This window comes from Schistocerca nitens, chromosome 4 (assembly GCF_023898315.1).
Source record: "Schistocerca nitens isolate TAMUIC-IGC-003100 chromosome 4, iqSchNite1.1, whole genome shotgun sequence".
NCBI lineage: Eukaryota > Metazoa > Arthropoda > Insecta > Orthoptera > Acrididae > Schistocerca > Schistocerca nitens.
The window spans coordinates 598511703-598655881 of record NC_064617.1 but is presented as its reverse complement, the minus strand read 5'-3'; the positions used below and the strand labels follow the sequence as shown (position 1 = coordinate 598655881).

Here is a 144179-nt window from a genome sequence, read left to right as displayed (position 1 = left end):
TATAAGTCCGATTTTGCTTCCATTCAGGTACACGCGGTCATCTTATTTAATAAAATCCTTTCTTAGAAGGTGAAGCCCGTCAACTTATCATAGTACAGGCTTTAAAGAGTTAACGTACGCAAGAGCGGGGACGTTACAAGTAGCTTCCTGGTGACAGGACATCCAGTTGTTGTCGGTCACAAATTAAAGTGAATACCGAACAGTGGATGTTCAGTGGCTCGAATTGTAATAATATTCAGTAAAATAAATTGCAGTGAACGTCAAGTACAGTGGAGAGGTGTAATTGGCATTCAGTATGGACAAGAACGTAGAAACGGTAGATGTGCCGAGCGTAATGGAAAATGCGACTGGCAGTAGCAGGAGTTTACGCGGCCAGATAACAGATGGCATTAGCGGAAGACAATTGGCGTACATACGATATCACGAACACGTTAACGAACAGATTGAAATGTCGAGATCATCTCGAACACAGCAAGGGATAAAACAGGAAATAGAGGGTGATTTTGTAGATGATAGTGGGTATGTGAATGAATTCACTGACGTGTTTGATTCACCACAGATAAAGAAAGAACCGAAAGAAACTTCTAAAGTAGGATCGGAACACACAGATTCCGTAGAACAAAACAGTGTGAAAATTTTAAGCATGAACGATTTATTTGAACAATTAACTAAACAAATTTCAGGGCAGAATGCTCAGCTTAAAACACACGTTGCCGAGCAGCTCAAAACGCAGAATAGTCATCTTAAAACACACGTTGACGAGCAGCTTAAAACACTGAGTGATCAGCTTCAAAAACAAAAATGGCTCTGAGCACTATGGGACTCAACTGCTGTGGTCATCAGTCCCCTAGAACTTAGAACTACTTAAACCTAACTAACCTAAGGACATCACACACAGCCATGCCCGATGCAGGATTCGAACCTGCGACCGTAGCAGTCGCACGGTTCCGGACTGCGCGCCTAGAACCGCGAGACCACCGCGGCCGGCAGCTTCAAAAACAAGTCGGTAGTCAGGTTAATCAGCTCAAAACACAGAATGAGCAGATTAAAACACAAATTGGTCAAATTAAAGCACAGGTCGAAGATCAAGGAATTAAAATTAGTAAACAAATAGAACAGGTAGAACAAAAATTGGGTAATTTAAGCTCTGTGGTAAATACTATGAAATTTGAAATTTATACCATTAACAAAACTATGGATACTATGCAGGGAGAAATTGGTAACATTAACAGTAGGTTCGATGTTGAAATTCTCAACATCCAAGGAAAGTAGAACCTCTGGTTGATACAAAAGTAGACGAAAAAGTTTTCGGTCTTAAAACTGAAATCGTAAACGAATGTCAACATGGAATCTCACAGTTGAAAAAGGCAGTTTCAGACACTGAAAGAGATTTAGGTGAAAAAGTTGCCGGGTGTGTACAAAAATGTGAACAAAATTCTTCGAAAATTCAAGGCAAAATTTTCGATCTTGAGAGTAAAATTAAAGATAGGCCTGGTGTTGTCTATAATGGCACACCAATTACAAAGCTGTTAGGAGGTGAGGAACGCTTCGATCCCGCCAAGAAACATAACGGATGGCATCCGTTAGATTTCATCAAAAATTGCGAGAGGATATTTCCTGAACACTTGTCTGATCAGGAAAAGATAAACGTTGTAATTAGCGCCTTAGCAGGTGACGCTAAGCGCTGGGGAATTAATTTGAACACCGAACGAATGACGTTCGAAGAGTTTAAGCAAAGGTTTACGGAAGAATATTGGTCCGAACAAAAACAGGATCATTTATGGCGCGAGTTTATCATGGGCAAGCTTCATGATAACAGGGGCAGGAATTCTTTGAAAGATTTCTGCGAATATTGGTACCGAAAATTGACACATTTAAGAGGTCGAAGATCAGATTCAGAAATTATCTGGGAGCTATATAAAAAGATTCCAGAAGATTCAAAGAGGTACATGGGAAGCAATCATCGCAGCTTCCAAGCATTTCTCGAAAGGGTGGAAGACGAGGACCACTGGCGCGAAAGTCGTGCCAATTATCAAAATTTTGGTAATCGAAATAACCGAAATAATGACGAGAGAAATGACGGTGAAGGGTTTCGCGTCAATATGATACAGAGAGGTAGAGGTAGAGGCAGAGGCAGAGGAAGTTACCACGGTCGTGATAGAGGGTACACCACGCAAAATAATAACGACGCGGGAAACTAATTTCCGCGAACGTTGTGGGCCAAACGGAAGCGGACAGTACATACCGGCCCCGATTCAAGAAAAGTTACCGAACCAATAGTAATGTTATGAGACAGGTTAGAGACAGGCGTGGAACGACGCAACGTGTCGTTGCGAAGCAAGCGTCAGGTGCGAGCCAGAATGAGTCATCTCGGCCGCGCAGAGAGCTACTTGTTGACAGGCGAGTGGAGCATCAGAGGGCAACGGCCCGGCCTAGCAGAACAGCTGTTCAGAGAGAAGCCGCTAGCAATACGGCAGCATTAGGTATGAACATAGCCGTAAGAGCTGATGAAAATAATACGAGTGATAATTCCGTGGTGAAGGAAATAATAGATGAAACTGTGAATACACAGAGAGGTACGGATAGCAGTGTTTGCAATGAAGTAAAAGGCGAGAATGAATTAGCGGAAGTAACTAACTGGCATGTGCAGATCGACGATCTGTACAAGGGCCTAAAGCAATGTGAGTGGGAGGATTTTAAGAAGGAGTATGAGGCAAAGAAATTAGTTAGTGGAAAAGGAGATAGTAGGGACGTCGATAAGGCGACGTGGCCCGAGTTTAAAGAGGAGAGAGTAAATAGCGCCGCGCAAAGTACGCGTGCTGTCGATAGGACGAAGTTTAAAGATAGGAAGGAAGTGGAGGACGAAATCCTTAGCATTGACGAGGAAGTAACTTCTGTTAACAATCCGCCAATAGCACAAGCTGCTACCGAAAGGCACCATGAGGAAGGGGCAGATAATTACCTAAAAGTAATTGAAGTCCACGAGGATTACACTGAATATGAAGTAACAGTGGATGTGAGTAAAGCAGATGATGAGGCCGTTTTGCCAAAAGAGGAAATTGAATTAAAATCAAAACCTGACGAAAGTGCAGAGGGAGAACTTAGTGCCTGTCTCAGAAAAGCTTTTATGTTAGAACCTGAAAGCGATCCAGAATGGTCGGATTCTGACGATAGTTCAGACGACGAATATTTCGGTAATAGTGAAAATAATGGGGACATAGTTAACTGCGATATTGTACCTAATGATGACGAAGTTTCAAAACAAAATCCAGATGTTGAAACCGAACAAAGAAAGAAAGAGCCACCTGACGACTCAGGGTCTATTTTACAAAGAGTTCAAGTAATTAATGACTTTGAACTCCCTGAACCAAAGAAACCGCCAGATATAGGTGGGGTGAATGTTAACAACATATCTTGGGACGATGTTATCGTCGACCCGGATTTGCTTAGGGAAGACCACAACAATGAACAACATTGGACAGTTAAACAAACTATAATACCAGTTGAAATTTATGATGTGAAATTGCAAGTACTTCTTGATACTGGATCTCAGATAAGCGCAATCTCCCAGTCGTTTTTCGAACACATTTGTGATAAGCCTGGACTAGTAATTATGTCAGTAACGGGTGTAAAAATTGTTGGTGCTACTGGCAGAACTAGCAAGCTGGTAAAGAACCAGATTTTGGTTGAATTTAGTATAAAAGGACAAAACTTTGAACACGATTTTTTGGTTGTGCCAGACTTGAGTACTGAAATGATTCTGGGAATAGATTGGTTGGATAAAGAAAAGGTTATTATTGATTGTAGCCAGGAAGTGATCAAAATTAATAATGCATCTAGGAATTTGGAATTAAAATTTGAGGAAAGTGGGAAGGTGTTCGATTCAGAAATTGATTCTTTATTGTTGGAAATCGACCAAGGGAATGATGGTTTGACAAACAAGTATGAGGTGTACCATGTCCAGAGGTTAATAAATGAGAGTGACAAGCAGGGGCATGATTTTAAAGAAATGGTAGGAAATTTGAAAGGAATATCTCCCGAACAGAAAACAGAATTGCTTGATATTTTAGATAATAACAGCACCGTATTTTCGGACAAACCTGGCCTAGTTAAGAACTTTGAATACCATATTGAGACAATAGAGCATAAACCTTTCTTTGTAAAACCGTTTTCGATACCCATATCAAAGAAGCAGGCTGTTCAAATGGAAATAGATAAAATGATAGAATGGGGTGTTATCGAACGGAGTAGCAGCGAATATAATAGTCCGCTTATCATTGTGAACATAGGGGATGGGGGAGTGAGAGTAGTTATCGACGCCAGGACTTTAAACAAAATTGTAAAGAAGGAAATAGATAGACCTGAAAATCTAGACGAAATGCTCCAAAAATTTTATAACGTGAAGTATTTAACCAGTCTGGACATGACCGCCGGATACTGGCACATCCCATTGAGTAAAGAATCCCGTAAATATACCGCTTTCCTATTCGCCGGGAAATGCTATCAGTATAAAGTAGTGCCATTTGGGCTTAGCACTTCTGTGGCAGTATTTATTAGGGCACTGGACTTTGTGTTAGGGAGAGAATTGAGTTCCCGGCTAACCATTTATGTAGATGATTTACTGATTGCTACGGAAGAATGGCAAGAGCATTGTGAACTATTGCTGAAAGTTTTTGTTGCTCTACAAGCAGGGGGCATGACACTTAAGTGGAAGAAATGTGAATTTGTGAAGTCGGAAATAAAGTTTCTGGGGCACATTATTACTATGACCGGTATTGGCAAGGACCCGGAAAAGTTAAGTGCAATAGCAGAGTGTCCAGCTCCTAGAAATAGAAAACAGTTGAAAGCCTTTTTAGGTTTATGTGGATTCTATAGAAAATTCGTCAAGGGGCACGTTTTTAATAGTCCTCATTTGAATAATCTACTTAAGAAAAATAGTGCTTTTGTGTGGACTGAAGGGTGCACGAGAGATTTTGAAAATTTAAAAAGTGAACTTTTGAATGACAATATTTTGCATCACCCCATACTGTCAAAACCTTTCCATATGAGTACTGACAGCAGTGCTTATGGAATTGGTATAGAAGTTTTCCAAGAGATCTGTGAGGACAAAGAAATCGAACACAGGACTATCGCATTTGCAAGCAGGACTCTAACAAAATACGAGAGAAACTACACTATATCGGAAAATTATTTGTGGGGCCATAAACTCATCATACATACTGACCACAAAGCTTTAACTTTTCTTAAAGATTGTCGTTTACTTAATGGCAGGCTAACTAGTTGGGCTTTGTACCTGCAACAATTTGATTACGAGATTTGCTATGTTAAGGGTACTGAGAATTATGTGGCAGATGCTTTATCTCGATTGCCTAATGGTATGAGTGAAGTGCCCTATGAAAATGGTGAAGTAGGTACTTTTCAGATAAGGTATATGAAAGAGGTTTCAGGAAAAAGGAAAATTGAGCAAGTATGTAAAAATATGAGATACCATCAGAATGAGGATCCGACGTGGAAATCTGTGAAGGTAAATTTTGACAGTGTGCAGTATCCTCAAATTAAGAAATATTAGAAAATCTTTAAAGGCGTTTTATATAGGAGGAAGGATTTAGTCACTGAGGAATGGAGAGTATGTTGGCCACACCAGTTTGATACTGATGTCGTAGATTATTTTCATTTAGCATTGGGGCATAGTGGGCCAAAGAAATGTTTGGATAAATTGAATAATGTAGTAGTGATTGCTGGTAGTGTCAGTAAGAAGGTAAAGGAACGGATTAAGTCGTGTGATGTCTGTCAAAAGGCCAAAGTACCGAACAGAACTAGTAGAGGTCCAATGCAAAGTACATTACCTGAAGACACCCTAGACTTATTATCGGTAGATTTATATGGTCCCCTCCCAAAGACTTCGGGAAATTGTGCATATGTTTTAGTAATTTTGGAAGTATTCTCAAAGTTTGTGAAATTATACCCCTTGAAAAAGGCAACAGCAAAAGCTGTATTTAGTAGGATGGTTGAATACTTCAGAACCATCGGGAAACCCAAAGCAGTACTATCTGACAATGGACCCCAGTTCATATCCAAAATTTGGAAAGAAGGAATGGAGGAAAATAGTGTGGAGGTTAAATATATCGCAGCCTACCATCCTGCGAGCAACCCGGTTGAAAGGTACATGCGAGAAATCGGGAGGTTGTGTAAAACGTACTGCAGTCACAACCATAGAGCCTGGGGCAGGTTTATATCGGATTTTGAGAATGTCATGAACACATTACATCATGAAACTACTGGGTTCCCACCAGAAGAAATTTTGTTAGGCGGTAAGAGTAAAAGTTTAATTGAAGAAAAACTAGAGTTTCCACCTTGTACAAGTTTGGGGTTGAGTCAAAAGAAAGAATTAGTAAGAAAAAGTGCAAAGCAAAAAGCTGAATCTAGATCTAAAAGACACGATAAAAATCTGAAAGTTTCAAAATTTAAAATCGGGGATTATGTTCTTTTAAAAACCCACGAAAAATCTAGTGAACTGAACCATGAAATTTCCAAATTTAAATATATTTATAATGGACCGTATATAATACAGAACATTCCATACGATAATGCTTACTACCTGATCTACCCAAAATCGAAAAGACATTTAGGTGTAAGGAATGTTGATGACCTGAAACTGTATGTTCCTAGGAGTGAGTGACCTAAGTACCCTCAGAAAGCAATTTGCAGTAAATGTGCTGTATCTTATGCTGAAACTAATTTCGTCCAAATGTAACAAATCTTTGTAAATGTATGTATACCATTGACAGTGTGCTAATGTAGTTATGTGAGTTTCAGATTACCAAATGCACTATAAAAGTAAGAATGTATGGAGAAAAGGACTGAAAAGAAAAGGGTAAATGCCAAATACCAAAGTGGACGGTATATGAGTCATAATATAAAGGACTGCCATACACCAATGAGGGCAGGTAAATAGTCAATGGAGAATTATAAGTGGGATACAGGAGATGTGACAAAATGAGGTGAAAAGGACTGCCCAAATCTGAATAATACGCAGCAAATATGTGTAGTAAATTTTCTAAATATTATTGTGTGTGTTTTGTTTAGTAAGTAAGAAAATGGACTCCCATGCAATGCAAGCAGCAACAAATTGTCTTATTGTGTATATAGGTATTTGCATTCGTTTTTGTAGTTAAATGTTTGTATTTCAGATTTTGAAATTATTTCTTTGAGAAATTTAGTAAAAATGAGTAATTTGCTATTTTAATAATGTTGTGATGGGAGGGTGGAGTGTGCAACAGGCACTTAAGTAAATGACAAGTAAATGTTCTTGGTATGTTAAAAAGTATAGACCTATATAATGTGAATGAAAGGAAGTATGTGGTATCAAAATTTTTGGACATTCACGTAAAGAGTCAGAACCACTGTATAAATGTAAAATTTAGTGTTCCCATTAAATTCACACTTTGTGAAAATTTCTGGAAACAGGGGCATGTGTAACAACAACTGTACATATAAAAATTTTTCTTCTGATTTTCGATAAATTAAAATAAGCTATGTTTTGATGCCATTTCTTTTCTTGTCATGTCGTTATGTTAAAGACACTGTAAACACAATTCGATGTAAATTTTAATATTTATGTCAAATTTCAAGTAATATTATAATAGAAATGAAGTTTAAATAATGTTGGGAATATTGTAAGAGGTGAAAGTTGTAATTGTACGCCTGGTCCATACGTAGGCAATGTATTAGGATATGTGAAATGTAAAACCTGGGGTGAATACCCTATCTGTAGGGGAGCGGTAAAAGGTGGATGGCAGGCGAGCGCGGGAAAATGCACACGGGCGCGGTACGGCATAACGGGCTCAGCAAGTCAGTCGGAGTTGGGCACCGGTCTGAGGAACACGTTCCGGATCGAGGAGGCTATCCTGGAAAAAGTGGTTTCATTTGAGCCTCGGATGTGCCGTTTCCGACGACTATACAGCATGGCTATATCCAATAGGCACTGAATTGAAAAGGATTACAACGCCAAGAAGAAGCAAAGTGCCGATACAGCAAGAGCCATAGCTGTGATTGTATGTGTGCTGTGCGCCTCGCCATCTCGCTGCCCGCCAACCGCCGCATCGACTTGCACAGGTCAATTCTTTACAAGTGTATCCGTATGGAGCAGTGTTAAATTTGTTCCTAACTGTTCAATAATAACTTGACTTTTACCAGAATTGCCCTATTAATTAATTATCCTAATCACTAACCTGGACAGGGTCCTTTCCGCATGTTGTGCAATCCGAGTGTCCCGAAATGAAGATATAAAGTCCATGTTAATGAGAGTTACCTGCAGACCCATCTATATCAGAATGATGTTTAAAGAACTTTGTTGTTAATGAAAATTTTGGTAAATAATAGACCTGACAAAATTTGAAGATAATGTTGAAAGTGGTTTAGTAATGAAGCTTAAGTAAACAGAAACAAAAATAATGGTAGTTAAATGAGGAATTAATAAGACAAAAAGAATAGTAACCCATATTTTGTAAATCTTGAGTGCTTCATGTGTCCGATAATTAATAGTTTCAACACAGTGACCATAACAGTTTCAGCCCCCCCCCCCCTTTTTTTCATTCTTTTCATTTCTATTCATTTAAATGCTGAAGTGCACTGAACTGATTTGACCTGCAAAGTGAAAGCCAATATAAAACCTAAATTTATCAGTGTTTTTTCCTTATTAAGATTGACATTGTATGTGTGTTTCAAAAGTGCTATTTCTAGGGCAACCTATGCCCGATTTCAGTTGGATCAATAGACAAAATGCAGTGTGTAGTAATCATTGTAGTGTAATGTTGTGTATTTGTAGCTTGTCCAAATCAGTACAGAAAGGGAAAATACTAGTTTAGTAGATTTTTCTGGTTCTAAAATTTTCCATATAATACAGTATTATTACGTGTGGTTATGTTTGTACGTACATCCACTTGTACAAGGAAAAAACTCACGTAATGCCTAATTAGGCTGGTGACCGTATTATTAATAATTGGTAGCATCTGCTGCGTAGGTTTCTTGCCCGTATTAATGTGTAGTTGCACTTTATACTAGCTTGACGTATCATTGTTGTTACTGACTGGGTATAAGTCCGATTTTGCTTCCATTCAGGTACACGCGGTCATCTTATTTAATAAAATCCTTTCTTAGAAGGTGAAGCCCGTCAACTTATCATAGTACAGGCTTTAAAGAGTTAACGTACGCAAGAGCGGGGACGTTACAGGTTCTCTGTTTAATTGCTCGAGGTAATTTTCGGATAGTGCACTCAGTATAATGTCACTCGATGCTCTGTCCCTACCACCCGTCCTAAACATCTGAGTGTCCCAGTCTATATCTGGTAAATTGAAATCTCCACCTAAGACTATAACATGCTGAGAAAATTTATGTGAAATGTATTCCAAATTTTCTCTCAGTTGTTCTGCCACTAATGCTGCTGAGTCGGGAGGTCGGTAAAAGGAGCCAATTATTAACCTAGCTCGGTTGTTGAGTGTAACCTCCACCCATAATAATTCACAGGAACTATCCACTTCTACTTCACTACGGGGTAAACTACTACTAACAGCGACGAACACTCCACCACCGGTTGCATGCAATCTATCCTTTCTAAACACCGTCTGTACCTTTGTAAAAATTTCGGCACAATTTATCTCTGGCTTCAGCCAGCTTTCTGTACCTATAACGATTTCAGCTTCGGTGGTTTCTATCAGCGCTTGAAGTTCCGGTACTTTACCAACGCAGCTTCGACAGTTGACAATTAAAATACCGATTGCTGCTTGGTCCCCGCATGTCCTGACTTTGCCCCGCACCCGTTGAGGCTGTTGCCCTTTCTGCACTTGCCCAAGGCCATCTAACCTAAAAAAACCGCCCAGCCCACGCCACACAACCCCTGCTACCCGTGTAGCCGCTTGTTGCGTGTAGTGGACGCCTGACCTATCCAGCGGAACCCGAAACCCCACCACCCTATGGCGCAAGTCGAGGAATCTGCAGCCCACACGGTCGCAGAACCGTCTCAGCCTCTGATTCAGACCCTCCACTCGGCTCTTTACCAAAGGTCCGCAGTCAGTCCTGTCGACGATGCTGCAGATGGTGAGCTCTGCTTTCATCCCGCTAGCGAGACTGGCAGTCTTCACCAAATCAGATAGCCGCCGGAAGCCAGAAAGGATTTCCTCCGATCCATAGCGACACACATCATTGGTGCCGACATGAGCGACCACCTGCAGATGGGTGCACCCTGTACCCTTCATGGCATCCGGAAGGACCCTTTCCACATCTGGAATGACTCCCCCCGGTATGCACACTGAGTGCACATTGGTTTTCTTCCCCTCTCTTGCTGCCATTTCCCTAAGGGGCCCCATTACGCGCCTGACGTTGGAGCTCCCAACTACCAGTAAGCCCACCCTCTGCGACCGCCCGGATCTTGCAGACTGAGGGGCAACCTCTGGAACAGGACAAGCAGCCATGTCAGGCCGAAGGTCAGTATCAGCCTGAGACAGAGCCTGAAACCGGTTCGTCAGACAAACTGGAGAGGCCTTCCGTTCAGCCCTCCGGAATGTCTTTCGCCCCCTGCCACACCTTGAAACGACCGCCCACTCTACCACAGGTGAGGGATCAGCCTCAATGCGGGCAGTATCCCAGGCAACCACAGTCGTAGTCCGATCGGGGGATGCGTGAGACGAGCTGGCCGTCCCCGACAAACCCCCATCCGGACCCCCACAGTGATGCCCATTGGCAACAGCCTCAAGCTGTGTGACCGAAGCCAACACTGCCTGAAGCTGGGAGCGAAGGGATGCCAACTCAGCCTGCATCCGAACACAGCAGTTGCAGTCCCTATCCATGCTAAAAACTGTTGTGCAAAGAACGTCTGAACTAATCTACAGAGAGCGCAAACAAATCGACAAAATTTAAACGGTTATTAAAATACAAGATTGCCTAGTAAATGCAGTAATGCTGCTACTTGCGCACTGCTGACACACTGCTCGGCGGCGGAACGAGACTACGCGATTTTACACTATTCAGGTACTAAAACGCGATGCTACAACTCTCAAATACTATAATACGCCAGAAATTTATGAATTAAACAATGCAAGTACCAAAAACACGCAAAGAAATTAAGAATTAAACTATGTAACAAATGAGTGAGCTAGTAGTATACGACTTGCTGCTGCAGCTGCTTATCGAACGGCGGCAGGGAGCACACTTAGAAGATGCAATAGGTCTACTGAAGAGACTGCTTACATTACGCTTGTCCGCTCTCTTTTGGAGTATTGCTGTACGGTGTGGGCGTACATCAGATAGGATTCACGGAGGACGTCGAAAAAATCCCAGAAAGGGCAGCTCGTTTTGTCTCTTGGCGAAATCACTGGAGTGGCAATCATTAAGAGAAAGGCTTCTCCGTTGCGGCGGGGTCTTCTCATGCAATTTCATTCACATCAGAGTGTGAAAGTATTTTGTTTGCGCCCACCTACATAGCGAGAAACGATCATCGTAATAAAACGATAGATATCAGAGCTCGCGCGGAAAGACTTAAGTGTTCTTTTGTCGCATGCACTGTTCGAGAATGGAATCGTAGAGAAAAAGTTTGAAGGTGATTCGGTGAAACCTCTGCCAAGTGCTTAATTGGGATTGCAGAGCGATCCTGTAGATGTAAATGTAAATGTAGATGTAGACGTTGTCCTGGAGAACTGTAGAACCTCACCATATCCTCGAAAAATAATGGAAATCGATGGGGATGAATCATTTTTTCGGTTATTGTGAAAGAGGATGCATTTGGGAAATGCCCACAGAGTCCAACATAATTTGGTGTAAGGATAACAAAATTTTGCGAATATAAAATCACCATGTCAATTGAGCAATCGAACTACTTTTTTGGTTGACATGAGGATGTGGTCAATGGCTTCCAGGTTCGTTTTAATTTCTTATATAACTTTTCTTGGTATTTTTTTATTTTAATTGATTTTAATATTGTTGGTTAACATGTGCATCACTTTTTCCCATATCTTACACTGAAGTAAAAGTTTTGTGGTATCTGACTTACCCTTGTTTGTCAGATCCAGTTAACCAAGATTCTGTGACAACTTACCCCAAGTGGGAGGCGCTGGTCAAATAAACAGTAACAGAAAACAGAAAAATCAGAAACTAAAGAGTACTCGTATGCCATCTAGCCACTGTTTACGGAAAATTCGTGTGGCTATGGAAATACTGCGGGCCAAATGGAGCCCTCCATAATGCTATAGGATCCAGGGCACCATACCAGTAAGCTGCGTAAAATGCACCGGCGGATATTCCATCAAGGTGAGAAGACGAGGAAACCAGATTATGCTGTAAGCATTTTGCCACAAGCAGCACGTTGCTTGGCAAAGGAAGTGTGAAGCTTTGATCAACGTCATCCACTTGCGGAGCACTCAGGCACGATCTGCAGATTTTGGCGTCAGTCATGCAACCTCAGGCTCGCCAAAGACACGGGACCAACTCATACCCCTCTGAGCATCGGCTCAAACAAGCCGTGTTGACGGCTGCCTGTGCGAAATGAAGAGGAACACCAACAGCTTGCTGGTGTGCGAAAACGTGCTGAAGACGCAACGCCAGCACTAGCTAGTCAAAATGTGTCGCAAACATAGCCTCCGGAATCTCTAATACGCGATTCGAATACACTAATAACGTACACGAAATATATTCGCAAATGTGAATATGGCCAGCCATCAGCTGCATAATGGAACGACGAAAATGAAAATTCATTCCTGACCGGGGCTCGAACCCGAATATCCCGCTTATTGTTCGCTTTAGTTCTTTTAATCTGCTCGGGGCGGACGTCGTAAGACATCCATTTAAGTTCGTTGTTGATCTGTTAAGTCAGTTTTTTTTTATTACAGAGGGCGCATTACCCTCTGACCGAACACGCTGAGCTACCGTGTCGGCTTCATTTTGTTCGTTTTCGTTCGTTTCATCTGCTCGGGGCGGACGTCGCAGGACACCCGTTTCAGTTCGTCGTTGATCCAGGTTTTTCTTTTTTTCTTTTTTTTTTTTTTTACAGAGGGCAGCTAACTCTCTGACCGAACACGCTGAGTTACCGTGCCGGCACTATTAGGCTATCCTAACAAACCTCGCGGCCAGATCCAAACTTCCATAAGTCATCAACCGTCAACATCTGCTCTCTTACATTCATTAAGTATATTCCCGTACAAGAGAGACATTTTAGTTCAATGTGTTGGCGAGTAAATACGATATTGCAGTGCCTGTGATGTTCATAAATATGATGCAATATTTCTTCGGACATGCGTGCATGCCGTTATGAAACATATGAACTGTATTCGCAGTCCGGCACGAATTTTCATTGTCATCATTTTATTATACATCTGATTGTTGTCCATATTCGGAAATGCAGATGTGTTCAATGTATTTCATAACGTATTTGGTCTCTGCAGTACATGTTCCTTCGGACACACATGCATGCCAAGGGAACCTGCGTCGTACTTAATGAGCGACAAAAAAAAAAAAAAAAAAAAAAAAAAATGGTTCAAATAGCTCTGAGCACTATGGGACTCAACTGCTGTCGTTATCAGTCCCCTAGAACTTAGAACTACTTAAACCTAACTAACCTAAGGACATCACACACATCCATGCCCGAGGCAGGATTCGAACCTGCGACCGTAGCAGTCGCACGGTTCCGGACTGCGCGCCTAGAACCGCGAGACCACCGCGGCCGGTTAATGCGGCGACAAAGGCACTGCAGTATCGTACACTGATACCATGTGAAACATCGTTTCGACGCTCATGTCATTCGACCTTCATGTAAGCTAGGCGCCAAACAATACTCTCAGAAACACAAAACTCATTTGAAAGTGACGCAGTAAATTACGAGTGCAATACAGACAAGCGCTGGTGCCATCACTAGAACGCAACAAAGAGCTCAGCAAAGCAGCTAGAATTCACGGTCTGCTTATCTAAGCGTGGAATGCAGATGACATTCACCTACATTGTAGAAAGATTAGACAGGTTCTCCTTGACTGCGCTATCAACGTGTGCCACGTAAGTGAAGCACGGAAGCAGCAAAGTGAAGTCTTTTTTCTTTTCTGGTCATGACATCTAGGTCGCTTCATGTACTTCCATACATAGAACGTTTCGGCTATTGTCACGTGAGATCTAAACTTAGAAATGGTAAAACGAAATTCACAGTCAGTTGTAATAAAACCTTTGCTAGAAGGGGGGCGTGAAACTGGGCATACGGTTTATTACACTGACGCTGTGTTTTGCGAGTTGTAAGTTCCGATAATGCCAAAATATCATAAGAAATACTCCCTAAGACAAAAATAAATAAATAAAATAAGAAATATAAAAATAGAAAACGCGCCTTGAGGAATTATCCGAGTCTACAATTACATTTGCATCTAATCTATATTCTGCCTGGCAGAGGTTACGACCTATTGAACCAGTTATTAGGGTTTCTTGCCGTTTCATTCACATATGGAGCGCGGGGAAAGTGACTGAATGTCTTTGAGGGTGCTATAATTATTCTAATCTTATCCTCACGATACTCATGTGAGCGATACCTTGGGAATTGCAATATATTTCTAGAGGCATTATTTAAAGTAGGTTCTTGAGATTTCGTTAGTCAACTTTCTCTGGATAGTTTAGGTCTATGTTCAACAGTCTTCCAGCTCTGTTTCTACAGTATCTCTGTGACATTCTCCCGCGGATCAAACAAATCTGTAACCATTCGTGCTGCCATCCTCTCTATACGTTCAACATCCGCTGCTAGTCCTATTCGGAATTGGCCCCATACACTCGACTAATATTATAGAATGGATCGCACGTGGGATTTGTAAGCAATCTCCTTTGTAGAGTGATTGCACTTCCCCAGTATTCTACCAATAAACCAAAGTCTGCCACCTTCTTTACCCACTACTGAGCCTTTGTGGTCATTCCAATTAATATCCATATGAAATGTTACGCACAGGTATTTGAGTTGGCCGGTTCCAACAAGTGACTCATTAATATTATAGTCATGGGATATTACATTTTTTCGTTCTGTGAAGTGCACAGTTTTACATTTTTGAACATTTAAACCAAGTATCCAATCTTTGCACCATTTTGAAACCTCATCAAGATCTTATATTTATGCAGCTTCTTCCAGGCAATACATGATTATAGGCAACTGGGACGGAAATTGGTAGATTTGATTTACGCGTACAGAAAAACAAATGAGTCAGTTCCAGATGAAGTGGATGATTATCAAGAAAAGAGCTCCAGAAATTGAGCTTTGGTCCGCCTCTGGCCCTAATGCAGGCACTAGCTTGGAGTTCAAATGGTTCAAATGGCTCTGAGCACTATGGTACTTAACTTCTGAGGTCATCAGTCCCATAGAACTTAGAACTACTTAAACCTAACTAACCTAAGGACCTCACAAACATCCATGCCCGAGGCAGGATTCAAACCTGCGACCGTAGCGGTCACGCTGTTCCAGACTGTAGCGCTAACCGCTCGGCCACTTCGTCCGGCTTTCTTGGAGTCCTCATGAATGATATCGTTCAAAATTCTGTCCAACTGGCATGTTAGATCATCAAACCCCCGACCTTTTTGGAGAGACCTTCCCATAATGCTACAAACTTTCTCAATTGGGGCGGCATCCGGCAACAATGCTGGCCAAATTAGGGTTTTGCAAGTTCAAAGAGAAGCAGCAGAAACTCTCATCATGTGCTGCGGGGCATTATTTTGCTGAAATGTAAGTCCAAGATGGTTTGCAATGAAAGGCAACAAAAAGGGCTTGGAATATGGTCGATATACCGCTGTGCTGTAAGGGTACCGAGGATAACAACCAAAGACGTCCTGCTATGTTATCCCAGCGGTATTTGGGGAGTCTTGAGACAAGTCTTCACTTGTCATTGTGGCTTGGTTCGAAGTGGGACCCGTTAACGAAGACAGCTGTACTGCAGTCAGATTCCATGCCAAAGACGTTACGCATAGCAATGCGATACCAACCTGACTGTCGCCCACCATACAGTCCGACAACTAGAAGTGACAGCCTGAGGTGCCATTTCATTTCATAGCTGGACGCCATTGGTTGTCATCGGCGGTACCCTTACAGCACAGCGGTATATCGACGGCATTCTGCGTCCCGTTTTGTAATCCTCCATCTCAAAACGTTCTGGGCTTGCATTTCAGCAAGATAACGCCCGCCCGCACACATTGAGAGTTTCTACTGCTTATATAAGTGCTTGCCAAATCCTAATTTGGCCAGCAAGGTCGCCGGATCCCTCACCAAACGAGTACGTTTGCAGTATTATCGGTAGGGCGCCCACCAGCTCCGGATTTTGACGATCTAACGCACCACTTGGACACAATTTGGCAAAATATCCCTCAGGCGGACATCCAAATACTTTGTCCATCACTGCCAAGCCGATTAATGGCTTTCATAAGGGCTAGAGGTGGACCAACTCGTTATCAGTTGGTCAATTTGTGAAGCTCTTTCTCTTGAATAAATCATCCAATTTTTCTGAAATTATAACTGGTTAGTTGCCCTTACATGTACATCACATCTACCGGTTTCCGTTCCCTTCGTATAATTCCTTCATGGTGGGTCGTTTTATTTTGCTTTTTATTTTTCCTTAGAGCATATGTTAATCAATCTACATGGCTGTAATCACAAAAATCGGCAAGGATCGCGCACTCCCTTAGGGAACTTACTTCCCTCATTAGTAAATCAAAGTGAGTGTTGCCAGCTATGCTGTTATCGCAGCGTCCGGACGACTGCAGATGGTGGTACTGTAGCCTACGTTCGCTACGGCCTACACAGTGCATCGTTCTGCGCTTGAGAAGCTGGATGCCATAGGCCTCAATAAAGAGATATTAAACGGTTGAAATACTTTCCTTTCGTTCAACTCAAACTGGCTGACTGCATCAAATTAATACCCCTGCACTGGAAGGTCTTCGTAGGAGGATATTTTCATCGACAACACGATAACTGGTACTCTAGATCTAGAAACATCAAGATGATTAACATTGCTTAGCAGCAGGACGCAATAATAGTAGGACCATATGAATCAGATCCGGCCACACCACGTCTATAAGACAGTGCTGGACGCCTTCTCTCCTTACCAACTGCTGGTAATTCTCGATGGCGACTTTTGTAAGTAGGCTGTTTAGGTTTTTATATTGGTAACGCCATGTAGCGCTCTATATGAGAATCACTGGCTGTGCTGTGTGCAGTCTGTGGCTGGGTGGCATTGTTGTAATATTCGCCATTGTAGTGTTGGGCTGTTGGCTATTAACAGCGCATAGCGTTGCGCAGTTGGAGGTGAGCCGCAGTGGTGGATGTGGGGAGAGAAATGGCGGAGTTTTGAAATTTGTAAGACTGGATGTCATGAACTGCTATGTATATTATGATTTTTCAACACTATTAAGGTAAATACATTGTTTGTTCTCTTTGTTGTATTAATTGCAATAATAATGTATTACTTCAAATGGTTCAAATGGTTCAAATGGCTCTGAGCACTATGCGACTTAACTTCTGAGGTCATCAGTCGCCTAGAACTTTGAAATAATTAAACCTAACTAACCTAAGGACATCACACACACCCATTCCCGAGACAGGATTCGAACCTGCGACCGTAGCGGTCGGCCGGCCGCTTGTGGCCGAGCGGTTCTGGCGCTACAGTCTGGAACCGCGCGACCGCTACGGTCGCAGGTTCGAATCCTGCCTCGGGCATGGATGTGTGTGTTGTCCTTAGGTTAGTTAGGTTTAAGTAGTTCTAAGTTCTAGGGGACTTATGACCTCAGCAGTTGAGTCCCATAGTGCTCAGAGCCATTTGAACCATTTTTGAACCGTAGCGGTCGCTCGGCTCCCGACTGTAGCGCCCAGAACCGCACGGCCACTCCGGCCGGCCCAATGTATTAGTGTCTGGAATCTGTTCCTCTATGCTTTTCGGCAGTGCATTTGCACCGGCAACATTCACATTTTGACAAGCAGAAAATGTGTCTTGGCGTATTTGAGAAAACGGTGGGGACCCAAAACCTGAATCTACAGTATTTGCGAGATTGTGTCCTGTCATTTCAGATTTCTGAGGCGAGGTATTGCCGACCGATGGATCGATAATGCTTCCCTGTTCACTAATTGTTTCACTGTCTACGCCATTATTTGCCACCCGCTCCATTTACCTATGCACAATTACCAAATTACTACTTTGAACATTAGTTAATTCATTAGACGGTGGCGCTAACAGACTGATTTTGTCTTCACTGTCATTTCTCAGTTTACTCTGGAGCCTAGTATTACGTTTTTCACACGCCATTATTGTCACAATATTTCACACGACAACACAGAAAAGCACAATTTGAAGAGCAAAATAAGAAAACACATTAACATAGCACTGAAAATAATATCTAGTAATTGCAAGCGCAGCTGCGAAATACTTGGTGCAAATCTACATGCATGCCACAACAACAATGAAAGACTGCAACTACAAAGGAGATTCTCTCTACAATTACGCGCTAGCAATAAACAATAGCTACACTAATTACACAAACTACAAGAAAAAAATCAGAAGATTCCAGTGAGGTATCGTCGGCTAAGGGTCGACATATGAAACGTCCCCTTAGAACAATTCTACATGACTGTCCTTAAACTGACACACTATATTTTTAGCGCAACGCAGTCTGACTTTCAATAATGCCTACAAAAGAATGGCCCTGACTAACATTAACCTATACCTTTCACAAATCACTTACCTCACAAAAATCTTCGTTACTCGAACTACTGCAATACAGCGAGCGCCACTACTGCCAGCTAAATAAAAGATTCAAACTACGGAAGGCACTAACTACTGATAGGCATAGTTAGCAAATGAAAGATTTTAATAGAGAACAAACAATGTATTTACCTTGATAGTGTTGAAAAATCATAATATACATAGCAGTTCATGACATCCAGTCTTACAAATTTCTAAACTCCGCCATTTCTCTCCCCACATCCACCACTGCTGGCGGCTCACCTCCAACTGCGCAACGCTATGCGCTGTTAACAGCCAACAGCCCAACACTACAATGGCGAATATTACAAAAATGCCACCCAGCCACAGACTGCACACAGCACAGCCAGTGATTTTCATATAGAGCGCTACATGGCGTTACCAAAATAAAAACCTAAACAGCCTACTTACACTTTGACCGCATCCCATAAACACGACGTCACACTAACCTGAGTGGCTTCATTTGGGGGTATACAGAACAGCAGCTGAGCAAGAATTTTGGGATTCGCACCGCAGCGTCAAAATTCTGAGACCGATCAAGCATTCCGTCACCTTCGGAAAGGTAGACACAGCATCTGTGCCATCTTCACGAGTTCAGCGTAATCGGTCACGGTAACTAACATCACTTCTGCTCCAGGCTGTACACATAAAATATAGGTTTATCGAGAACAGTAACCAGAAATCTTGGGAAGAAACTGTTGCTGAGGCGTCCAGACGTGAAATTAATGTCGCTGATTATGAGCACAGGAAAGAAGAATTTGTTTCCTAAGTATCAATGCCCCGATTAGAATACTACAGAGCCTGACTGACAATGACTGCTTCAATATGGAACAGATTTTGCGAGCGATCCAGATACTAAGGTTAATGCCCGGGCAGACGCCTTCGGCAAGTATTTCATCTTCGACTAAAAAGGAGGGCCAGTCCACAACCAGATAGTTTAAGAGTGACAGCCACATTTGTAGACTGCGGGACTTTGATTACATGATCTATCCTATTGCTCCTCCCCATCACTTCACCACAAAGGCTTCAGACTTCACCGAGTGTCCAACCAACATAAAAGATCAGCGTATGTAAATGCGCTCCACTACGGGGCAGCTGTCTTCAGTGATATACTCCGTAATGCGCATTATCCGTAGGTATGGAAACATGCCTAAACGTTGGCCACACCAAAGGCAGCCAAGACTTACGTTTCCAAAAGAGTTGTCATCCATTAAACTAATTATCTGTCATTACGAAACTATATGAGAGGCTGTATTTGCCAGGACTGCTTACCACATGCTAGAGGCACAAATAGGACCCGTAAGGAGCACTTCAGGTTTTTGAGCGAGTTCTACACGAACCCACGAACTTCTGCGGCTGGCCGAGGAGACGTTGGACGTAACAGTGCTTCGTGAACTCTTCGGGAAAACGTTCTACGTCCGCCTCCAGTATCGGATCTCATCACATCACACTGCAGCATCAATGCTGGCGTGTCGCAAGAGTCGGTGCTGTGGCCAGTTCTAGGCACCCTTTCCACATCCGATGAGGCAATCGCAGTATGCAATCACCTCGTACCGTATGCAGACGAGAAGAACATCTTTAGAGGGAACATGAGTGCCTTTCACATTATCTCCAAGACAAAACTGATCGCATAACAACAGTGCAAGTTCACTGAAACCCAGTGCAACGGAGCAACTACGCATTACCTTGCTGTCACGTTAGAGGTTAGACCTCGGTGAACTTAGAGTCATCATGCAAAAGCGCTGCAGATGAAAGTATTGAGTCGTCTAAAACGTTTCTATACGCTGCTAAACCGTACATCAGTTTTTTGGGAAACATCGGCAAGTCACTGCTGCGAATGCTACTGGCCGAAATACGGAGAACTCACTCATCCAGCTAACACATCGCGTTCAAAATCGTGCAGCGTGGAGAGATCACTGTCTTCGAATGAACTGCAGTAAGTAATAGGCACCCCCACCCCCACCCTCACCATCACCACCACCACCACCATCACCACCATCTTCATTCCCAATTCCTCCTAAGAAAGTATTTACGGAAGACTAAATTATTCCCGTACGAAAAATCGTGGCTTGTCAAATAATCATCAAATATTAAGCACCTGAACACAAAATCCGCGTAGCGCCGATACAGAATGGAGTTATTAAAACGAGCATTGCAACAGAAAACAAAACATAGAAACAAATAACGATGTACGTTACATATAAGGAAAAAATTGGTAAGCTGTGGACCTCAGCATAATCTGGATTCTACTTCAGTTTGAGACGACTGTCAGTTATCACACGATAATGGCCGAAGAAAACTCGCCCGAACAGCCGTGGGATTCCACTTGATCCGGCTGAACGCCCTGTCCGTACAAATCATACCACACGATAAACAGCTGAACGACAGTTCACCACATAGTGCACTGCAGACGAATGAACCATAAAATATGAGAAGCGTAGGGGACAATGCGGGAAATCCGCACCGCCGCACTGTGCAAAGTCCCAGCGCAGGTGGTTTGCCATTGCCTTCCTCCAACCGTAATGGGAATGAATGATGGTGATGAAGACGACACACCAACACCCAGTCATCTCGAGACAGGGAAAAATCCCTGACCCCACCGGGAATCGAACTCAGGACCCCGTGCGCGAGAATCAAGAACGCTACCACGAGCTGCGGACAATACGAGGAAAGAATAAAATATTTATTACAATATTAGCTATCAAAAATGCTACAGACGCTATGTTACAGCTTCAGTGAGCAACTATTAACACTTTGCCGTTCGCACGGCTCGTACAAATTTATTCGCTTGGCGCCGGCAGCGCTAGTTCGGATTACTTGGTTTGTCGCCGGCCGCTTCTCACCTTCCCGTTGATGACAAGCTTCAAACACATTGACTTTTTGCGAGCTTTAATTTTCCTGAAATCCTCTATTTTGCCATATCGTTCCTCAAACTCGAATTCTCTTTTCAAGTAACTTCTCTGCAAGTACTAAACTATTATAATAATCATCCATGCAGAGGTGATGCCACTTTCCATCACAAGGTGTCAATAGTTCCCTCACTGTTTTTAATAAAGGCTGTCCAGCGCAGGAATACATCTTGAATGAGGAAACGCATCCCGTACTTGAATCACACGGCATCCGAATGAGTATGCCGTATTTCGTAATTTTCGACGGATTGTAAACTTTAAAATTTAACCGTCCACACCACGGTATCATTCCTTCATCAATTGAGATGTTTTGACTTAGATTAAATGTTTCTTTAAACTTTTTGGAAAAATAATCAATTACGAGTTGCACTTTGACAAGCCGGTCAGCATTATACGATTTATTGTTGCTGTCTAAAAATGATAGCCGGCCGCGGTGGTCTAGCGGTTCTGGCGCTGCAGTCCGGAACCGCCGGACTGCTACGGTCGCAGGTTCGAATCCTGCCTCGGGCATGGGTGTGTGTGATGTCCTTAGGTTAGTTAGGTATAAGTAGTTCTAAGTTCTAGGGGACTTATGACCTAAGATGTTGAGTCCCATAGTGCTCAGAGCCATTTGAACCATTTCTAAAAATGATAACATTTGTCGGAATCGGTTGCGGGACATAATTTTGCGAAATATCTGTGCCGGCCGAAGTGGCCATGCGGTTCTAGGCGCTGCAGTCTGGAGCCGCGAGACCGCTACGGTCGCAGGTTCGAATCCTGCCTCGGGCATGGATGTGCGTGATGTCCTTAGGTTAGTTAGGTTTAACTAGTTCTAAGTTCTAGGGGACTAATGACCTCAGAAGTTGAGTCCCATAGTGCTCAGAGCCATTTGAACCATTTTTGAGATATCTGTGTGTCTATCAACGGAAATATCGCTGTGTCTATCAACGGATTCGTCGGCCAAAATCATCGATTCATGCTTTTTTACAATTCCTATAAGGATAGCAAGCCCAGACCATTTTCTAGCTTCGGGTCCCGTAACGTCGACCAATTTGGCATTTTTTAATCCAGTTTCCTTCTATTGCGATTTTGACTGTAGTACTTGTTGGTTTCATTCCTAATATATTCAATTAGCTCGTTCCAAATATATAATTCTACGATATTCTTGACGCTCTGTGTATCTTTGGAAAATGTGTTTGGGCCCAGAGATCCTTCAAATTTATTATTGGTCCTCGGTAAATCAAAGTCTGACCACTGTGCACTGTCTTCTTCGTCTGTTTCAGACGAATCAGTTGGCAACCGTAGCGTTCGCCGAATTCTTCTTGGCCTTATTTCACTATCTTCCTACGATTCTGCTTCACTTATTTTTTGATATCCAATGTCTTATTCTCAGTCGGCCAAGTCGTCCGGAGCGTCAGACAAAACGTCCGCGCATTCATCGTAAATAATCCTATTGTCTCTTTCGTCCGCCATGATGAAAGGGCACAGGTACTTATAAAAACAAAAAGCTTGCTGTCGTGTGTAACTTATTGTTACCTAAACAAAACACCAACAGAATGCAAAAGATACTAAAGTGCTGTCGGTGGCCACTGCGCGATACTATGCGCTCGACACCACTGTGGTTTCTCAGAAGTCTCGTAAACAAACGACATTCAAAAGTTATTTCTGAATGAGGAACATGCTGCATAAACTTCGTTTATATACATGAAGAGGAAGGCGTCAATCTTCCTATGATGCGCTGAAATGCTGATTATTTGCATATCCTTGCACGGCAATTTGGCATTTTTGCATACCGTCTTCATGGCACTGCAATGTTATTGGAGAGCAGTGTGGCTTAACACAATGTTCACCATAAGCGGGTATGGCTGTCTTCGTTGTGTGTCACCTAAGATTAACGGAGCAGTCGCTACGATATTAGCTAATGTTGCAACGCACTACTTGACAAGTACGTACTTTGAATCTGTGCTGTCTTTTCGGTGGAGCCCTGGTGCATATGTCGGCCTAGGGCACGAGTAATTCCCTGCTGTTAGCATTATTAGCTAATGTTGCAACACGGAGTCTGAGAAGTAATGTACGTACTCTTTTCGGTGTAGCTCTCGTATTGGTGTCGACCTAGGTACTTCCCTGGCAAATAAATACTGGAAACAACAGTTGTAGATAAGAATAAAGAACGATTATCACTTGATATGACTTGCAGGGGACCTTGTTACCTTGTGATCAATACTGACTCGTTCGAGATTATAGCAATCAGAAAACAATCATTTCTTAGTTCAAATGGGGATTATCATTGTCTCAACATCTGTCACTCGAAAGATAAGATAGGCAGGCATGTTAAGTAGTCTCAAGTACGAGGCCAATGGAGAGGTACACATGAAGTCAGTCACCGTTTCTGGGTAATCGACCAATGCCTCCAGTCATGCTACAAACAGATCGGACCACTAAGGAAGCAGACACATGACTTTGCTGAAGAGTCATTTGTACTCTTCGACATCTGCTGTTATCTCTGGCAACTGCTAAATACTTTCTTCGGAATTCAAAATGCTTATGAAATACTGGAAGCTTCAACCAGCAACTAACAAAACTGGAAATGTGCAGTGTGAATAGTTACTCTGCCAGGAACAGACATCAATGAGATAGGTGACAGTAGGCACCGCGGTTTTGAAAACTTAGTGTTATTTCTCTCTTTAGTCTTGATCGGTTTCGAAGAAAAGATCTATCAGAACTGCGTTGTTTGTGCGATACGTTCTGGATGCTCAACAGTAACTATGTTATTCCAATAATTCATACATAGAAATTTTTGGTAGGTAGTATTGTTACTTTCCTCGAAACAACTAAACCAACAGAAATTAGAGTACAGTACCAGGAGAGGCTAATACACTGAAAACGTTGCAGTCAGCGAATGAAACGTTAGGAAGTGGAATAAGGTCCACGACATCTCCGTAGTTCGATGTCGAATGCGCGAATAATAACTAAACAAAAGAATAAGGCATATGAAATGACAGTACAATCGCAGTGTACAAGGCGCGTAGTGAAAGATTATAAATAAAAAGGGAAGTTTGGAAAGAAGACCTACCAAAAAAGAGAGTTGATGAAAGTAAACAGGTGGCCGTTATGGCAGAACAGTTCTAGGCGCTTCAGTCTAGAATCGCGCGACCGCTACGGTCGCAGGTTCGAATCCTGCCTCGTTCATGGATGTGTGTGATGTCGTTAGGTTAGTTAGGTTTAAGTAGTTCTAAGTTCTAGGCGACTGATGACCTCAGATGTTAAGTCCCATAGTGCTCAGAGCCATTTGAACCTGTTTTTTTCTTTTTTTTAATTCAAACATCGAGGTACAAGGAAGATAAGCAAATTTTTACAAAAAAGTGAACCTAGCACGGAAAACGCTCCGTAGTAAAACTAACCTGATAAAAGATGAAACAGGAAAAATTTTAAGTGAGGGGAAAGAGATATGTGAAAGATGTCGCCGACAGTTTCTCAAACTTCTCAACCCCAGAATAATAACATCAAGAAATCTATCAGAGGTACATCTATCGGAGGTACACGGAGAAAATGGCGCTGATAATATAGATCCCTCCAATCTAGGAAAAATAAGTTGTTACGGAGAAACTAAAAAGAAAAACAAGGAAGCAGGAACTGACTGCATCCTTACAGAGCTGTTTAAGCAAGGAGGTAGCGAATAGGAATGAAACTCCTTGAAGAGGGCTTTTTTTAGTATTGGAAGGAATACTATGAGTCGTATACAAAAAGAGAGATCGGTTATAACGTAATAAATATATGGGAATCACATTACTTAACTTGGGGTATAAAGTATTGGGGCATAAAGTATTATCCGTTTCCTCCCAATAATTCAAAGAGAGACAGGCATGTTAGTGTGGATTTTCCCAGGAAAGTCAAGTGTGACAAATCTGTACCCTAAGACAAATGAGAAGATGACCCAATTCTGAATTGGCTCGCATCACGTCTTTGTAGGTTTTAAAGAATGATATAATTGCTCTATGTCTCTATTATATGTTTCTTTATATGTTTTAAATAAGCGTATATTATTATAGACACGGAGCAGTTATATCATCGGATTCCATATAAAACTGGTATGACTAGTGACTATGACAATGAGCGAGACATGAAGTAGTACAAGAACGGAAATAGTGAGGTCTGATACGCTGGACACCGAAAACGGTCTACGGTAAGGAGACGCGCTGGCGTGCCGCATTTAAATGCTGCCCTGGAGAAGATGTTGAGAGATTCAAGCCTTTTGAGCAGCGACATTCCACAAATCAGATACTTGCTAATGCGAAAGACACACATAGTGTGGCAGAAACCGAAAGGCAATGGGAGAGACTTTTATCGCACTTCGACAGAGTAGCAGGAACAGGGGATCCGACATCAACCAGCAGAAAACAAAACACATAGATGCCGAAAAAGGACGGAAGGAGGTCACACCGGCCTCAACAACAGCTGAAGCGATACCCTCAAGAGAGCTGGTCAGTTCAAGTATCTGCGTTTGACAGTTGTCAACTCAAACAACATTTCCTGTGAAATTGAAGAGAGGCTAATACCAGCCAGCGAAGCTACTCATCTAAAAAACGCTTGTAAGATCAGTGCTCACATATACCTTCTAAATATGGCCCATAAGAGCAAAAGACGTCGAAATGACGGACGCAGTCGAAAGAAAGGTTCTTCGAAGAACCATCCGACCAGTTTTTGAAAGATGAATGTGGAGGAAAGGAACAGTCGTATACCATTTATAAAGATCCGCCTATCAGAAGAAATCATCCAGAAAGTGGTGGGCTGGGCTTATAGCACGGATGAGCGAAGCGAATGTACCCAAAAAGGTAGTAATGGAAATCTAGGAGGATCGCGATCGGCCGAGAATCAGTTGGGAGGATGGACTCATTGAGAATCTCTGTAAAATGAGTTACAGAAATTGGAGAGCTCTAACAACGGACCGAGACAAATGGTGAAAATCGTTGCAACGAGCGAAGTTCAGGATGAGCTGTAGACCCAGCAAAACAGAAGAAGAGGATCATTGTGCTATGCGACCACTTTCACGTTCGCGGGTCAGTGTGAATAAAGCTGAAAACAAGCTGACAGTAATCAGAAATCGCGGGTTGTGTCATCCCTCTGACCTGTATGTTCTTCGTTTACATGAAATCCTGTGTCCTCTTTCGGTGAAAGCTACGAATACAGCTGAGCATCTAAGCAAAAGAGGCCCATCGTTATGCGATTTGTAGTGTCTTCCACAAACATAGGGACTTATTATTTGTTTGATCAAAATATTGAGAAGTACCTTCCTGTAACCGAAAGAAGAAGGCGAATTACGCAGTTGCGAAGGAGAGAACGGATGTAAGAGGGTAATCCCAAAAGTAAGTCTCCTATTTTTTTATAAGTACAGAACTCTGTTTGTATGGCAGTTATTTACACTGTTATGAAGAGTGCTTCACGTGCTGTGTGTAAACATGCGCACGCCGCGCTGAGGCGCTCAGTTTGGCTTGGCAGCCGTTGAGAATGGAGCTCCCGTTGGAAGTTACCACCAAGTGCGAATTGCGCGCATTTATTCGGTTTTTGAACGCAAAGGGCACTGCGCCGACTGAAATCCATCGCCAATTGACGGAAGTGTATGGTGAGTCGTGCATGGATGTCAAAAATGGAAAGCGATTCAGCTCCGACAACGAGGTGAAAGAAGAGCATGGCGGCGAGCTGGTATGATATTGGCGTACAAAAACTGCCACAGCGTCTACAAAAATTCATCGACAGAAATGGTGATTATGTCGAAAAATAGCTAAATGTTCAAGCTGTAAACTGATGTAAACCATTGTAGAAATAAACAGGTCTATATAATTATAAAAAAATAGGAGATCTTACTTTTGCGATTACCCTCATCGTCCGACAGCGCAGAGAAAATGGATGCAGTAATGCACACATTTGAAGTGCCTGGCGAAATTTATGTTAGAAAAAATAAAAATAAAAATTTGGTAATTACTTGTCATTTGATTACTAGTTTTAATAAATATAATTATTGAGAAATCTTCTTGAGCAATTATTAACTATCCCCTACAGAGACTACTGGATGACAATAATGCCCCATCTGTAGGACAGATTCAACTACGAGTACTAGTGACCGCTTGGAGGTCACTACTTTGTCGTAAAAGCAGGTCCGACTAGTGCAGGTACAACCACTAAGTCTGCCCATATCCCCCATTAGGAACTTTTCTGTGCCTAGTCACATGACTCTGAGTGAATACATTATTAGCGTTTCAACAAGCAAACCGAACGTGTCACTTCATAACTCATGAGGACAGAATTCGCATAAAAGCAAAAAAACAAGTTGGCCTCTTATTACAAAACCGATATGTAATCAAGTATATTTGATAGCAAAATTTTTATCACAAAAATTAGGATTGGTGGCATGAAATGGTAGAGGTGTCGAGTCAGTTGATATAGCCGGCCGGGGTGGCCGAGTGGTTCTAGGTGCTACAGTATGGAACCGCACGACCGCTACAGTCGCAGGTTCCAATCCTGCCTCGGGAATGGTGTAACCTCCCCACAGAAAAATTCCGTCACCTCCCAACAGTAAAAACAATATATTTACTTCATTCACAGTCAGCGTAACCTTCCAACAGTTTATTATTCCGTAACCTAGGAATAATAAAAATGTGACTCACTTATAACCTTTCAATAATTGACTGTGAATTTCAACTGGTAAATTTTGGACGTCAGTAGCGCTGCGTCATGGCCCTGAAAGATCATTCTGAATAAAAAAGAGAAAATTCTTGCCTCAATGAAGTCGCCAGATAACGCAAATATATCTGCTCTTATAATAAATTTTTCTACCACAGCCCAATGCAATGCTGGCTGTATAAAAGGAAACAACTGATTTTTCTTTACAATAATCGGGATGACCATGGATTGGAGAAATTAGTAAATTCTTTAAATTGAGAGGAATGATTGCCAGAAGTAAAGTTTTATAAAAAAAGATTATTATTAAGAGATTTTTTTAAAAATTTACATGGGACTTGAGATAACAATACTACATATGCGCGAGGCTGCTTTTACCTTATATTATATCGCTCAGACTCCGCCATCGCTCCCCACGACCGGCCCAGCCAACTTCATAAACACGACTGCTAGCTACTACTACTAAACTGCTACACAGTTCCTATTGCATACAACACTGCTCTTTAGTCTGAGATTCTCTTATAGCTTACATATCGCAGGCAGCGCGGGCAATCCATCGAAGTTACATCTGCTCGAGTGCACTAGCAACAAATTCCTTAATCATGGACCTCTTATAATGGATGTGTGTGATATCCTTAGGTTAGTTAGGTTCTGAGTTATAGGGGACTCTTGACCGCAGAAGTTAAGTCCCATAGTGCTCAAAGCCAGCCAGTTGATATACACCCCAGGTGTTATCAAATCAAGATTGAACGAAAAGAAAGAAATTTACTCCGTTGAGATCTTCCTTCGACGATGCCATTCTAGATATCCTGTTTCTGAGCGCTGGTCGAGGATTCTGCTGAAACCAACCTGTTAAAACACTTACGACGTGAACACTCTGATGTACTCATCTGTAAGAGAGCTTTTATGTTAGAGGAAAGTTCTAGAACTGACACTATTTTAAAGCTGCTGATGCAGATCACAAAAATGAGACAAAACAGAGGGTCGTTCACTGTTACTGAAACTTTTGTGTCCAAAAATTTTACAAATAAGAGCATCAGTCAGTCACAGACAGATCTGCATTTTGGCGAAAATGTCATTCTTACTAAGTACGTACATTCAGAGGATATTCCTACCATCGTCATTCACGACCCGAAAATCGTTTCCATTACTGCACTCATCAGTTGCAGTAAGTTCAAAGGCTTTCAGCCAGTGTGTCTCACTCTTCGAACCTAAGGAATCAGCAAATTTCTTGATTTTTCTAAGTGAGGATTCGATTCCTGTCACGGCTGAATCAAGAGCAACATCCCCTCGGCACGCATAACGGACCAGAGCTTCTGCGACCTGTCTGCCGGACAGTTGTCTTCAGTAGTGAGTCAGCTTCGCACTGAGCCCTGAAGACCTGCGAAGCTGTATCTTGAGGCACCCCGACTGTCGCCCGCCATACAACCCGCCACATGGTCCAACGATCAGGATTCGTGATCTGGGCTGCCACTTCCTTTCACAGAAAGGCCCTTCGGTAGTCATCCGCGGCAGCACAGCAGTAAGTCGACGATATTCTACACTCCGTTTTGTTGCCTTCACGGCAAGCAGTTCTGGGCTTCCATTTCAGCCAGATAATACACTCCCGCACACGACGCGAGTTTCTACTGCTTGTATTCGTGTTTGCCAAACCGTACCTTGGCCAGCAAGGTCATAGGTTCTGTTCCCAGTTAAGAAAGTGAGGATTGCAGGCAGGTCTCTCGAACCACCGGGTTACTGACTTACTCAGTTTGTATAAATCATCCAATTCCATTGTAATTGTAATCATTTGTTTGCACACGTACATCACATCTACTGATTTCCTTCTCATCCCAGTAATTTCTTCGTGGTGAATCTTTGTTATTGTTTCTAAGTTCTTCCTCCATTTGTCCATTCCCCCTTTGTTTCTTAATCGAATACGCCTGCTTTTCGCTGCGGGGTTTCTCACTCATTCCGACCACAGGAAACCAATACAATGCACCTCAACAGTAGTACCACACTACTGCGCAGGTGTACAACACTCGACTATCAGAAAATCTTTGTGGTGTATTGTTAGTGAACCATTGTAGGTCCTGTACATCTAGGTATAAGTTAAGGTAAAGTTCAAATTATGTATTGACTTACGTGAATCGTCTGACGGTCGCTTAAATTCATAAAGTTTAATTCACTTCTCGTCTCAGTGACTAATTGATTAAAGTATTTCCCGAGAGCCGGTATTGGTGGAATGTTCGGTACAATCTCGTAAAAGTAAGCTTGTTAATATTTTGGGCTTCAAGCTAATCGTCATTGAATGCTGATACACAGTTACAAGTGTTAGAAACTCAGTACGAATGTTGCAGTCCAGCTACGGAGTTTAAATACAGGATGACACAAATAAAAGTGGCCTGGAGAACAGATTTCCAGGACACAAAAAAAGAGCAGAGGATGGGAAATACAGTAATAACTGACTGCAGCAGATCTTGAAAGTGACCACCACTCATCTCTTGGCATCATTGGGCCTTGGTCAGCAAGTTGCTGAAGGCGGAAGAAATCTGGACTGCTGGAATTGCTGCAATTTCATGAGAAATACTCTGCTGTGGTTCTTGAAGCCTATGAGCGTTGTTGCGATGCACGTTAGACTTGAGAGCTCACCAAGCAGAGTAATCGCACACTGGAAGGTGAGGTGACGTGGGGAGCCAGCTAGGGCTGCGACCAGACTGGCCTCTGCTAACATCTCTTTCAGGGCCGAAGATTGTGTGAATGTGTTCAAAGGGTCAGCCAGCCGTATGGGCAGTTGCTCCATTCTTTTGGAAGAAACTGTATGTCTTTTCTTCCTCCCTTACTGCTGCCAGACTTGTTTTATAAATGTTCGCAAAGTGCCGAAGTCAGCGTTCGATGAAGGAAGATGACACCAATAATGCGGCGTGCAGACACTGCACACCAAACCCCAACGTTCTGACCATGCAATGATGTTTCTAGGAAATTAAGGGTTTTCTCCGTTGCCCACAACATGTGATTCTGTAATCACTCAGGCGAAACAAGACTTCATCAGACGTAAAGAACAGATACATGTCCAAAACATTGATTGCTATTGTGCCGTGGCGGTTTCTGTGAAGAGGCGCGCGTGATCCAAATGGCGCCACCTGTTTGCGCGTTCCATCGATTCTGGCCCTCGTCGTATCACCTTTGAGGCAGTGTGATAGTGAGTGATGGCCGGGACACGGAGCTGGACAGGTGTCCCAGAGTACTCGGCGTCCTGGCGATAGCGGCGAGTTAAAAACATTGACCGTTGGGCTGTGCGCGCTCGCCTTTCCCTGCAGCGCTGACCTTTGCTGCCGGCGAGTTTGCCGGCAAGGAGCAGCGCTCATCGCGTACAACCTGGTTAAGAACTGCATCAGTTAATTGTGGTCTGCTAAATACGCCGAGATGTATTGAACAACTTGTTTTCGGTGCCTTGTTTCCAGAAGATACTGGTCTCCTTGGCATTTATTTGAAATTATGTATGAAGACTGTTCAGTAAGTACTGTACTTTTTTAATTTTGCCCCGGTGTCAGTTGGCCAGGAATCCGTTTCCCTTACACCTTTAAGTGACCCCTTTTGAGGCTGTGTATCTCAATCTTGAGGTTTCTGTAAGAGCCAAGCTAGTATTTTTCAATGTTAATCAGGAACTTGAAATCATTGTTTGTTATCATTGAGTATTTGATAGTACTGACTGAAATTTCTGTTTGTTGCAGACCTTACCGCCCTTCATTGGTTTTGGCCTGTAATTAGTTTACGCTCAGCCTAAACGTAAGCACGTGTGGGTCATGTATGTGTGCATGTTTGCACTTGCACGCACTCTTACTTCGTGCTGAGGAACCCTTCGGGTTGTAGGTATACATTTTAACCGGCCCTCTGACATCTGGTGCGTATCCAAATTACTGTGTCAGTTAATACCTAAGAAATCCCAGTAAAGGTACACCTTGACTTATTTAATCTTGTTTGAATTAGTATGTTGTCACTGTCATTTTAATAGTGTTTTAGGAGCCCGGTTGTTTATTTAAGTAATGAACTTGATGTAGTTGTAACAGCTTGTGGCCAATCAGTGAAGCACTACTGTTTGCTTCTGTTTTTACATGTGAGTAGCGTTTGGCCAACTTGGCCGTATCTTTTTCATGTGGGAGCAGAATAACATTGCTTCGCGGTTCCAAGTATTGTTAGTAAAAGGAGAATTTAATGTGATTGTGAGCCTTCTAGTGGTGAGGTGGCTAATGGAATTTGTATACCAACATTATAGGTACTTGAGTCTAATTTCTTCCCGAGGAGGCCCGGAGCTTATTGTTGCAATGGAGGTGTATGGATTTTAATTTTTTTTTAATTTGTTGGATTCATATTCAAGTCCTGTTGTGGGATTAGCCCACAGTTGTAGTGCTACTTCCGCAGACAGAGTGCCGCCGCAGGTTTATTTAATCAATTAACTGTTTGTAATCGGACCTCCACTATATTGCATAGTTAATGTATAAAGTACGTATCCTTATACATTGTGATATTGACTTAAAAACCTTAACTTCGTGTATGAATTTCGCAAGAATCTTGGTAACTATTAGTCGGCTTATGACAGAATTGTTAGTGCGGCACAATAAGTTGTGAACGTGGGTCTCACGGGAGGTGTGCAAGAGAGAAGTACCTGAAGTTGCACTATCCTCGGTGAACTCGCTGGCTCAAACGGACGCCGACACGGTAGCTCAGCGTGTCCATTCAGAGAGGCGATGGCCCTCTGTAATAAAAAAGAGTATAGGAATCAACGATCAACTTAAATGGATGTCATGTGACCTCCAACCAGACCAAACGCTACAAACAACACAAAAAAAAAGGAAAGGTTGGTTCAAATGGCTCTGTGCACTTAACTTCTGAGGTCATCAGTCCCCTAGAACTTAGTGCTAGTTAAACCTAACTAACCTAAGGACATCACATACATCCATGCCCGAGGCAGGATTCGAACCTGCGACCGTAGCGGTCGCGCGGTTCCATACTGCAGCGCTTAGAACCGCTTTTTCTTTCACTTTGTTCGTTATTGATCGTTGTGTTTGGTCGTTGCGGACGTCACAAGACATCCTGTTCCAGTTCGGTGGTTGATCCTTCCACTCAGTTTTTTATTACAGAGGCCAACCGGCTCCCTGACCGAACACGCTGAGCTACCGTGCCGGCCATAACCGCTCAGCCACTCCGGCCGGAAAAGGAAAGGTGGATAGTGCGCCTGCCATGTAAGCAATGTAAGTAGGCTGTTTATGTTTTCTTATTGGCAATGTTACGTAGCGCTCTGTATGAAAATCACTGGCTGTGCTGTGTGCAGTCTGTGGCTAGTTTGCATTGTTGTCTGCCATTGTAGTGTTGGGCAGCTGGATGTGAACAGCGCGTAGCGTTGCGCAGTTGGAGGTGAGCCGCCAGCAGTGGTGGATGTGGGGAGAGAGATGGCGGAGTTTTGAAATTTGTAAGACTGGATGTCATGAACTGCTATATATATTATGACTATTACGGTAAATACATTGTTTGTTCTCTATTAAAATCTTTCATTTGCTAACTATGCCTATCAGTAGTTAGTGCCTTCTGTAGTTTGAATCTTTTATTTAGCTGGCAGTAGTGGCGCTCGCTGTATTGCAGTAGTTCGAGTAACGAAGATTTTTGGTGAGGTAAGTGATTTGTGAAAGGTATAGGTTAATGTTAGTCAGGGCCATTCTTTTGTAGGGATTATTGAAAGTCAGATTGTGTTGCGCTAAAAAATATAGTGTGTCAGTTTAAACACAGTCATGTATAATTTTTCTAAGGGGACGTTTCATATGGCGACCCTGCCACGATACCTCACTGGAATCGTCTGATTTTTTTTTTGTAGTTTGTGTAATTAGTGTAGCTTTTGTTTATTGCTAGTGCGTAATTATAGAGAGAATTTCCTTTGTAGTTGTAGTTTTTCATTGTCGTACACAGTTGTGGCACGCATGTAGATTTGCACCAAGTATTTCGCAGCTGCGCTTGCAATTAACTAGATATTATTTTCAATGCTATGTTAATGTGTTTTCTTATTTTGCTCTTCAAATTGTGCTTTTCTGTGTTGTCGTGTGAAATATTGTGACGATAATGGCGTGTGAAAAACGTAATACTAGGCTTCAAAGTAAACTGAGAAATGACAGTGAAGACGCAACAGTGTGTTAGCGCCGCAGAGTAATGCATTAACTAATGTTCACAGTAGTAATTTGGTAATTGTGCATAGGGAAATGGAGCGGGCTGCAAATAATGGTGCGGCAGTGAAACAATTAGTGAACAGGGAAGCATTATCGATCGATCGGTCGGCAACAGCTCGCCTCAGGAATCCGAAATGAAGGACCACAATATTGCAACTACTGTAGACTCAGGTTTTGGGTCCTCACCGTTTTCTCAAATGAGTCAAGACACATTTTCTGCTTGCCAAAACGTGAATGTTTCCGGTGAAAATGCACTGCCAAAAAGCATAGAGAAACACATTCCAGACACTAATACATTATTATTGCAATTAATGCAACAAATGGAACAAAATCAGAGACAAACACAGCAAAAGCTTCAAAAGTTAGACACAATGGAACAAAATCAGAGACAAACACAGCAACAGTTAGACGCTATGGAACAAAATCTTCACACCACGCTAACTACTGAGTTACATAACATTGAATCGAAATATCAAAAAGCCTGTAATGACGTAAAAACACAAATTTGTGAGCATTTCCAACCTATTTTTTCGCGTCATGAAAATGCATTGCAGAATCACGAAGCAGCCATAAAAGAACTACAAACTATTGTTCATGAAAATCATGAGACCTTGCAAGCTAAAATAGTTGCATCTACCGATTCGGTTACGCAACTTACAAAAACTCAGGAAAACTTAAAGGACACAGTAGATATGATTTCAAGACAAATGGACACTCTGTAACTTGGTTCAGAAAAACACACAGAGGAAATAATTTCACTATCGGATAAAGTAGCCGAACTTTCAGATCAGTTCACTAACTTATCTACAAAGGTAGATGATGATCTGAATGACACAAGACCTGTAGGTTTCACTGACACTGAAGAGTATGAACAAATTAGAAAATTCAAACAAAATCAAAATCAAATCAATACACAGTACAAAAGAGAAATCCGTGAAGTACAAGATCAGTTGGCAGAAGTAATACAAGAATTACATATTTCAGAGGACACTCGCGCTCCAGTCGGGAAGAGGGACATAAAAATACGGAGCAGCCACAAAATAATAACACAGGACACTTCGGAAATTATGAAAGAAATTGGCAAGGCGCATTGAATTTTGAGATGGAACCGCCGAAACGAAGTAACAATGAGCGATGTGCGACTCGCTGACACGATGATTTTGACTATAAGCTGTTCATTACTACACGTAAATTCAAAACATTTAAGAATTCTGGCAACGACATTCATCCACGAGCATGGCTTCATCAATTCTCTCATTGTTTTCCTCCCAACTGGTCATTGCAGCACAGATTAGAATTTGTGTGTGGCTACTTAGAGAATGAACCAGCTGTAAGAATGCGATCGGTCATTCACGATTGTCACAGTGAAGGAGAATTTTATCATGCCTTCCTCTCAGCATATTGGTCTCAAGCTACACAAGACCTAGTAAAACATAGCATCATAATGATGAAACACTTTGAACAATCTGAATTTTCCAGTGTTGTCAAATATTTTGAAGACATGTTGCATAAGAATCAATATCTTTCAAACCCATACAGCCCTTCAGAACTCATCCGCATTTGCTTAATGAAATTGCCTGAACATTCAAGAAATATTATTTTGGCAGGACGTTGCAAAGACGACATTGAAGCTTTTCAGGGACTCTTATGAGAATCAGAAATTGACACAGGCAGTCGCGGGATGCGAAAACAGGAAAACAATCACTACAGGTCACATCCGTCTCAATTCCGTGACGACAGAAACAATAACTGGACACGACAAGTCTATTCTTACAACGCAAATCGTGACCAAAACAGACACCACCCATATGACAACCACTGGCAGAGTAATAATAGTTACAGAGAAAGATCGCATTTCCGTAGTAATGAATATGACAGAGATTACCATAGAAACAGACAATATGGGAACAAAAACAATGATTATCAAGGGAGACAGAATAACTTCAGACGCAACAGTTCAGCGAGCAGTTACGATTCCAGGGGAAATTCTCCACCACATGACCGACAAACAAGAAACTATGTAAACTACCAACAAAACGACAGACCTGAATTCCATCAGAACTGGCGAGATTCAAACAGAGCAGGGCACTCTCGACAAGGTGAATTTGTAGAAGTTAGGTCTCCTAATACCAATAACGACGCACGCCAACAAAGAGACAGACAATGACTCGCACCGCAGGCAGCCACGTGCGCCTGTTGGCTCAGGGAAAAATTACATAGACGCTAACCTTGAGAAAAATTTTAGCATTCTTTACCGATGTACCATATACCACATGATAATTCCACTGAAGCTGAAACTCTGCGTACTAGGAAGGGTAAAGGTTTACACCACATTTCACATGTAAAACCGTTTATTGAAAGATAATCTGCTTTTTAACTTAGTCTTTGCCATAAAATTTTTCACTTTACATTACTAGTATGCTTTGTCAGACTTAGAATCTGTTAATATGCAACAATGTTTGAAGTTTAATATCCAGTCAAGAACCAAGAGAACTTATTTAAACAGAAATTACAAATGCATTGTTATTGTGAACAGACGGCACAGTGTTATTGTGTGTGTACATTCTTGCTTGTTAGTTGCACGATTACTTAACGGCTATAAGGCTCACATACTTAGAACATTTACCGGTACTGCTAATGAGATTTTAATGCAACATTTTGGTTTACTTGAAAATACATTCTGGATTTAAAGTACTTTCTGTGAGGTACCAGATGACACAGTGGTTAGTTTATGTGACAGCTACACGATTTTATCACGACGCTACTAATGATTGACAATTTACAATGTAGCTTTTTCAGTGTTTCTGTTTTATATCTGCACAGTTTTTTTGTATTATTCTGGAAAGTAAAACATGTTTTAGTAGTAACTTTTGTGGTATAGCTACAATGAGACAGCCTTTTCCGTAGCACAACAATACGTTACATTATAGTACTTTCTTGATCACGGTAAGGTACGTAATAACTACGATATCTATATGCAAAGAGTTTCACTTTCGTTTATGATGAGGTAAGTACATTGACTTCTGCAGAACTTAGCTTTCGGAGGAAAATAACTACGACACTTCCACAGAGATTATCTTACAACAAGACGCACAGTTGAGCGCTACAGTACACGTATTTGAGTGATTAATTTTGTACTTAAAACATTTATTTTTAAAGATATTTGAAGTAGAATGATACAAAGTTTTTCCGTGATACATTTCTTTCCATTGCAATAATCTGTAACACCTGAGGGTATAATTACATTAATCCTCAGGGGGGTACAAGCTTACTTTGTGTACCATGTGTTTGGCAAGCACAAGGAGCCCTAGCTAATATGGTATTTGCATATACAACTTTACACTTCTGTACCATATTTCTCTAACACATAAATTACACAGCTATCTGATCATTTAACTGAGAGAGACAAACATTTATTTTACTATATCAGTGACAGATGTTTATGCCATTACACAGTTGGATAACTTCACACTTATGAAATTGTATTTCGTCTGTACTTTGTGAACTGTTCATATTTTTTCGGAACCATTGTGATACTATGAGAGCTCTGAATGATGTATTTGGTGTGGGATCATGATTTTTAAAGTACGTTTGAGGTAGATGACACTATTGAAATGAGCAGAGAATTCTTTTTAGGTTTTGAAATTATTGCAGAAAGCTACGACGATTTTGAGGTTTGACTGAGGTGTTATGATGTTATTATTACGATGACGATATGTATTATGCTGTTGCTGTATGTTTATGATCAATAAGCTGATTCTATATGAGTTATTTGATTATGCTATGTATCTGTTATGATGAAATATTGAATAAGTGTCGACAAATAAGGTAAGGAATAATGAGTAGTGGTTAGGGACTCTGGTTTGTGAGAAAGGTTGTTGGAAACCAAGAATCGTACTTTAAGAGTTATGAAATGTATGTAAATGCGTGAATGTATTACAATGCCGACGAAAATTTTTTGGACACTGTTATATCAATAGGATTTTGTTTCTACAGATTTGTAACGCAAATTCTTGACCTGTGAAATTTTTTATATGAGACTGCCACTGTAGCGGAAACTGCTGTCATAAATGTTTCGGTAAGAAAAGTAAGTGACCTTGACGTAATGCGTTTTGAGCGCCCAGCTGAGAGGTAGTCGTCTGACAAAAGAAAGCCATTAGGTGGAGAGGAAAAAAAGGCCATTATCCTCGCTATTGACATTCCTTTGTAGAAAGCATCGCAAATACGACATGCTCATTACTTGGAAAGATACTTACATCTGCACACCTGATCATGACAAGCGTCTTTCTACGAGAGTCACATGACTGTTGAATGATATTTTTATGCTTTGGTTTGCGTAATTGCTTATTTCATTTGATATCTGGTTTCCAGCTGTGTTGCAGCATTGGTTTTATAGAATAAAATTAAATGCATATGCTAATGTGAACACTTTCTGTCAACAGATCTATTAAATAATTATTTTATGATCCACATTCTTTGAAAAAGGAGCTCTTGGAATGGAAAGAACAATAAGAAGGGACTTAACTGCATATATAATTTTCTTTTCAAGTACTTGGTAATTTCTTTTGCAGAAATAGTTGTGGTGCGCCACTTTAATTACATAGCCATTAAGATGTGATTATATATTTCCCTTATCTGCATTGTTATCTTTAGTGTAATATTTTTTCTGCTTGAGCTATGCGATGTTTAGGTATAAGTTATTGCATTTGCTGCTGCTGTTTGCCAAGCATTGTCTTACTGAATTTTACATTGTATTAAGCTAGTTTTGCTACTGATTTATTTTTCTTGTTTGCTGCGCATTGCCTTATATTAGTTGTAATATTGCATTTGCTTTGCTAATTTATGCTGCTTGCTTTGCCAATTTGAATTTTTGTCATTACTGTTTGTGTTAATTTGTTATGTGCTGCTGCATTGCCTCATCCCTTGGTATATATATCTGAGCTCAGTAGATTTAAGTTAGCTTAAGAGGGGGTAGACTATATAAGAAACTAACTATGATGAATTGGAAGAAATGCATTGAGAAGCTATAAGAAAATGGTTTGGCCAAAAAAAAAAGTAGTGTACAGTGGAGAAAAACTATTTTTGAAAGAGGATGTTAACAGAATACAGAAAGCAGGCTTAGATAGGACTTTTGGGAATAATGATGAACGAAGGGAGATCTCCATGCAAAATACTACAGTAAAACAAACCCTGTCCTTTCCTTTTGTGTCATCCCTCTATGTGTTTGTGTACCCTTGTGTATTTGTGTTTTTCCTGTCTTTGTGTGTTTAGCTGATATATGTTGTGGAATTTTTTCTAATAATATGTTATTTTCTTCGTAAAGATGTTTAGACATTATTTATTCTGTTTTGTTTTAATGCTCATGTGTGAAGTTAATGTTTGAAAAGTTATTCTGATCTTTTATGTATGAATTTATGTCATAATTCCTGTAACACTGATGTATATGTTATTTCGATTTTTTGTAAAGCCTGTACTACAAATGTTATCTGTATTGTTATGTTCTTTAATGATGTATTTTGTACCTTTGTAATTGTATTCTTATGTTATAAAATTGTAATTGACACCTGTTCATCAAATTAAGTAACTTGTAAGTTCCATTTCACTGCACACATTTCTGTTGGTCATAGTATATGGACAATATGTGAGACGTAGGGACTGTTAGTGTTTGCACGTGTGTAAAAAATTCAGCAAGGGACTGGATAACAGCACTGCTGGTTCTAAGGACAATTCCAAAAACATTGTGAGTGCACAAGTGGTGGTTATGGACTTGCTATATTGTCTGCATGACTCTTCGATGGTGATTGTACACCTGCACAGTCGCAGCAGATGGTTGCTGGCCATCTCTACAAGGACTACAGTGGGTCTACACCTTTGATGACTCACCAACACCATTATTTCTAGAAGGACTGCAGTGGGTCTGCACCTCTGGTGGCCCACCAATACCGTAATCTCTACCAGGACTAAACTGGGTCTACTCTGTGATGACCTACCTACCAATATTCTTCAAAACTTCGACTGACTCTGCGGTGGGTTTGCTCTGTTGTGGCACATTACCTGTCTGCATGTCAAGAGTCAGCACTGTCTTTCCGTTGGAAGGACAAGACTACTTCTTCAAGACTGCTTGGAAATCCACTACTTCCGTGTGCATTTTCTTTTACTGTGCAGACATTGAGAAAAACACTACTATTTTACTGTGATGAACGATCAGGACTGTCTTTATGGACTGTGAGAAAATTTTAGCTTTTGACCAACATTGTATCAATAAGTGTGTGCCTTTGATATCTTCGTTATTGTAATTATGAAAAATACTATGGAATCATTATTGGCCACTGCCCAAAACAATTTGTAAAATTTTTTGTGGGGAGCATGGGGGCTATGTAAGTAAGCTGTTTATGTTTTCTTATTGGCAACGTTACGTAGCGCTCTGTATGAAAATCACTGGCTGTGCTGTGTGCAGTCTGCGGCTAGTTTGCATTGTTGTCTGCCATTGTAGTGTTGGGCACCTGGATATAAACAGCACGTAGCGTTGCACAGTTGGAGGTGAGCCGCCAGCAGTGGTGGATGTGGGGAGAGAGATGGCGGAGTTTTGAAATTTGTAAGACTGGATGTCATGAACTGCTATATATATTATGACTATTAAGGTAAATACATTGTTTGTTCTCTATTAAAATCTTTCATTTGCTAACTATGCCTATCAGTAGTTAGTGCCTTCCGTAGTTTGAATCTTTTATTTAGCTGGCAGTAGTGGCGCTCGCTGTATTGCAGTAGTTCGAGTAACGAAGATTTTTGGTGAGGTAAGTGATTTGTGAAAGGTATAGGTTAATGTTAGTCAGGGTCATTCTTTTGTAGGGATTATTGAAAGTCAGATTGCGTTGCGCTAAAAAATATAGTGTGTCAGTTTAAACACAGTCATGTATAATTTTTCTAAGGGGACGTTTCAGCAAGAGATTCCGGGTTCGAGTCGCAGTCGGGGTACACATTTTAAACTGTCGCCCTTGACGTATATCAACGCCTGTATGCAGCTAAGGGTATTCATTTCATTGTATTGATTTAGTTGTAATTTCATTCTAACGAGCTGCACGGTCACCGATGGTATCTGTCCTTAAGGACATGTCCGGAAGAACAGATATCATCTTCATATCATATATAATAGAGCTGCATCGAGTAATCATAGCCGATTTAGCAGAATATGTGCTATTTTTGAATGAGAGCTCGGAATATGGGATTCGATTGAGAGAAACTGTGTTTTTGGTAATAAATAAAGAGACGAAACTAGCGGCTACATTCTAAAGTTTAAAGAGGTAGGTGAGTAAGTAAGTATGTATTTTTATTTGTTTATTTATGTTCAGTGTCAGAAATCCGGGAAAAGCAAAATCACGCCACAAGAACATTATTAGAAAAAAACAGTGGCAGATACAAAAAAAAAAAAAATTGGACCCTACAATTTTATTGCCCGGAATAATTCAATATTTTTCAATGCATCATTTGTGTTCTTGTGTTATTCGTAATTTTTTTGTCAAACATTGTTTTGAGCTAGGCAGTCATTTCGAGGGTGTATAGGGCGGCCACCTTTGGGAGTCGAGTGGGGGCGACGCCCATCCGGCGGTAGCATTGGGTTGGTAGCCACGATCATAGGCAAGAATGTATGTAGCGACGTTCGAAAACGATCAGGCTGAGCGCAGTATAGTGGTTCAGGACAGCAGACAACAATGTATTTTGTGAATTGTGAACAGACTGCGAATGCCGTGATCGCGACATATGAATTTTATAGTGAGTAGCATCACTAATTAACGGCGGCGCTAACAGCCCCTCAGTCTGGATTTTATGTGTTTAGTCAATATATTGAGGACTATTCGTGGAAAACTAGAAATAAACTACTTGTTCAAATTATAAATCAACGTGATTCAATATTTAAAATTTCAGCGCAATACCTGCGTGCATTGTATTTTATTTTATTTCAGCTTGAAAATCGAGTTTACGACAGGTGTGAGCTGGCACCATATGACGAAAAACGTAGCCAAACATTGAGACTTGCCACATCTCTGGGGCTGCTCCAGTAAGCTGAATACTGAGTGTAACTAATATATATATTTTCGTGCCATAGCACGTGGGGGGGTCGAGCTAACTATTCAGCCTAAACTAACCTTTTTACCAAAAACCGGCGAACAATGCCAAAGGCAACTATATAAATATGAGTATTTTCATCATTATCAGTGAATTTTTACAGAGCGTAGTGCTCAGAACCGTCGTAACATGTTAAACAAGATATGACGGTATGTGACACGCTTTGTAATCGAATGAGTTGTCATTGGTCTGGCAGCTATAAATGTAGAGTTTGTAGAGATACTGTATATATCCATAGTGCGTTAAAAAGATAGTGGTCGGCATGAATATTACAGCAGGACTGAAGTAATGAATGAGTGATGCGTTTGAGGCACAGGTTTGCAAACTGCTTATCTTTCGTAAGAAACAAACACTTGACGCTGATAGTGTCACCTTGAATAATGTCTCACGCTCATGCGATATATCGATGGTGGGGCTTATCACACTGATTGCCGGAACTGGAGCAGGAGTTCACAGGTATATTTTTGACGTATGGTGTAACAGGATGTGTTTATTGAAAAATAGAAGGAACGTGCAGTGAACAGTTTATGCCACTGGACTCATCCTGATTTTCGCGACAAGAACTGGTGACCATTCGAGGTATGTATGTTTCAGAACAAGGGCCCACTGTTCTCTTACGCAAATAAACCACCAACATGCCCTAACGTCTTTACTTAAACAAGCCGCTCACTTGTGCCCATGTCTTGTTTATGTAGAACGTAATTAAAGGACTATAACTGTTACAATAATTACCATAATTTTTGGGCAAGATGGCGGCGGAGTAGGACACTTGCGCTAATGGTTACCCTGGTGTCAGTGACGGTCAAATGATTTTTGTTTAAAGTGATAACTCTCATGAGAAGAGTGGTAATCTATGACCAAAAAAATGGTGTTTTCCCTAGACCTTGTTAGTGTCGTTGCCCCCACTGTGCTCCTACTGGTCCTATTGGTCACACAGTGTAGTTTTTCTCAAGCGCACCGAAAGTGTTCTGCCTTGAGAACTTCTTGTAGCTTCTCCCGTTCAGCTGGCTGGTCCAACAACGCTCACGATTGTCCTACAGACTATTCGCTCAGAAGTATTCCGACACTTGCTAGGAAACATTAATTCGAATTCCATCTACTGGACAAATCGCTTGTCGTCATGATTAAAAATGAGTAACGACGATTCTACCACTTTCTTTCCAGTAAGTATTCGAGCAGACCGTATGCGCAAATTTGCATCCCTCCAGAAATCTTGTATACGCTTACAAACGTATGTGATACCATTTGTTTCATGACACTTCAGGTTCAGTTACAGTTTGCCAATACGTAAATAGTCACATTAACCACATTTAATTTTTTAGACGCCTGATCTATTATATTGAACAGGTTAGTCATCAAAAGCATTTCCAACAAAACACCCAGTTCCTTCCATGTACGAAATGTAATCTACAGTTTCACTTCCTAAAAGCACCCACAATTTGTGTTCCTAAATTAGAGATAGAAGCATAAAGAGGTTTTTCTGGGGCTACGTTACAGTGTAGATCTTTTGTACCGAAGACTCTTTTTCTCAATGGCACGCATGGAGGAATCTGAATAACTTTATTTAAGCATTCAGTGCTGAGGCATGACTTGATTCATATATTACACACTGAATGAAAATATGCACACTTGTGTGCCAGTGGATGAATAGTCATTACTGATAACAGTGTCCGTGGCCGTTCATTTACAACGGATATCTAACGTCAGTGAGGCATCTCCTGTCGTTATCTTAAGATCTAGAAAACTGAGACTTTTATTATTCTCTATTTTAGAAACATTTCTCTCCCAAGATGGAAGCGAATTATTGTTTAATAACATCTGGCGCGCGCACAAACACACACACACACACACACACACACACATATATATATATATATATATATATATATATATATATATATATATATATATATATATATATATATATATATATATCGCATACGTACACACACAAACTTACGCACACGTTTATACAGACTGAACACCAACATATGGGATTTTCGATTAGAGTCTTGCAGTTACACGAGAAATGATAAATATTTTTATCTACCGACATAATACGTTCCCAGCATGTTGTAGAGCTGTCCACCAGATAAGAGCCTTAGTTTTCTTTTAAATTTGTCCAATAGGGTTTCACAAGAAATACATCGCATTTTTTGTTCAGGTAGGGTGTGTCTACATAATACGATGCTGATTGTGTCACAGAGCTTCCGGCACCATACATCAGATCACATTTACATTGCTACAGATGCTTCGCAGATAAGCCACCGTCACGCACAATTCAGAGATACTCCATGGGTGGGGAAATAGTCTCTGTTTTAATCAAAGCATTGTTCACGGCACCTGCCCCCGCCCCCCCCCCCCCCCAACCCACACACACACACACACCACACCACCTGCCATTCGAGAGTGGGCTGACAATGATATCGTATTCCAGCTAGAGTGGTTTATAACTTCTCCCACATGGCCAGTATGCATATGTGTAGTGGCTACTATTTATTTAGAAACAAATCCAGTACTTACAAGCTGCACAATATTCGATCATGTGAACATCTGCAGCTGAGGAAAATATTTATAGGATAAAGATCAGCTTTATCTGCTCGTAATTTTCTAAATTTATTAAACGACGGGTTTCGAAGCTTAAAGCTTCTCCTTCATGCGCCGCCAACTGCGAACAAGACGAGGGGCTTCTAACGTTCAAATACTATGATGCTGGCCCGACCGGCTAGCCGTGCAGTCTAGCGCGCTGCTTCCTCAGCGGGAAGGCGTGCCGGTCCCCGGCACAAATCCGCCTGGCGGATTAGTGGTGGTGGTGGTGGTTAGTGTTTAACGTCCCGTCGACAACGAGGTCATTAGAGACGGAGCGCAAGCTCGGGTTAGGGAAGGATTGGGAAGGAAATCGGCCGTGCCCTTTCAAAGGAACCATCCCGGCATTTGCCTGGAAGGATTTAGGGAAATAACGGAAAACCTAAATCAGGATGGCTGGAGACGGGATTGAACCGTCGTCCTCCCGAATGGGCGGATTAGTGTCGAGGTCTGATGTGCCGGCAAGCCTGTGGATGGTTTATAAGGCAGTTTTCCATCTGCCTCGGCGAATGCGTGTTGGTTCCCCTTACTCCGCCTCAGTTACACTATACTGGCGATTGCTGCACATACACTGTCTCCATGTATGCTTACACCATAATTACTCTACCAGACAAACATTTGGGGTTACACTCGTCTGGTATGAGACGCTCCAGAGCAAGGGGAGGGGGGGGGGGCGCACTGGGGCCCACTGGGGGCCGAACCGCACAATAACCTTGGGTCCTTGGGTTCGGTGTGGGGCGGCGATAGGGTGGGTGGACCACTGTGGCCTGTCGTTGGGTTGTGAACCACTGAGGGCTACGGCTGGACGAAGCCTCTCCGTCGTTTCTAGGTCCCCGGTTAAATACACGCACAATACACACACACTATGATGCTGATACGCTAAAATTATTAACGAATAGATTGTTTTAGCATTGACACTCATGTATGTAAGATGAGCTTCGTTTACTTAAACTCATGAATTGACTATTTTTGGGTTCATAAACATTTCGTTTTTATCTGTTATTACTTTTATGTTGTAATTTCATATACTGGCACGTTCCATAACCTTGAATATTTGCTCCTCATCTTGGTCCTACGGAACTTGAAGTGTAAATAAATAAATAAATAAATGTTATTTTATTTTAATGACTCTGTCGCCTCATTGGTGCCATTTTACCTGAATTTCAATGTGCTTATCCACTATATGTAAACATAGTTTCTTTATTGGCATGCCTTGGTTCTAATTCAGAACTCTTTTGCCTCTACCTTTTTAAACAGTTGGTGCCATGTGATGCACTGTTCTGTTTAATAGGTCTACGTCGACATTCCTGTTGTTGTATAAATTTTATCTTGACTGAACTTTTTATATTAAGACTTTGTCTATGGGTTCTAAAGACGGGGGCATACATGATTATCGATCTCAGTGGTTGCAATCTTTTCTGTCCACCATTCAGCTATCGTCGTCTTATTGCTCCGTTTTTGGATATACGTTATGTATACCATCAGTACCCCCCGTTTTTGCTACAGATTTATATTTTGTCTTTTGATTGTCATGCATTCCGTCACGTTGACTTTCATGAATTGCCCCGTACACTTACGATTATGTATTATTACATTTTGTGTCTTACGGGTGACGTTCCATGTACTTTAGGTGGTTTACGTTATTTGATATCACCGACTCTGTCGTTGCTTTAATTCCATTACACACCAATCACAAGGATCCCATTTTCTATATGCAGGCTTAATTTCTTTATTCACTTTCCCCAGTTCTAGTGCGTATACCTTTTACCACTCGCTTATTTTTGTTACACTTGGTGCTGTGCATATACGAAGTGCTGTCTTATATGTGTACATTTTTATTCCTGTTGCGTTTATCGTTTTAAGCCTAAGTTTTTTTATGTAAGAACGAGCCAGTTACAGGGGTACTGGTCTTAACAGTTTGCCTCATCCTCCTACCACGACTCACCTCTTGTTGTCTTATTGCTCAGTTTTTAGATGTATTTTTATATATCACTTGTACCCATTGTTTTAACTGTGTTTTTATCTTATATCACTTAAATCTGACGTACTCTGCCACGATGGCTTTTAAGCGATTTTGCCTATTCCCTATGTTTGTGTGTTATTATTCTTATATTTGTAGTTCTAGTTTGTATCGACATTGTGAACTACACTTGAGTAAGCGGAAGGACCAGCCAACCCCCGTTTCCCGCTCTTTTGCGGTTATCTACTGCGATTCCTCACCTCGTTGGCTCCTGCGTCAGTCGCTTCCGCCGCCGCGGTCAGCAGGCTTCTGGGCCGTCTGAACCAGTCACTTCCGTGTCGCGCTGTCCAGTTGGGCCCTGTGGTTCCTGGTGCTACGCATGAGTTCAGTTACTTTTTTATTTACGCCGGCCGGTGTGTCCGTGCGGTTCTAGGCGCTTCAGTCTGGAACCGCGTGATCGCTACGGTCGCAGGTTCGAATCCTGCCTCGGGCATGGATGTGTGTGATGTCCTTAGTTTAGTTAGGTTTAAGTAGTTATAAGTTCTTGGGGACTGATGACCACAGACGTTAAGTCCCATAGTGCTAAGAGCCATATGAACCATTTGAACTTACTTATTTACAGTTTTATTGAATTTCATTTCTGGCCGGAACCCTCCCCAAATTTTGTGAGTGCACCATTTTCCACTACCGTAGGTTTCGTTTTAGTACGTCAACTCATTAGTACTTGTACATGAGAATCTCTTCCTCTTGCTTGCAGTTGGTGGCACCTGAAACTGTAGCTTTAACCTTCGAAACGACTCGTGGAATAAATCTAGAAAATTACTAGTAACAGAAGCGTATTTTTATTCTAAATACAAGTTGACCTCAATGAATGTGTTGAAGTCCGAAAGTGACATGCGGGTGGTATTTGCGCCGTTAGATTGCTACACATAAGTCGAACTGTTAGTTCTTACAATATCCACAGACGACGCTAGCGTGTGTATCGAGATGCATCACACTAACATACTACCCTAGTGCGGTTGCTGGGAGTACATTCGGCATTTAAACCACTTCCATATTCGATTCACATGGAAAGAATGTCGGTAAAACACTCGTTACTTCGTGAGATTTGTGCGCGAGTAAGTAATACATACACTCCTGGAAATTGAAATAAGAACACCGTGAATTCATTGTCCCAGGAAGGGGAAACTTTATTGACACATTCCTAGGGTCAGATACATCACATGATCACACTGACAGAACCACAGGCTCATAGACACAGGCAACAGAGCATGCACAATGTCGGCACTAATACAGTGTATATCCACCTTTCGCAGCAATGCAGGCTGCTATTCTCCCATGGAGACGATCGTAGAGATGCTGGATGTAGTCCTGTGGAACGGCTTGCCATGCCATTTCCACCTGGCGCCTCAGTTGGACCAGCGTTCGTGCTGGACGTGCAGACCGCGTGAGACGACGCTTCATCCAGTCCCAAACATGCTCAATGGGGGACAGATCCGGAGATCTTGCTGGCCAGGGTAGTTGACTTACACCTTCTAGAGCACGTTGGGTGGCACGGGATACATGCGGACGTGCATTGTCCTGTTGGAACAGCAAGTTCCCTTGCCGGTCTAGGAATGGTAGAACGATGGGTTCGATGACGGTTTGGATGTACCGTGCACTATTCAGTGTCCCCTCGACGATCACCAGTGGTGTACGGCCAGTGTAGGAGATCGCTCCCCACACCATGATGCCGGGTGTTGGCCCTGTGTGCCTCGGTCGTATGCAGTCCTCATTGTGGCGCTCACCTGCACGGCGCCAAACACGCATACGACCATCATTGGCACCAAGGCAGAAGCGACTCTCATCGCTGAAGACGACACGTCTCCATTCGTCCCTCCATTCACGCCTGTCGCGACACCACTGGAGGCGGGCTGCACGATGTTGGGGCGTGAGCGGAAGACGGCCTAACGGTGTGCGGGACCGTAGCCCAGCTTCATGGAGACGGTTGCGAATGGTCCTCGCCGATACCCCAGGAGCAACAGTGTCCCTAATTTGCTGGGAAGTGGCGGTGCGGTCCCCTACGGCACTGCGTAGGATCCTACGGTCTTGGCGTGCATCCGTGCGTCGCTGCGGTCCGGTCCCAGGTCGACGGGCACGTGCACCTTCCGCCGACCACTGGCGACAACATCGATGTACTGTGGAGACATCACGCCCCATGTGTTGAGCAATTCGGCGGTACGTCCACCCGGCCTCCCGCATGCCCACTATACGCCCTCGCTCAAAGTCCGTCAACTGCATATACGGTTCACGTCCACGCTGTCGCGGCATGCTACCAGTGTTAAAGACTGCGATGGAGCTCCGTATGGCACGGCAAACTGGCTGACACTGACGGCGGCGGTGCACAAATGCTGCGCAGCTAGCGCCATTCGACGGCCAACACCGCGGTTCCTGGTGTGTCTGCTGTGCCGTGCGTGTGATCATTGCTTGTACAGCCCTCTCGCAGTGTCCGGAGCAAGTATGGTGGGTCTGACACACCGGTGTCAATGTGTTCTTTTTTCCATTTCCTGGAGTGTATATCGTCCACGACACATTCCTCGGATTTCCAGCAGTAAAACACTTTTGCAGTAACCAAGACAGAGGCGTCAGTTTACCATCCTGCTACGACTATAGTACTGCATGAATGCCGCTCCTCTTTGGATTTCCTATTAATCCAAATTGATAAGGATCACAGTCTGACAACAAACACCTAAAAAGCCATTTAATCTTTTGTGGGTGAATTACGCTTCCACATATAGTCATTCTACATCAGATCGGTCTGAAAGACTACCCCGTAGATATTATATGGTGTTTACTGCTCCACCAAAAGCATAATCGAACTATAATGGACATTTTCAGCTGTTTATATGCAACAGCTACATTTACATGCACCTAGGTCCCTGCACCAAATGCTAGTTTCGTCAGACCCGTTAACGTACAGATATAGTACTCTGCTGCGGGATAATATGATGTTTTAATTCTGTCGAAGAATGTCTACGTTCAAAAACGGCGGCATGATACGTCACTTCAATAACTGACACTTAATTCATGGTTCTTTAATGCAGGCCAATGTTTTTTTCTTCATTTTTCTGTTTCGAATGAGCAAGTTGGAATATATGCCTAATTCCATCATGTATGTTATTATTATTAAGATCCTTTGGGAGTAGACGTGACTTAACAGAGCTTAATACGTACTCTTCAGTCAGGAAGATGTGTATCAGAGTATTTGAATATTTTCTTTTCCTTTGCGAGCTATTTTAAGTTCCTCCCCAGTGTCCGAAGTATCATGTAAACTACTGTATGTATTGTCATGTCACAGTACCACCAGAACACTTAGAACAAGATGTAGGAAACCTGCTAAAGAGAGCCCACAAGTACTGCTCTTGCCATTGCAAGCATGCCGTCTAACCATCAAGTTGAGTTGATGGTTAGAGAGCTGACACCAAAGTTTTCAGACAGTCTGCAAAACCAGTTACGCTGGCCACTGATGCCATATATATAGGGATCGTGTCAACCCCTTCCGCATCAACTACAGCCTGAAGAAAGCGCACTGAAGCACCGAAACTGGTTGCAACAAAATAATAATATCATAAGGATGGCTGTAGGCGTTTCATTTTCTTCCAAAAAAATATTTTCGCATGTGGAGGAGAAAGTAGGAGACTGAAATTTCATGATACGATCTTATGGCAACGAAAAAGCCTCTGTTCTCATGAGTGTCACCCCAATTCCTCTATCTCTCTCTCCCCTGTTACCCGATAATAGAAAACTAGCTGCCCTTCTTTGAACTTTTTCGATCTCTTCCGTGAATCCTACCTGATAGTGATTCCACACCACGCAGCAGTACTCCAGAAGAGGAGGGACAAGCGTAGTGTATGTTGTCTCCTTAGTTGACCTATCGCATTTTGTAAGTGTTCCGCCAATAAATCGCACTCTTTGGTTCGTTTTCCAAAAATATAATCCATGTGATCTTTCCAATTTAAGTTACTCGTAACTGTAATCACTAAGTGTTTAGTTGAATTCACAGCATTTAGATTTGTGTGATTAATCGTATGCCCGAAATTTAGCGGATTCTTTTCGGTACTCAGTTGATGACTTCACACTTTTCATTATTTACAGTCAATTGACACATTTTGCACCATACTGATATCATGTCTAAATAATTTTGCAGTTTTTTTTTATCATCTGATAGTGTTACAAGACGTTAAACGACAACAGCATCTGGAAACACTATAATAGGACTGCTCAGGTTATGTCTTAAATGATTTATATGTATCAGAAACAGCAGAGCTCCTATAACACGCCTTCAGGGGAATGCCAGATATTACTTCTGTTCTTACTCGATAAGTTTACAGTGACAGGAAATCACTAATCCAGTCACACAACTCAGAAGATAGTCCACATGAACGCTGTCCGATTAGAAGTCGCCTTTGAGTAAAGGTGTCACAAACATTCAAGAAATCTGAAAGTATGTAATCAATTTGGTATTTCCTGTCTGAAAGATTCATTACTTAATGAAAATAAAGAGCTAGTTGTGTTTCACAAAAATGATATTTTTTTAATCCGCTTTGGCTATCTCTCAATACATCGTTTTCTTCGAGGTTATTCGTCTTGTTCTAACACACTGTATCACCCCGAATCCTACTGCGAATCAGCGTTGGTGATATCGGTCTGTAATTCAGTGGATTGTTACTATTTCCTTTCTTAGGTATTGGTAGTGTGAGGGTACTGGTGTGTAGTATCTGTAAGTGGTTGTTCTTTGGATGGCGACAATGCCCAGTGGCACACAAGAGTCACAAGCAGAGGCAGTTGTTGAGAGGCTGTAGAAGGCGTAGACTGCGTAAGCCAAAGGCGGTTGCGTCGCGAAGGATTTATCTCTATGTTTAATAGTAGTGGCACACAGTATGAATAATGGTGTGTTTATGTTTGTGCAGTGTGATAAAGTCTCCATCAGTTAGTACCACACCATTGCATTTAACAATGAACGAAGTCTCGATATACAAGGTCAACTTCAACAAGAGGATTGTAACATAATAATCATTAATTAACCCATATAATCACCAAGGAGACGGGAGCTTATAGTAGTCCTGATCATTCGACGAGAGAGTGGTAGTATACAGGGTGATTCAAAAAGAATACCACAACTTTAAAAATGTGTATTTAATGAAAGAAACATAATATAACCTTCTGTTATACATCATTACAAAGAGTATTTAAAAAGGTTTTTTTTCACTCAAAAACAAGTTCAGAGATGTTCAATATGGCTCCCTCCAGACACACGAGCAATATCAACCCGATACTCCAACTCGTTCCACACTCTCTGTAGCATATCAGGCGTAACAGTTTGGATAGCTGCTGTTATTTCTCGTTTCAAATCAATGGTGGCTGGGAGAGGTGGCCGAAACACCATATCCTTAACATACCCCCATAAGAAAAAATCGCAGGGGGTAAGATCAGGGCTTCTTGGAGGCCAGTGATGAAGTGCTCTGTCACGGGCTGCCTGGCGGCCGATCCATCGCCTCGGGTAGTTGACGTTCAGGTAGTTACGGACAGATAAGTGCCAATGTGGTGGCGCTCCATCCTGCTGAAATATGAATTGTTGTGCTTCTTGTTCGAGCTGAGGGAACAGCCAATTCTCTAACATCTCCAGATACTGTAGTCCAGTTACAGTAGCACCTTCGAAGAAAAAGGGACCAAAAACTTTATTGGCTCTGTAAACTGTTTATACCAACGTTTAATACACCACCTATCAGGAGGTTTAACACCATACTTCGTTCGAAATGCACGCTGAACAACTGTCGTCGATTCACTTCTGCCGTACTCAATAACACAAAAAGCTTTCTGTTGAGCGGTCGCCATCTTAGCATCAACTGACGCTGACGCCTAGTCAACAGCGCCTCAAGCGAACAAATGTACAACTAAATGAAACTTTATAGCTCCCTTAATTCGCCGACACATAGTGCTTAGCTCTGCCTTTTGTCGTTGCAGAGTTTTAAATTCCTAAAGTTGTGGTATTCTTTTTGAATCACCCTGTATGATTGCTAAGTATGGAGCTATTTATCAGCAGATTTGCAAAGGAACCTAACTGGTATACCACCTGGACCGGTGGCCTTGCCTGTATAAGTAGTTTAAGCTGCTCCACTACACCTATGATACCTACTTCTAAGTTAGTAAATGAAATGATTGTATGGCACTGAAGGCCGGGAGGCCCCATTCGGGAAAGTTCGGCCGCCGAGTGCGAGTATTATTTCAGGTGATGCCACATGATGATGAGGACAACACAACATCCGGTCCACGAACGGAGACAATCTGCTGCCCGGCTGGGAATCGAACCCGGGCCCACTGCATGGTAGGCAAACACGTAACCAATCAGCTAACTAGGCGGACATTCTAAGTAAATGTGGAAATATAGGAACATGTTTTACATCACTGTGACCTGGGTGTAGATTGGCAACGGTTCGGAGACGATGTTCGTTTGCATCAGCTTGACAGTGCATCCTGTTATGAAACATAATCTGTGAAGCAACGATTCTTTTACAGTAACATCCTGAAATGAACTGGCCTGAACCCAATGGAAGAACTTTTAGGCTGAGTCAGAGCGTCGACTGCGCTCCTGATATCAGTATCAAACTTAAATACCTTCCCTCCTTTCGGTTTTTGAAGTAAGATGTCCTCCACACATTTAGACACATCATTGAATATGTTCTCAGGATAGTTCAAGCATTCATAAACGCTAAGTTTGGGCTCACTCCATATTACTGTCCACTGAGTTTTTGTCATCGGAAATGTGAGGCTCCTACCAGCAGAGAGGCCTATACCACTAGTAGTCTACGAGCGTCTCGTGTATCGTGGTGCTCGATTTATTAAGATGCACCATTAGGACAAAGTTCACTCTATGGGCTACTTAGGACTGTCAAATGGAAATCGTTAGACACAAAAAATGTCATAATCTAGTGTTTACTGTAGAAAACTACACTGATAAGAGTGCTCTGCAGTCCTTAGCGCTTACAATGATCATGGCTAGTAAGGCACTGTGGGTTTTCAAAGAAACCCGTTGCTCGTGTGAGAGTTAATGCTGCCGCAGTCACAACTTCACTGATAGAACGTTGTAAGCTCTTGAAATTCCCCTTTCTCCCAACTGATAAACATGCTCAGTGAAGCACATAAGTAACCAACTCGCTATTCGTGGTTTTCTTTTTTCGGCAGTGTGGGCGCTGTACTGACACTTACATCACTCTCTGCGTAAGACGCCGAGCGTTCCCCGCGTGGCTCGCGCTAAACATTGTGGCTGGGCGCCAGCCGGGTAGGAGGAAAGGAACTGACCGGTCGCCGGCGGAGCGGGTTGTCCGGCGCCGTGACTCAGCGGCCGCGTGGCACTGAGCCAAAGCGCCTCTTTACAAGGGCAGGCAGCACCAGGCCGCACGTGCGCGCCGGTGTGGGCGGCCCACGGCGGCTCACGTGATGTGGCGGAAGACCGCTTCCGAGGCAGACCGCAACTGTCAGCGCGCTCTCAAGGAAATTGTCTCCTCGTGTAATTAGCGAGTAGCGGGAGAGCAGGCTGCGCACACGCGTTGTGTGTCGTCTGGAACCGGACGTTTATTCTTAGAGCTCTGGCCCTAATTAGTGTTCAGCAGCCCTCATTTCGACCAGCTGCGTGACCGAGGCCGTCCGAAAGCGAAGTTGCTCGACTTGGCAGTAGCCGGCTCGATTCCTGCAATTTCAGGAACAGCTCCCCGCCAGCATTAGTCTGCAATGTCTGCTAATCACAGCATTTTGGTTCAACTTCCTGAGGTAACTCCGAATCCTTCTACGGTCGTCCATATGAACGGCAGTCAAATGAAAACCGAACATCCACCGTATCGGGACCGTGGAATGGTTCCACTCTAAAGTAATCACCCTACTGGGAGACGAGACCAGAAATTCCTGTTTGCAGAACGCTATCGACCTCTGACGGATCGACAACCGCACTCACTCTTGCACTTCCTTGCCCGATTGGAAGTGACGTTCACGCATGTCATTCTTTAGATCTCCAAAGACTTGGAAATCACATGAAGTATACGAGCTGTACGGAGTACGGAGGATGTTGCAATGTTTCCCATCCAAATCGCTGAAGCGTAGCCTTCGTCAGATTGGCAGGGTGGAAGCGGGCGTTATAGTGCAACAGGGCGATTCTGTCCGATAGCATTCAGGAAGCCCTGGGGCTAACGGCAGAGCCAGCAGGGTAAACATTCCACATCTCCCCGCCAAGGAAATCCAAAGCTGTTCACACGAGTCCCGGTAACGTCGTGATAACCTTCTTCTTTGACTGCAGAGGTGCTCTGCACATAGAGTTTCTCGAGCACGAAACCACAATCAATGCTCAGATCTATGAAGACTCTATGTACAAGTCACGACGCGCCATAAAATCAAAACGCCAGAGAATGCAGTCGGATGGAATCATCCTGTCGCACTTCAACGCCTGCCGCTACACTGCCAATCGGACGAAGGCTACGCTTCAGCGATTTGGTTGGATTATACTGCAACAGCATCCGTACAGCCGGGATCATTCAGCGTGTGATTTTCACCTGAAGAAATACATGCGTGGACGTCGGTTCCAGTCGCACGAGGAACTGCAAGAATGGGTGCAGTTGTGGATCCGTTAGCTGCCGACGGCATTCTACGAAACAGGAATTGATCACCTCGTCCCCCAGTCGGATAAATGTCTGAACAGATGTGATGATTACTTTTGAGTGCAGCCATTGCATGGGCCCACTGTGGCGGGTATTCGATTTTCATTTGACTGCCCCTGCGTGATGCAAATGCCCTATCGGATGGTGTGATATCGTCTGAAGGAAGCAAGTTAAGGCTTAAATATTTAACGGACTGAAACGTAAATACAAAAAGAAGACATCTATGTTGTTGATGATATCTCCCTACCTTCTAAATACTTATGTCTTTTGATTACTGTAAGACTGGGAAATGACAAACATCATCGAAACTAATGCCATACTGATTTTTCTGGAAAAGAAACCATAAAGAAAACAATGCATTAAAAAACAGGCTGGTATTTATGTTGCTCAGAGGATGGAAGGAGAGGTAAGACGAACGGAAAACGTAATGCTGTATTGAGGGGATTAATCCTCCATTTGATTCATGTGATGTCAGAAAAGCACGGAAAATAAAGACCTGGATGCGAATTTGAGCTCAGTTCCTACCTGATACGAGTCTAATGCCTCAGCCATTGCTTCAACGTGTTTGTTGGCAATATAACTTAACGTACCGTTGGTTATAACTGAGTTCAGAAGTCTGTAGCTCAACACATGACTTCCTCTCCTTTTTTGTTGTGGAATGCTTATCTAAGGGTGGGACACATTTCTCCCCTGTATTACCTTTGATTTAGGGCATTCAAACCTAGCTGACAGGAAACATAGTCCTCAAACCAGGCGCCTGTTGATGGTGGAAGCGTTGAAAACAGACTGTTGGTCGCAACACGCGAAGACTTCGTCTAAGCAATAATTGACCAGATATGTATTCGCCCTCACAGAGTGTATGCACTTGAAGTTGAACTACTGTCTGTTGATAACAGCTCCAGTCAGTTATCAGTCTTCCTTGGATACAAAGTCCGAAAGCAGACATTGATCGTAGATGATAACGGGTGACACGTCACATTAATAATTCAGCTGAGTTTACACACACACACAAAAGATGAGCACCAGATTATGTTCTTAATGATCAGATCGAAATGGCAAACAGCCTTTCCTGCTGAACTTCCGTGAATAAGCAATCAAACCACCTAATTATTTCTCCCGCTCTTTTTCTTAAATACACGAATAACATAATTAAAACTTGGAAGAATTTGTCCGGCGCTCTTAGCTAACAAGATTTGAAATAATGAAGCCTCTTGTTTACATAAGTGGTCTTAACATTCAATCGTAATACACACGTAGACATCACATATTCTGATCCTATCACGTATAAGGTACGTTCTTTCAACATTTTAACCCTCACAGCTATTACACGCTCTATATTCAGTCAAAACGTTGTATTTAAACGTAGTTCTTTTTAGTTCACGTAACTGTACAGGACATGTTCCATGCTTCCCCGGCGCGACAGTGTTTTATTTAACAGTAAATGTAATTATTCGACGAAATACATGATGCCTAGCTCTTTGACGAAGAGGCCATGCCAGTGAAAGCTGTTAGTCGGATATTAGCATAAATGTCTTTCTCAGTAAGTAATTAACTTAAATATGTGTCAAACTTTTCACAGTAACAACCACCCAGGGTGAAACATTTGCCACGGTAAAGCAACGGTCACTACACTTTGAGAAACTACACGTAAACCTTCTGTATGCATGATCTGAAGCTGACGATCCTAAGACGGTTCAAAACCAGTGATTAAAATCACGAAATATTCTAATAAAGTATTTTAATATTTGTAGTTATTATTCAGATTCAGACAATCATGAACAAAGGTATAGAGAAAAAAGGAAAAGTACTACAAATACAGTCAGGTAGCATAAAAAACAACTTGGAACAACGATAGTCATGGTAAGTAAAATTTCGCCTCTTGAATTCTGAAACTTACGAGAAATAGTGACAAGGCTATTTCATGGACAGATTTGATAATTAACATTTTACTGTGCTTGTCTCGTATACAGCTGTCATTAATTGTAGACTACCTAAAATATGTTTTTTTTTTCTTCTTTAAGCTATAATTCGTGTGCACAAAGAGGTGGTTGGCATTTGAAAACATTGTTGGGTTTATTAGACTTTCTACTTTAAAAGCAGATACTTTCGTATTGCTGATGTTACATCTTGAATATGCAGATGAAACTTCAATTTAACAGTAACTATCACAAAAAAAAATTGAGAAGCAGTTCTAGCAAAAACAAATTATCTTTCAGTTTATATTTCTTTTACAGGTAGTCTAAATCTAAAGAAACACACAAAACATAAGATCAAAACAAAATTTCGCATTCACAATGGAATACAATGTGATACAAACTGAAACTTGGAGTGGTACACAGTCCAACTTCACATTCACTGGACTGTTATGCTCTCTTTTATTTCCTGATATATCTGAAGAAGAATCCTCCATAACAACACAATCTGTGAAATTAATACGATAAATGTATGCTGAGACTCATCTTCAAAAGAGTCTACGACTACAATAACTTTAAGACGACGTGCAATCTTAAACTTCATCAAATACTTAGTTTTATTCTCTGTAGATTTGTCAAGGGCTTTGTAAATCATTTTCTCCAAACGTTTCCCCTCTTCGCTTCACATTTTGAACACCATATCAACACAAAAGCACACAAAACGCACGAAGCAGAGACCTAGAATGTCACCTAATAGCTGCGAAGGAAGAGACAATAACAAGGGTTTCAAAACCGATGAAACGTTCAGCTGATATCGCTACTTTAATCTATGAAGCCTGCAGACCTCATAGATGATCCCGGGAGCCGTAAAAATACTTGACACCTCGGAAAATCATTTTAACTCGCGTGGCGTACTAATATGAACATGTCTGCAGCAAATACCCATTTTACGTCAGCATCATTTTTTCTAACAAAATCCAACGGTGAAGCACTTCGAACACAGGCAATGCCTGCCGAGAGAAGACCTTTCAGAAGAGGGAAACAATGAACCGACAGCTTTAATAAAGAAAGTATGGTTCTACAATTCCTTCAGGGACACGCTTATCTTCCCGGGAGCATACCACGCGACTCGCCAGAGACTTGGTTTACTGAAACTCCTGTAACGCGGTGTGAATGGGAGCGCAGAGCGCCGAGCAGCTGCGGGGAATCACCGTGGCCCTGACACCATTGAACTGTCACCTGTCCCCGGCCAATGGCCTGCGAGCGTCGCCTGCTTTCGCTTGTAGCTGTGCGGCGTCACGGGCAGACGACGCGCCGTGCGTAGCCACTCTCCCCTCCACCCCGCCGCCCTGCCCCCTCTACAACTTACTATCCGAAGGCTCCCCACTCCTCCGTGACCTACGTCACAGTCTCGCCTGCAAACCTGCGTGCACGCCGGTGGTGGGAGGAAGTTTGCTATAAAGCGCGCGCTCTGTGAGGTTTTCGTTATTGTTACCACAGACTCAGCAGTGGGAAAGGCTGGCGTTCTGTGTTACTGGAATTGGTTGATGGGTGACTTGGGCCAACACAGCAGAGAAACCGTGCCAATTTCAGCACGCTAAAGTGACACACAGTAGCCGCCGTGCTTCAAGGAGCTTCATCTGTCCATCTGCTGCTTTAGTCTGTGGAAGACATCAGCGAAAGCAAAGGTAGGACCTGCCAGCAAATCTGCACGAATAAATTTCTTAGCGTTCGCATAACTTGTGCTTATGTGCTCCAAAATTATTTCTTTCACTGAACGTCCACACTGACTTCATTAACGAATCTTCTTGCCTTTTCCTTTGTAAAGACTTACCCGTAGCGTGAGGACAGATTTTGTCGAGGCGCACTGTATAATAATAATCATTGGCTCGATAACATGAAATGGCCGAATATGTTGAAATCCTTAGTCTTGGAAATTACAGTTGAAAGTAAAACGTAGTCCGCAGCTCGTGGTCGTGCGGTAGCGTTCTCGCTTCCCGCGCCCGGGTTCCCGGGTTCGATTCCCGGCGGGTCAGGGATTTTCTCTGCCTCGTGATGACTGGGTGTTGTGTGCTGTCCTTAGGTTAGTTAGGTTTAAGTAGTTCTAAGTTCTAGGGGACTGATGACCACAGCAGTTGAGTCCCATAGTGCTAAGAGCCAGCCAAAGTAAAACGTAATAAAACGTAATAAAATGTCAAAATTATTGGAATCGAAGAATTACGAAGAACGGATTGTTACCATTATGTACGCTGCTCTCTTGTAATGGACATGGTCTGCCATCTGTTTTCTTCATAGTTCTTCTCAGTCGCCTGCCTCAGAGTGATTTTGAGAAAATAGTCTGCAGTAAATAACCTCTAATTACGACTGCATAATTTTACATGTAAATTACGCATACATACTTCGGCTGATAGTGCATCATATCAGTAGCATAATTTACTTCGCTTGAGTCCAAAATAAATGCCCATTGATATGAACTATGTATCAGAATCTAATCTCTGTCAACTCACAGGCAACAGCTGTCGTGTTCACGCTGTAGATACCGATTATCAGTTCCCGTAGTGGAAGTATAAACGCAATGTTTTCCTCTGTAGATGCTTCTTTCCTGTCACTGTGCATATATATCTGACATCCAAAGGCAGCGTCCTCAAAGTGGGGCATATTATACGAAATTGAGAGCGGCACGTTGAATAACGACCGTACGAGACACAACTGTTGACAAGCCTGACAATCTACTCGGCTCTTGACACAGGTATGACCTTTCTGATGGATTTTCCAGCAAAGGAAACGAAATAGAAGTTCTACTCTGTCCAGTGATAGACAGTGCAAGAAACTGACGTAACTGAAGAAATCAATAGCTAGACGTACCACAATCCCAAAAGGGGTATGAATTACTAAGGTGTACCGTAAATAAAAATGATTTTATCCCTTAAGGTGAATACTAAAAATTAGGTGTCAATCATTATACGAAAGCTAGAAGAAAATATCCACCACGCTGTAATCCTGTGTTTCATTTACGGAACGTTCAAAATGGTTCAAATGGCTCTGAGCACTATGTGACTTAACATCTGAGGTCATCAGTCCCCTAGAACTTAGGAACTACTTAAACCTAACTAAGGACATCACACATAGTCATGCCCGAGGCAGGATTCCAACCCACGACCGTAGCAGTCACGCGGTTCCGGACCAAAGCGCCTAGAACCGCTCTGCCACCACGGCCGGCATTTACGGGACGTGAACGACTGTCGAAATATTAGAGTATTTATAGTCGTTTGTCTTGTTTAAAGTGAAAAGGGCATTGATTAATATTGTCATGTGCCTTTTACGTTGCGTTTGCACCTTACTTACCCGAATTCCTGTAGAAATACTTCCACGTAAAACACATTTGTTTGGTGATAAAGGTATCAATCTCAAGGTTGCTGCAAATGTTCAAACTTGATTTCAGGATCGAGAGATTGGCAGGGATATGCTGTCTTCCAAAAATTAAAATCTACCATGAGTAGTTAGTTAAGCTTGTAAACTGGTCAAACCATCGTTTGAAAAATGCAAAAACAAGCTACAAAAAATGCTGAAAATTTCCCTACTGACTGCATTAATACGATGTAAAAATCTGAGACGCTGTGCAGACAGGCAAATGCCTCACGTCTTCTTCTTGATGCAGACGTCAAAATTCTGGCATGAATTCTGAGCGGTAACGGCAATAGGGAAAATTCGCCATATTAGAATTACCTCATTTTAAAACAATGTGCATGTTTCTATCTCTTTCCAGTCCGGAGAAAAAAAATCGGAGGCCTTAGAACTTGAATGCACCTCGTAGGCACTAGAGATTTATTGTACGATAAACCACTAGGGCTGCCATACTGCGATTAGCTGAACAATATCCTGGTGTTAGCTCACTGTCGTATCGAAGATAAGCTGGCAAACATTCGCCGATATTAGTGCAGAATTCCAGCGATAACAAAGCTCGGCAGCCGCTGATAGCCTCGAGATTCCCATGTCGTGTCAGTTGGTGTAATTACACTAATAAATCCAATAAGACTGCGTTTATAAGCTGGCAAAATAAAATCCAACCTAGTGTTGCATTCATAATTTTGGCACACAGTACGTGGCTCTTGAACAACATACACTCCTGGAAATTGAAATAAGAACACCGTGAATTCATTGTCCCAGGAAGAGGAAACTTTATTGACACATTCCTGGGGTCAGATACATCACATGATCACACTGACAGAACCACAGGCACATAGACACAGGCAACAGAGCATGCACAATGTCGGCACTAGTACAGTGTATATCCACCTTTCGCAGCAATGCAGGCTGCTATTCTCCCATGGAGACCATCGTAGAGATGCTGGATGTAGTCCTGTGGAACGGCTTGCCATGCCATTTCCACCTGGCGCCTCAGTTGGACCAGCGTTCGTGCTGGACGTGCAGACCGCGTGAGACGACGCTTCATCCAGTCCCAAACATGCTCAATGGGGGACAGATCCGGAGATCTTGCTGGCCAGGGTAGTTGACTTAGACCTTCTAGAGCACGTTGGGTGGCACGGGATACATGCGGACGTGCATTGTCCTGTTGGAACAGCAAGTTCCCTTGCCGGTCTAGGAATGGTAGAACGATGGGTTCGATGACGGTTTGGATGTACCGTGCACTATTCAGTGTCCCCTCGACGATCACCAGTGGTGTACGGCCAGTGTAGGAGATCGCTCCCCACACCATGATGCCGGGTGTTGGCCCTGTGTGCCTCGGTCGTATGCAGTCCTGATTGTGGCGCTCACCTGCACGGCGCCAAACACGCATACGACCATCATTGGCACCGAGGCAGAAGCGACTCTCATCGCTGAAGACGACACGTCTCCATTCGTCCCTCCATTCACGCCTGTCGCGACACCACTGGAGGCGGTCTGCACGATGTTGGGGCGTGAGCGGAAGACGGCCTAACGGTGTGCGGGACCGTAGCCCAGCTTCATGGAGACGGTTGCGAATGGTCCTCGCCGATACCCCAGGAGCAACAGTGTCCCTAATTTGCTGGGAAGTGGTGGTGCGGTCCCCTACGGCACTGCGTAGGATCCTACGGTCTTGGCGTGCATCCGTGCGTCGCTGCGGTCCGTTCCCAGGTCGACGGGCACGTGCACCTTCCGCCGACCACTGGCGACAACATCGATGTACTGTGAAGACCTCACGCCCCACGTGTTGAGCAATTCGGCGGTACGTCCACCCGGCCTCCCGCATGCCCACTATACGCCTTCGCTCAAAGTCCGTCAACTGCACATACGGTTCACGTCAACGCTGTCGCGGCATGCTACCAGTGTTAAAGACTGCGATGGAGCTCCGTATGGCACGGCAAACTGGCTGACACTGACGGCGGCGGTGCACAAATGCTGCGCAGCTAGCGCCATTCGACGGCCAACACCGCGGTTCCTGGTGTGTCTGCTGTGCCGTGCGTGTGATCATTGCTTGTACAGCCCTCTCGCAGTGTCCGGAGCAAGTATGGTGGGTCTGACACACCGGTGTCAATGTGTTCTTTTTTCCATTTCCAGGAGTGTATATGACAGCAGGTGCCCTCCTAACGGACGAGAGGTAGCGCAGTGACGCCTGTTTACTCACTCGGTTATTTTGCTATGCGTTTCCTATACTTACATGGGCTGCTGTTGAGATATTGTTTTCACATTCAGGGGAAATCAATTTCAACCTAATTCGTCGTTTTATTTATGTCCATCGCAATTTCTTTCGCCAAATTTTGGCGAATGAGTACCTAAAGCCCACAACAGCCGTGTCCTTGCTTCGATCCACGCAAAAAATTAAAAATAAATACAAAATAACTAGGAAAATGTACCGAAACAATCTTGAAAGAGAGTGGAGCAGGTAAATTAACAGGAAACGAACAGTGGCTGACATAAACCAATCCACCGGCCGCGGTGGTTGGTGCACCGGCTGCACTGTTCCAAGGAAGTGGATTTTTAAATCCCTGTCTAGCTTCCAAACATTCTGCTTCCGTTTTATCCCCAATTCTCCAAAGATGGTTACTAGGTTGGCTCTCTCCATAAAACCACGAACTGCTTCAACTAAGCTGGTGTTCGTTTCTAAAGATCTCCTTGTCAACGATACATTAAATTCTAAATTTTCTTCATTCCAGTTACATACGCGTGTAACAGTGTTAACCAGTTTTCCTTTTCTGTTATCTGGAATAAGGACACTAATATTTCTCTGAACTTCGCAGTACTCAAACTCGTCGAAAACTGGGTATTCCGTGTACCTCGTTGCCAACGTAACTAAATGAAGGAGGTGAGTCACGAAGTGCATTAATCCGAATGTAAAATGTAGCAAGTGTATAAATGAAATTTGCATTCAGCTGTCGTGTAAATTCGAACCTTACTCAAACAGGACGTTACTCAATCTTTGTCTCTCAATGAATAAAGCATCGTATTTACGCTACTGAAAAATCAGCAAAATTCGAATATCTGAAAATAAATTTGGTTCTTCATACCCCATTGTTCGATGTTAGATTTCATTGCCCATTACTTCATTAAACGTTTCTATCGAGTTACCGCCAAGAATGATAGCTGCACTACAACCAGGTCGCGAGTGACTACAATGTCAACAAAATAATAATTCTTATTAACGAAAAAAATTCTCGCAGGTACATGGCTGAGGCCAGTGACATCATAATAATGATACAAAATACAAGAGGCCCATACTGATACAGCGCTTTGAGTTATTCCAGTACAGCCGTCAGATATCGTATGTTAGTCAGTAATTTGTGGTTACAAGAATCTTCGTGGACAGTTTAATTCTGAAACTGTATTATGCTACAAAAGAACTAACAAATGTGCAGGTTTCCTTTAGCTTAAATATCTGCGCTTGGTCAAGAAGAAGTGACAGTTTCATGAAAACACAGCTCAACTTATCAGTTGATGACTGAACGAAAGATTGAAATCGGTACTGGTCGCAAACATTCTACCTCGCGTACATTCTGGGGTTACTCAACAATTACAATTTATCAAAATGGTTCAAATGGCTCTGAGCACTATGGGACTCAACATCTTAGGTCATAAGTCCCCTTACAAATTATCAGCCAACTAATCTATACTAACGCGCTGAAAAAAAACAACATAAATTATAATTATTTAATGTTTTTACCTAGCTTACATGAAGACTTCCGCTTCCCTGTTCAACAATATTGACATACCTAAGTTCATATAATTACTGGTGGCTGCAACAGTACACCACAAATACTGCCTACTCCATCGTCTTTACCTCACAGGCAGGTACTTACGACTGTGAGCCCAATGCTCTCTTACTCCAACAAAGCAGTATCTTTGGCTCTGCGGTCGCACACAATCAGCGATTCGAGACATTCATCGTTTGTAGTAACCTAGTTTCATTTTAATTTATTCATATTCTTATCTTATTCTCGTGCCACATACAAGTGTGCCCCAGTAGACGCCTTTCAACCATACTCCAGAAAGTGTCCCGCAGACGGCTCTTTTAAGGATCCATGTTTTTGAAATACTTCTAATTCTAGTACAGGATGCTTTCACTGGAGTCAGACTTTGCTATTAATTGTGATACATCCTGTAAAAAGTGAAATGAAATGAGCGTGTGGCATTGATGGCCGGGAGGCACCAACCGGGGAAGTTCGAACGGCAGGTCTTATTGGAGGTGACGCCATATTGGCGACTTGCGCGTCGATGACGATGAAATGATAACGGGTACAACACAACACGCAGTCCACGAGCGGAGAAAATCTCCAACCCGACCGGGAATCGACACGGGCCCGCTTAATGGCAGGCAAATACGTTACCACTCTGATAAGCAGAGTGTGTACCTCACCAAATGATCGTGACAGCGTAATTAGATTCGAGCTGTCAGATACCGATGTACGTCCACAAATGCAACAGCAGGGAAAGAAAAAACCCTGGTTCACTGCAGAAACGCTGCCATTCATCGAAGTCTAGTTTGCGAAGTACGAGCGTAGGTGCAGTATGCCTGAAGCCTCAGAATAGATTTTCACTGTTTAAAATAAATCGGTAACAATTCTGGCCACGAGATGAAAGCTCGCCGCGCGTGGATGGACGCTTTCTTTCCACCGGTGCGGACGCTTTCTTTCCACCGGTGCGCCCCCAGTAATTGTCTATCGCAGAACGCCTCCACCTCCGCGCCGGTGTGCGCACGCCCGGCGTCGGGTTACCTCGGCGCGCCGCTCTTAAAGATCGACGCCGCGAATAGTTGGCAGCGGGCGGCGCGCCCAAGTGCCAGGGCCCTGTCCGGCCGGGCGCCGCCACAGGCTGCCTGCCACGGGCGGCTGTTACGACACGGCGCCGCCGGGCTCAGCGGCCGAGAGCCGGAGTTGCATCAGCCGCGGGGAGGCGGCGGCGCTCGCCGCTACGCCTTGCACCCGTCGCCGGAACTGCTGCCGCGGGAAGCCAGCTTCAGTCGAAGCTAACGGCGAAGTGACGTCAGAATAACGTGTGTGCTCGTCCAGCACGTATGTCCACTGCTATCAAGTTTCGTGATTGGAAGGTGTGTGAAGCCCGCCCGGTTGGGCGTGCTGTCTAACGCACGGCTTTCCGGACGGGAACGAGCGCCTGGTCCCGGGCACGAATCCGCCCGGCGTATTTGTGTCGAGGTCCGGTGAAACGGCAAGTCTGTGGATGGTTTTAGGCGGTTTTTCATCTGCCTTGGCGAATGCGGGCAGGTTCCCCTTATTTTCCCCTTATTCCGCCTCAGTTACACTATGCCGGCGATTACTGCGCAAACAAGTTCTCCACGTACGCGTACACTACCATTACTCTACCACTCAAACATAGGGGTTACACTCGTCTAGTGTGAGAGGACCAGGGACCGAACCGCACAATTACCCTGTGTTCGGTGTGGGGCGGCGGACGGGTGAAGTGGACTGCGGTAGTCGTCGTGGGGTTGTGGACCACTGCAGCTGCGGCGGGGATGGAGCCATACAATACAATACAAGGTGTATGAGGGGCGGAAGTAAAGTTGGTTGAGGTGTGGGGGCCTTCCTCGAAGTATACTCAGTAATGACGAGGTTGGAATTGTGATCGTGTCGATACAGCTCCAGCACGCAGCGAACTTCCTTCCAAAGTACGAAGGGCGCATCAATAACTAATGCAACATTTTTTCTCTGCCTATCTCGGTTTAAAAATTCGAAATTTGTTGTGGGGGATATCGTTGAATATGCCGGCTTTGGCCCCTATACTTTCATGAAGTAGCGGCGCTGTATGTTTCCTACAAAGTGGTGTCTGATTTGAGTTCCAAGCAGACAGTTGTCATTGAGTTTTTTCGGTAAACCAGCACATCACAGATATTCATAGGCACTTACAGAATACCTACGGAGACGTGGCAGTGAACAAAAAGCACGGTGAGTCGCAGGGCGAGGCGTTTGTCACTATCGCAACAAGCTCGCCCAAACTTGTCCGATCTCCCCTCTGCTGGCCTGCGGCACACAGCTGCGACTCCTACAATTCTGGAACGTACAGGCACTCTCTTCCGAGGTGATCGACGGATCACAAACACCTCGCTGCTCAACTGGACGTCTGTTGGCGGTGCTGACACACTCGTTCACCAGCTGTGGTACTCAAAGGTGCGTGCCTGCTGGACTCCTCGCCGCCTAAGAAAAGACTACAAACAGCAACGAAGGACCGTCTGCTGCTGGACTCCTCGCCGCCTAAGAAAAGACTACAAACAGCAACGAAGGACCGTCTGCGCGAAATCGCTTGCGCGTTACGAGAGTGATCCTGACAATTTTTTTGTCTTACATCGTCAAAGGCGTTAAAACGTGGGTTCATCACTTCGAACCGGAAACAAAACGGTAATCCATATAATGGCGCCACACGACCTTTCCTCGGAAGAAAAAGTTCAAAGCCGCACTCACAGCCGGTAAAGTTATGAGACGGTCTTTGGGACTCTGAAGGGGTTAATCTGTTTGATGTCCTCCCTCATGCTGCAGCGATCATCCCTGAAGTGCACAGTGTTTCTCTCAGGAAACTGAAGAAACGACTTCAGCATGTTCGTCATCACAGAATCGTAGACTTTTCATTCTCCTTGACAAAGCAAGGCCTCACACAAGTCCGCGACCGAGCGAGGTGGCACAGTGGTTAGCACACTGGACTCGCATTCGGGAGGACCACGGTTCAGTCCCGCGTCCGGCCATCTCGATTTAGGTTTTTCGTGATTTTCCTAAATCGCTCCAGGCGAATGCCAGGATTGTCCCTTTGAAAGGGAACGGCCGGCTTCCTTCCCCGTCCTTCCCTAATCCGTTGAGACCGATAATCTCGCAGTTTGATCTCTTCCACCAACATAACCCAACAAGTCTGCGCATCCGAGAGAAGCTCACAAGACGTCATTACACTTTTCTTCCTCATCCACCTTTCGATTTCTACCTGTTTAGACCAATGAAGGATGCACTCCATGGCAAGCAGTACGTGGGTGATGGGGAGGTTACTCATGCAACAAGACGCTGGCTCCAACGTAGACTTGTGGAATGGTGCAATATGGGCATACAGACCCAGTAAGTTGGTACAAGGCCGTCGCATAGAACGGAGACTGTGTTGAAAGACAGGGTTTTCTAGCCAGAAGAGTGGGGAATAATATGGTGTACTGGAATCCTGAATAAAACAAACCTTATTTCAGAAAAAAAGATGCGTTGCATTGTTTATGGAAATCTCCTCGTATCAGTTACTCCCACCTAAATCTTACAATTAATTGACAGTTCATGACAAATCGGCTGCAAAATCCGTGACGAGATCTTAAGACGAATGACAATGGTCATAAGTTGTATGAATCCACATGCTTCACTTTTAAGTCGAATCGGAAAGGAAAACGTCTAGTTTATACGTGGATGGAAAATTTACTCTTAACGTATCCGTATTAATTACACTTTTTCTGATTCATTCGTCGTACAAAATCAATTTTATGAATGTCTTCACAGAATATTACGCGCCCTCCATACCCGAGAACCCACCCTAGATGCAGTGCATACAGAATCCAGAAACGCATGTAATTGCTTTGGTAGAAAAAAGAAACACGGCAATTTGTTACAAAAAATACTCTTCAATCTGATTAAGAAACCTAAGCTATTAGACATTTCTACTAGGTAAACGGACCCTACCAACCACATATCTGTAGTGCTTTATATGCACTGTGAGAAAAACGACCCACCATGAAGGAACTACCCGAATGTAACGGAAATTGGGAGATGAGATGTTCATGTACAGGCAAAGGAATGATTACAGTTCCAGAAAAATTGGATGCTTCATTCAGGTGGAAGCGCTCCACGACTGAGGAAGTCAATAATGCGTTGGCCCTCCTCTGGTGGCTTGGGCTTGGCGTAAATTGATAGAGTTGTTGGGTGTCTTCCTTAGGGTTATTGTGTCAAATTCTATACAATCGCCGTGTTAAATCGTAAAAATCGCGAACTGGTGACAGGATCCTGCCCATAACATCACAAACTTTCTGAGTTGGGGAGAGATCTGGAGACCTTGCTGGCTGAGATAGGCTCTGGCAAGCACAAAATTAAGTAGTTAAAAGTCTGGCAGTGTGTGGGGGGACATTATCTTGTTGAAACGAAAGCCCGGGATGGCTCGCCACGAAGAGCAATAAAACTGGGCCAAGAACATAGTCGACGTACCACTGTACCGCAAAGGTGTAGCGGACGATAACTAAAAGGGCCCTGCTACGAGATGAAATGGCACCCCAGGCCATCACTCCTGGTCTTAGGGTTCTATGTTGGACAAGCGTCTCGTCCCACCGCTGCCGGGCCATCTCCAGACACGTCTTCGGCCTGGAGTCTCATTGACTGGTGTAGAATTGTCTTTAGTAACGAGATCCGCTTCGAACTAAGCCCCGATGACCAACAAAGACATGTCTGGAGGCGCCCGAACAGCTTAGGGATACCAACCTGACTGTAGCCCGTCATACGGGTCGACAACCAGCAGTGATGGTCGTCGGTGCCATTTGTTTTCATAGCAGCACCAGTTTAATAGTCATACTCGGCACCTTGCAGGACAGTGGCACGTCGACTATATTCTACGCATTCAACGCCCCGTTTTGTTCCCCTTCATGGCAAGGCACCCTGCGCTTACATTTCAACAAGATAATGCCCCACCCGCACACGGAGACGAGTTTTTACTGCTTATGTCCGTGCTTGTTAATGCCATCGCCAACAAGGTCACCGTATCTCCCGTCAATTAAGAACATAAGGAGCATTACAGACAAGGTCTCCCAGCCAGCTCGGGATTTTGACGCGCCAATTGGGCAGAATTTGGCATGATACCCGTCTGGAGGACACAAAACAACTGTTAGTCATCTACAAGCCGAATTACTGTTCGGGTAAGGACCAGAGGTGGACCAACGCATTATTGACTTGTTCAGTTTGTGAAAACCTTTCTCTTGAATGAATCATCCAGTTTTTCTGAAATCTACCGACTTCCGTCCCATTCGGATAATTCCTTTGTCGTAAGTCTTTTTTTTCGTAATGTGTAAATTGGCAAGTAAATATATGACATTACTTGTATCAGCACGTGAAACTCATTCCTGACATGGCTCTTTCACGTATGTAGTATAGGATATTACAGAACATAGTTCTATTAAAGAAATAAGAAAGTCGCAGCATCTTTAGCAAACGCGAAGAATTCTAAAGAATACAGTAGGACACGAACATTCTCCTTCATAACGGCACATTTCTACCCAGTTCATTACAGTATACTCGTGGAACTTTCGAATTTCTTCTTTGATCTTACACTTTAATCGTAGGATCTCCTAATAATTTTACCATCAATGTGTCATTAACTACCATTTAATTATAACAAATCGTGACAAGAGTGACGTTTTTGAGGCAGCATGTATTCATAGGACGTAAATGAAAACGATGAAATTGAATAAGACGTCTCGAAAGTTCTTCCTTTATGGACTGGTATAGAGTTTCGCGGTCACATCGACACGTCATTTTGACTGCGTCCTTTCGCGAAAATGGCACACACGATTTTCCTGCTATCTGTGTTTATGCTAGTAGCAGCGGAAACTGCAAACACCGTACTGGGATTCCCAGGGACAAGAAACCACTGCAGTCCCGAAATACTGGTTACTGACGTCATTACTGCGATTGACGGCACACATGCAGATGTCCAGGTAAAAGTAGCACATTCTATCGTCCTATGAAGTTGTGCACTAGTGTTGAGTTGTGAGAGAGTTGCTGAGCAGAAAACGCTAAATGAAAGTATGTCCTGTTCTTAACAATTTCCGATGAAACTAATGAAAACAATGGAGAACAGAACAAATGCACTTGATAGTAAATAAAACCTTGCGACCTTATTTTTTGTTTAATTGTGTACATTTCCTCAAAAAAGATTTTCGGAAAGACTACCATCAACTTCAGTACATTTTGCACAGTTTGTGTGCATCTGTTGCTGATCTGAGCTCATTCGTACGGTCTATTACCTGAGGACTCGCTTGTAAAATACGGGCGGGAAGTTGCTCCATTGTGTCCACTTTGCGCTTGTAGACTTCGCTCTTAACCCAAGTCCACGAACAGTAATCTAATGAAATAAGATCAGGTTACTTCGGTGGCGAAGAAATGACTCCACTGCGACTGATCCCACACCCAGGATACGTCTCAGTGAGTTAGTGTGTCATTGGCCATACGGAATGCGCTTTGACCTCAGTCGTGCTGAATGTACATAAGACATTTTGTTGCGAAAGGAATGTCCTCCAAGTATTCTATTAACACATTTTGAGGGAAATCGAGATAACGTACTCCATTAAGACGGTTATCTAAAACAACTGAACCTATGAGGTGGTCCGCACCACACGTTCGCTGAGAAACGTCGTTGAAAATTTGTGTCCAAGGTAGCGCATGGAGTTTCGTGTCCACACAGTTCAGAGTTTAGCGTGTTATTGATGCGGATGAAGGTAAATGTTGACTCATCAGTGAACAGAACACGTGGAATACAGCGTTCATTGGCAATGACTCATTGACAGAATTCCTTTCCTTTGGCATCATCTTCTATGAGCAGATGTTGCACACCCTGCCGACGATAGGGGTGCAGACCCTGCTCTGTACTGTGAGCATCACTCTTGTTTGTGGAATACCAAGCTGTGCAGCAGTTCTTCTGGAGATGTTTAATTGGGTTGCATTCTACCGTTTCAGGAATGTTCTCAACTTCTCTAAGGTCTTTACTGGACGGAACATTCAGATACAACATATGCACTGTGAAGCGTATCGCACCCAAGCATTTGTCAAACACTTTTTAGATACCCCGTTATCCGGAACTCTGCGATTAGGAAATCTTCGTTATCGAATAGCGGCTCCGGTATTCCCACTGCAAAACCCGTAGGCGAAGATCAGGTCAACCCCATTCCACATAAACCAAGGCCTCACTGTAGTAGTGAGACGTGAGATATGGAAAGAGTACAGTTGCAGGATCCGTCGCCCAACAAACTCAAGTCAAGTGTGCATTTAAATGGTCAGCTAAGACACCACTAGAGATCCTAACGTCGCTTTAGTTGTATTCGGATGTGAGTGCTGTTGAAGGAGGACATGCAATCGCACCAATCATTATCAAATAGCTGTTTATTTAATACGGTTAAGAAAGGGACATGTGTTCATTTAAAGGTTTTTTTTTCAGAATCGCCAATATTATCACTCCTCAAAGCATGTGCCTCTCCTCTTGAATCACCATGTACAGGATATGTCCTAAGGTGCAAAACAGTATGTCATTCAACCTTGGTACCCTTACCCGGTTGAATTAACAAAAGAAGATCCAATGGAGAAGCCTAAGGTTCGATGTGGGCTCGTTCAGTAAGTGCGAGAGCATTACGGAGACGCTGAACGAAATCGAACCGCAGACGCTGCAAGAGAGGCGTTGTGAGTCACGGAGAGGTGTACTGCTGAAATGCGAGAGCGCACGTTTCAAGAAGAGTGAAATAACATTTTACTTGCTCCCACATACGTCACGTGAAATTATTACGACAGTAAATTCAAAGAGACTAGTGCTGGCACGGAGGTATCGACATTCATTGTCCTAGTAAACCATTCGCGACTGCATCAAGGAAGGGGGTATTATTATAGTTGTAGTCATAAGTATCCTCTGCCACACACCTTGTGATCGCAAACGAAATGAGGATTTTGATGGAGATTAGATCTATTTGTCGGACCAGGACTCGAACAAATATCTTTGTACTCCGCGCCGATAGCTTTTATTATTAAGAGCTAATAGAGCACGCGTCATTGTCCGAGTCGATCATACTGCATGCCCATACCTCTCTCCCACTTTTACGATACTGCACAAAACCTACCTTGCGCTTGTTTGTGGACTAGCGCTCTTGGAAGACAAAGTGTGACAGATAAATGCTTTTACCTACAGCGTAGAGTTTGTTCCCAGATTGTAGCTTATGTCCTCTATCTGAGTCAGTTAATAATGCTTCTGGCTATATCATTTGCTCCTCTGGGAGAGGCAATGCAGAGGAGAGTGCGTAAGCCCTTGACTGTTCCCGAAATGTGACAGTCTGCAGTCCTATGGGCTACAATGTAAAATGCTCTCATTGTACTTTTTTTTTTTTGTACATATCTTCCGAAGAAGGATGACACAGTAAACTGAAATACGCCGCTGCTTCCAGTTTATTGTTGTAGTTGTTCCCCACAACAGAAAAACCGACGAAACGTGATTTTTTTGTTCTTTCCTTTTTTAAATTAAACAATGCAGATTTTTTTCTGAATAACTCATTCAGAGTTTCCCAACTCGTGTTAGAATTTGTGACGACCAGGAAAGCCAATACAACCAACCACATGTAAGAATGAAATGTATCAATTTAATCATTTAATTTTAAGTATCAAGTACTGTTAGTACTTAAATCGGCTACTTGCATCTGTTGTCATTATCATTATTACTGCGCTAAGAAAGCCACACCGATTACATTATGCCAATAAATTTGCACCAGATGATCAGCATCAAGTCATTATTTTACTGTTATAAAACCGACTGAAAATGAACACAGTGTGAAGATTCATTTGGAAATTCACGAGGCGATTCCCAAGTAATTTCCACGTTTGTAGTCGCATACGTTGTATTGAAATCAGCTAAATGCCTCATCGGATGGTTCGAATAAGACGTGCAAGCACATTAGCGCTATTTTGATATCTCCAATGTATAACTGCCATTTAATTGTGAACCTTGGACATTACCTCAGTTGGAAAACCACAAAATCCCAATCAGATTATAGGCAACTGGTCATCATAGTGAACTACAAAGCGTGGGAGAAACGGGTTTCTGAAGTGTTACTATCGCACGCGGTATCTTAAGAGTGTAACTGACATCTCGTCATGGCAAACTGTATTAATATGTCAATTCGACAGTTCCGACGTAAACTTATCGTAGTCGGTTTAAGAGGACTAAAACGCACTACAAAGAGAGATATTTTCATCTAATCACGGTATTCGTTAGTAAGGCAACGAATTGTTAGTAATGAGGAATTTTAGTCACAAGTGGATTTTCCGAGGTTCTGAAGGATCTAATGATTCCAAGACGGTTGACCAGTTGTCATGAGTTTTGTTGTGACCCGAGATGAATGGTGCTATTGACAGCGACTGTTCTGTTCACTACATCTCGAGAAGTATCCACTTTCAGAATATTGGAGTTTTTCTTTATTGACTGAGTCTGATGCGTTACTTTACAGTTTTCTTGTACTAGACGTTTCGAACTATGTAAGGTATAATTATTAGTAAACCAACGTTACTGTTCATACTACAGTTTGAAACTGAGGTGATAATCGAGAAAACCTCTTGTTAGCTACGATCATAAATTTCCGTTGATGGTCCTGTACACAGATGCGAAGGGCAGAGTGGAACTTAATAGGATTAACTGAAAACCACTCTACGAACTCTGTAAACTGCGTTAATGTTAGAAACGCTAAACCATGTTAAGGCAGAGAAGAGAACTTGGGCCATTTCTCCATTACGTATGTCTGTTGACACTCTAACTTCACTGCACTCGAAATGTTATTTTATTTGTTCATAGTATTGTGCACATTCTCTCGCCATCCACTGAGTGATGTTTTACCAGTGTCGGTCTCCGCCCTACAGAAATGTGCTTCCTTCTTTCCCCCTGAGTTCTTTACTGATTGACAGTACTCAGACTGCAGTTCTTCCATTCTTCCCGTTTTGGCGATATCTATACCTGTTTTGAGTTAGAAATCCTTTCCAAACCACAGATTTTTTTTAACATAACTGCTCACCAAGTGTCTCCCTGTATTTTAAGCTGTGCCTAGCAACAGTGCCGTCTTTAATGTCCCGCAAAATATATTTTTCCTTTAGAGTACTGTGCAAGCATTGGTATAAGGAACGAAGGCTAGTGGTCGTTGAAAAAAAGGAAGAAGAAAAAAAATAACCTGGGAATTTCAGAATTCAGACAGAGAGAAAGCAGTCAACTGATGGTAACCATAATACTTCTCCATTCATATTCAGACACCTGTTTGCTATGTGAGCCAGCGTACATTCCTCACGGGCCGTGTGCCAGCCTTCTTTCGTAAGGTGTACCGACGATAAGTAAGGTGACTTCATATGCGAAACCCGTATTTCGCGAAGCGGCCTTGTCACAGTGACCGCCTCAAAACTACGGCTGCAGTCTCGTTCACCTTAGCTAGCTAAATGGACGTAAGCTGCAGAATGACAAATAAATAAAAATAAACTCGTTTTCTACGAACGTGCGAACAGACTTAAGCCAAAAGAGGTTGCGCTGCTCCTCGTCGATGACTTTCAGACTGTTCACAGATACTGAAGACCGAAGAAGTCGGAGATAACTGATAACCTCAACTCTTTATTTGATTTCCCTTTCTTGAACAAAACATTCGCTTCCAGAAATTTATGTAGTACAAGAGCCCCTCGGCGTCAGCTATTCTAATGTACCATCAGGTGATGTAACAAGGGCCACTCCGTCTGAAGAAGATATTTTTAGAAATATCGAAACCTAGGTGAAGCGCTAGGAAATTTGTGTTTTGCAACTGTTTTTTCTACCCTCTTTCAGGAAGTAATTATCTTGTGTATACTCTACAAAGCAGGCAAGCGTCATAGCGTAGCGCCCAGAAAAAATGTGTTGGCCATAAATTATGTTCGCAGGTATCATTGGAAAACGTCGTTTCCCATCAACGTAACATAACTTTCTTCCTGTTTGTAAAACTCTAGTAGCTATTCACATGGATATATTGCACAACCCTTAACAATCTGGTTAGTAAGATATGCTTCTGTAGATGATTGAAGACTAAAAGCTTCTGTATTTCAGGAATCATTAACAAATGCAATTAATGATTTGAAGAGGTAAACAATCTTTGCTGAAAAGCGGGCTTAATTATTTTACAATTTGCCAATAACACTTTTCGCATGTTCAGATTGATTTCTACAACAGATGTTAAACGCATAGGCTGCCGTACAAGCGAATGCCTTGGCAGGCAGGGCAGACATGTGCAACGACACTTCTTACATGTTTACAGTTTACGTTTTGTGATTCCGTTTTTGTTGTCTTTTGGACTGCGTTATGTACACTACAAGGGCACTGCGTGAAGTCTCTTAAAACTCGCTATGGGCAGCTATCTACTGAGGTCTTTTGTGTATTCGATAAATGACTTCCGGTGTACTCAACACTATTTTACATCAGGGCACCACGCAATGTACTTAGGATACTGACAGCGGTGTTTGCCTGCTAAGACATTTGCATAGACGGCAGCCTATGTGTTTAACAACTGTTGTGCCAGCCAATCTGAAGATACCTTAAACAAGGCGAAAAAGCGATATTGACATATAATTAAGGTTTACAGCAGGATGTTAAACCTGGTGAGTCACAGACAACATTCTCCATACCAACTGTGACTATAGCAAAAATTCTGAAAACCGTTATGCTTTTAAAACGGTAAGAGAACTCTGTGTAGTTCCTTGGGTCACTGGGTAAGTGATGGACTACTAGGTTCAAAGTCCGGATTTTCAAGCCCCATTCGGTCCTAGGATTTTGTCTGTGTCTGTCATTTGGTGCCTGTTTCACTTCTAGTATATATATATATATATATATATATATATATATATATATATATATATATATATATATACTCCTGGAAATTGAAATAAGAACACCGTGAATTCATTGTCCCAGGAAGAGGAAACTTTATTGACACATTCCTGGGGTCAGATACATCACACGATCACACTGACAGAACCACAGGCACATAGACACAGGCAACAGAGCATGCACAATGTCGGCACTAGTACAGTGTATATCCACCTTTCGCAGCAATGCAGGCTGCTATTCTCCCATGGAGACGATCGTAGAGATGCTGGATGTAGTCCTGTGGAACGGCTTGCCATGCCATTTCCACCTGGCGCCTCAGTTGGACCAGCGTTCGTGCTGGACGTGCAGACCGCGTGAGACGACGCTTCATCCAGTCCCAAACATGCTCCATGGGGGACAGATCCGGAGATCTTGCTGGCCAGGGTAGTTGACTTAGACCTTCTAGAGCACGTTGGGTGGCACGGGATACATGCGGACGTGCATTGTCCTGTTGAAACAGCAAGTTCCCTTGCCGGTCTAGGAATGGTAGAACGATGGGTTCGATGACGGTTTGGATGTACCGTGCACTATTCAGTGTCCCCTCGACGATCACCAGTGGTGTACGGCCAGTGTAGGAGATCGCTCCCCACACCATGATGCCGGGTGTTGGCCCTGTGTGCCTCGGTCGTATGCAGTCCTGATTGTGGCGCATACGACCATCATTGGCACCAAGGCAGAAGCGACTCTCATCGCTGAAGACGACACGTCTCCATTCGTCCCTCCATTCACGCCTGTCGCGACACCACTGGAGGCGGGCTGCACGATGTTGGGGCGTGAGCGGAAGACGGCCTAACGGTGTGCGGGACCGTAGCCCAGCTTCATGGAGACGGTTGCGAATGGTCCTCGCCGATACCCCAGGAGCAACAGCGTCCCTAATTTGCTGGGATGTGGCGGTGCGGTCCCCTACGGCACTGCGTAGGATCCTACGGTCTTGGCGTGCATCCGTGCGTCGCTGCGGTCCGTTCCCAGGTCGACGGGCACGTGCACCTTCCGCCGACCACTGGCGACAACATCGATGTACTGTGGAGACCTCACGCCCCACGTGTTGAGCAATTCGGCGGTACGTCCACCCGGCCTCCCGCATGCCCACTATACGCCCTCGCTCAAAGTCCGTCAACTGCACATACGGTTCACGTCCACGCTGTCGTGGCATGCTAGCAGTGTTAAAGACTGCGATGGAGCTCCGTATGCCACGGCAAACTGGCTGCCACTGACGGCGGCGGTGAACAAATGCTGCGCAGCTAGCGCCATTCGACGGCCAACACCGCGGTTCCTGGTGTGTCCGCTGTGCCGTGCGTGTGATCATTGCTTGTACAGCCCTCTCGCAGTGTCCGGAGCAAGTATGGTGGGTCTGACACACCGGTGTCAATGTGTTCTTTTTTCCATTTCCAGGAATATATATATATATATATATATATATATATATGGAAACATCAAGTTCAGGCGTGGTTCGGAGTGCATGTTAATTTGTAGGTCCCCATACAACTGGGTGCAAAAGGTAACTGTGGTATTCTAACCAAGCATCAGGTTGATGACGACTTTTTCGTTATTAACAGAATGCAAACTAGAGCTCTACTTGCGTCTAGCTGTCAGAAACAGTATAACACACGAAAAATTTCTCGATTCTCTGAAATGACATGGGAGGAAATCATGTGATTTCTTCATTAAGGTAATAGCTGTTTTCTTTCCCGACATCTTCCAAGACTGGATTAATTCTAAATAGCTAAAGAAGTCGCTGTTGACTATCTCTACATACAACGAAAATTCAGCGAGTCAGTTTAGACATTATGCAGGCGAAGAAGAATGGATTTTTCTTCGCAACAACGAAGATAAGTTTGATCCGCTCAAGAAGTGAACGTATTATTGACATTGTTTGAAAGAGGAAACTAGCCTGCTCGAATGAGTGCAGCAATGAAAGCGTTTCGGAGCGCAGGAGAATACTCGCCCAAACGCTGAAACCGAAAGGATAGAGTGTGTTGGGTGCGTCACGCGTGATTAGCACACAAGACCACTTAGCCAATACACACGAAGTGACAACGGTATTTCGGGCCGGCTTCTGGCATAACGGAAGCTGCCAGGCGTTCCAAACTTACACGCCGCCACGTGCAACAGCCCCACAGTTCACGCGCAGCCAACAGTTACCGTACCAGTTGTGCGCGTTGCTGACTCATTCGTGGAAGTGCAGTGGTGACGCTGCCATGTGTACTTTAAAGCGATAGTGGGAGCTTGTTGTTACCTGAGTGCAGAACTTCGTTGTGAAATATAGGTGAAAGTCACTACAGTCACATCATTTTAAATGTCTCTTTTGGGAAGAATCAGTAGCAACACACTTTCTCTTAACTGAGGAAACAAGACTAATTCTGTGATGAAGTCATTCTCTTTTCTGCAAATGGTTATTCCAACAGTAGATGTCAGGTCGTGACACGCTGAAAACTTCAAACGGCCCTTCAGATGCCCTAAGATGGATCATTTATTAAAATGTGGCTAGCGTAATGCACTATCGTAGTCCTGCCTGCGACATAAGTCTTGTCCACCACGAAAATTGAATTTTACTCTGATAAATAAGGAATTTTTGCTACTTCATGTGAGCTTAATAGAAATTTATTTCGAACTCAAATTAGTAATTTAACTGAATGTTTGTGACATGTAACTAAATAATGGGCCAAGCGCCAAAAAACTTATTTCAAGATAATCAACAAAATGTGTATAGCACTTCAACAAAAGCAGTGTAAAAGTTGGGGATCACTATGCAAACACAAAAATTACACAGGTTTGTTGTCACATTTGTGTTTTTATTTTAATGGATTTAAGAACAAAATGATACAAAATTTGAAGAAAATGAAATGTTTGTTTGCAATGGGTTTGATATAAATAAGATACAAGTGCCATCATGTCCATTTCCACTCATTTCACAAGTTTCTCGTAAAATCACTTATTCTCCTCTTTTACAAATGGTATCACTTTAGCTAAATCCCTTCTCTTTTCTTCAGACACAGTGTAGTGTTTCCAGCTTCACGTGTTGAAGATCAGAAGGCTTCACGTTTTTCTTCAAGAGGTAATATTCCTTGAACTCTTCAATTTCACTACGAGTTGACCGAACTTGCAGTACCCCAGGCCGTTCAGTAGTCGGTGTGATCCACTGTGCTTCTGAAATATACACATTGGTGAGATTCATGTATTTTTCAGCAGCTGACTTAAAATCGTAAAAATTTGTTTCTTGCATAATAGTCACTATGAATGCGTAGCTTCAGTGATGCGGCGAACTAAATCTCTTGAAACTTCACACACATTTAGCCTCTTTCGTTTCTCAATGTGAGGAAAATCACGATCGTAAGACATAAAAGGGTATCCTTTCACCAAAAATTTGTGTTCTGTTTCCGTAAAGTAATCCTTTGCTGTAAGGTAAACCCACGGAAACATCGTCGTTTTTGTTGTGCCCACAGCAGTTGTCACACCACATTATTAGTTTCTTTTTACAAGTGTCTAAATAAAAGCTTTGTGCACACAGGAAGTAATTTCATTGCCACCCCTGCCACATACGGTCTCATGCCAGAGTAACATGTGAGCGGTTTGATTATCACCAACATGAATGTAAAAGTTGGAATTTGAGAGCTGTCAATGAAGGAAGAGTAGTCACTTTTTACAAATCCATTGCCGCTGTACATACTTCCGAGTTGGGCCCTTGACTCTTGATTGTGTCAGCTTTCATGGAATCCATAGCTTTCTTTGCTTTTCGGTGATGTGTTTCTAGCTGAAGTTTACTGTCTTTATTATTGGGATCACACCTCAATTTGGCTTTAAGAAGGTCACGTGTAGAACAAGTGTCACTTGACAAACGATGAAATTTTAGCTTGGGGAATTTGTCTGTAAAGACTTCTGCATAGAATCGGTATGTGATATTAGTGTCTTCATGTTGCCTTTGGAATTCCTTAAATATACGATAAACAGTCAGGTCTTCACTTAAGTATTGTCACCCGATTTCTCCCTTGAATAGTGGCTTTCCTGTCTTGGTATGGCGTTAATATGAGCAACAGCAGGTTTTTCATCTTCTTCTATATATTTCCTGTGTTTTGTCTTATTCCCTCGCTTTTCTTCATGTAAAATCTCACCACTCTGCTTCAACTGCTCTATTGCCTGAACTCTTCTTTTGGTCAAAGCGAGAACCTCAATAAATGTTCCTTTACATTCTCTTATTACATGTCTCTCTCATTATCAGGAAATGTGCAAAACATAGTTACGTTTTTCTTCTTGGGTATGACCAGTTGTCCTGCACCTTCCTCAGTAGACAGTTGAGCAGTTTCGTTACTATCATCATATACTTTTGACGCTCGCCTCTTCACTTTGAAAACGTGTATGTGAGACATTGCACAGCTATTTTGCTTCGCTGTATCGTTTAGTGAGTAGAATTCCTTAAACAACTTAAGTTTCCGGTCATATGAAAGGTGCCTGCATTTAGACTGACATTCACAGGATACCTGAAAGAGTGAAGCAGTATATGTAATATGTTTAAATCAACATGCCTCGCTTCCCACGCCCGGGTTCCCGGGTTCGATTCCCGGCGGGGTCAGGGATTTTCTCTGCCTCGTGATGGCTGGGTGTTGTGTGCTGTCCTTAGGTTAGTTAGGTTTAAGTAGTTCTAAGTTCTAGGGGACTTATGACCACAGCAGTTGAGTCCCATAGTGCTCAGAGCCATTTGAACCATTTCAACATGCCTAGGTGTTTGCAGATAAGTAAATGATTTGATTCAAGTAGTTAACTATAACGTCATAATCAGAACGATGATTTTTCTTGATACGAAATTCGTTTCAATAACAAATTAAACGCATTAAAATACTAGAACATAAGTTATGCACATTCCAACCCTTGTAATAAAAATTAAAACGGTAATCAAGGACTATCTGGTGCTTGGGAGCCTCCCTAGCTGGAACCATAGTGCTGTCTTTTCGGGTATATTCCTATCCTTCACTGTGTAATTTCTTTCTTTCACTTTGAGCACTATCTTCACCTCTCTTTCTCCGTTTTGGTGCAATTTCCATTTTTCAATGTCGTGTATTATGTATCTGTAATAATTACTTCAGCAGTGTCGTATTGTTGCAAACAAACCAGAGAGCCACTTAAATTGTCAACAATTCAGACAAGTACGCGCCAAGACAATAACAAAGAACAGAGGGACATGGCTCGTTATTTGAACATCGATCTTGTAATCTGAGAGTGCCATCTTGTGACAGCTGCAAATACTGTTTCGCGCTGTTCTGGAGCTTGTATCGTTATATATGTTATTAGCGTTGGCGGTTACAGCGGAATTTCACCTATAACTCAAATTTTCATTTTTTGGCGCTTGACCCGTTATTTACTTACATGCCTCATTTATTATAGCGCACTACTGAAAATGTATTCACCCTGACATGAAGCCAAAGCTCATCATCAATTGCAGGTGCTTTATGCTTCAAGGAGCGAACAAAAAGTTTCCGTCTAAGGGCGTTGCTGCGGCGTGTATGCAACGTAGCGCGATTCCGGCTCACCACACGTAGGCAAAAAATTAGTGTAGTGTCCACCTGCTTAGCCGAGTGGTAACGTGCTTGCCTCACATGCAGCGGGCCCTGGTTCGATTCCCGGCTGCTTTCTCCGCTCATGGACTGGGTGTTGTGTTGTCCTCATCATCATTCCATTTCATCACCCCAATGTGGCGTCGACTGAAATAATACTTGCACTCGGCGGCCGAACTTCACCGGATGGGGCCTCCCGGCCAACAATGTTATAAGGTAATTTCATTGACGTTCGTGTCTTTCCGACGTGCGTGCGGTAAATACGGAAACGTGAACTATGCTAACGTTATTTCGAAAACGTCCAAACAGGACCAACGCGCTGTTATTCGTTTCTTGGCTGCCGAAGGACAAACAACGGAGAACGAAGAATGGGTATGTCGAAAATCATGAATGTGGAACGGTGCGCACAGGGGGTGCTACTGCTTCATGATAGCGCACGTCCCCATATCGCAAACGTCCTTAACGCAGAAGTTACGCCAACTCAAGTGGGACGCACTCAAGCAGCCGCTCTTTAGTCCTGGTCTCTCCCGTGTTGTTATCATGCCTCCGGTCCCCTAAAAAAGTCTTGTCGGGCGAGAAGGCGCAGCAGACAGTTGCGGAATTCTTCACGCAGCAGAACACGGTGCTTTACCAAGCGGGTATTTTGAACGTGGTGAGCCGGTGGGATTATTGCCTCAAAGCCCACGGCGATTTTGCCTGATTGGCATACTAATTAATTCTCGACTGCACGGCCTTCGAATGGAGAGTTTTTGATCGCTCACTATAGAAGAAATTTTACCCAACCATTGCTTCTTACTGCAGCACAGCGTTAATCACGAAAATTAAAATCTTCAGTTTCATTCCGTGGGTTTAGAATAAGGATACATGGTACACCAAACATATAGGCTTAAAAATAAGAGTAAACACACGGTAGAAGATCTTTCAATGACTGTTTCGGGCTCAGAAACCAGTAGCTGGAAATGAATGTTTCATGCTATGCGAGACACTGATTGCTCGTGTTCGTTGACATATAACTGACTGCTGCATCGCAAACAGTGGCGCTATTTTGAGCAGAAATACAGTCGTCTCTGCTGTGTCAGGGTGGAGTTTACCACTGTTTCTGGTTCGTGCCTGGTTAGCACTAATCATTACAGGAACTTCCAGACGCTCATTCAATGTATGATGTAATAGGGAGTAGTGCCCAGAACGCCGAAGTAATGGCCGGCCGCGGTGGTCTCGCGATTCTAGGCGCGCAGTCCGGATCCGTGCGACTGCTACGGTCGCAGGTTCGAATCCTGCCTCGGGCATGGATGTCTGTGATGTCCTTAGGTTAGTTAGGTTTAAGTAGTTCTAAGTTCTAGGGGACTAATGACCACAGCAGTTGAGTCCCATAGTGCTCAGAACCATTTGAACCATTTTTGAGCCGAAGTAATGCCCATAACAGAGTTTCACAGTAGGAGTCACTATAGTTACAAGAATTTCATTACTCTGGAAAGAAATTGGATCATTCAAACGGCAAAGACCTAGCCGAGGTTCTCAACAAAGTATAGATCGCAAAGTAGAATTTCACGAGATGGTGTCCAAGGGAATGGAAGAAGTTTCACCTTAAAGGAGTGGAGATTCGTGTAAAATTTTCCGAAGCCAGATGATTGAAAGATTAAAACCAGAACCAGAACTTGACATTCTTTCAGACGTTAGTGCATGGCAAATTATCTGTTTACGTGAAGTAGAACGTTACGCAACAGAGGGCTAGAATATCTTTACGATTTCGAAGAGTAAAGAATTCGCATTAATCCTCATTTATCAATCAGAAATGGATATGAGGGTGCTGAGTGTGCACTTGCCGTGACGCTAGAAGACGCTGCAGTCGTGGACTGTGCGGCTGGTCCCGGCGGATATTTCCAACGTGGTGCGTCGGTGGGATGATTGCATCAAAGCCCACGGCGATTTTGCCTGATTGGCACACTAATTCTCGACTGCATGGGTGTGTGTGTTTGTCCTTAGGATAATTTAGGTTAAGTAGCGTATAAGCTTAGTGACTGATGATCTTAGCAGTTAAGTCCCATAAGATTTCACACACATTTGAACATTTTTGTTAGAAGACGTGTACTGGAGGATACATGACAGTAAGTGGGGGGACATATCTTCCACAGTGAAAGTCGATCGGTGCGTGAGAAGGAACAGTGTTTTCACAGCGAACAGCTGGCATCGAGTAACAGAGTGTAGAGCGGGGAGGGCAGCGGCCGGTTGGCGCATAACTCGTGAAGTAGGCCGCTTTCTCTCTGTGTGGGACGCAGCACTGTCACCGTAGCTGCTCACACAGTCGCGAAAGGACCTAGTAGGACGGGTCGTTGTCCATCTGATGTTTGCTAGTTCCATACCAATAACGGGCCGAGTAGTAGAACTGTTATCTTTATGGTAGCCCGAATCCCTGTGGAGCTGCCGACTTTCAGATATCTTACTGCTTGCTATTCTTCTGGCAGAGAGTCTTTTTACCCGTGTTTAATGTCTTTCGGATGCGTAAGATAGCTTATTGCTTTTACTTTCTTTTTATACTTTTATGTATTTCATTTCATAATTTTAACAATGCGGAGTTCTTGGTTTTCCAGCAGCGTCAAGTGATTAAAGTTACACGAGCTTTCGGTCAAGCACTCCTCGGCTTTTGTCAAGTTGTATGTCTGCCTGTGGACTGCCGGTATGCCCTTATATATACTAGCTGCCGCCTATGATGTGACTGGTGCTCGCCTCTTACTGTGATTCTTGCTTGAAATCACTTCATTTATTTGATGAACGATATAACTGTTTTTCCCGAAAAGACAATGCATTGCCCTTCCTCGACGTCCTCATCCGTCGCAAACGAATTGGATGTCTTAGCCACAGCGTCTATAGATAACGTACACACACCAGTCTGTACTTGTACGTAATCGGCCATAATCAACGGCATAGTAGCATGGATCGTACATGAATGATATCAGACGCTGACAGTCGGATCCGTGAGACAAGCTACCGAAGCAACGTCTTCGGGAACAACGGCAATAACTTTCATCAAACAAATAAGAGAGTTCAAGCAAGAACCACAGCAAGACCACCGGCGAGCAGCAGTAAAAGAAACTCGCCTTCTTGTCGTTCTGTGGCTCCGTGTCAGGCAAGATAGCCACCTGCTGAAAAGACAGAAGATCAAATCGATCTTCAGGCCTTCGACAAAAATTCGCCAACTACTGAGACCAGTTAAAGACGCAGCAGGCCTCAGGACACGTGCGTTCTACGAAGCACTTCGAGAAATGTGGTAGGTCTTACGTTGGACGAACAGTTCTCACTGTGGAACAACGCAGGAAGGAGCATGAGAGGTTTTGTCGCACACGCTGCCTTGAGAATCCGCTTTCACTTGGTGTGCTTTAGAAAACAGTAGCCAGTTAAATTTTGACGAAACCTGAGTCGTGGTTCGCACTAATGGCTTCTGGGACTGTGTAATTTAAAAAAAAAAGCCATTGAAATTGAAATAATAGATAACACCGTTGATGGAGACGGCGGCCTGCATCTCAACGCGTCATGGGATCCAGCGATCGCGAAGTTAAAGCACGTATTTCGAACGCAGGGTCATCGTATACCCATATACGGCGATGCCGCGAGCATCTGTGGAGTCACAGCCGGCAGCTAGTGTGCATAAGGGGCGTACCAGCAGCCCACTGGCAGTCATACCACTTTACAATGTACAAAGTGTGTTTGGACGAAATCTCGTGTAATTTTAATCATATGATGCTGCTGGAAACCCGACGACATTTTATTCACTGATTTCTTAACTGATTTTAAAAATATAAGCCTCTTTGACGTCTTTATGGAAGGAAAACACAGCGAATGAGATTAACGGAAATACGGACAGTATATTAATTAATTAGTAAAATAGGACTTCAAGAAAGTTGAAAATATAGAGAGATTTTCACAATACCACGTGAAAACAGAAGATAGGTTGACCAGAAGTAAAATACGTACCGCGATTCTAAATGCATTGTTTTACAGATCTCCATAGGTCATGTTCTACAACAATAATCTATCTATAACATTAGCCGCAACCACAACTTATATAGAAGGTACTCTACTTGGATCTGTTTACTGTCATAAATTACCATGAAAAAGTCTCTGGATGAGTCGTAGTTACTTTTCTAATACGATGCAGTAAATACCCTGGTTTGCTACCTACACCAGGCTGCAGTCCTACTCTGATGCTCGTTCACTTCCGAAAATCAGCTACTAAGTGTATAAATCATTTAAGAAAAACTGTGATTCATCTTGGGAAGTCATAGGAGTAACTTTTGACTGCATGATTACTATTGAATTCTGCAACATCTTAGAAATTTCTAGGAAGAAAACATGCACCCAAATCAAATTAATAGTAAGAGATATTGAAATTGATGCATATGCCGATGAATGTAGTTTTGGATACTGGTTTACCTGTTACGAACATGAAAACACCGGTTTCTGTGTGACGGAAATATTTACAGAACGCTTGTGTGGCGATTGCTGGACTGTTTCACCCTACAGTAACGACTTAGCCGAAGGTATTTAACTTGCCCAGAAAAGGATACTTCTAGTGCCCCTCTTGTCTGCCATGCGCCTCACAAGTCTAGTCGCCATTTTACCTCACGACTCTTATCAGACGAGGTAACACTGTGTATTTACCATGACACAAAATGGTTCAAATGGCTCTGAGCACTATGGGACTCAACTGCTGAGGTCATTAGTCCCCTAGATCTTAGAACTAGTTAAACCTAACTAACCTAAGGACATCACAAACATCCATGCCCGAGGCAGGATTCGAACCTGCGACCATAGCGGTCGCGCGGTTCCAGACTGCAGCGCCTTTAACCGCACCATGACACAAATGAGGTATATAAAACCAATTATCTTACTATAGCTTCCAAGCCACACAATATTTGAACTTTACCTTCGCAATTTAGTCAAGAAAATGTGCCGCACCTTCACATATTCAGTGCCCACAGAGAATGAGGAGCGCGGTGATCATAGAATAATTAGTCTAAAGCTCTTAGGTGTCATGAAAAACCTTGGATTAGGAATTTTAACGAGGTAAATACGCTCGCTCATAAAGCTAGATGAACTAGTACTGTAAGATAGTGGTATATGCTTGAGAGATTTGGTCATATTATAGTAATATATTAGCATTTTGCGCAGGAGGAATTCTCTTCTCCAAAGTTACCTATTTAGAATGACGAATCTTCCTTACTATTAGAATTTATTTTTGAAGAAATCATATAGCCACGTTGTTTTCAGGACTTCATTTGAATAAGCAGATAATAGGAATGTGGAGCATGTAGGTATTCCTTTACTGAGGAAGCTAAAGCTTTAATTTAAGTGACGGATGTGTGTTCGACTGGGATGGAAGGCTCACATGTTTGTCCTGATTTATTTCTGTGGTGCGACACCCATATTCATGAACGATGTCAAGCCAGCCGTTTTATGGAAAACAAATTAAAACTCTAGTAGTTTCCAAGCGCTCGCAGTAGTATCTAAAGAAATCCTGCAGTATGCCTCTGCATTAAATCATGACGGATAACCCCACAGCTCCTGGTGCCTGTCTGTACAACGGTGAGCTTCGCACCAGAGCCTATTGTCTGCGGACTAGCCTCTGATGCACGTGTAAACATTCTTACATTATTATCCCTGCAGGTCTCGCATTTTGCCTCGGCTTTCGAGAGAAAGAAAGCGCATGTGCACAGACGTCTGACAATGGCTTTATGTCATAAATCTCCCACACGATAATGAATGTTTGCAAGAGAGTGCACTGTTTTCAGTGACGTAGAACATGTGTGTCTTTAAGACAGGATAATTTGTCGACCACCTATTCAGTTGTTGATCAGAGGTTAACGGGAACACTTCTCCATATTTCGAAGAATTATTTTCGCGTTTAATAAGCATCTAAAATTAAAATGATCCTTATTAGCCGAATTTAATGCTAATAACATACTTTTGATTTGCTTTGTGATTCTTTCTTGAACAGTCTACATAGGCTTTAGTAACTGTCTTTAAATAAAAACCGAAGGTTTGGAAGACAGGTTGATATATCCTTGTTTTTATCACACTTTGTTCCCTTACTTTGAAGACTTACCATATTGTGTAATGTTTCTCACCTTATTTTCAGCTTTTGATCCTGTTACTGTTATTTCTGCAAGTATTCGATAATTTGTAAGCTGCAATCATTCCTATTTAGCCAACTGAAATAACAGCTTATTGTTATTGCCGCTCGTTTCTACCTCATTTATTTGTACCTTTGCTATAACGAGAAAACCATATTTAGAGTTATCAAACCACTGCAGTTAATTTTACAACCCTTATACGTCTCCATTGTTTCTAACCAGAAGACAAAAGCATTGCTGTGTCACAACAATTACATTTTTTATGTAGTTCTATGCCTAACAGACTAGCAACACTGAAGCATGTGGCTTTGGACGAATGAGATGTATAATGTTTTTATTGTGGTGCTAATTGACACTAACAACTCAAATATTCTCCGTTTTCTAAGTACATTAATAACACAGTAAAAAGTCTTAAGATGAAATTCATTCTCACCACTGCCTGTCGTCTATGAATATCTTTTGTAAAATTACTGTAATCATATATTCATATCAAAGAATATTAATCCTCTTGAAATTATTACGATGACAACTACTGGGTACTTCAAAAGCAGTAGGTAACGTAAAACTGATACTATCGGTGTAAATACAACCAAAATCTTCTCGAGGATTTTTTATAAAGTGCGTTCTGTAAAACAATATAGACTGCACTGACTGAGTGCACTTGAAAATAGTATTACCACTCAAAACTATTTGTATAATATAATACGTACAGTCACGAGACTCCTGGTGTTTTTTTGTTATATACTGCGATAACAGCGCTCCAAGTGGATATAAAGCTACTTTCCTGAATACGATATCGGATGAGCGCCAGTAGTATCGTCTATGTTGATTTGTAACACACTGGCCAAAATAATGACACCACATTTCTCTCTCTTTAGTTTCCTAAGAATCCTGATAGCTATGAAACCGTACATTACAGTATAGTTTATTAACGATTCTCTTGTAACCTACAGATACTTGCTGAAGAATGTCGTTTCCTTTTAAGAACAAAAAAAGCTAGTAAACAGCAGAAGCCTGACCTGTTGCAGGAAGACATCGTATATCTGCTCAACGATGTGAAGTGAATGTGGTTCTTAAGAAACTTGTGTGGGACGCAACACCTACATTTTTAAAGTACCAATCAAGATACTATAACTGCAGCTGAAGGGAAAACCACGCAGATGTGATGTAATACATCGAAGTCAGCAAAACTATTTCCCAACACAGAAGAAATCAGTTACACAATTTTCCCTACATTGGAGCCGGAAACGGCAAGACTCCTTAACACATTCGCTTTTGAAGCAAAAGTAATTACATTTATAAAAATAGTCATGTATTGGGAAGTCGAATGAAGCGTAAGAATGAAGGAACCATTAGACTCCATACAATTCGTTACATGTCAAGTGAACTGCACATCACAATAAGAACAGACAACAACGGAACTAAATGATTCTCTTGCATGAAATATGTGTTTACATGCTCTTCTCTTCAGCGAAATAATCTGCAGTTATACACTTATTCGGAAGTATATCCTAAAGAATAAGTTGTAGCTTATGTCACTGAATCAGGGAGACATGGCTGTTTTTATACACACATCAAAAGAAGTTTTCGATCACCTCGGTTCCGGAACTTGTACAGAAAATTGGAATAGGGATCAACATAAACATCATTTCCGCCATTTTTATTGCTCTTGAAAACCACACATTGCATGTTGTACCACCATACAGCGAGACCTTGAGAGGTGGTGGTGCAACTGCTGTAGACACTGGTACCTCTAAAACGCAGTATCACGTCCTCTTGCATGCATATTACCCACAAGTTCATCAAGGCACTGTTGATCCAGATTGCCTCACTCCTCAACGGCGATTCAGCGTAGATCCCTCAGAGTCGTTGGTGGGTCACGTTGTCCATAAACAGCCCTTTTCAATCTATCCCAGGCATGTGATTCTTCAGTTTCTCCTAGCGTATTTCTTGTTCGAACAGTCCATAGTGTCCAACGGGCACAATATTCCGGCGATCAGGCATGTCGCCATCGTCAGATGCGCTGACGAACCGCGCTCCTGAGGGCGGGCTGCCGTCTTAAATCCCCTCCCTCCTGGGAGGCGTTCTCTCCGCGGTCCGCGCCCGCGGCCACGCGTCGGCGGTCGCTGAGACGCTTCACACTTGGCACTATCACACCAGCTTGTTCAGAGAAGCTGTAGAAATACAAAAACACGCGAACAGCTTCAACAAGAAAGAGGAAAGCGTTAAGGTAAACGGATCCTGGCTTCCTGTACTGCAGCGAACGACCCTCGCAGCTAGCAAGAGGAGAACCGCACCGTAAATGACCGCGGAGAAGCCTTCGGACGTTGGCGCGCCAGGTACATATAGTCTGCGGCCGCGAGCTCGGCTCCAGTTCACCACCGGCAATGGAGGGTGAAGCTTTGACAATGCCAGCCACTCGCGCTGGCGAAACGTCATTAAAATCATCAGATGAACGTCGCCCAAAGAATCCGAGACAGAAGCCAATAGGCAGTTTGTCAACAAGTGGCCACGAAAGCCTTAACAATTTTGTACTGCTTGCTATGTTTTTACTAGTGTAGTAAATGGAATGAAAAGACAAAGGAAACAAGATACAAACAAAATGCCTTTATTCAACCCCAAAGTACTCTACGTTTCTGACTGTATACTTTTGGGTAACCTATAAACTCGCTGTAAACTGTCGGCAGTGACTTATTTTACTATCCATCGAGACACTGATGCCACACGTCCATGACCACACATTTGATACATATTTTCACTTCTGCTTTATTTTGGTTTCTTTGTCCTACTGGGGATCGACATGGAAGCACTAGGCATCATTCCCTTACGTGACGGCTTGCAGGAAAGTTGGATTTCGGTGACATATATCAATTAAACTATTTCCAACGTCATTAATTGTCATCTTCTATCTATCGTGTGTGATGCAAATCGAGAACAGAACTACATTATACCAAATTAGGCCTACGTTTAAATGATAGCGTCAGAGATATTCTTCATAATCACCAATCCCTTCTATATCAACAACAGGGACATACTCCGATTTTAAATCAATGTCTGTTGCAGTTATCTCGATATCGCCGATCTTTATAAATCATTTCCTTGAGGAAACCTCTTGGACTCATCATAAACATATTTTTCCACTCATGTGCTGAGTTCCATACGCTTACACTTAATAGCCGTACGTCTCAGTCACCGATAACAGTACGATAGAACCCTTCACACCTAGTACGTACCAAATGTGGTTCAGTGCTATGTGTTTGAAGTATCTCTACCATTTGTTGTGATTTACGATCGAACCATTCATAGAATCTCTTAGAGGCACCTTGCAGGTCGGAAATGCGTCCACTTTGGGGTTTTTCCATCCGAGAACAGATACCACTTAACATTCTTCGCTAAGCAATCCAGTGAATTCCGTAGAATTCATAATGAGGGACGGAGTGCGTCACCGATGACGTGGTGGGGAGAGGGAGGAGGATGCGCGCAGAACCGGCTGTTGGACTGGTCGTCCTCCGGTAATAACCCGCCAGTGACTTTCACCGCTCGGCAGTCAGTCCCCAGGCATCGCGAGCGACGGTTCTTCCGCACACCTGCTGGCGCCTGCAGGAGACAACATGTCGCCCTCCGCTGGCTCGTCGTCCCGGCACGCCGATAGTCCCTTACCTCTGGAGGTAGGAACCGCTCAGCAGAGCTAAACGTCACTGTCGAAAGAGAATTTACAGCCACTCTCTCTCTCATATATTTTTAATACACAGCCGAAGTGGATTTAAGAATCGTAGAACTCTTGCAGTACCTATACTCAGCACTGCAATAGAAATTTGTGTTGAAGTACAGTGGTGTTTCATAAAAAGTACTTCGAACACATACATTTAATAAACTCTAGGACATAAAATTATGTAACTTGGGGCACATATTTAGGAATATATCAAGTTTAGATTACAGATATTCAATATATCCTACACAAGCGACACGAGTCATATGAAATCGATAATTGAATTCCTGCCATACACGGGTACGCATGTCCACCGTTACTGACGTTATGGCAGTAGATCCGGTATTTCATATCTTGTAGTTTCTACGGTAGTGTTGGTGCATAAATCCTTAATACAACTCCACAAGAAGAGATCACAGACGTCAAATCCATTGACCGTGAAAACCAACTGACAAGCGAACCTCCCCATCGCACCCCCCTCAGAATTAGTTATAAGTTGGCACACTGGATAGGCCTTGAAAAACTGAACACAGATCAATCGAGATAACAGGAAGAAGTTGTGAGGAACTATGAAAAAAATAAGCAAAATATACAAACTGAGTAGTTCATGCGCAAGATAGCAACATCAAAGATAATGTGAGCTCAGGAGTGCCGTGGTCCCGTGTTTTCTCGATTGATCTGTGTTCAGTTTTTCAAGGCCTATCAACTGCCCCAACTTATAACTAAATCTGAGGGGGCTGCGATGGGGAGGTTCCCTTGTGAGAAGTGCCAAATCACTGGCTGTTTGACGACCAGTCCAACGGTTGGGTAGATTTTCAATCAGATATTCAAGCACTGGGCGACTCTGGCGAGGGAGTGTCCCATATTGTTGAAAAATAAAGTCGTCCCCGTTCAGCCTCGGGAACAACCAGTATTCTAACACAGCAAAATACTACTGACGGTTAACCGTGTTTCCATCAAAGAAGAATGGGCCGTAAATAAATGAGTGGGATATTACCAAAAAAAATTGACCTTTGGGTTTATCTCGTGCATCTTCAGTGTGTGCATGTGGGTTCCCTACGCCCCAAATTCGAACTTTGGGTTTGTGTACTTATCCACTCATGTTGAAGGTCGCTTCATCACTGAACACGATGTGTTGTGCGAAAGTGCTGTCAATAATTTTCTGAAGCACGTCAAAAAATGCCACACGTATGCGTTTGTCGTCATGGCGTAGAGTCTGTAACAGTCAAAACACGCCAAACCGTTGTTGTAGGCAGTTGTAACTCCAGATTGGCACGACGAGTTGATTTTGTGGGACTACCCTGAAAGTGGTTAGAATTCGTGCGACATTTTCGTCGGAAACATGAGTGCGGTCAGGACTCCTTATTTCACATACACATCGTGTGTTTACAAGCTGTCGATACCATCTGCGAATGTTCCAACCATTCGGAGAATCAGCTTCGACCTCAGTCTGAAACGTCTTTGCACTGTGATCAGGAAATAACAGTTCACAAACTCGAGAACACAAAATGATTTTGGCTGTGGAGTAGCCACTTTGCGATATGTGATGCTAACCAAGAAAACAGAAGGTAACCACCATCCAGCGGTAATGAGTATAGACTACAATATGTATCCATTCCTTTAATATAATCGAGCCATGGCGCAGCGATCGGTAGCTTGGCAACATAATACTTTACAATACGCACCTTCTTTTGAAACACTGTGTACTTCTACCATTGTTGTATAACTGTAATCATTTAACAATAAGGAAACCTGTAAGTACCTCTTCATTTGTGATATATTACTAGACAGCATACACTTAATACTCAAGTGTTTACTTTAAATGAAGATATTATGCTTTTTAGGGCAAAATAGCTTATCCACATAAATGGCTATGTGTCAATAGTGTTACTGCACGGTTTTTGTTGCAGTGATCGAAAATAAGGAAATTAATTATTTAACAACCCATCGACGACAAGATCACTAGAGCGAAATGAATTAATCCAGCACAGAGTCACTGATGAAATTGTAATACCAGGTGATCAAATAGTCAGTATAAATTTGAAAACTGAATAAATCATGGAATAATGTAGATAGAGAGGTACAAATTGACACACATGCTTTGAATGACATGGGGTTTTATTAGAACCAAAAAAAATACAAACGTTCAAAAAATGTCCGACAGATGGCGCTACATCGGATCAGAATAGCAATAAATAGCATAACAAAGTAAGACAAAGCAAAGATGATGTTCTTTACAGGAAATGCTCAATATGTCTACCATCATTCCTCAACAATAGCTGTAGTCGAGGAATAATGTTGTGAACAGCACTGTAAAGCATGTCCGGAGTTATGGTGAGTCACTGGCGTCGGATGTTGTCTTTCAGCATCCCTAGAGATGTCGGTCGATCACGACACTCTTGCGACTTCAGGTAACCCCAAAGCCAATAATCGCACGGACTGACGTCTGGCGACCTGGGAGGCCAAGCATGACGAAAGTGGCGGCTGAACACACGATCATCGCCAAACGACGCGCGCAAGAGATCTTTCACGCGTCTATCAATTCTTTTTTTTGTTCTAATAAAACCCCATGTCATTCCAAGCATGTGTGTCAATTTTTATCTCTCCATCTACATTATTCGGTGGTTTATTAAGTTTTCAAATTTATACTGACTTTTTGATCACCCGGTATGTATGTCAGTTGTTTTGCATAAATGCACATTTTAAAGCATGACGTAATACATGTGTTACATTGTCAAACGACAATGAGCCTTCCAGCGTGACCACAGACAGCCACGGTGCTCCTCTGACAATCAAGTGATTTGTTGAATAACGCAGTATGAAGCAGGATTTATAGTTAGATGAGCATAGGGTAATATCAACAGCAGCAGAAAATGGTATAATGGCAGTAGGATTCGTCATGAATAAGAAGGTAGGGCAGAGAGTGTGTTACTGTGCACAGTTGAGTAACAGGGCTGTTCTTATCAGAATCGACAGCAAACCAACACCGACGACGATAGTTCAGTTATACATGCCGACGTCGCAAGAAGAACATGAAAAGAAAGAGAAAGTGTGTGTGGATATTGAAAGGTTAATTCAATACGTAAAGGAAGATGAAAATCTAAGTCATGGGGGACTGCGATGTGGTTGTAGGGCAAGGAGCAGAAGAAACGATCACAGGAGACTATGGACTTAGTAGTAGGAATGAGTTCTGTAATAAACTTCAGCTAGTAGCAGACAATACTCCCTTCATGAATCATAAAAAAAATGTTCAAATGTGTGTGAAATCTTATGGGACTTAACTGCTAAGGTCATCAGTCCCTAAGCTTACACACTACTTAACCTAAATTATCCTAAGGACAAACACACACACCCATCCCCAAGGGAGGACTCGAACCTCTGCCGGGACCATGAATCATAAAAGGAGGGGCTAAACTTGGAGTAGGCCGGGAGATACGACAAGATTTCAGTTAGATTACACCGTAGGCAGAGATACCAAAATCAGATGTTTGATTGTAAGTCGTACCCAGGAGCAGATATAGACTCAGATCACAATGTGGAAGTGACAAAGAGTGGGTTGAAGTTTAAGAGACTAGTCAGGAAGAATGAATAAGCAAAAAGTGGAATGCGGAAGTACTACGGAATGAAGAAATATGCTTGAATTTCTCTAAAACTGTGGAGTCTGCGATAGTGAATTGCTCACTAGGAAGTTCAGTTGAAGAGGAATGGACATCCCTAAAAAGAGAATTCACGAAGCTTGAAAAGAATTAAATAAATACAAAGAAGGAACCTGCAAACAAATCATGGGTAACAGAAGAAATAGTTCAGCTGATCGATGAAAGAAAGAAGTACAAAAATTTTCATAGAAATTCCGGAATTCACAAATAGAAGTCGCTTAGGAACGAAGTAAATAGGAAGTGCGGAGAAGGTAACGAGAAATGGCTGCAACGAAAATGTGAAGAAATCGAAAAAGAAATTACTGTCTGCAGGTCTGACTCAGCATATAGAAAAGTCAAAACAACCTTCGCTGAAATTAAAAGCAAGGGTGGTAACATTAAGAGTGCAACCGGAATTCTGCTGTTAAATGCAGAGGAGAGAGCGGATAGGTGGAAAGAGTACACTGAAGGTCTGTATGAGTGGGAAGATTTGTCTGTCTCGTGTGATAGAAGAAGAAACAGGAGTCGATACAGAAGAGATAGAGGATCCAGTATTAGAATCAGAATTTAAGAGAGCTTTGGAGGACTAAAGGCAGAAGGGACAGATAACATTCCATCAGAATTTCTAAAATCATTAGGGGAAGTGGATACATGACGACTGTTCGCGATGGTATGTAGAATGTATGAGTATGGCGATATACCATCTGACTTTCGAAACAATATCATCACAATTTCGAAGACTGCAAGAGCTGGTAAGTGCGATAATTATCGTACAATCAGCTTAACAGCTTATGCACCCAAGTTGCTGACAAGAATAATGTACAGAAGAATTGGAAAGAAAATTGAAGATGTGTTAGATGCGATCAGTTTGGCTTCAGGATAGGTAAAGGCAACAGAGAAGCAGTTCTGACACCGATAATGGAGGCAGGACTAAAGAAAAATCGCCACGAAGGGTAGCCGCGTGGTGTAGGGCGCCTTGCCACCGTTCGCGCGGTTGCCCCAGTCGGAGGTGGGCGTGGGGTGTGTGTTGTCCTTAACCTAAATTAGTTTAAGTTAGATTAAGTAGTGTGTAAGCCTAGGGTCCAATGATTTCAGCAGTTTGGTCCCCTAGGAACGTACGACAAATTTACAAATTTTACCGCTAAAGAAAAATCAGAACACCTTGATAGGATTTGTCGACCTGCAAAAAGCATTCGACAATGTCAAATGGGGCAAGTTGTTCGAAATTCTGAGGAAAATATATATATTGGCCACGACATCTTGGTAGATGATTGTTGCAGTGTCTGTGTGTTTATGGGTTGCATTTTTTCATATGACTTGTCAAGCCAATGGCAGCACGGCATCTCTTGCCGCAATTGTCACAAGTGTATCTGACTGCTGAGGCAGGAGCAGTGGTAGCATTGCGAAGCTTTTTCTGCCTTAATATGTCTATCAAGCCTTCATCATGCTTCGACATTCCAGATGATATATCATCACGCCACTCTGGTCTCATGCTAGCCCGTGCCTCCCATCTGTTTGTGTCGATTCCAAAGCTCTCCATATCTCGTTTACAGGAGTCCTTGAAGCTCAATACAGGACGTACTACATGTCGTTTGGCTATAGAGATCTCTCCAAGCAACCCCTCACGTGGTAATCTGTCAGGATCCATCCGGTGGACGTGTCCCAGCCAGCGGAGTCGTCTCTGCTTCAAGATAGCTGAAATACTGTTGCAGTTAGTTTTAGATAGCACTGCTTCATTGTTCACTCGGTGATATATAACTTGTACGAGAAACAGGAAGAAATAGTAAGATTGGAAGACAAAGACCGAAGTGCTCGGATTAAAAAGGGTGTAAGGCCCTATTGTTCAATTTACACAGCGAAGAAGTAATTACGAAAATAAAAGCAAGGTTAAAGTGTGGAATTAAGATTCAAGGTGAAATGATATTAGTGATAAGATTAGCTGATGATATTGCTATTCTCAGAGAAAGTGAAGAAGAATTACAAAATCTGCTGAATGGAGTGAACAGTCTAATGAGTATAGAATATGGCTTGAGATTAAACAGAAGAAGACGCAACTAATGAGAAGCAGAAGAAATGAAAACTGTGAGAAATTTGACATCAAGATTGATGGTCACGAAGTAGATGAAGTTCAGGAACTCTGCTACTTAGGCCGCAAAATAACCAATGACTGGTGGAGTAAAGAGAACTTCAAAAGCAAACTATCACGGGCAAAATGGCATTCCTGGCCAAGAGATGTCTACTGTTATCAGATATTTGTCTTAATTAGGGAAAGAAATTTCTGAGAATGTAAGTTTGGAGCACAGAACTATACGGTAGTGAAACACGGACTGTGGGAAAACTGGAACAGAAGAGGATCGAAGCAATTCAGATGTGATGCTACGGATGAATGTTCAAAATTAGGTGGACTTATGAAGTAAGGAATGAGGAGGTTCTGCGCAGAATCGGCGAGGAAAGGAAATTATGGAAAACAAAACTGACAAGAAGAAGGGACGGGATTATGTTACTTTGTTAATACATCAGGGAATAACTTCCGAGGTACTAGAGGGAGCTGTAGAGGGTATAAACTGTAGAGGAAGACAGTTATTGGGTTACATCCAGCGAATAATTGAGGACGTCAGTTGTAATTGCTACTCTGAGATGAAAAAGTTGGCACAGGAGACGAATTCATGGCGGGCGTATGGAACCAGTCAGAAGACGGATGACTCAATTAATGATAAGAGAGACAGTGTTTGGTACTGCAGTATTATTTATTGGTGTTTAATCTCCGGCTATAATGAACAGATTACCATCACGTCTCAGAGATGATGAGATGATCTCGCTGGAGGCCCACCCCGATTGCATACAGAGAACCTGAGGTAATGAAGCTAAACGAAACAAAATATGAAGCTCACCCCTCAAAAATACGTATCTGGAATGTTGGTCATAGTCGAATAGGCTGTCGTTAAAGAAGTACTCTATTAACAACTAGAAAACGTTGTGCTGTCTGAATGAAACCGCCAACGAAACATTACAAAGGGTGAAACAGCTCTCAACTTTGTTTCACTGAAATCTAATATGCACTGTCATTAAATGCTTACAGGCCAACTTACCAGATATCTGTACTAATCCGAATAGTTGCCTACAGAACAGGCTCTAACCAGAAATGTCCATCTAGAAACTACAATTCTAGTTTTCTGTGGGTTCCCTACATCACGTGAACCGAATGGCTGGATGGTTTCTTAAAAATGTCACGTTCACTTTTTTGTCCCTTTCTCGTTCAGTTGAGTCGTAACTACGTCCTTAACTAAGTGACGGAGCGACAGGAGGCGGTTTGTAAGAAGCTGGACTCGCATTCGGGAAAAGGCCAGTTCAAATCCCCGTCCAGCGATTCAGATGTAGCTTTCTCCTCGTTTCTCTGAATCACTCGAGGCAAATGTAGAGATTCCTCTGAAAGCGACGCGGTCGATTTCCTCCCCTACTCTGAGCGCCTTCTCCCTTTTAATACATAATCTTCCTACCCTCCGCATAGAGAAAGCCAGCATTGATGAAAAAAGGATACAATCGCCTTCCTACATAAATTTATGGAGTCTGGGGATGCGTCCAGGTTCTGTTTCATAGAATGATCATTCGGTTCATACGTCTCGTACTTTTAGCGAGTAGTATGTTTTCCGGTTAAAAGGAAGGACTGTTGAAGTGGCATATTTTGCCTACCTCTCTTTCGGATTGTAGTAACTACTACTTGATACAGCACATAGCCAGTGGGGTAAACAATGCAAAGTTACACTACCACTGAAATGCACGAAAGAGAGAGACAGAGAGAAAGAGAGAGAGTTGTAATATTTTGATAGTACCACAAACTTTCCTCTTACCATTCTAACAACCGCTACTGCCTCCACACTGTAGGTACGTTGTGATATTGTCTCCATATAATTTCTTCAATAAAATTCTTCAGGGTATCAGACCGCATCGTCATAATTTAAAATGCGCCAACGTTTCGGCCAGCGTTGCAGCTAGCCTTCATCAGGGCCTTACGTTAACTGCTAAATGAGCACACTTGGTTCCAATTGTTGGCTTCGCTATGTAGATGATACTTTCGTCATCTGGCCCCACGGAGAAGAGGAGTTACAGAACTTCCACAAGCACCTTAACCAACAGCATAGGAAAATTCAGTTTACAATGGAAACAGAGAAGAATGGGGTGCTGCCTTTTCTCGACGTGGAAGTTTATCGAAAACCTGATGGTAAACTTGGCCACAAAGTGTACAGGAAACCAACCAATACGGACAGGTACCTTCACGCCTCCTCCCACCATCACCCCACGCAGAAGAAGTCCGCCCTGCACACGCTAACGAAGAGAGCGTACAGGATAAGCGACGAAGAACATCTGAAGACAGAACTTGAACGCCTCAGGTCCATCTTCGGAACTAATGGCTATGGGAAGCAGATGATAGACAGCACCATGGCGACAAGGGAGAAGACTAATAGGGAAGAGGAGAAGGAGGCACAGAGCATTGCTGTGTTACCATATGTACAAGGGGTCACCGAACGTATTGGCAAAATTCTACGAAAAGCCGACATCAAACCAATTTTCCGAAGCAGAAACAAAATATCAGACATGCTCGGTTCTACCAAGGATGCAGTTGACAAACTACACACAGCTGGCGTGTATGAAATTGGTTGTGCGTGTGGATTAGTCTACATAGGTGAGACGGGACGTCCGATTAGCACAAGGCTCTCGGAACATGAAAGATATATCCGCCTGAAACAACACACTAAGTCAGCAGTGGCGGAACACCGAGACGAGTGCGGGAAACCAATATTTTTTCAAGAAGCCCGCGTCCTGGCGAAACAGCCTCTCACTTTCAAAAGTAAGATTAGAGAGGCGATAGAAATAGCCAAAAGACCCGCCAACATGAATAGAGAGGACGGGTACAAGCTTCCGAGGTCTTGGCTGCCTGCAATAGCAGGGCTACGGAGCGGCGGCAGAGCCATGGCGGCCCATGCAGACACGCGGAGAGCCGCAGTAGTGGTCGCGGGCACACAAAGCAATGGCACGCCGCAGCCGGCTTCTGGACAGCATGGGAACAGTGTGACGTCACAGCCATCACCTGTTCGCTATTCGTCCGTCTCCTCCAATGGGGTGGATTAATATAAAGACCAATAGAAAACAGCTATTTCAGCCAATGACAGATAATAAAGGAAACACCAATAAAGCATACCTTTCACCCCTCCTCCTCCTTTTACAGCCAATCAAGTAACGACACGGTTTTCTCGTGCAGCTATTTAAGGAACCAAGTGTGCTCATTTAGCAGTTAACGTAAGGCCCTGATGAAGGCTAGCTGCAACGCTGGCCGAAACGTTGGCGCATTTTAAATTATGACGATGCGGTCTGATACCCTGAAGAATTTTATTGAAGAAGACAACGGCCGCGGAAGCCTACGCTTACATCCATATAATTTGTCATATGTTGTCCCGAGTAACCGAACATTCACAGTGTACACGTAGACAACACGTTCCCGCTTTGCAAGATTCACCAGTCACCTGAAAGGATCGCTGCTCTTACCCAGTTATTAGCATCCCGCTTCATTTCTTGTGTCTATAATTTTATCTGCTCCTGTTCTACTACTGATCCTTACAGCTCTCGAAAAAAAGAAGACTAAGTGCAGCTCTTATAAATCAAAAATATAACTCAAAAATAAATTAGTCCTGCATTCAGACAAATGTCGTCTTTCTTCGTGCACTGGCAATAGTGTTTTGTCTTCAGTATTACAACTGAGCGCTGAGTTCGTTAACAACAAGAAACTGGTGCCGACATGTACCGTATGTCGATCACGTGTCGGCTGTTATGAAGCGAGCACAGCATTAAGCGTCGGACAAGTTCAGTGGCATCCGGCTGTTGGAACAGGTTTTCGCAGTGACGCAACGCGGAAGAGCTGATGACTTCTTGTAGCTGTTCACGGTTGCAAGTGTTCTGATGAGATTCCTCTACAATTGTGGCTGCACACTGATCTCTTTTCAGCACAGCGTCTTGATGTGCATTTAGGCAGTGTGGACAACAAAGTCTTAAGCTGGTGTGACAGTTACGTCTCTTCGCGAAGCAAATAAATAGACAATTGAACCTTTGAGTGGAAATACACAAAATGTTTTCGACGAAAATGGAAAACGTTAATTTGTTCTGTTAATACTAGGATAGGCCTTTCCGTCATTGCTTTCCCTCAATTGTAGGTGACCTACTACCAGCTGCTTAATCGCTGGCGACAGAGTAAATACGTCATAACTATATAGCTATTTATTTATGACATCGACGTGCCCGCCATTGCGACAGTTTGGGCTAGATCTAATAGTCCTGAACCCATAGAAGCGCGATGTTGGAAATTCCAGTACGGAAAAATTGGACGTCAATGTTCCGTCAATACCGAGGTTATTACAGACGGAGCGTGAGATGAGGAACGTAGAGATGTGGAATGGGAACGGTTGTGGGGTTGCTGGCGTACCAATATTTGAAGTTGTTTGAAGAAACAACACAACAGAATGCGTCATAAGCTGTTACCTTAAACACTTGTTGTGCAGAAGTAAATACGCCGGAAGACGACGCAAACGTGTACAGATGGGGAAGTTGATAATGCTAACGAAACTTGACAATCATGAACAGGAGAGAGAACCTACAAATGATAAGAAAAAAAACACAGAGAAAAAATAATTTCCTGTGTGTGTGTGTTGGGGTTTATGGGCGCTCAACATCGAGGTCATCAGCGCCAATAATTTCCTCATGTTCCTAAGAAGCTGTCTGTTATGATGGAAGATACGAACAGTCATACCAAACTAAGGTGGTGTACGATGCGATAATACCCTCATTGTATCAGCAAAATCATGATACATCTATCTGATAATTAAATCAACACTGTCAGTAGATAATTTTTTATGCATTCCACAATATTAGAGAATGTTGCCTCCACTGCGCGAATTTCATAATTAGCAGTCATTTCCTCAGAAGCTCTACACAAACCAAATGAGGTGATGTCACTTGCGTATGCGACCACTGTCTGATTTCGTTATTTATTTTCCTCGCCACCTCATTGAAAGCCAGTGCCTTATATGTTTTCCAAAAGACATCGTTCATAGATAGGCAGCAAACACACGTGACCTAGATTTCAAACCGCGGTCGCACGCGGTGATCTGTTTTTCTGGTTTTCACAAGACCACCCCCAGGTAATTATCATGATATTCGTGTACAAAGTTCTCACAGGAGATAGCTTCCTTCATCCTAATCAAGAAGTGTGTACCTTTGGTCTTATAAACGTCGGTACACAATGGTATTATAGGCTGGAAGCACTAATGTCGTATCACGTTAAACGTGTCAGAAGATACAAATGGTTTGATTTGTCTATGTAAGCTGCATGTAATTTTCATTTCTTGATTCGATATGAACCACGAGACTGTTAAACAATGTATACCTAGTCACGCTAAATAACAACGTGTATGATAGAGAACTCATTCTTGCATCTTCAGCCAGAAGAAAGTGAATTTCTGGGAGTGATCAGCAGAAAGTGAAACAGAAAGACCAGAAAGGGGTACGAAGCGAGGTTGCAAACGTATTGTCACAAAATGTTCATGATTTAGTGGAACGAAACTATATTCAACTAACATATTCTTGTTACTAAAAAAGGTTTCTTGTGATTGCATTAAAACAAGGGAGCTAAGTCTCCGAAAAATAACTCATCGCGTGTGTGGTCTGGTTAAAATTTTGTCATGAATTTCCTTCCTGTAACTCTTAAACGTCGTCTCCGTCGAGAATATTCGGAAATAGTTAAGAAGCTGGCTATATAGTTCCCTGAATTTCTGTAAGGTTATATTTACCTGTGTGTTCAAAGGAATGCTGTCAAAGAACCCAACAGAACTCGTAGCAAGCTGCCGATAAAGTCCAGAGTGTCGACCAAACAAGGCAGATAACGTACACTTCCACCATTGTGCACACAGCTGTGATCGCCGCGTGAAATGGAGAGGGCAATGGAGGGAGACGAACAATATTGGGACGTTGATAATGCAATTAAAGTAAGATTTCTGAGTAACGTACAGAGTTTGTCACCAGATTTGTAGGTAATACACATTCAACTGATAGCAAAGTAAGTATCCTACTTCTACAAACTGAGCCGATTGTGACACAGTTGTAGTTACGCAACAAATCAAAAATTTGCAATTGTATTTCATTTCTGCAGATCACATTACACCTATGACAGAACTACACTTTCGCAAGACAATCGAGATAAGAAGCAGAACTAAATGGTCAAAGCCAAAACTTGCGGGACCGGGAAATGAGCTATAGGTATCTAATTCTTTCTCTAGATTAGCAGACGCATTCTGGTATTCTGGACAGGCTATCAGTGATTCCGAGATTCTCTCCCTTACCTTATCTTACTGAATGAAGAGGAACAAGGGGTAGCAATATGATATGTATAGGAACAATTCATAGGCAAATTACGGACATATTGGTTTCTCTACAGTTCTGAAAGCTCAGACTAAATGCTTTCGTCTCAAATCACAGGAATTTCTAACAAATGGATGTAGGTACGTATTCTGTTATTTCAAGGTAAATTAAACTTCCCTTTTCAGTTTACTTTCTTTCTCCCTTCTTTATTGCACGTTGCCAGCCAGGAAATATATAAAGCGAGGGAGGTTGAACAGACTGTGTCATTCTGCGGATCATCTCCATTCAATGTCCCACTTATTGATTAAGACAATTACGGTTACTCCAAGCACTAAGAAAATTTCGGATTAATAATTACACTATATTCAACCAACATATTCTTGTTACTATAACAGGGCACTTCCCCATTCATCTGGCAATGAAACGACACACAGTTTTTGTAAAGCTTCCTGGCAGTTTTTGTAACTAACGAAGTGACAAATTGAGAGTCATTAGTCGGATGGATCCAGAAAGATGAAGAAATTTCCATCATCAGAAGTTCTCCGACAGTAAGAGATACTACTAACATACAAATCCAGATTACTACATTGTTAGTGTTTACCAAGGGATAAAATGGAATGAGGCCAATGACATTGCTGATAATGATTCTTACTCTTGATGACATTGTAAAGCTCGGATGGCGTCTTGGCGCTATTATAGGGGAGTAAACTGTCAGTGTGAACAGGGTGCTATTCCTTACCACGCTTTTGTTCGGGAGTTCGTCAATAATAATGTACGACAACACATCACAGGTCAGGCACTCATTGTGCTATTGCTCAAGAGAGACTATTGTTCAGGAGAGAAGAAGGATACCCACCTCACAATGTCAAATATTAAGAACACCCATATAAGTCGGTCCAAAAGAAATATGTCCTCGGATATGACGCTGTCCTATCTTAGTGGGAAGGTGTGAACTCCTTTCTGAGACGTAGCAAGGCGTTGGTATGCCCTTCTACGGTGGGAAATATGCTGTTTACTGTAAGCCAGAAAAATATCTCCAAACTTAAGACCTTACTTTTTTTTACTTGTTCTTTGGGTTGCAGGATTCGTACATGATGGACATTCAGTCATCCTCGATTTGGACATTTATGTACATGGCGCGCTTATATACTTTGTGATTCAGGATCTTAATTGGAAATATCTTAAATGTCTAATCTCCGTTTCCATGTTGGGGAAATAAGGTAAACCACAGAACGAATCCAATTATTGCTAGTCTGGCCAGAGAACCACGCAGATTGGAGTGGTACCTAATTTGGTTCCATACGTCAGAAGCAAACGGCCTATGTGCTGTGCTGCATTATCTAATAAAGATAGTCAAGCTGTACCCAAAAGGTAACGATCTAATTATTATGACGTACGAATAAATCGAGATAATTCGGTGATGCTGAGAGATGGTGACCCAAAAACCCCACACTCTACACGATTATCAATGTGGAATGTCGTGCTACATCTCGGAAAAATTGCGATTAAACAGGTACCGTTTTGGCATTTTCAGGTGTACTTGGACCAGAAGACCGCGTTACAGATGGTGTGAATGATATGTAACCTTCCATTATGAATTTTGTACGATTTAATGTAATTTTGTCTTGGAGTGCTGCAGTACTGCGCGACGCTCAGATTTTAATGATTAGTGAAATAAACCTTTCGGCTGATACATTTGTTCTACTTTCACAGTTATGCTTTAGAACTACTAACCAAATTATGTTTTATTTTTGCAGATGACAGTGGAAAGGAAAGTACCCCTGGGTGATTCCATTATCACAATCAGCACCGTTTCTTCTACGTAAGCTACAATCCTTTTCATTTCCACTGCAGTGTAATAATTTAAATGAAATTAAGCATAGCTATTCTAGGAAATGAAATATATGTATTCACTGAATGTAGTTACTAGCGATTTCACGCACTGAACCAAATTACTTAAGTAGCATTTCTATTTTTCAGAGCCAAACTCGCAGAAGACAAGAAGAAGGAAAAGAGCATCGGCGACGAGTACGATCCTTTCGCCGAAAGAAATCTCGACAATGCCTACTCGTAAGTAGACAATCTTTTCATCAGTTTGTAAGATTGTATGTAGGCCGTTCGCGGATATACAATACAAACTCACTATTTGAACAAAAGAAATGCCAAGTCTACATATTACCTATGATAAATGGATAGAAACTTAACAGGAACTGGAAACCCAGTTATGAAAACAAAACTCATTTCACCAAACCGCTTTCAGGTTTGCTGCTCATGTTCACTCCCTTACACTGTTAGTTTTATAAGGGGCTATCAAAGAGTTCCTGTTTGAGGGTGGTTCTGCAGCGTACATGCAACGCAGCGTGACTCCGCTGCTCGGATACAAGTACCGACGTGTAGGCAACGGATTAATATGGCATTCGTGTCTTTCCGATGTGCATGTTATAAATGCGGGAACGTGAACTATGGCGAAGTTATTACCAACGAGCTGATATTCTTTTCTTGGCTCCCGAAAGATAGACAGTGGTAGACATCCATCGGAGAATGAAGAACGCGTGTGGGGCAGCAAATCCGTCAGAATCCGCCGTTGCGGAATGGTATGCCAAGGGGTGCTGCTGCTTCTTGATGGAGTACGCTCCCGTATCGCAAATGTCGTTATACAGAAGTTACGCCAACTCAACTGGGAGACATTCTTGGCAAGCATTCTATAGTCCTGAACTCTCCCCATGCGACTATCACGCCATCTGTCCCTTGGAGGGCTGTCGGACGTGGATGTGCATCAGGCGGTTACAGACCTCTCAAAGCAGCAGCACACGGATTTTTACCAAACGGGTATTGGTGCGTCGGTGGCATTATTGCCTCAATGCTTACGGCGATTATGCCTGATTGACCTACCGATTCTGGACTATACGGCCTTCAAACGGTAAAATTTTGATGACACCCTTTATAGCAGACATTTAAGACCGTTGTTGTACGTTTAAGAGTTTCACAAATCTAAAAAAGAAGAAAAGGGAAAGAAAAACTTTGTAAGTGCCTGAAGATCGGTTGGAAAGGTTTGGCGACATGAAATCGCTAATAATAATTTTGTATTGCTCAAGATTCTGGTGCTAATCTTTCCGTTGGACTCCGGCGACTCGCGTTCTCCTGAGCCAAACGGCAGCCGATGTTCGCAGGCGGTCACCCTTCCTAGTCGATTAATGACTGGTTTCTGTCACCATAAAATGACCAAACATAGACCTTAAATACCCGTTAATGTCCTCAACAAATTTTAAGATTGATTCAAAGCTCTTGGGGCCGCCATTCGAGTGGAAGTGTTTAACGGTCGCGATGTTTCAGTGATAACCATACTCGTCGTATCATGCCGAAGTCACCAGAGGATGATAGTACGACACTTGCTGAGTCGTCGCTACTTCCCAACACTGCCACACGGCAGGAGACACGAGAACTTTTCGTCAGCTGTACACGCCGGGAAGACATACTAACAAAACTTGTAGTTGCTGATACCTAGCAAGGTGGAGCACTGGTTAGCACAAGGGATTCGATTCTGGTGTACGATGGTCGGCGTCCGACCATCCTGATCTAGAGTTTCTGCCATTACCGTAAATCTCTCCGAGAAAATGCTGGGATGGTCATTTTCCTTCCCCATCCTTGAAACAATTAGAGTTTATGCTCCGTCTATAAAGACCTTTATGTGGACGTGACGTTAAACTCTCGTTCTCCTCCTTTTTTATGTTACGCTATCGCATTTCTTCTCCACCGGATGACATCCTTGCTTTCCTGAAAACTTATCATCCCCTAACCTTTCAATGTGCACCTAAAGTACTTGATCACATACCTCCCAACTAAATTGCTGAAATAGTACTGTAGACGCAAAAGGATGTTATATATGGAGACTTGGTGAATAAACTCCCAGGGCTTCTTTTGCAGGGTTTTATTTTGTTCCCCCAGACGTCTGAATGGTCATTCCGATTATAATTAACTACCTCAGCAATGTTTGCCGCAAAAGCTTCTCTTACAGCACGGAATAAGTGCGATGCAGACGTCAAATAGTAATGAAAGGTCAAAGCTGTGAATTTTTACCAGAGCCGTCATAAAACCGGTACTGAGGGATTCTCCGAAGCAGCTCTCGCGCGGGGCACATGGCGAAACGCGAGGTGGCCAGCTGACGTCATCGTCCTTGTCTTCCTGTGTTGCAGCGACGTGGGCGCGCTGGCGCACCTGCTCAAGAGCAGCCTGGGCAGCGGCATCCTGGCCATGCCGAACGCCTTCCGGAATGCGGGGCTCGCCTTCGGGATGGTCGCAACCCTCTTCGTCGGGCTCATCTGCACGCACACCGTCCAGATACTGGTAAGACTTTCAGACATGACGTCACAGGAGGCGTCCATGCGTCGTCTGGTAGGTACTGGATGTCGGTGCCACCAAATGTGGAGTCATTACGCTTTTCTAATGGGTCTAGCCTCTGAAACACTTGTTTTGGCAAATTTTTAAGCTACGTTACTTCTCGTTAATGCAAGAATGCCTCCCTAAACAAGACCACTGCAGCTGGTTCCTGAGCCGTGCGTTCGCTGCACTGAGCTCATTGTCGAGTACTCGCGGCGTTTTGCATATTGGCTATTTCTTCATCAGGAGCAGGGTCCACCCAGCCAGTGATTTTCCTGAATTATTCAGGCGAAGGCTGGGCAGCTCCTTCAATTAGGCCACAGCCGGTACATACCTCAGCCTTCTTCACTGTGGGCCGCTCGGTTCTAAAGTTCCTTTCGAAGGGATGTTCAGTTGTTATTCATCCCTCCATCCAAGTGCTGTTAAGCAACCTAAAATTTATGAATTAAGGGATTAACTGCAAACTTTGAGCTCTACTTGTTTAAACTGCTTGTTGGAATAGTAGCGAGGCAAATGGCCATAGTAACATAAAATTATACCTTACGTGCATGGTCATCTGTTTCAAGCCGAAGAAGCGTAGTTTAAATCTCCTTCAAACGAAAATCACTACCCAAATTTGTACGACCATTACGTAATTGGCACCGGTAGCTTTGCTGCTCTTATCTGCTTTCAGGCTTAGTATGCTCCTCCATTTCAGTGTCTGGCAAACAGCTCGAATCCATCAAATTCTTGCACCCTCACTACACACGCTCGTCTTTTCGCCACGTTGTCTTTCATTTTCTACGTATGACTTTTCTGAAACTACACCAAACTAACTTACCATTCCCGTGTGGTTGCCCTGAATTCCAGACATGATTATTCTCAGCCATTTTAGTTGGCAGTCCACGCATTTTACTTTTATTCCTATTACTTTTCTGCCGTACAATGCGAAGTGGCCTGATTCTTAAGAGGAAGTATTTGAGAAGAGTGGAATTCAGGTCTACGTCTGGCATTTTGGTTGGTTTTCGTGGTTTTTCTGAGCAAGGCTAATCCTGGAATTATCCTAGGCCACAGCCGATTTCCTTCTGCACCGAAGTCCACCTGACCTCCACACTCTGGGATGTTAAACTCGAACTTTTCTTTCTCTTATTACCTACTTTATTCATACAGATTTTGTTGAGATGTTTACGATGCCTCAGTCGCGAATAGCTTTCTTTTGGAGTCTCAGTCGTATATTAGCTTTTAACACATCGCATAAATAAAACAGTGCTGTCTGTCATCAAGTCATATTGTGAGTTTGGCTTAAACATTACAGCGCGTTCTTAAGGACTTACAACAAGACAAACAACTCATCCAGTAAGGAAACATCTGCAACATATTATGATTCTGAATTAAGGTGTGGCCGGCCAGTGTGGCCGAGCGGTTCTAGGCACTACAGTCTGGAACCGCGCGACCGCTGCGGTCGCAGGTTCGAATCCTGCCTCGGGCATGAATGTGTGTGATGTCCTTAGGTTAGTTAGGTTTAAGTAGTTCTGAGTTCTAGGGGACTGATGACCTTAGAAGCTACGTCCCATAGTCCTCAGAGCCAGCCAATTAAGGTGTGACTAGTCATTTTTCCAGTAAATGATTGTTGCCTTCCTACAAGAGGACCAACAAAGGTCGATCACCTGCTTGAAGTTGTTGATCTGGTGTTGCACAGTTTTATTATCATTTATGAAGTCATAGCGCTCTCTTTAGTTTTACAAATTTCCACAACCGTAATAGTTGTTTTAACGGAATTAAGAGGGCATTCTTTCCATTAGACCTGTGTTAATATTGTCAGCCAAATGCAGAACACGTCCTTACACTGAGCGCAACAGAGGATTCCTGTTAACCAGCGAGATACCATCTGTACAACCTTGTGCTCAAAGCCGGATGATATTTCCTTAAAATTAGAGCTAGCTGCAGAAATTTGGACTACAACGAATAAAAGGCTGCACACGTAATTTTCTTCAAAACTCTACTTAACTAGAGCGTAAAAGAACACTTAACAGGCTGCATTTATCACCCAAAACATTAAACTGTATGCATTCCCAAGGAAATAGTCCTTTAATAAATATTTCACACAATAAATCCAGATAATTTTAGGACACAACGAAATCAAAATTAACAGAGACAAGCCCAAGAAACATTCAAAGGGGTGAAAATGACTATTCAAACTTTATTAGAAATAATGCTGCTAGTGAAACATTGGAAGAAACCTTCGTAATTATGAATCTTTTTTTTTAATTCGACATTAATTAACAGTTATTGTGCTAGTATCATTACTCTGAAAATGCCGAAGTTTGTTATTGAACGTCCTATAATTGACATGTTGCAGAACGATGATAAGAATAGGAAAAAAAAAATCTGTCCTGTCATAAATAACCGACGAAGCAGGAAAATATATAATTGGTAGATATTTCATAGATTTTTTACCCAAACGACATAAACAGATGCATTTCTTCAGACACAGGACCTACATACAGTTTATCTACAGGATGAATATAAACACTAAAGGCAAGATTTCAGAGATTATCAGGTGATGCACTTTTAGTGCTTTGGTGTGAGGCGCCTTTATAGCCACTAGCGTTAAGTAATCTGGGAATTGTGGGCCATGTTACGTCTCTTGGAGTGTGATAGACATATTCCGATATACCAAGTGAAATCAACCAAACCTCTTTAAGTTTTAACGATACAATGTGCATAAGTGTGTGTGTGTGTGTGTGTGTGTGTGTGTGTGTGGTGGGGGTAGGGGAATGCCGGGGGGCGTGTTTTGCGGTGAGCACGGTTGGCTGGGAGGGGGCTGGGTGGTGGGGATAGAAGGAGGCGGTGTTAGGGACGCTCGACAACTTAATAGCACCATTACGAATATTAGTAGAGACGAATGCTGTAACAGAAATCAAAAGCGATCCGAGATAAAATCGCACTCCCTCTCAATCTCACCTATGATCCCTCCAACACTCACACTAGTTCACATTAAAAATGGTCAGATTTTCTAAAACTGTTAATTAAAATCAAATAGGACCAGAGGAAAGTAAAATGGATTCACGAGATTATATGGCTGGCTGTTCAATTACATAGAAACGATTGAGCCAGCCATCCTGATAACACATTAAAAGTGTACCCCTAAATTTTAGGAAACAAGTCGGGCATTGCACAAAAATTCGAAATACATACCACATTTATGTCATTGTCATTTAAATAGAGGACAAAGTGGTGGACAAGCGAGCTGATGCCCTCTTGCCTGAATACAAAATACAGTCTACTACAATGCGGCGTACCGTGATCTGCAAGTTACAAGGAAGACGGAGCAAGAAGGCATGCTATGCGAAGGCGAGTGAGAAGGAGCTCCTGCCCCCTGCGTGGCTAGAAGGAGTTACGCCACGGCCACGTTGTGGACTTCACTACACGTAGCTTATTGTCTGACACTTCCGCCACTCCTCTTCCAATATGCACATTAATCTGAACCTCGATAGCAATAGCTTGCAGGGGGATGGCACACTCTAGTATCCGAGGATCACTGCATGCCTCCTGGGCTGCTACATCCGGCATTCAGTTCCCCTTAATGCCCACGTGTTCTGGCTTCCAGCGAAAGAACAACTCCTTCCTCTACCTTTGTAGATGGAGGAGGGCTTCCTGGATATTATGGATTTATCTGCTGGGCACAAGCGTTGGAGAGAAGATGGGCACTTAGCGAATCGGAAAAGACGAGGAATTTAGCACTCGCAAAACTTCCGTTCCGATGACCGCACGATTGTGTATAATTCCGTGGCGAAAATAATTAAGTCTTGAGGTACTCGGATCTTGACGACACGATACGGGAAAATAACAGAGCAATCCATATTTACATCGAACTGTAAACACAGCCACATAGGTGTGGTGCTCAGTTAAAACGTCTGCAAACAGATGCAGAAATGCAGCCTCTCCCGTACTGCGCTAAATCTAAAGTCTCTCCGTGCCTCTGCAGTATCCAGGGCCACCCACTGTTAAAACCCTGGATTTGGTCTTGTACTCGCCCCACGCAAAGTGAGAGGAGATTAGACGAATACTGCAACAGTTCTTAGGAGTAAAGGTGTAAACTCATAAGCAGTTGAATCAGAGATGGCAGCTGTGATGAAGAAAGAGGGATCCTTTCGATACGACATGAGGAATAGTTTGGTGAGCCACGTTACAGACAATGTACTCGCTGTCATTGTGACAGCTGACCAAAATATGGACAATATGCATGGTATATTTCCATTTAATCGATGTCACATTGTTGATTCCCGATGCATGGAATAGTTCATCTTCAAAACAGTGCAGGCACTGGTTTCCTCACTCCCACACTGTCAAGTGTGTAGAGCGATTACATCAGTTCGTGGAACACCGCCGGAACAATAGTCAAATCCTGAGTACAGCAACGCTATGACGCCAGAGATGGCAGTCAATATTCGAGGATAGTAAGAACCAATAAGAAGGCTACAGTGCGGCAGAACAGTCATTAGGCCACTGCTGCACATCTGCATCAGATGATCTGTCATAAAAACACGTCTTAGCTACTTCTATAACTCTACAAGATCCACTGCCCCACACCTGAACCTATACTCACTACACTTCAGTCGGCACAGATTTTAGCATGGGCGCAACAGCACCAGTACATGCCCGAAACATGAAAAAAAGAACCGTCGATAGCGATGCTTCACAATACTGGTTGGTGCACACCAATGGCAGGGTACGAACACCTGAAAACCGTCGTAATGCGATATGTCCCGCCGATTAAAGTGGCATCTTTCCGGCAGATGGCAAAACTACTTTCATTTGGAGGATGTTTACATCGGACAGAAATGGGATGTAGCCCATAAGCACCTTATACCTTCGGTAAGATAACACACTTTGTTTTTAGAATGAAATTTTCACTCTACAGCGGAGTGTGCGCTGATATGAAACTTCCTGGCAGATTAAAACTGTGTGCCGGACCGAGAGTCGAACTCGGGACCTTTGCTTTTCGCGGGCAAATGCTCTACCGACTGAGCTACCCAAGCACGACTCACGCCCCGTCCTCACAGCTTTAATTCCGCCAGTACCTCGTCTCCTACCTTCCAAACTTCACAGAAGCTCTCCTGCGAGGGCGGTAGAGCACTTGCCCGCGAAAGGCAAAGGTCCCGAGTTCGAGTCTCGGTCCGGCACACAGTTTTAATCTGCCAGGAAGTTTCACACTTCGTTTTGTTTCCCAGTTTTGTCAGAACGGTTTGGGGAATGTGATATTTGTGTGGCCCCCAGGTCCCCGTACACCATTAATCACGCACAATACGTCTGAGCCGCCATGTGGGGATACATACACACTTTGTACGCGATTCAGATATCCGAGTTATGGGCAAGAGCCATGACATCATGGCTCATCACCAGTCTGTTTAGTGTGTAATGAGGTTCGTGGCATGACGCGTCTCTACCATCGTCATGCGAAAAGGCTGTGCTACACACTACTAGGAAAGAATTCAGTTTGTTTCGGTACCGATACCGTTGTGTATCCTCTTATTGGTGTAAAAAGCTGATTCGTTAGATTTCATGTTAAAACTGTTGCTATTATGGTCATCGACAGCAGCACACTAATACTATAGTCAGCGTCGGGCGCAGTGATCAAAGACGATATCGAAGTAGAACCGCCGTTGCTGAATATCTAGATCCAGGTGGAATGTGACAAGCTCAACAGTGACGTTTATATTTGAAGCAGACTCACACTCCACATAAAAATAAAGACAGCTCGGCAACGAAGTTAAGGGTATAATTATTGGTTAAGGCACCGCTGGACACGACGTGTTCTTTTCGCTACACTGCAAACAGTCAAGAACAGACGATGAAAATTTCGTGGTAGTGTTAGTGCCCGTCAGGTATTAGTGGCTACTAGTTTCGGTTAGAATATTTTTGGTGACGACCTTAGGAAGGTGAGGATGACGTCTGCAAAAGAACCCCAATCCAATCCTTTAAAGTTTCGAACTGTCTCATCCATTTTTAATGCAGTTTTCCGTTAATGCCACTTTCATGTAGCAGCTGTCAAAGAATCTGCTGTCATGATTCAGTTGTCGTAGTCCAATGACACGTGTACAGGTAGTAGTAGGTAATCTTAAGATACTTTTAGATGAATGTGCGGAGAAAGTTCATGGGAAAAAAAAGAAATGTTCCCGAAGGAAATGGACAGACGGTTGGCTATGAATGTTTTAAAATGATTTGTAGGTCGTGAAGTGTCTTTTGCCAGAAGGAGGAACTGACGTTGCTGAGGGATATCCTCCACATTTCCTGGAAAAGAACGTGGTTGGAGGCCCGCGCCGAGGTGTGTGACGGCGTTCTGCGCTCTGCGCGTTGAGCACAGACAAAGGATTCACCTCGACGTCCGCTCGCGAGCCACCGTAGCCTTGGCATTTAGTCCTTGCATGCACCATCTTCGCTTAACGTTCTCTTACCTGCCATGACGCCATAAGTTACGGCTCATTAAGAAAGGATGACCAGCAGCGGTATAACGGTAGGGCAGTGTGCATAGGTCACTTGAGGTACAGTGCATTGCCAAAAATAATTGATACGTGTTTCTCTTATGAGCGTACGTCTGTGGACGATAGTAAATAAATGCAGAAACGCTTGGATAAAATTTCCGCTTTGTGTAATGAATGGCAGCTCTCTATAAAAGAGGATACACTTAAGATAATACGGTGATGGTTGTTGTGGACTTCAGTCCGAAGACTGATCTGATGCAGCTCTCCACGCCTTCTAAACCGTTTCATCTCTACATTACTATTGCTGCTTACATTCATTTAATCTTGCTTACTGTAGTCAGTTTTTCGTCTCCCTCTGCAGATCTTCTGTTACAAAATTGACGATTTCTTGATCGCTAGCTTTGTGTTACTCCAGTGCTGAATAAGCATGTTCGGCATGCCAGAGAGTATACATAGGCCTATGATGCCTTATGAGACCTGTCGCATTATCATGGTTGTTCAAGACCTACATCCGTAGATAAACTCCACTGTCTTGCTGGTGTAGCCCCTCCTGAAATCCCACCCTTTATATGGCCGTCAGCCAGCATGTCCTTGGCTGAAATCAAGAAAAAGCTCCTTGGCAGTTACAGAAGTTCTTACAGGAAGACCACAGCGCACAAAGATCTCACAGTGGCGGGGGAAATGACACCATTTGGTGAACTGGTTGGTCATTCAGAGAAGTGCAGCAACATGGCAGGCCCTCGACAGACCACTATCTAGTACACGAGATCAACCTGCAGAAATGGCGTCTTTTCTTGTTTTTTGCAAGTGTGGTGCTGTGCAGACTAACAACCATATATTGCAAAAAAAAGTGTGTGAAATCTTATGGGACTTAACTGCTAAGGTCATCAGTCCATAAGCCTACACACTACTTAACCTAAATTATCCTAAGGACAAACACACACACACCCATGCCCGAAGGAGGACCCGAACCTCCGCCGGGACCAGCCGCACGTCCATGACTGCAGCGCCTTAGACCGCTCGGCTAATCCCGCGCCATATATTGCAGTGTTCTTCATCTACAGCCGTGTGCACCATGAGAGACCAGATGAAGGCGATAACGAATACAGTCGACGTGGCCAGTTTCTCATCAACCAATTTATAAAATGATGCCAGCGATCGATTTCCTTTAGATGATTATGTTTTCTGTACTTCTGACACGATAGTAAAATAAGTGTATCGTATAATGCCTGCAAGGAAGAGAAAGAATCGCAATTACAAACTTACAAGTGAACATCTTAAGCTTGACACATAGTACTTAGGTGTAGTACTGAAAAGCGAAGAGAAGTTAGTATTAGGAAAGTCGAAAGTAAGACGTAGATTATTTGGAAGGTTTCTGTAAACCAAAGTGCATACAAGATACCAGTGCGACCAATTCTCGAATGTAGTTGCAGTGTTTGGAGTCCTTACCGAGCGTGCATGGTAACAGACATCAAAAGAGGCGCACTGGTAGAACCGTAAGAGATCGATATGACCCATTCGAAAGTAAAAAGATTTCTCCAACGAATTTAAACGGGCCTCCTTGGAAGAAAGGGCGACGTGTTCTAGTGAATCCCGTCTGATAAATTTAGAACACAATTGCCTGGGAAGTATGTTTGTAGATGTACATGTAGGTAAAAGATTCTAAGCTTGTCTGCAAAAGACTTTATCATTTTCACGTAAATACATCTAATTTTCGACGTAGACCTCAGTTCTCCTTTCTCCAGTAATAAGCTTCTGTCTTTCGCATACGATTCTAGAATATCCGCCATATTGGTTGGTCGGTGGAAGTCAAAAAGGGCGAAATCTGTTGAATGAGGTGTATTTGCCAAAAATTCATTCTTAAAATCCGTCAATTTCCCTTGTGAAAGCACCTTTAATTGTATAGGTTTATATTTTTCCTCTAGCTATCCAGGCCTCTTCTTGCGCATTATTTAGTACTGTTGTTCCAGAAGACTTGCATAATATGCTCCAGTTATTGTTGTAACGTTCGCAAGGTGATAATTAAGGGCATTCCCTTCGGTGGGAAACAGCGGAAGTCGCGATACGCCTCTTACGCTGGGTTGGTTCAAATGGCTCTGAGCACTATGGGACTTAGCTGCTGTGGTCATCAATTCCCTAGAACGTAGAACTACTTAAACCTAACTAACCTAAGGACATCACACACATCCATGCCCGAGGCATGGTATGTTTGTGTTCCTTATAATCATTAACGATTACAGGTACGTGTTTTTAAATATTTATTTTATGTATTTATTGTGAGACAAATTAATTATTACGTTCATTTGGGCTGTATATTTGCAACTCGGGGCACTTCCTATCACATGTTTCATGCATTAAATATCAGAGAAGATACCGTCATATTAGCCAAATATGATCAGTACCGTTTCATCAGTAACAGATATAAATAATGTACAATAAGATTGAGGATTGGCATAGTGTCGAACCAAATAGCACGGTGGTAATTCTTCCTCCACAGCTGGACACTGATTCCTTACTCGAACTGATTACTAGGTTAATACTATTTCAGATTCGAGAGACTCACAATAGCCGGCCGTGGTTTCCGAGCGGTTCTAAGCGCTTCATTCCGGAATCGCGTGGCTGCTACGGTCGCAGGTTCGAATCCTGCCTCGGGCATGGATGTGTGCGATGTCCTTAGGTTAGTTAGGTTTAAGTAGTTCTAAGTTCTAGCGGACAGATGACTCAGATTCTAAGTCCCATAGTGCTCAGAGCCATCTGAATCACTTAGACGCACAATATCGCCCCCTCTACAGAATCTAGAAGTCATTAACGTCTCATATTTTTGACCTACACTATTTAACTAACACAGTGTATGGGGGCTTACGTCATCACTCTGCTTGCAGGTGAAGTGCTCGCAGGAGTTGTGCCGGAGGACCAAAGTGCCCTTCCTAGGTTTTGGAGAGACTGCCGAGGCTGCGTTCAAGACCTCCTGCTTCGAGCGGCTTCGCTCTTACTCCAAGTTCGCCAGGTGAGTTTCAATAACACATCTGGCACCTGCTAATAGGCGTTACATTTTTGGTGCAGGAAGAAAATTTCATCACAACAGTTTTATTTGCAAGGCTGCTGGTGGTAACTATAACGAAACGGGTCTTGTGTGGGATACTACACTACTATTCTGTACACTTAAATGTCTACAATGCTGTTCTGTACACTTTAATGTCGTTTATAAAACCCGTAGATATTACTGTCCTTTATATTTATTCTCATAAGATTACATAATGTTCATTTTATACTATCGCGGATTAATAAAGGAAAATAATCCATTAGTAAAAATTGTGTTGATTCTGGAATGGTGTCTCATGTCTGCTATGGAAAGATTCAGAAAGGAGTTGCTTGTCAGGTGTCTTATGCAAGAGATTTGTTTGCAGTTTCAACCCGCAAAAAATAAAAAATTAATATTACGGAAACTGACGGCCTTTCTCAATTTGCTTCGAGGGATTTCATATAATCTCTTACGTAAATTTCTGTTAAGCTACTACTTCGAACTTCGAATCTGGAGATATTACCTACACATTTTCGACTTCAATGACATCAGCAAGAACAATGCTATGTTTACTGTGCCCTCCACTTTTCTTGGGAGTAAAGGAATCTTGTTGTGGTGAACTCACAGCAGGCGTGAAAATTTCACCGACATTTCGAAGAGAGGTCACAAATTCACAATTAATATTCGCCAGGCTGTGAACGCATGCCCTGGGCTATTTCCAAGCCATTACGCACCGAGATATGTGATACCGTTGATGATAATCACGGATTCTGAAGTTAAATTCGACGATTATTACACACCACCCTACATAAACACTCACAGTGGTACATGTGGTGTAGACATACGAATGATATTTCATGTGTGTTTGGAGTAAGACAATGGAAAATGGCATTCACTAGATGCTTGTCAACAACTCTAGTGCTCATTTCCTAATATTTAATGTAGATTGTAGGACTGACCTTCGGTTTCGTACCCAGAACCACCCATGCTTTCCTCATTTCTAATTTCTCAGGGTTTCGTTTCCAACTGAGTCCTGAGTTTGCTGAAATATATTGCACAATATTATGTCACTAACCTGTTAGGCAAAATAAAACAGAAACTAATAAACCATTTTACTGGGCTCCTCGTTCCTCCTCCCTCGTCGTTTGCTCACATTGACCAATAGTGTGAGCTGATCTCACACTTCCGTTTGCACTACCGTGAGTCAGGCCACAACATCACAACGTGCCATTTCTGAAGAACAGATTTCCGCTCATAGTTCCGAGAAGAGACCTACGCCTTGCCGTCCTTCAGTCTTCCGTAAGTGACTCATGCGTCGTGTTTTCCCGTTGTGGTAAACATCACAAGATTTACATTCCGAGATTCACGTCATCAGTTAACCGCATGCGTCGAACGATTTCAGATTAGTCAAATGCTGTAAACAAACACAACTTGTACAATCTCTCTGCCTTTTTCATTATGTCAGACACGCTTCTTTGTCTTTTTAAAAATAATTGAATATATAGACAAATGTCGTTAAAACATTGAATCTAGGGCACGTACTATGTCCAGCAATGGTGTATATTCCTATGGCTCATCAGGTTATCACATCAATACACCAACGTATGTAGGGTTAAAAACCTTGTGCACCACGAATTTGCGGATTACATGAGCACTATTTTTCTATTTAATCAATTGGTTTGTTGTCTATATGAGGTGTAAAAGAAAATCCAGCTTAGGATTTGCACATGTGTACAAAATCGCACAACAACCATCAGTTGCTTCATTGGCGTGTATGCTAGTGTATTGATATTAATCTATGCCTGGTACATCTTGACATATCGAAATAGTCAGAAAGGAGGACTTCAATAGGAAAGAAACTTCACACGTATAGACATCGATATCATTACAGATGGAGTTGCAGCTCAAATTGAACAAGGATGGCGGGAAGATGTCGGTTACGTCCTCGTTGACGAATAGATGCCTGTTTTGCACGAAATGAGCAAGAGATGCAACGGGAAACGGTACTCGCTCGGAGTAGCCGCACGGCTTTCTGCAATGTACTGTTAGAATATGTCTACCTGTGCAATATCTCATCGACTGGAAACTTGTGCAAAAGGAACCACACATCTCCACATCTCCTGAATGGGAGAATAGTCATCTATCTGCAGTCTGTATGCACAAGCTACTTTTTCCACTTATCATTTTTCTTCACTTATTGAGTGAGATACACACCTAACTGTAAAAAGGACTTGTTAGAATGTGAAAATAATTTCAGGTTTACCCGTAGAGTAAAAAACATTTTCGTTTTCCCATACATGTTTCGATGTATTTGTACCTTCGTCATCGGTTTCTTTTAGTCTGATAACAAGTTTATTAATACATGTACATGCTGGCTTGAAAACAGAAAATTTACAAATTTTCGCCTTACTTCACCATTTCGTTGTATGATTTTATCTTTTTCTGACATATACTAAAATGCCCTAGAAAAGCATTTTTTATGTGATCGGACCTTAATAAGTCACAGAAAATTGATTTTCTAGTTTTTAACGTAGACTGCCATAACTCATCAACATGCATTCAGAGAGTGACAGAAGGGTTTACCTTTCGTCTACTTGCGTTCTCAAATTTCATATAAAGTTTCATGCGTGTCGAAAAGAGAGACCAGAATTTGAGTTCGTAAGGGTTACAATTAGCTGCTGACAATGCATCTTCAGTTCTTGCTGGATTGTTTTCCTGGTTTCTTTGCCGTTTCGTTGAATTTTTTTAATTTTTTTATCAGAGAACGGCACAAATATTATGAGTCAAAGTTTTAGAACATCTCGTTCACTTTTATACGTTCTTCAGCCAGAGGACGCTCAATGATAACTGTACTGCATAATAATCGTATTATGAAATTACTTTTATTGTCCAAAGACTTACGATATTCTTGCCCTCTGTTACAGGAATTTTGTCGTGCTAGCCATCTTGTCCACTTACTATGGATCATGCTGTGTCTACGTCGTATTCATTGGGGAATCTCTTCACAAGGTAAGAACATTTAATCTGGTATGTGGAAGTGATTCTTTGATGTTTTGATCCAGTGCATAGTCACGTATCCAAAGTCAGATCTTGGTTACGTTAACTGCAAAGTGTACAAAGATCACAGGAAACATTTTAGCCCCGAACTGCACTTTATTAATAGCTCTAACGTCCGTGCTTATTATTCCTTCCTGAAAGTCATAGAGTCCTGGACTTGGCGTATAAAATTAGTTCTTTGTAATACCACATCAGTACTTTCAGGATTCCGAGCAGATAACTAACTATAGATAGTCTCGATGATGTGGGTAACAAAAGGGGAAACACAGAAACCCTGCATGACGAAAAATTGAGCCTCTTCTGCTGTGTGTGTGTCTTCTCTCACCTGTGATCTGATTGGTCAGTTACCCTCTATGTATAACTCTTATAAATAAATGCTATGTTTTGCAATTAAATATTGTGCTATTAATGTGCACAAACGTTGTCGCTCGGTAGTACCAGGCACATTTAGTGACTGCTTCTGTTCATTGCAATACATTCATTCCACTAGAAACGTTCCACATCAGCGTGTAGTTGATAGTCAGTCTTAACTTTTTCTTGTACTGTGTAATTAGTACCGAAAACTGAAGCTATCTTTAACCCAAATTTGTTTTGTACACCACATAAGCGTTCTAACATGGTTATATTAAATGTCGTACGTTCTTGCCCTTCACTGATCAGTAACTGGCATAGCTAAATAGTTATATAGGGATCTAATTTCCCAATTTTTGGTGATTATAGAGGCAGCAGGGCTCAGTACTTCTGCAGGTGACATCCTAGGAATTGTTGAGTCCATGCCACGTCGAGGTACTGCACTACCCTTTGGAAAAGGAGGTCCGACATGATGTTAGGAGGTACCCCATGATCTTTGTCACCTCAGTGTAAGGTTTAACATGGACTCCGAACCATACTTAAAATTTTATTTTCTCACATATACAAAATATTCACAGTAACACAAAAAAAAAGTTATTGGGCCTACTGAGAATTGAACCGCAAACTTTTGCAGTGCTACACTAACCGTCTTAGTCCCTGAGACACACAAGAGTTCTGTACAGAAGTTTGCAGTTTATTTATCTAGGGGTGCTGTATTAAGAAGTAACAGTTCCTGTATTGCGTTGCAGATCTCATAGATAATTGAAGAAGTAACAGAACAGCCAAAACATTGGAGGAAGCGAAATGTACTTGACTCGTAGCAGGATAGTTTCCACAGGCTGCAGTTTTATCTTTTGGCTACAATGAGTCACACCTTTCCATATTTTTTCCTTCATACATCGTCACAGATTACCGGTGTCACTTGGTCACTGGACGAAGCATCAGTTACGTAACTATTACACACGGGACCCGCTGGTGAAGAGTAACTTTGTACATGTGGTTGTCAGGTGTGCGGCTACTACGTGCCGTGGATGAACGACCTGGACGTGCGCGTGTACATGGTGGTGATGCTGCCGGTGTTGCTGGGCCTGGTGCTGGTGCGCCAGCTGAAGCACATGGTGCCGGTGTCCGTGGCGGCCGACGTGGCGCTGCTCGTCAGCCTGGTGATCACGCTCTACTACACGCTGTCCGGCGTGCCCAGCGCCAGCGAGCGGGACCTCATCGCGCCCGTCTCTCAGCTGCCGCTCTTCTTCAGCACCGTCATCTTCGCCATGGAGGGCATCGGCGTGGTGAGTCTCGATACCACGTAGCAATTGGCTGATACTTGGACCGTGATAGCCTTTTAACATGTCCGCCACCCTTCCGCAGAGTTATTGTAACTATAAGCTCACCAGATAAAATACACCCCCCCCCCTCCTACCACCACAAAAAAGACACACCACGAAGGAATAGTCCGAGTGAGAAATAAATCGATAGCTGTGATGTACATGTACAGACAAATAACTTATTATAATTTCAGAAAGAGTTGGATGGTTTGTTCAGCATAAAGTGTTTCACAAATTGAGCATGTCAATAACCGTAGTTCCACCTCTTGCCCTTATGTAAGCAGTTATTCGGCTTGGCATTTATTGATGGAGCTGTTGGATGTCCTCCTGCATGTCGTGCCAAATTCTGCCCAATTGGCGCGTTAGATGGTCAAAATCCCAATCCGGTTGGAGGGCCCTGCCCATAATGCTCCAAACGTTCTCAGTTGGGGAGAGATTCAGTGACCTTGCTGGCCAAGGCAGAGTTCGGCTAAGACGAGCAATAGAAACTCTCGCCATGCCAGGAAGGGCAACAAAACGGGGCGTAAAATATCGTTAACCTACCGTTGTGTTGTAAAGGTGCCGCATGGACAACCAAACTGGTCTGGCTATGAAAAGAAATGGTACCCCAGACCATCACTCATGATTGAAGGGCCATATGATGGGCGATTGTCAGGATGGTACGCTAATCCCGATTGGGGCGTATACAGATACGTCTACGCCAGTTGTCGGGGCACAGTTCGAAACAGGACTCTTCACTAAAGACAGTTCTACTCCATTCAATGAGATTCCAGGCCGAAGAAGTCTCTGAAAATGCCCAGACCTGACTGTCAGCCCCAAACGACCCAAAAACTGCGATTAATGGTCTGCAGTGCAATTTCCTTTCATAGCAGGACCTCTTTGGTTGTCATCTACGGCACACTTACACCACTGAGGTACATCGGCGATACTGTACACCGCCATTTGTTGCCCTTCATGGCAAGCCATCCTGTGGTTACATTTCAGCGACAGTCTCTGCTGCTCGCCTTCGTCCAAGCCGTATAACTATTTACGTAAGGCACAGAGGTGGATTAACGCATTATTGACTAGCTCAGTTTGTGAAGCTCTTTCTCTTGAATAAATCATCTAACCTCTCTGAAACTGTAATAATTTTTTTGTCTGTATATACATCCAATTTGTATAATCTGAGGTGCCGCAGGGACAACCAAACTGGTCTGGCCGTCAGCGAACTGGGGCAGCACACGCAATAGCTTGTCATACTGCCACCCCCTCCATAACAACCTCTCTTCATATTGTCCAATGACATCTCAGATACGTGATGCCGGTAGCCACCAGATAACCTAAAAAGATAGTACATAAGACAAGACATTCACCAGTATCCAGCAGTGAACCGCCCTGAAGAGAACCGCAGCAAGTTGGTCGAAACGTCGGCAGTTTAATTGTTTTAGTAGTCTTTGATGAAACGGTCTAATGTCCAAAATTACTTTATTTAAAATGACACTGACTCTGCAAGCCTACGAACCTGTAATAGTTAAAAGTGTTTACTCTATAACCCTTAGTATCTTGTCTGCTTGAGTCTCACTTTCCTTCGGGAATGTCACCAGCAGTTTCCATGGGTCACCTTTATATCCTTTTTCACTTGCTGTTTCAGTATTCTTTATCAACAGTATACGTCTTTATTCATCAGTGGATCCCTTCTTACACAATCATTCACTCTTCTCAATACTCTCATCTCTCCTATTTATATGGTGCCGTCTTTCCATCCCTTCGTTGAGCTCTTATAGCCACAATAGAAACGGCGCCATCACAGCCTTACAAAATGTTTATTTTTTTTAAAGTGAAGTCTGCTGATTGGGTCACACTGCTCGAAATATGTGCAGCTTTTCGTCTGTATCATGAGAGCAATTATACCTTTTGCCATAATCGAAATACGAGGGTTATTCGGAAAGTAAGGAACGACCGGTCGCGAAATGGAAAATACAGTGAAAATCCGATGAAGCTTTGCACAGATGCGTTGGGCTTTATGTCTAGTTCGCCAGTCGATCGCATCATGTTGCTCTTTTCAGTTATTATCTCACAGTGAGAACGTAAAGATGGCTAGAAATTAGCGTCTCCCGCCAAGTATGAGGGCCTGGCGAAAAATTTCGCTTGAAGCTATGCATTCCACATAACATAACTGTCATGTGGTTCGTTCTACACCACAATTTTCGGCCGCATTCTGCAGGGGCAATGAAGATGCTCCTGCATCTCTGCTCAAATGAACCGCTGGCTATGAAGAAAATATTTTGACACAGACAACGAGCTGCGGTACAGAGTAGAAAATTGTCGAAATGCACTGGCGGCTGTCTTCTACAACGAGGAATTGAAAAGTTGGTACAGCGCTAAGACAGTTGTCTGAGAGCTGCGATGTGTAGAGAAGTAGCTGGAAGGTGTAGCTAATCGTTGTAAAAAAAACTCTTTCCTTACTTTCCGAATAGCCCTCGTATGTGAACTGACACCTTTTCGATTAATTTGTTATTAATTAAAATCTTCACCGAACCTCAGTTCCTTCATCGAAACATTCATCTTTCCCATTATCATTTCGTTAGCACCATAGTTTCTGATGACGCCTAATCCATTGATCTTCCGAAATACTTGAAGTTATCTCCACAGTACTGCAACTGTTTCTTCTTAGACATAATTTGTGCTAAATATCGCTTCACAACTCCTACCCAGAGCGGTACAATTGGGTCTGCAGATTCATCGACAGGTCCTCGCCACAGATACATGGTACAACGTAGTGAATACCAGGTTCACGGATTTCATAGTGAAACAAATTGCAATGTTAGTTTCTGTTCGGACGACGTACTCATGCTTAGTCACTCACATTGTCCTTCACTCCCAAACATGAAAGAAAAAACGGTACATCTCAAAAATAAGCGGTGGGTCTGTGATGATAAGCCCGCTTTCCTGTTTCTAAAAATCCTGCAGAAAATTTTCTTTACACTGTCGAATTTTATCGCAGTTTTACATCGTCAGGTTGCAATAGCTCACACAAGCTAGGAAAGTGGGTTGCTCATTCAAGTGAAACGAAACTAAAACTGGAACTTTCGACCAGAAGCAGACATGTGGTGCCAAAATATCGGTGTGGTATACTTTGTCTAGGGCGATGTAGGACGTCAGGATGGAGAGGCACGTGGTTGATACAGGACTGTCCAGCCATTAACTTCGGCTCTAACTGGTGCCGCAACTTTCCCAAGTACCCCTTCTCAATTCTCTACACTAGGCTGCTGTACTTGCTACAGTTATCGCAACAAGAAAAATCGGAAGCAGTTCAGCAAAGTACTCTGCTTCAGTCAGAAAAGCTGACCGCTTTGCTACAAAGTTGAACACCAAAATTCTAAAAACCATCACGTAACACTCAACATGCTCCAATCATTTGGATCTCACGACACTTCTGACACCAACAACTTAGTGGCGCTGCTTATATTTACTGATGCACATTCTCGTCTGATCTCACGAGACGAAGTGGACCTTCATGTCGGAGGTGGACGTTGGAAGACGAATCTGGGGGACTCTATCCTTTTCTGTTAGCGTTGATCTCGCTTAAACAGATGTACCGTTATATAGCTCAGAATTTGTCGACACAGAAATCGAAATTATTTTTCGTTACACACAGATACACACATTCACTTTTGTCTAACTGTTACGGTACTGGATCACGACGTACATATCATGTATTAGATCTTCTTTTCCAGTCAGAAACATTTGGTAAGTTTGAAGAGAGAGTAAGCGAAAATATTTTGCTACATATTCGCAACTGTGGCTACCACTGACCTAATGTTTTCCCTCTAACTTAGAGGACCCTGGGTGAATCAAAGACGAACTTCATCAACAGTTCGTTCTGCTTAGCTGAAGTATGGAGTGCAACGTGGCAAATAACAGATTCATTCTTTCGCCTATTCCTAACTGGGGGCTGTAAGTTACTTGCCTTAGGTAGCTTCACTAATCCGAAAGACACTGGCCAGTCTGTGTGTGCTTTTGGAGTAACGTACAACGCAGCGTTTTCTTTTGCACATCTGTTGTCATATTCAAAAAAATGGTTCAAATGGCTCTGAGCACTATGGGACTCAACTGCTGAGGTCATTAGTCCCCTAGAACTTAGAACTAGTTAAACCTAACTAACCTAAGGACATCACAAACATCCATGCCCGAGGCAGGATTCGAACCTGCGACCGTAGCGGTCTCGCGGTTCCAGACTGCAGCGCCTTTAACCGCACGGCCACGTCGGCCGGCTGTCATATTCAGAGTATCCCTGGAGGAATGATTAATATTCAGGAGTATAGCATGAACGAACCTCAGAAGCAAAAATGTCTAGTAAATCTGGGATCTGAAATGCATACCTGATGAGTTATGAGCGCTTCTTCATTTTCGATATTGTGAAATAAATCTCGTCTACTGCAAGCTCCTTGCTTTCTGTATTTTGGGGGGAGGTAGTAAGTACCAAAACAAGAAAAATTCTCCACTAAATATGGCATCTAAAATGCACATCTCATTGGTTACGAGCAGCTGTTCAATAGAAGAGATGTTTTTTACTGTAGCGGAGATGAAAAAGTGCTCCTAGCTCTTAAGGTACGCAATTTAGAGCCCATATTTACCGGACTTTCTCGACTAGAAAGTTTCTGTGAGATCGCTGAATACTGACCATATCTCCTGGTGCATTCTGTATACAGCGACCACCCTATAATCAACGGTAGACTATTAGTCACTCTTACCTGTGAACTGATGAGAAAAGCCGGCCGAAGTGGCCGTGCGGTTAAAGGCGCTGCAGTCTGGAACCGCAAGACCGCTACGGTCGCAGGTTCGAATCCTGCCTCGGGCATGGATGTTTGTGATGTCCTTAGGTTAGTTAGGTTTAACTAGTTCTAAGTTCTAGGGGACTAATGACCTCAGCAGTTGAGTCCCATAGTGCTCAGAGCCATTTGAACCATTTTTTGATGAGAAAATTTACTGGGGTATTACAGTGTATTAAAGCGAACACTGAAGCAAGAGTAACTAAAAAATGTTTACGGGACTATTGTGAAGGCACTTCAGAAGAAAGTTCTACTATCTCGCTCTTATGTGCGATCATCGTTTTGACATTGTATTAGGGAGATGCCTGAGTTGATCGTTGTTATGACAACGGCTTTATTTACAGGTGATGCCTGTGGAGAACAGCATGAAGAACCCGCAGCGCTTTCTGGGCTGCCCAGGCGTGCTCAACATCACCATGTCCATTGTCGTGGGCCTGTACGCTATCATTGGATTTTGTGGTTACCTGAAGTATGGACCAGACACTGAAGGCAGCGTGACACTCAACCTGCCAAGCGACGAGCCGTAAGTTGATATTTAATGTTCTTTTATTAGTTTGTAAGACTACATATCACGAACATAAACTATGTTTTTCTTCTTAAAAGTCACAGAAGACGTATGAAGAAATCATACATCCAAACCATATTCTTCATTGTGATAGTGTATATCTGTATTTCGTTTCCTAACAGTGTTTCTTAACCCCACATTTAAAGCTACTATTGCTTCTGCCTTTCTCTTCTTCTTTTCTGTTATCTTCTGCGTTTGGGAGAATAAACAAAAGCAGAAGTGTATTTAAGAACAATATTCTCCTTGAATCGAACGTCGACACTAGCAGCCGGGGCACGTGTTACACCGGGAGACCAGCAGGAACACAGATAAGGAATTCCTGCTGTAGATGAATGGTATGGGAAACAATGACCAGATATGCACCTGAGCACCTATTGTGATCACAGTCTTCCTCTACTGAAACCATGCCAGCATTCGCGTTATTCTGTATAGGGAACCCACGTTGAACACTAATCTCGATGACCGAACGGAAGACTTGTCCTTCCTGCCACGAGGCCAGGGTCTCAACCACTCTCCCCGAGTAACATTCAAGACTACTGACTAACAGTGCCAGTCCTATGCATCTAGCAAGGGACAGCCGAATTTCGATGAGGTGTTGCTCAGATGTTCCTCATTCGGAAAAAAAGTCTACAGCTATATAGGTTTCTCGCTGAATAATCCGTAGTTTCCGATAAACTGGACGTCGACGAAGTCTGAGTATTTCAAGTGACTCGTTAAGACAGAGTGCGAGACGAATGATGAGGTTCCTCTTAATCGGAATGCGGACAAGAACATAAGTCCGCAAATCCGTCTTTTATCACATATCGACCACACTGGGTAGACATATAAGCGCTAGTCCCTAGGAGTAAGGCTACGAAGGAGACATTTACGGAATTTTTCAAAAATTGGGACCGTCGGACTAGTGACAGAAGTAGGTCACTTTGCTTTTTATTGTAGACTATGTAATGATTTACATCAAAATCCGAAACATAACTGTCGCTCTCCCCTAGCGAGACCGAGAGTAAAATGTTTGCCGCCACACTAGCTCTTCAGATTACATTTAGCCCCTGGTCCTGCTTAACCTAATTGGAATGGGTTATGTCTGTGTCTTGTGACACAAAGGTGGTTTAAAAGCTGATAGAAGGCTTACATTTGTGCTTTGGCTTACCCGAGTTTAATAAACCGGGCTGCTGATGGCAATGCCAGAAAACCACTGAGTACTGCAACTGGTACAGTATTTAGCTGTTGCATCAAGAGAAAAATTTTGGACTGTAGCTCTTACTTAAAATGTAATGAACTGGAATTTTCCTGTGTCAATGAAAGAAGTCTCCAACAGCAGCTGCCTCAGTTTGGAGTAAATATATGAGTTTTTTGTTTAGGCGTAGACTTCACACTGATTTTAGTAAATTAAAAGCAAGTAGATTTTTAATGCGTCATGTGGAAAAAGGCCTAAGGAGTACAAGCGGAAGCGGGCGTATAGTCTAGACGTACGACTACCTTTTCCATCTGGGCGGTGCCCACAGAGAGCTGCGAGAACCAAATCTGGGTTGTCAATCGTTACCACTCCCACAAAAAAATAACTAACTAAATAAAATAAAATAAAAACAAAAAATTAAGAACTCCGTTTCCCTGTCGTTGACAGGCACCCAACGGGACGCGAATCCTTTCCCAACCACTAACAGATAACGATCTAATCCTTAACAAAGTCCATCTCACCCTCCGCCTCGTTTCGCTTCCATTTCTGGCCCCGAAGGACCACTTCATAGAGTCTTCGTCCCAATTACATATTTTATAAACTAAAAGGATTTCCATTTCAGTCTCTTCTTATTTAAAAAAAATTAACATGAAGCCATTCAGTAGCACATGTCCACCACACAGAATTAATAGAAGAGATGGGGAAGATCCAACGAAGAACGGCGTGTTTCGTCGCGGATCGTTTACTCAGATAATTCTTTACAAACTACAGTGTCAGACGCTGCAGGAGAGGCGTTGTGCATACCGTAGAGTTTAATGCTGAAAATTCGACAGCTTACGTACCAACAAGAGTGAGACAACATACTGTGTCCTGCCACCTGTGCCTGGAAAAATGACGCTACGAGAAAATTAGAGAAATTATATGTACAGGGAGCTGTACCGATAATCATTGTTTCCAGGCACCATTCGTGAATGGAACAGGGAAGGAGGGAACGATAGTGATTCCAGAAGTACTCTCCCCCAAACACCGCAAGATTTCTCTCGGAGTATAGATGTAGATGTAAGGACATATTTCTTTTGTACGTTATGCTATGTGGTATGCACTATGTAGCGCTACTTTTCTCCTCGGTGTTATAGGTTTTATGATGAAATACGGTCGCCTCTGATCGTAACAAATTATCATGACTGCGACACCGAGCAAAAAATTACCTGTCTGAAAGAACTCTTTACCACACATCCTACTGTATGAAAAGCCTGAAGATGGTAGGTAGCAGTTGTATTATTGCCGTTTTCGACATAGTCATGTTATCATCAGGCGATTTGTTTAGACAGAAAGAAGAATGGCGATTATAAACTGGTAGGAAATTAAATTACAGATCAAAATAACTTCTCTAAGAAACTCTTAAATAGATCATATAATGATGTCTTCGTAAGAAGTGGAATAAAGTAATGATAATACTTGGTGGTTATAATTAATGGCCGGCCGAAGTGGCCGTGCGGTTAACGGCGCTGCAGTCTGGAACCGCAAGACCGCTACGGTCGCAGGTTCGAATCCTGCCTCGGGCATGGATGTTTGTGATGTCCTTAGGTTAGTTAGGTTTAACTAGTTCTAAGTTCTAGGCGACTAATGACCTCAGCAGTTGAGTCCCATAGTGCTCAGAGCCATTTGAACCATTATAATTAATGTGCAGCTACTCAAAGAGGTCCAGAGTGGGATATATTTATCGTACGGCAGCGAAACGTGATAGATTTTTTAATGCGTTAGTTTGGAACCTATTTAGACCAGAAAACCTTTTTTCCTGTTTTCGCAATCAGGTGTAAATCTGGCGCTGTGAATGTAAGAAAGATGTATAGAAATGTTTCCACGTGTAATGGATTAGAAATGGGACGTGGGCATAAAAGGTGAAACCAGCGAAAAAGGCGTAATTTTGTTTTTATTAGTAACCGCCACTTACACAATTTGTTCAATATAAGTATTAGAGACGCCGACGAAATGCTGTATAGCGCCAGATTTACACCTGGTGGCCAAAATTGGAACTAACTTATTCCCAGCGTAAATCGGTTCCACATTAGCGTTTGAACATATTTACCAAGTTTCTTTGCCACATGATGATTACAGCCCATACTAGATCTCCGTGAGCAGCTGCTCTTTGATTATAAACACAGAAGGCGACGCTTAAATCTGAACAAATGAAACCTTTTTTAAAAGCAAATTTATAAAAACGAAATACAAATGAAAATGCAAATCCCATTACGTATAAGTAGTGATATCTTTCAAGAGTAACGTTACTCGATGTAACCCCTTCAGCCGCAATGACTGCCTCCAATGTTGTCCTGAAGCGATCGCACGCACTGTTTAAAACAGCGCTGTCCATATTCGCGAACGCTTCTTAGATAGCGGTGCGTAGAGATGCAACATTAGGGTGTCTCGTCTTATTGGTAACTCTTTCGATTTCGCTCCAAACATAATGGCCGAAGTGGGTCAAATCCGGGCTATTCGGGGGCCAGATCTCCTTTGACCAGAACATATCAACATTATCTGAGAGCCAGTTTTGGACTAAATGGCTCGTAGTAGTTCCTCCTCAGTCATCCGACGCATTGTTCGCTGTCTGACATTGAATACTGACGCCAATTTCCTCAGATAGTGTCCCAGGTTTTGCGAAATCAGAGCTGAACCTGTCGCAGTTCGTGACACGCGCTTCCTAGAATGCATTTCCTCCCTGGGTTAGCGGAATCTTCCCCAGACTTCTCCGAAGCATTATACTTCTCCGAAGCCCCGACATCGTTAACAGTTGACATCGGGTACCCGAAGAATCGAACTATTTCAGTGGGCGAACGCCCAGAGCGAAGACATAATCGCGGCTGTTCGGTTGTACAACTCACTAATCCGAAACATTTCGGCTATTTTAGGTTCTAACTGTTTTCTAGAACGACAATCGTAACCTCTGGCGGAAGTACGACATGTCGGGAAATTCAAATTGAAATTTGTCCGGATCCAAGCGCCACGTCCTGTAAGCACAGGTAGATTGGTGACTAGTAGCTTAATGTGTACGCACATCAGAGCGTTCGTTGTTTTTTTCTGCGTCTGACAATGTTCCCGCAAACATATCACATAATTTATTGTGATGTTTTCTGCACGCTCGTAATCCATCGTTAAGTGGACTACACCTGTTGGTACTGACAAGCCGTGTTGTGCCCGCAAGTTACATTTCTATACCTGACCTGCTGCCCAAGAGAAATTAAGTATTAATGGCTTGTTCTTGCACTTAGAGGCACTAACCAACCTAAAAACATAATAATCCTAATAACTGTAATTATTAATCTGAAAATGAATTAAACGGTGATGTAATGTGGTTCAGTACACCGTCCTCAATCACCAACAGAAATACTGCACTTATACCCGTTACACCTTACATTTTTTTTTTTAATACGGTCATTGTGCTTCCCATAAGGCACTATGTATAGTCTGTGTATATTAAAGTGTGTTACGATAACTGAATTCTATAATAACATAAAGCTATCCTGATGAAACAAGTGATTATTTAATCATAATTGACACCACGGAGACAGTTTCCCGCAAAGTACCACCAAGATAGATTAGAAAAGAAATGAAAGGTCTTCTTGATCACTGGTAACCGGTTATACACAGGAAAATTAGCAGTCAGCGCTGTCGTATGTCTACAGGCTTTTTTTGTCTCTCTGTAGAATATTCGTTTTATTCTTTTTTTTAAATAAGCTCTGTTCGGCCTTTATAACTTGCTAGAGTGCTGCTATTGACCACATGTGTATTTCACAATATTTTCATGTAATCCTGAAGATCACGACTTGTTCTTGTAGACTGGCGCAGTCCGTGAACATCCTGATCGCCTTGGCCATTGTGCTGACGTACGGACTGCAGATGTTCGTGCCTAACGACATCAGCCTGGCGCTGGTCATGGAGAAGGTGCCGCCACACCGCGCAGAGCTGGTCCAGTACTGCTACCGCATCGGGACCTGCCTCGCTACCGGTGAGTTGACGCTTTCTGCGCCTAGCTGCAGCTCCTGGGCTCTCAGTGACTGTTTCATTATGGAATTAAATGTTTCAGAATACCGTGGATTCCAATTCACTTAGGCTGTAGCCTTTCGGTTAAAGACTCACACATTCATCTCGGTTTTGAAGCTCTAATAATAATAATAATAATAATAATAATAGTAGTAGTAGTAGTAGTAGTAGTAGTAGCAGCAGCAGCAGCAGTCATGTTAGCAGACCAAATCAGAAGTCCACCCATTATCAAGACCAACGGTCTTGCAGCGGAGGTAACAACGGTTGGATGGGTGACAGCCCAGGTCTGCCGAACGCTGTTGGCGAGCGGTATGCACTCAGCCCTTGTGAGGCCAATTGAGGAGCTCCTGGACTGTGAAGTAGCGCCTCCTGTCTTGTACACTGACAACGGTCGGGAGAGCTGTGTGCTGACCACATGCCCCTCCATATCCGCATCCAGTGACGCTTACCGGATGAGGATGACACGGCGGTCGGTCGGACCTTCAGAGGCCTGTTCGCACGGCGTTTGTATTACGCGTACGATTGTTGCTCATAAACGTCCAGACATATTTCAGCATCTTTGTTCCGCCATCAGGTGTTTCTCTTATTCAGTAATGCAGAAAATAATAACTGCATAGAAGTACCCGCTGACAGTCTCACAAAGGTGCTAAAACATGTCGGAGCGTTTATAAACAAAAGTTATTCGCATAATACGGGGACCTGAATCCCTGAAAGTAACACATTCAACAGTATTTTAGCGTAACAGTCATATGCTGGACATTGCAGCCCAGCAGGAACAAAGGACAGCCAACCAGTTGCAAAAATGGTTTTCAAATAACCTTGACCCCGGTTTCAAGGGGTCTAAACCCCTCTTCGGTAGAAGAGACGAAACATCACATTAGATATTCACTTGGTAAAAGCTGTCTCCACATGATATTAATCAGCAGCGGTGTGCATGTCCACATGCCGGCATGTAGCTACTAGCAAGGTCCGTCATTCTAAGTGATTGTTTTTACTGATGCGTCAAGCCCTTGATTCTAGAGGTCTTAATTTTTGCTTATGGACGTACAGACTGCTGCCGATTTGTGTCATGTTAAGAGAGCTTTTACTGAGTGAACTGCTAATGTGAACTTTGTCTGTCCTTCCGAAGAAGACGGGTTTAGATGCGTCGAAACCGTGGTCAAAGTTATTTGAAAACCACCATTTTTGCCACTGGTTGGCTATTCCTGCTGTTCCGTAACTGTTGCTGTAGTGTAGCCAAGTTCAAAATATTGCAGCCCATCTTGATATCCATACTTGGTAAATAAGATTAGATAGCATTGCTGCCTTGTGCAATTTCTTTATTTTTATTTCATTCAGACATCGTTCAGCATTTTGTGTCAACTTCAGTGTTATTTTTCTTACCATTCTGCTTATGAACAAACATGACTGTATCGAAGAACTGAACATAACGAAGCGAACAGCACTGAAATATGGACGTGATACTTACAAAATTCATAAAATAAACAACAGATAACACGTACATATTATAAAATGTGCTCTCGCGCGTGCGTGCGCGTGCGTGTGCGTGTTTTTTATCTCCCCCTAAACCAGACACTCTCAACACAGGAGAGACCAGATCAACACATGATAAGCAACAGATGGCGCACAGTCACATACAAAACAAAGCTACACGCAGACACTAAACTTACTGGAGTTACAAGGCGGAAGATAAAAAAACTAGCACTGCTAAATTAGCCGGTTCCATTTCTACCAATTTATTTATAGCTGCCGTCAAATAGTATGTTGGACAAAGAATGTAAGAGCTTTTAGGACCATATATGCAGAAAGTCTCAGTGCATTTAAAGGTAATAGCTCCAACTCAACATTTCCTGAACACCTAGCAGCACAGAATCGTCCCCCAACAAACACAGACATAGTTTTCAAAATTCTTAAGTGAGCAATAGCTGGAGGCAGAAATTAGTAATACAAGAGTCTTCCTACACACAAAAATTGATCGGCGGGGGAAGGAACACATTATTTTACGACTCATCACTCTATAATATAACACAATTTGTCTGAACAAAACCATTGTACAAATGAACTTAACCGCAAAATAAACTCATCAATTCGTACTGCACTCTCAGACAACTCCATTCCCCGTTCCCAAATATCGTATGGTTATCATCTCCCTCCAATCTCTATTACTCACACTGTCAGCCTGTTTATCTCACTCTCGCTCCCCATCCCGCCCTCGCGCACGCACACAGCATTAACAGTCGAAATGTCAATAACATTCGGAAGTTGCGCGTCACTGTCAAATAAAAATGCAAGCAAACAACTAAACACAAATAGTTAAAATAACACATTAGGTGACAACAAAAACTTCATATTTTCATGGCGAAATACTGTAAAATGAAATGCACGTATAATGTTTAAAACAGTATAAGTGTCTTAAACAGTCCGATCCATACAGGAACAAAACACTTCCAGTCTTCTGTAGGCATAGCGTTTTCTATACTGAATATTAATTAATATATTTTTCACTTCGTCCCCTGTCCGTTCTGCTTTTTAAGCTCAATATTTTTTCCACTCAATTTTTTCCTTATTTTCATTTTCTTCTGGCTTCTACTCACATGGATCACGGAGAACGTATATAATAATGCACAGATGCACAGCGCCCCAGCCCACGAAAGCAAATAAACTACGTTATGTATTATGACCTCCACATGTTTACATAATTATATATCATATTTTTACTAAATTTCGTTCAAAAGGGTGCTATACACCATAGTTTAGACATATTAGTCATACAACAACTTCGAATAAAACTAGAAGTGGAGTGGAATGCACCGTCGGTAATTTCACATTGAACCTCCCCTCAGAAACTCTCCATAAGAGGAGCAAGGGAAAAATTAACATAATATTCTTGCTGCGGTATATCGTTTACTTACGGTAAGTGGCTTATTTATATGAGGAAATAGGATGCTGATTAAACATGTGGAACGATAATATGTTCACGCTAAAGTGCTGCGGCGAATTCACGCTCGTATAATCAGCTATTGGAGTGCTTGGTTAGGCAAAGTATGCCATAGCTCCCTACATTACATTCCTTGCCAGTGACTCGGCACAGTAATAGCGCAATGGCTCATGTACAAACGCTGGTGTGGGTTTTAGTTTTTCGTCCTTACGAAAAGTATAAAATACTATAGAATGGATTTACTTAACTTAAAAAGAAACAAATGGGCGGCGTTTTATTCCTGTTTCAAGGGTTTTGAGTTTTTCCTAGAAGACTCGCAAATCTTCTAATAAAGAAGTGAATGGCTCAATGTAAAATTCCCAAGCTATGTGCAGAACAATGGCAAGAAATTAAAAACACTTAAAGAAATACAAAGATAAATGGATCATACGGAACTACAAAAATGGCTCTGAGCACTATGGGACTTAACAGCGGAAGTCATCAGTCCCCTTACGGAACTACATGCTGTGTTTGTCTCGAAGACTGTCACCAAATGAGGTGCGGCACTAGTGAGACAATGGACTCGCATTCGCAGTCCGCACCTTACTACCCATATTTAGATTGTCCATTGTTTCTCTAAATCGGTTATAGAAAGTGGTGGAAATTTGTGGTACGTTCGCCGGCCGCGGTGGTCTAGCGGTTCTAGGCGCTCAGTCCGGAACCGCGCGACTGCTACGGTCGCAGGTTCGAATCCTGCCTCGGGCATGGATGTGTGTGATGTCCTTAGGTTAGTTAGGTTTATGTAGTTCTAAGATCTAGGGGACTGATGACCACAGATGTTAAGTCCCATAGTGCTCAGAGCCATTTGAACCATTTTGTGGTACGTTCCCACGGGACCAAACTGCTGGGGTCATCGGTGCCTAGGCTTACACAATACTTAATCTAACTTAAACTAACTTACGCTAAAGATAACACACGCAGCCATTCGCGAGGGAGGACTCGAACGTCAGCCGAGGTGGTGGTGGGGGGGGGGGGGGGCGGGGGCGGGGGGGTGGAAGGGGAGCCTCGCGAACCGTGGCAAGGCGCCCTACACCACGCGGCTACACGGCGTGCCTTAAAGAATGTGAGAGGTCAGTTTACGTACCTAACTTACCCCAATATCTGCTTGTACCTTCTATAACCACGTCGTCGTCGACGTGACGTTAAGCCACAATCTTTTATATTCGTTAAAAACTGCTTTTCCGTACCTGAAAAATGAAATGACGCCAGTATTTACTAAGCTCGTACTATCGCACACGACACTGTGTTAACGGCTCGGCAGCCGTCCATGGCAGCTTCACGGCTCCCGTGCGCAATTTGGACGGTGTCGATCCACGGGGGGGGGGGGGGGGGGGGGGGGGGGACGAAGTTTAAGCCGCCGTACATCTTTTCGTACTTCGGTTATGTACACGTAGCATAGCAATCAATTGTGAAGTGAGTGTAATGCCACAGTTTATCTCACTGTTTTGCTGAAGCTGATATCCAAATTGTTTGATGTTGCAGTTGCGGTGGCGGTAGCGATCCCCAAACTGGAGCCGATTATTTCGCTCGTGGGCTCGGTGTTCGTGTCGACCCTGGGCCTCTTCTGTCCCGCTGTGCTGGAGACGGTCGTCTTCTGGGAAGACGGCATGGGGCGCCTCAACTGGCGACTCTGGAAGAACATCTTCATCGCTGCCTTCTCTATCTTCGGACTCGTCACCGGCTCCTACGTTGCAGTACTGGAGATCATCCGCACCTACTCGGGGTAGAACGCAAGTTGTTCAGTGAAAGGCACTACGTGCAAGCTGTGACTACATCGGTGATGTGCGTTCTGACGGGAGACTGTCGGTGATATCGGGGTCTCCGGAACACTGTGTGCTTAACAAGTGCGTCGGAACGTCAGTACCGTGTCATTAGTTAGTGTGAAATTTATATTCACACTATTATTTATTTTGGCACGTTGATCTTAGCGTGTTGGACACAATGCCCGTTCTATGGGCTCTCTAAAGAACTTTTGTCTTTCTGTATACTTTATTATTTTCTAAAATAAGATTGACACAGGGCACAAATGTTCGTAGCTTCTTGTTTATTATGAAGGTAATTTCGTGTGATGAAACTTTCTTGTCTAGTCAGATACCTATGTAATAAGCGTAATAAGCACGTACAAAGCGGTGTGACTCTCGCATTACTCCATCATCAGATTAACTGACATTACACTATTTGCTACACTTGTGTGTGTCTGTATGTCTGTTCAGTGCCACTTTGTCATTTTAAGACCATGTAAATAGTAGTGTATAAGTATTTAATTATTTTTCATATTCTCAAATAAATTTTGTTTTGCTGATATATATCTGTTATTATTTACAAAATAGAAAGCTCATATTTAGGGATAAAGATTTATCCTCATATCACGCATGTGAAAGACACTATGATGTTTGCAGAATTGTGAGTAAAAAAAGTTTTTGCTGGGTATGGAACCAAATTTAATTTTTATTTATTTGTATTTGGCTTGATTCAAATGGCTCTGAGCAATATGCGACTTAACTTCTGAGGTCATCAGTCGCCTAGAACTTAGAACTAATTAAACCTAACCAACCTAAGGCCATCACACACATCCATGCCCGAGGCAGGATTCGAACCTGAGACCGTAGCGGTCGCTCGGCTCCCGACTGTAGCGCCCACAACCGCACGGCCAATCCTGCCGGTTATTTGTATTTCTGGATACCTAAAATACGCCATACTATCCACATTTTAATGTATGTAGGTTGGAACTTAAATAGTGGCAACACTGTTGTGGAGACACTATGCAATGGAATCTACTACTGTCGCTGATAGCACACGTTCTTGACATACCTACCTTACTTCCGAGCAAATGGACTCGCCCGGCCCACGTCACTGGCGTGCGCACAATAGAGAGAAACACAGTCACTTGTGAGCGAGCGGTCTAACGTAACGGTGTTTCGATATGTTTTCGAAACAGGAACAACGGAGTTGGATCAAGATTGAATGTGCCAGAGGTCGTACAGCGCGACAGTGTCACCAAGATCGTCAAGAGGCGTGCGGAGAATCGGCATTGCCGTACAGAACAGTGGCAGTTTGGGTACAAGCCTTCAACGAAGGTCGGCAGACTGTGGCAGACACGCATAGGGGAGGTTGTCCTAGAGTCTCTGAAGAAGAAGTGCATGCTGTTGCCGCGTTACGGGACAGTGATCGACGACATATGATTTGTGAGCTCGCCCACGAAACCGGGTTAGCCCATGCGACTGTGCTTCGCATCCTGAAGGAACGCCTGCGCATACGAAAAATTGCATCACGATTGGTTCCGCATGACTTGACGGATATGCAGAAATGGATGCGTCACGACGCTGGTTAGACGCACTTGGAACGCTATGAGCGGAAATGAGAGGCTTTATTATGCCGTATGGTAACACTGGATGAGACATGGGCCACATCGTACGAGCCAAAACTGAAACGCCAATCCATCGAATGGCGTCATTATGGGTCGTCGCGAAAATCTGGAGTGCGTCAGAGCCCCAGTATGGAGAAAGTTATGTTGATTGTCGTGTACGACTGTGATGATGTTATCCTAACACATTAGTTCCTCCACTTCGCACCGTCAATGCACAGTATTACTGTTCGTTTTTGGAGCATCACCTGCGACCAGCTTTGCGAACGAAGCGGCGACACTTTCTACGCAACCCACCCATCATTTTGCACGGCAATCCGCGGGCAAATACAGCGCAAGCTGTGGCTGCTCTGTTCGCTCGATGGGACTGGGAAGTACTGTACCCTCCACCATACTCCCCGGTCATAAGTCCTTGCGACTTTGAGTTCAATCTGAAGATGAAGGAACCACTTCGTGGCATTCGCTTCAGAACTGTTCTAGAGATTAGACGGGCACTAGACCGCTCCATTCGCACCATCAACAGAACGGACTCTTCTAACGGTATACTACTGCTTCCACATCGCTGGCAACGGGTTCTACACAACGCTGGTGACTACTTTGAAGACAGTAACAGGTGCAAACATGTTACTCCCTTGTATCGGTTGCGAATGAATAGTTGCCACTGTTTAAGTTCCAACCCTCGTACATATAATCTCTGATGTAGGTAAGTCTTAGTACTCACTACATACACATGCTAGGAGAAAATACGATAGTGAAGAATAAAATTACAAACGCAAAAAGAAAAAAAAAAAACGACAGGGAAGGAACTAGAAAAGGAATAAGTACTTACCATCGATCGCCTCGAAGCTACTAATGTCCTGGGGGACTGATGACCTTCGCTGTTTAGTCCCCCTTAAACATCCCAACAACCACCACCACCACCACTAATGTCCCATTAACCTATTAACGAGTCAGTACTGCTACTGATTTACGTAGACCTCCATTGAGCAAGTACTACTGCTGTCTGTACTACTGCACTATTACCGTTATCATGAAAATTCTCTAATTTTTTGGTTCATCACAATCGCTACTCCTTCCTAAGCTAATACATCTGAGACCACTGAAAGTTGTTTCCCCATACGGATCCGTTCTGAGACTGCCCTGGTCAATAAACATCATCCGCTGGGACGCGTCGGACACTGGACGATGCGGCAACAGCTTTCCGTTGAGGCAATCGTGTAAACCATTCAGTGTACCATCTCCGAACACACGTCTCTGTAATCGCTCTCGCTAGTGTGATGCAGAGGCTACAAGGCTTTCTTCTTCAGTGGTAGTCACCGCCAGTTATCTTCTTTCCATCGATTGGAAGCTTCCTTCCCAACAGTCAGAATCAACGCTGGTAAAATAAAATTGACATTAAATGAAAATTTATAATCTTGAAACTTCCTTGCAGATTAAAACTGTGTTCGGGACCGAGACTCCAACTCGGGTAGTAAAGTTGTGGGGACGGATCGTGAATTGTGCTTGGGTAACTCAGTTGGTAGCGCACTTGCCCGTGAAAGGCATAGATCGCGAGTTAGAATCACGGTCCAGCACACAGTTTTACTGTGCCAGGAAGTTTCCTTCAGCACACACTCCGCTACAGAGTGAAAATTGCCTTCCGGTATATACATCTTGACTGAATCCTCCACCCTCATACATCGAATAGTAAGGTTTCTCTATTAAGGAAATTGCAAAGGAGCAAAGGAATTCGTCTTTTGCTTCAAATAAATATATCGCAGTGGAGACAGGGTGAAAATGAACCACGCCTTCAGCGTTGTCTGAAAATGAGTTGCGAATAAATATTTAGAGTATCGATTTTTACAGACCAGCAATCTTTCATAGTCTGCTGGTGTAAAGAAATTACTTGCTTTTATCAGGTCTCCTAATGCCTCTCCGCTTTCCACAGCAAAGTCTACAGATTTTGTATTCAGGTCATATGTTAGGTGATGCTGTCAGTCATTCGTCACTACAACCGCCTAGCATTCCCTCTGGTGTCATCTAATGTTGCTCATTGACCTAGCTTCTTCCGAGCATTGTAGTTTCCTCTAGCAGCGGCTGTTTGGCGCTTTAGTATGGGGCTGGGGAGAGCGTTGATGGCAGAGGGCATGGGTCACATTTCAGTGATGCCAGTTGGGTCTATCAGTAGATCAGGTTTCACTAGACATAGCCTGCACGTCAAAAGGTGTGGGAAGGGGAGGCTGGCAAAGCTTGTAGGTGACAGTGTAGTGGGTGGTGGTGGGATCACTCATGGAAAAATTCCTGTAGTAGTTGGTGTTAGAGGTGCACCTTTTCTAGATTGAAGTCAGCTAATAGCTATACCTGCTTAAAGGAAGTCCCTCTGACTAAGGGCTCACCTTCATGCCATGTTTCCAAGAGAAAAAAATGGCCCTGAGCACCATGGGACTTAACATCTGAAGTCATCAGGCCCCTAGAACTTAGAACTACTTAAACCTAACTAACTTAAGGACATCACACATATCCATGCCCGAGGCAGGATTCGAACCTGCGACCGTTGCGGTCGCGCGGTTCCAGACTGAAGCGCCTAGAACCGCTCGGCCACACCGGCCGGCTTCCAAGAGAAGGAATTAGAATATTTCATCAAAATATAAGAGGTATTAGAGATAGTGAACTGCTTACAGATGTTGACTCAGAAATTATTGGTATGTCTGAGCATCACTTAAATAATTTGACAATTCAGAGGCTTCCTTTACCAGGAGCTTCCAATTATTGTTGATTATAGGTCCCCTAACTCTGACTTCAGATTATTTCTGCTCAAGCTAGAGAGGGCTCTTGATTCACTTTGTAGGAAGTACCAGAAATTAGTTATATGTGGTGACTTCATTATAAATTTTTTGTATGATGGTGCAAGAAAAAGGATCTTGGTAGATCTCCTAAGCTCATATGACCTGATGCGGACTGTGTTTTTTCCAGCTAGGGTGCAGGGTAACAGTAGCACATCCGTATACAATATTTGTATTCGTTCTGCGTTACTAGATGAGCATTCTGTTAGTAAAAGGGTGAATGACCTTTCAGATCATGATGCTCAAATTTTTACCCTAAAAGGCTTTTGTACTCAAATGTCAAATGTAGTTACAAACTATGAAGGAAAGTTAATCCAACAGCATTTCGCTTCGTGTCTCTTTTTTTCTATTTGTTTTGTTTTATTATTATTATTCGCGTAACATCTCATATATTAAATGAAATATGTTACTACGAAAAGAGACTCGAAATACCTTTTAGTGGTGCTGTGCTAAGCCTTTCTTTAGATCATTAATTTTCAACAAAACAGAATATATTGTGTTCTTATTGTTCTGGATCTGGCTTTCTATTAAAGGAACATTTTTTCGTCACTGTAACTCGCCATAAAGTTCAACATATCTTCCTTACTTTATAGTTATTGAAAAGGTTAATGAAAATTTCGTCGTTATCAATACTGATGTTACAGTACGCAATGATTGTTCAACATCATAATTCTGCAGTGGATTTTTGTTAACAGTAAAACAACAATAAGTACCACGCCTAACACGAGAACATGAGACTATTATCGGAGAAAAAAGATGTTTTTACTATAAGGTTGCCAGACCAGAACTACGCACAGCAAGATTTCTTTTATGTGATGAAAATAAATTATCTTTTTGCACTATTAGTAATATATTATCAGCAGCCCGCGTCAACCTGTAAAACACATCATAAAATCTGCTGCTCTGCTCTGCAATTCCGAAGGCTGAAAGAAATAATTTTACTTCACTATTACCTGACCGCTTCTTTGCGGTATGATAGATTTCATTTACTGCAGTTTAAATGAGCCGCGGCAGCGGCTGGTTCGTTCGTAGCGCCGCTCTGCACCACGAATACTATTCGAACAACTGAAAATGTCTTAAAGGGATGGGATAAAATACCAGGCAAGCTTGACATAAATCATAATGCAAGGTTTCACTAAATAACTCTATTCAAAACATTTAAACAATTTGATTAATTACACACCTTTTCAAAATCTTGCTTAATGGCGTCCCTCTTACAAACTTGACAAAAGAATGCTACGCTAGCATACAATATCACGTCACAGGCTATCCTACTCACGTAACTCCAAGAAGACGACAGAGAAATTAATGTTCGTTCTGTATTATTTATACTAGTCACACATTCTCATCTTTGTTTGATATTTATCGTCTGTGGCGGTTTCAGTACTCGCCGACACAGATATTATCTAAAATAAATAATTTAAAAAAATACATAATTTTATACAATAACAAAACATGATACACAATGTTTTCTCTTTATCACATAATATGTCTTTTGCTAAAAGACGTTACAATGCCCCCTGGCAGCAATTGA

The 144179-nt window shown here is 42.8% G+C and overlaps 1 protein-coding gene across 2 annotated transcripts; it reads left to right on the top strand.

Annotated features, from left to right (window-relative positions):
• Positions 1-59240: 59240 nt before the first annotated feature.
• Positions 59241-138763, top strand: LOC126253435 (proton-coupled amino acid transporter-like protein pathetic). Of its 2 annotated transcripts, none has more exons than XM_049954777.1 (10): positions 59241-59461; positions 106053-106117; positions 106276-106365; positions 108489-108639; positions 118019-118143; positions 121083-121167; positions 122574-122855; positions 128047-128225; positions 133278-133447; positions 137942-138763. In XM_049954777.1, the coding sequence occupies exons 2-10, from the start codon at positions 106053-106055 to the stop codon at positions 138184-138186; spliced, it is 1392 nt and encodes a 463-aa protein (XP_049810734.1). In that variant the 5' UTR covers positions 59241-59461; the 3' UTR covers positions 138187-138763. The 2 variants fall into 2 exon arrangements, with proteins under 2 accessions (XP_049810734.1, XP_049810733.1); XM_049954776.1 differs by lacking the exon at positions 59241-59461 and adding an exon at positions 92113-92216.
• Positions 138764-144179: the final 5416 nt, after the last annotated feature.

Bases quoted from the DNA above. Each gene is read 5' to 3' on its own strand.
- LOC126253435 (XM_049954776.1), top strand. From the start codon at position 92,160: ATGTCGCCCTCCGCTGGCTCGTCGTCCCGGCACGCCGATAGTCCCTTA. The intron at 118,144-121,082 runs GTGAGTTTCAAT...CCTCTGTTACAG, and splicing joins TCTTACTCCAAGTTCGCCAG to GAATTTTGTCGTGCTAGCCA. The intron at 122,856-128,046 runs GTGAGTCTCGAT...CTTTATTTACAG, and splicing joins CCATGGAGGGCATCGGCGTG to GTGATGCCTGTGGAGAACAG.